The sequence below is a fragment of the Conger conger genome, chromosome 1, assembly GCF_963514075.1.
Source record: "Conger conger chromosome 1, fConCon1.1, whole genome shotgun sequence".
NCBI classification, from domain to species: Eukaryota; Metazoa; Chordata; class Actinopteri; order Anguilliformes; family Congridae; genus Conger; species Conger conger.
In genome coordinates this window covers 67622250-67760089 of record NC_083760.1, presented here as the reverse complement: position 1 = coordinate 67760089, position 137840 = coordinate 67622250, and the positions used below count along the sequence as shown (strand labels likewise).

Below are 137840 nucleotides of genomic sequence, written 5' to 3'. Positions count from 1 at the left end.
GGTGGGCATGCCATCCGCCACTCTCAGAAAGCTTAAGCTCATTCTTCGCTTCAGAGGAACAGGAGAAATCGGACCCTGTAATCTGTCCCTGGCCATCGCCACAGAGAGAGTGGATGTGGGTCAGGGTCATGGTTGGGACACACACAGAAGTAGGCTCTTGGGGCCGATGGAAAAGGGAAAGGATGAGAGCTAAGACTTGAAAGGAGATACTTGGTTTCCTCCCTGATAAAGCAGTGCGAAGCTGAAAAGTGCCTCCTCTACATGGACTCTGGAGGACATTGGCACAGGTGGAAAAAGCAGTCATCTGGCAGTTGGAGGGTTGGCGGTTCTATCCCGCCCTGGGTGTGTCGAAGTGTCCCTGAGCAAGACATCTAACCCCTAAATGCTCCTGACGAGCTGGTTGGTGCCTTGGTAGCCAATCGCCGTGTTTGTGTGAATGGGTGAATGAGAAGCATCAATTTGGATAAAGGCGCTATATAAATGCCAACCATTTGGAGGACCGCAGTGCATGCAGGGCTACTCAACCCTGAACATGGAGGGCTACACAACCGAACATGGAGGTTTTTATTGTCAAGAGGGCTACCCAACTTTGGTCATAGAAGATCACAGTATTTATGTTTTCGACAGCCTGGCCAAACCACATTGGACCAAAATCTGATTGTATCAAGGCCAAGTACAAGTATAAAAGCCAAACCAGATCACATGCATATAAGTTATCCTCCCCAAGAGGATGAAACATATTTGTGAAGAAATTAGCAAGCTTGTACTATAAAAGACCCACAGAATTTGAAACGAATTAATAAGTACAGTTGCATTCTTTTCAGCTGAGAGCAAGTAGCTACTGTAGTTAGCAGGAAAGAAGTTTAATAACTTCATTAATAAGTAGGTGTAATTAAGTAAAAATGTTCCTAATAAAGTGCTCGGTGAGTTTATATAGTGCAGTATTCTATGTGCAACATATAGTGTGGGAAACTATGTAATTTGTCCATTATCTGCACTGCAAAAACTGTAGCCTATAATTTGTATTACCTGTACTGGTGCGTACTGTCTGTGCTGAGGGAAACCATGTTCATCAGACAGCTATGTTTCTATGCTACATATGGTAGTAATGGCCCTACATTTAAAGGCACAGTTGAAAAACACAATTCATCCCTGAGCACCTTCCTTTTCCAGCGGAAAAAGCTTGTTTCTGCGAGGCTGCTCAGTCCCTGGTCCTGGATGGCCTCCGTGCCAACAGACTTTCATTCCAGCCACATATCCACACATCACATTCAGCTAATTGCTGTCTAAAACTATTACGCATCTGTAAGCATTCAATTCCAAGCAGGTTTGGTTTAAAGAGTGGGAAAACGGAGGGGTATGTTGAGTGGCGTCCCCTGGGCTAAAGTATGCGGTGCGGTTATTATGTACCTCTGGGAGGAAGCGATGCACCCACCCCCCACATGAGCAGCTGTCATTAATAAGGACACTCAGTGGGAGCCTGTCACACTCCTCTCTCTGTTTCACTCTTCTCTGCAGCGGGGCCTGTTGTTTTCTTTCAAAAGCAAGTCTCCAGGTCCTCTCGCTCATTCCTTTACTTCTTAGTGTAGGCGGCTATTAGAACGCAGGTTTATGGATAAGAAGGAAATTGGCCAAGAAGTAGATTTAGCAGAACTTTCCTTTTAGGTGTTCCATTTTACTCTTAATTTATTTAGTTATGACTTTGCCTGTGAGCATTTCACTTGCATTCTTTTCCTTTAAATGAAAACAATAGTGACAATTCTTTTCAACAATTTCTTTTCCGCATGTAGGGTAACAAAGCTTGTTTGTTTTATAGACAACCCAGAAATAATGAATTTCTTCTGAGTATCCAATATATGTCATGATTTCTGTCTGGCAGCCTTTAGTGTGACTGAGTTTTTATGTCTACAAAAGACAGAGCTTACCCTGCATCAATGAGGGTGATCTTTTTGGTCCCTGGCAGACACCTGAAGCATGAATAAATAGGTCATGCCTTGTAAAACCTATTTTCTGTAAATTACTTTCGGATTTTTCGTAATTCTAAGGAAGTATTTTATAAATTCATACAAAAAACTTGAGGGCATGTATATGTATGTTGTTACAAACATATTGACCTGCTGTGTCACATGGGCATGCCAGAGGAAGGAGGGTTCCATTTTGAAAAAGAGTCAGTACTGTGAAGTAGATGTTTTCACATATCCAACATACCCCTATGCCAACTGGGACAGATACACAGGATTATACTGTCTATGCTATACTCTACATAGAGAGTGCGGTGCAAACCTAATATCAGCGCTGCTAGCCCTTCATTCTCCATTGTAAAGTCTGAAGCATTAAGTCACATGTGGTCTTTTTGACTATGAAATAAAATCACCCGCTGGGTTGTTGTTCGAGCCCAAATGTGCTCACCATATGTTTAATTAACTAAGAGACGGCATAAAAGAGCCATTACGGGGCGTCTTCTCATTCCAGCACCATCTGATCAACATCTGGGTGATGCACTCCCACTCCAAACCACACAGCCGAATTCAGCCTTTTCTGCTGCTGGAGCCATTCTCTGTCTTTAAAGAGTTACTCACATTGATTTACCATGCATCCCTTATCAGATCTGGAGAAAGAACAATCAACATTACCAAAATATGAAGTCATCAACGCATGAGTTGAAAACAGCAAGGGGGCACAAATGTTTGCATACAAAACAAGACAATAATCAAGTTAACAATAGCAGATTTGAACCGACGAGTCAGGAGGAAACATAACACACACAGCACTGTACCCCGCCCTTCAGCGACAGCAGTGATAGGTATCAGTAAAGACATGCATTAGATGTATGCAGAGACAGCGCTGGCTGAAACTGCCTAACTCCCTGACAGACGTGTGAACTACAAAGACACAGAGCGGAGTGTGTTGTGTGTTTGTTCCTGCTCGGAGCTGCAGCGCTGCCAAACTTCCGTCATGCTCAGCCTGCTGCCTGGCTTTCATGTGGGATTGGATAACCAGGGGAAGCTTTCATTACCGAGAGCCAGGTGACATCAGCCAGCCCCCCTCCCCCCAGTGCGGACCCCCCAGCCTCGCCTCTCCAACCTGGAGTACACTGCGCCTTTGTTCTCACTGTCTTCCTTCTCCCCGCCGCTCTCCCTCCATCCTGCGTCTCAAACGGAGGCAGACTCGGAGAGGACTTCTACCTGTTTCCCTCGTTTCATTTTCCTCTAAATGATGAACCAAACCCAGTTCATTTTCACTTAATGGCACTCCCGCTGCAACTGCACATATTCAGTGTAGGACATATCACGTTCCATTCCATGTTTCTCCGTTTAATGTGACTGTTCTTATGATATTTTCTACCATTTTGTTTTTCAGTTTTAAAACTTTAGTTAAAGGTTGCCCATTTTGTGATGCCCAATCATGATTGTGGGCCTGTGGGATTCCTGCAACACCCCTTTGGGAGGGCCAATAGGTATGTGCATCCTTCAAATGACTGCAGCCAGTCTCCGCCCATTTACAAAACAAAACAGCTGGCACAGGCCAAAAATGTCAAACACACTGAGGACACTTCTCAATAGCAGTATAAGAACAAATGTAGTTTGCAGAATATTGATTAGAATTATAATGAACAAATTATCCATAGAATTAGTATGAACTGAATAACGCAATGGAAAAACAACTTTTATCTTTCAATGTCCTTTTTGACCTACAAGTATTGCGCAAGGGAAATCCATGAAGCTGGACAATTTCTCATTTAGAAATGCTTATCGTAGCGTTCCATGAATTTTCATGGAACCAAAAATTGTTAGTTGGGACTGGTGAAGCAACGGTGGACAATCTGCCATAAAAGTTTGTATAAAATAAAATACCAGAAAATAATTCACACGTGTATGTATGAGATATTGATGTGCTATTTTGTTCATTTACTTGTTGGAATTCATCATTTCTTCTTCCAGCTTGCTTCTAGGCATTTTGGGCCAGCTTCACAGACACAGATTGAGCTTAGTCTTGGACTAAATTGTGTGTTTATGGATAAACTCTAGGACTAGGCTGTTGGTGAAACCGGCCCTTTGTTGATTGTCCACTAGGTGTCTCTGCAGCCACCATGTTTGTATTAACGAAAACGAATAACTCTCACCAATACTAGTAATTAGTTTGAAGATAAAGCAGGAGATTGATTTTACATATTTGCATCCTTAAAAAGACACTGGTTAAACTTAAAATTGGCACACCCTATAGATATTTATGAACTGACACAAACTGAGAAAAGTACCGCAAAGGTAACACTTTTGGAGGATGGGGATACTTTATAACATTACAATTTGCAATTTAACTATCAGTAGTATTCCAATTATTTATAATTTAATAAAATATCAGTCTACTTTGAAAGATTGTATTGATCTGTACTCCATGGTGGAGGATTAAAATGCTATCAAAAGAAAATAATCTCTAAACACTCATGGCCATTGTTATTAGCAAGTTTATAGCCATGTTTATAGGACAACAGAGTTTGTATTTTCTGTCACATTAAAAATAACTTATTATTATAAATATTCCCAGAGTTTTATAGGAAGATTGTTTCATCTAGTGATACTAACTGGCTCCCAAAATACGTAAATAAATGATAGGTCTTTGTCCTAAACATTATGGAGGGCACTGTAGATACAAGATACTGGACTTTCAGTACAATAGTGCTACTTCAAATGACCAATTACCTTAAATGTCAATGACAAACATCTCATTATACACTCAGTGAGCACTTTGTTAGGTATTTATTAAACTTCTTTTTTTGACTTGGTCTTCTGCAGCTGTAGCCCATCCACTTAAGAGGTTTGGCGCATTGTGTGTTTCGAGATGATCTTCTGTATACCACTGTTGTAATACGTGATAATTTGCTTTTACTGTCACCTTCCTGTCAGCTTCGACCAGTATGGCACTTCTCCTCTGACCTCTGTCATTAAAAATGTGTTTCTGCACACAGAACTGCTGCTCACTGGATGTTTGTTTTTTTTCCGCTCCATTCTCTGCAGTGTCTAGAGAGTGTTGTGCGTGAAAATCCCAGGAGGTCAGCAGTTTCTGAGATACCAAACCACCCTGTCTGGCACCAACAATCATTCCGCAGTCAAAGTCACTTAGATCACATTTCTCCCTCATTCTGACATATGGTCTGAACAACAGCTGAACCTCTTGACCACATCTGCATGCTTTTATGCATTTAGTCGCTGTTTCCTGATGTACAGGTCTACCTATGAGTGTATCTTTTTATGCACGGTGGCCTGCACTCATGTCAGAGATCGAATAATTTTAAGACTTATTAGTATGATTAAAGCCACTCTGTATTGTACACAAGTAGCCTGCTTATGACAGATGACAGCCATATGTAACTTGAGAAGAAGTGGAACGATTTTGAAACAAAAGGCAATTCCAGAGGAGACCTGGATTTGCTGCAAAACCAGATGTGGTATTTTCTAAAGCTGGAAGAAGAGATTGGAGGAAGAGGGAGTGTGGGAAGAAAAGGGATGGAGAGGCCAAGGGGGTGTGGGAGTGTTGCACAACTCAGCTTTCATTAGCGATTTCCTACAATGAAACACTTGGGTCTCCAGTTGCCTCTTTGTTGATGGCAGAACCACAGGCAGCTTTCCCATTGGCTGGCTTCCCCACTGGCTGATCCAGTCTTTTGGGCTGGATGGACAGTGCAGATGCCAACCATGGCTTATTAGAGCTCACGGATCCAATATTTCTCTTTACCAGCTTCAGACAATCTATTACAGGATGGATTAATTATCTGAATTGAATAAAGACCAGAGCTTAATTTTGACACATTTAGGTTATAATTCATTTTGTCACATTTCTACCCCTTATAAAACCAATTAATTGCAATGAGGAAGTAATGTAGATACATCAATTTAATTTCCTCTACACCAGGAACACTATTTAAATATTACTATAATAACACAACTGCACTGTTACTATAACTAAGGTCATTTTCATTGTTGAAAGCAGGAAGTGTATGGTAATACGTAAACTATCTTATGTCTATGTCAAGGTCTTTCCACGTGATATTTTTAAAGGGAATCACCTGTTTCCCTCAAAATACCATATGTTCCTGCATTGTTTGTATGAGCTTATTTAAAGCTGATGTGCTTATTATCAATCACTGTCACCCAGCAGACTGGAAATGGCCGTGAGGGTGTGTTTCCAAAAATAAAGAAGCATTTGAACATACTGAAGCAGTTCCAGGTCTCATAAAAAAAACATGGAGTCATTATGTGAGTATTAAAAACAAACAACCAGATAAGGGGTGGAAGATTGATTCATGGAGATAAGTTCACAGGGATAAATATTTAATTGTTTTGGATTTAAATACTTTTCTGTGCTCGATCTTGTCTGGTGCAATTGAGCCAACCAAGAAGACCAAGGTTTGCACTTTTTGAGAGTATTTCATAGGTTCCACAGGCAAGCTCAGTAAAGCATTGAAAAGTATTTTAATCAAAAACAATTACGTATTTGACCCAGGTCCGTAAGTGCACAGTAAATTAAACAACAATGTATGTCCAAATATTAATTGCAAAACAGATCCAGTGGTTATAAAGATGCCAAACACACGTGGACAGAGCATGAGTATGGCTCCCTCGAGATAAATTAAAAGAGTTCCCTTTGGAGAAAGTGATAAACAGGCCAGAACGTCTGGCTATTTTTAATACGTACATTTCACACCAATGTGTTCTGGGACTTTTTGCAAGCTACCCTCTGACCAACCCCTTCTGCAGCCGAACAGCTGAGAATTCAGTTTGGAAGATACATTAGGTGTATCTGTCTATCTGTCAGGAGCGAGGGCGTGATAAGGCACGATGCTGTCATGCCATCTGGAGCTGACACAGATGGCTCAGGGATGGTCTCACAGACAGCGTAGAGACGGACCTCTCATCCTCAACTCCAACAAGAGACAAGACCTCCTCTTGGCAGGACATGAAGGAATTCTGGGGCCTCATTTGGTCATGGTGGAACAACAGCTGTGGAGAGAGAAATGAGGGCCGCGCACTGGCCTGCCTCAGAGTCACGGCCAGGCTTTTGAAGTGCCCCGCGCCTCTCCATCAGGGTACCTCTACTGGACTCTCCCCTTTGCCACATGCTAACCTACACTACAGTCCCGGACTAGTACAATTTATTAGAAAATGTATTGGAAACCTGTTGCCTAAAAGACTTACATTTTTACATCTGGTAAAACATAACTAGTTAAGTAATACATGTGTACTTAGAGTCTAAATAGAATAGAGTAGACATTTTAAGTGAAATACACTAAACATTAGTCAACTCAATACTCAAAATCATTTGTTCACATAAAACTTTCTTTTCTTCCACACTGTAAATGTTGTTAAAATGGCAGCAACTTTCTGGCACCTTCCACAGAGCACGCCCACATATATGTCACTCACAGGCTGCCACACCCATTGGGTGAGGCCCTGTCCATTGAGGTCACGCCTCCACTTCTGACACCAATGTAACAGCTGGTGAGGCTCAAACCCAGGTCTCCAGGGGGAGAGGTGTCTGCACTAACCACTGCACTGAACATCAACTCAACCTTTAGAGAGCAGTTACTGTAGGTCACACTCAAGCGAACCACAACGCCACAGTGTTATTTAAAAAAACTTCTACTAAAATAGATGATTAGGCAACGTTCACCTTCAACTGACAATGGTCAGCAAAAAAAAGAAAACAATTTTTAACATAAAAAATTTTTTTGTAAAGATTTAGTTATGGGAACAATTTCCTCCAAAACAGAAAAGAATGAGGAATGGCCACATGATTGTTTAATTAAATAAACAATCTTACAATGTAGCACTCTCAGCTTTGACTTTCCCTGCTTTCATTTACTAATAATTTCCATAATTTATTGACTCACATTGGAGAAATAAAAACTTGAATATATTGTGAAATATCAAGGGTGTGGAGTTGGATGTGGGCTATTTATTGCAAATAGACATGCTTCATTGCATTACATTTACACTTAGCACTTCTCAGAAGCACTTTGTGAAGATTTAAGGCACCATGTGTTTTTCTCCCAGTTTTTTTCTACCATTACTTTGAAGTCACAAAAAAATGAAGCTTTCCCAAAGCTTACGAAATTTGACATGTTTGTAGAGTGCAGTGAGCCACATTATATGAGGCTCAGTAGGGTCTCAGATCCCACAGTCCACCTTCAAAAGCAGTGAAATGTCCAGACTGAATCATTATAAAAATGTATTAAAAGCTTCATAGTGTGTGTACATACACATACAGATCGTCATACCCATCTGCACATCTTTAGCATTGTACAGAAGGCTCACAAACAAGTTTCAGGGTGCAACAATGTGAGATCTTCAAGGAGTATACTTATCTTTTAAGTATCAGGAATTGCATTTGGGAGCACTGAATAGTTTCCTGGCATATATGTCATTACCACTAGCCCTGGCACCTGTGAAATCTTTAATGTACACATCCTATGGTCTCTTTACATAGGGGCAGTAAAATGCATACCCAAATAAATATTTAGTGACACTTCACATCTGGATTCTGGAGACATTTCAATCATGCTTGATTCCTCAGAAACCCACCCAATACAGCAAATATCAAAGGCACATCTTCTATCAGTGCTAAAACAATGCAGCACTATGCCACTTCAATAACTGAATCTGAGCATAGGTTTTAACACTGGACCTCTTATACTCATACCCACATTATAAAATGTCTCCCATATTGGGAGAAAACCAGCTGAATGCCTCGATTGATGCTGGTCATGTCGTCGATCATATCATTTCAACTGACCCGGCAATTAGTGAATAAGTGCTATGGACTCCAAGAGTTGACTATTTATGGTACCACCAACACCTACCATATTTTGCTTGGCTGTAGATAAGAGCAACAGATGTCTGTTTACAATTTTATGATGGAGGAAGTCATCTCACATCAGACACTTCTGCTTTTGATGTTTATTTTAGGTGTGAACATGCAATGCAATTACTGCCAATGCAATTCATATAGTGAGCTCCAAATATACCATACCTCTGTAAAAATCAACAGAAAGATGATTTAGCTAAATAAAAGCAAGTATGCAAAGTATCTTTTGGCACAAATCAGTGACAATATGCTAAATTAACACCATGAGAAGGATTTAGCAATGTGTACATTAGAATATAATGTCAAAGATTGACATAGTAAACACAGACACATCCAGACACAGACACATACTGCCAGAGAAACACACACACACACGCGCGCGCGCGCGCACACACACACACGGCGGCACACATGAAGGCTGGTGTGGGAAGAGCAGCTCCACTCAAACAGGATGTTCCTCTGTTTGCTGCTCCCATGTGAAATTCTGTAGGCTCCCGCACAGCGGTCCCGGCTCTGTGGCACAGCCAATGGCGAGCTCCCCTGGGCCGACAGAGCTTAAGGGATTTGTTCCACATTCCACAGCTGACCCAGGGAATGTGAGCGGCAGGGTCACGCAGCGGGGACACCAAGCTTCACCGCGACGCCCCACCACACGACATGAAAACCGCCCCGTTTCACACGGGACATGCAGACCTGGTCTAAACCAGCATTGGAGGCTGCTGCAGTGTCTATAAGATTTCCTCTACTGGTGGCATTCTATACTGACAGTAGGAGCAGTAGGAGTGTACAGTATGAATGGAAAAACAGAGTTGTCAGACTGTGTTCCATAGTTAGTATAAGCAGATCTTTAATTCAATATACATGCTTGAAAATTGTTGAAAAAGGTTCAAGACAACTAAAAAAATAACATTTTTAGCCCACACTCTTCCAAGCTTACAAACCTCCACTAACACGACCACTATAAAATTACCTTCTCCAGGTGTTCTTCAATCCTTAACTAATATTACACTGATAGAAAAGTACTCAGAATTGGCATCAATCCAACCCCATCATCTGGCAAATGTAAGACTGGCAGAGTGAGAATCCAGCTGTTACTACGTCATCCTCAGTGAGCGAGGGAAGCCTTATCAGACTGGTGGGACTGGGCTGTACACACAGATCACAGGAGCCTATCCGGTCCACAGAGAGAGACTTCCATTTCTAAAGCCCCCTGCGTCATCCTGCTGGGCAACTGTGTGCTCTAAGCCTGCTGATGTGTGTCTTAGGACAGGGTCAGATATCACAGACAATGCATTTGCATTTTATCAAAATCTAATGGCCCATATTTGTATTTCTCCCATAAGAGTCTTGTGATCCACCTGTTGAGAAAAGATAGCAGGGCAGGGGTTTGTGTGTGTGTGTGTGTGTGTGTGTGTGAGCGTGCCTGTGTGTTTGCGGGGAGGTTAACTGGCATTCCCAGTGGACAACCACAGCTTTTCCTCTCTGACTGCACAGTAGCTCCACATGGCCGCCAAATGAAGATTATAACATGGCCAAGTAGTGTGGCACGCATGTGAGCGCAGCCAGCCAATCAGGGCAATGTACTGCTGCACATATGAAGAAGAGATAATGTAACAGCCAGCTGAAAGATGCAAGGAGGAAAGTGGGAAACAAGAGTGTGTAATTGCTGTAAATCAAGAGCTAATCACAGAGAAAAAGTACACTTGACTGGATAGCAGACTGTTTTGTCTCAGAAATTCTGCCCTTCAAAATCTAAGTTCTTCTTCTCGAACAGCTAGTATAGCATCAGACTTATCGTGAAATGATACAGAAAGTGATCCCTCTTCTATCCTTCTTCTATCTATCTCACCTTCGAGTATAACGAGCCTGTTCCCAGGTCCTGGGGTCTCCTGCCTGGCTCTGTCGTGTGGGGACAGTGTGGTTCACTGAGGCCACTGGCTTTCTTGACGCTGGTGCAAGAACAGGCTTAATTCCAAGCTGTGAAGTTCCTCACGGCCCTGACACTGGGCATGGGTCACCACGGGGTCAACCGCAAACCTCTTCCTGAATATTCCTAAAAATACACCTCCGCCACAGGAAGTGTGAAAGGACAAACACTCGCCGGGTCCCTGAGAGCCCATATGTTATGACAACACTGCAAGTGAGCAAATGGCAACAAAACATATGTGTGAAGTGACCTGGGAAAAACACTTTGTATTGCAAAAGGGGTGAAAGGATAAAGAAAGAAGAGATAGCAGAGAAAAGAAGATAGCTGAAAGATTATGGAAGTGCAACGGCAAGTTGTTATTTTTTCATCTGACTGGAAGAGCTATTCTTTGGGGGACATGCAGCTTATTTTATTTCATGATAGCATAGGAGAGTTAATGCCACTGAATCACATGCAAGTTGATTTATGAGCTAATGCCTAAGGTAGCCATTTGTTCATGTACATTCCTATAATTTACTCCTTCCTGTTCTGCAGTAACTGCTAAGGCTGCTGACCTGAGTACCTGATGATGTACAAGAGCGGAGAAGACCTGCCGGTGTTGGGAAGGCTGAGTTACTGTGAGTACAGATTTGCAGCACCTCCGGAGAGGAACAGATTATTTCAGACATGTTATGTAGCTCAGCCATGTGGAGACAAAAATATGCCATCCCCTGCGATACCAGAACCCACATGTCACAAGCCAACTCACCCACAGCTGAAACCTGAAGTTGTGCTTAAATATGTGCAACTGCCCTCGGCTCCCTACGCTATAGTGACCCTGAGAACAAGCCTCTGTGAGTCTCAAACTACATCCCAGAAATTCTACACTGTAATTCATCCATGCAAACCTTAAGATCAAAAAGCAAGATGCCGGGGTTGTGTATACAACTAAAACACTGGCCCTCATTAGCCCATGAGCTGGAATGAAACCCTGGCTGTGCCCGTAATGGCTGGCAGCTCCACGGGCTGTGCTTAGCTATAGCATTGTCAAGTGAAGGAGGGTTTCTGCTAACCATAAAGTTGAAAGGTCAGGTTCATCAATATGTTGCAACTGTTTTACCCTTGAGAAAGGTATTCAATCTCAGGTGCTTCAGTAATTATCTAGCTGGATGACTGGATCATTTGGAAGGAACTCTACAGTGTCTGATAAACTAATACAGCAATAATCCTTGTCTTCTGAAAGGCTAATTGACTCATGTTAGATTAACTGAGGTGTTTATGTACTGTCCTGCTACATGTACACATGCGCACACACACACACACCGAGTCTATAATTTATTATTCACCATAAAAATACCAGTTGTGTCCTGTATAACAGGCCTCTTATCTCTTCCTGTAAAATAAAAGCAGTGAGTAAAATGTGATGATGAAATAGCTGAGTGTCACTGACAAAAGGCTTTGGCAGCTCTCTGCAAGGCGGCAGGGGTAAAAGTTCAGCAGATATGGTGATACACTAACATTCTCGAGGAGATAGCATCAGCCGGGCCCACATGAACATGAAAGCAGGGGCCATGCTGAGGCCATGATGGGGAGGGGCCAGCTGACTGGCACTGCTACAGAGATGGGGGCGACATCACTGAGCTAATGTACACCATAAAGATTATACTACACACCTAAAATAAGACATACCCATAGCTTTCATTCTTAGAATGATTTCAATCCAGAGAGACATTCATTAAATTGTTTGCTTTTGATATAAGTCATTTACTGCTGTTGGATTTTTACAGAAAGGCACGATACTTCAGAGTACAATCGGTTTGAGAGTCCCACTAAGTATTCAAAGCTTTAGTGGTGATATGATGTTCCGCTCATCCGGCATCAAGGCTGCTGACTCAGAAAAAAGTTCCTCGTCGTTCCTCCGTGATTTACTTTCCCAAATCAAATAGGTAGATATGAGAGATCTTTCTAGAACATGGTGATAGCAACAGCAGCCCTTCTTGGGAAGGCCTCTTATTTATTTATAATTAGCCGTCGGGTAAACACGCTATCCTGAACGACCCATAAATCACAGCAAACAGACTGGTGCCTGTCTTTGAAGTGGATGAAGGAGGTCAGAGGAGAGAAACAAGGGGAAGAAAGGGAGACTTCGTTCTGAGAAAATGTGAACAGTGGCCTCTTTCAGTGCTTTTTGGGCCCTTGGTATGTCCCCCTCCCCTTTTGTAGTTTCCTGCTCGTGAAGTACGTGTAGGCCAGTGTAATTAGCAACCGAGTGAAGTGAGGCGCACAGTACGCTCGGTCCAGTTTAGGATTTTGCATCATTACTTAAACAGAGGTAACAAAAACCTCTGCCCTGATATCTTGCTCTTTGCATGCAAAGGGGAAAAGAGCACAATATGCTGGAACCCCGAATCGATGGGTGATCCCTTCTCGAGCCCTCTGCCCAAAGAGGAGGACCCAGTCATCAGAGAAAAGTGTAAACAGACTGAGGGCACTTCAATCAGAAGCAAAGCTACAGTTCAGGCAGACTTCACCTCTGGTTTAATTGCAGGATACAGGAAGACGGAGTTGGTTGGCCCTCCCATTTAGGAGCGACACTCCAACATTCATAAACATTTCAGTATGGGTTAAAAGTACACGGCAGAGGACTGCAAGGGGAAGGGAAAGAGAGCAGATTTACTTCTAAAGTCATCATAAAACCCAGGGAAAGAGGTAAATAATAGCCAGAGCACATGTGGAAGCACATTTCTTTTGGGGGTGGGGGCGGGGGATTGTGCCAGGGCTGGCTTGTCTGGAAAACGGGTTCCATACTTTGAAGACGCCAGTCTCTGTTTCAACAGCTAACCAGTTTCAGATGTGACAGCGTGGTTTTATGAGCTGAATAATAGTGGTACCTTCACATGTGCACGCTCTGGGTATGTGAGAGGGGGTGGGGTCAGGCTTCTCTCTGCACAGAGGGGAGGCATTGAACTCAAGATCACATGTGACACTTAAATTCAAACAATAAGCTCATGTTACTTCAACATATTTCAATTTTATTGAAGCACAGAACTTTGGAGATCCACACAATACACCAAACCCTGTTATTAGCAAAAGCCATGCATGGATATTGTGCTTCACTACTAATTCATAAGGCATGATCCAAGCTATTACAATTTACTAATTTAGCATCATTATTTATTTATATAAGCCATATTATTTCATATGACTCACAGAGCCTAAAAACACATGTACATTAGGTGCATACAGTATAACAAGAGCAGGGAAAACAAGAAAATGTCTGAGAGTGAAAGATGAAACATTAAGTAACAGTCTAATTACACTAAACTAGATAAGGCTAATATCAAGCTATGGAGTGGGGGCATCAACAAGGGACAATCCATTTTCCCAAATTCTGCTATGATTGAACGATTTATTTAATTTGTTCAATCATATCTTGGTCTGAATAAATGCCAGCTTCAGCTGCAGACTGCAAATGTATCCTAAAGATTTTACTTTGTTCAATTCAAGCAGTGAACCACTGTAGTTTATAGAGCTTTCAGAAAACTAACTAAGGTAATTGGTTGGAACAAAAACGAGCAAGCGGATTGGCCCTCCAGGACTGGAGTTGTGCACCCCTGCCACTCAAGCATTTACTGGAAAAGCCCAAATGTTCAGTTCAAAATTGGAATTTGCATCTTGTTGGATCTAGAACTAAGAATTTAACTGTGGAAGGGGGTATATGCCTGAGGTAAAGCAGGAAGCATCACTGTTTGCCTTTAACACTTTCTGGGATTGGTTTAGCATTTCACATGGAATACATGTGCCTGATGCCTTTAAGGGAGGCTTAGACATTGCATCAAAACAAGAGGATCACCCAGCCCTCCATTCTCACTCTCACTCTCTCTCTGCCCCCCTCTCTCTCCCTCCTTCTCTCTCTCCTCCACTTTGTTTTCTCTCTGAGTGTTTGTTTAGCGCACAGACAGGAAGCTCGGGTAGGGTGTCCACAGGGCTGTGTTTGGAGGCTCAGACCCTGTGGGACGCCGTGCTCAGGAATGTGGAGGGCAGATGAAATTTCTGAGGCACTCACAGAAGCAGTCTGGAGGGGGCTATGGGTGAAGACATCCTTATAGATTTACCAATACCTGCACATTTACATCACAAAGATAACAAGAGGGAATTATGAAATAAATTAATCATTTCCCAGCTTTTTGATTTGAGATCCGTTCCATTCAGCATGCACTGCAAGGTACTGAAAGGCCCAAACAAACACACACACACTATGCCCACAACCATATCTTATGTGCCCCTACCAAGAATACCATCTAAATGGTCAGCATTTATATAGCGCCTTTATCCAAAGCGCTGTACAATTGATGCTTCTCATTCACCCATTCATACACACACTCACGGCAATTGGCTGCCATGCAAGGTGCCGACCAGCTCGTCAGGAGCATTTGGGGGTTAGGTGTCTTGCTCAGGGACACTTCGACACAGCCCGGGCGGGGGATCGAACCGGCAACCCTCTGACTGCCAGACAACTGCTCTTACTGCCTGAGCCATGTCGCCCCAAAGGCGATACCTTCACCTTCATCACTAAAACACTTCTTGATACAGGATACATAGAATAATTTTCACAGAAAGGCTCTTTTTGAGTATGGTGTAACAAGTTTCCTTCTCAATGTTATTACATGTTTATGTAATGATTGAAGCTTGCTTGAATTTCATACTCTGGAAAGAAAACATGAATGAAGATTCATTGATTACCAAATGGGGCTAAATGAAGAAGGTTGGCTGTTTATGTTAAACTCTTATGGATAAGCAATGGGTGCGAAACGCAATAACAAAAATCTGTCTGAATGCTTTGAATATCATCACATACATTTCAACTAAATTTCAGTTCATAATTATATCATGATAACGAAGATGAAAATGTTTTTAAGCTCACAACCAAGTTTGAAAAATAAAAAGAATATGGGAAGAGAAGAAGAGAATAGAATAGGACAATCCAGGGATACGGTTTTGATCTAATATAAAGTCTCCTAGCACAGTATACTGTATTATAAATGGGATAGCCATGATGAATGGGCACTGCCATTAGACCTATTTAAACAGAAAGAACTGGTCAATATGTGTGCTATGCTAACAGTTCCATCAACCTGGCTGCAGAGAAGACAGTACTGACTTAAATGGTGGTACACTACCAAAATCCCCAGAGAGGATACACCCAATAATACAGAAAAACAGAATTCTGATTATACCTTTCCAATTCTGTTCTAATGTGTATGCACATCCCCTGAAACATAATGTTGCCTGACAATAGCACCCCTTTTGGGTCAGAAGACCTGCTCACAATTTAGTAATATTCAGCACTTTCACTATGATAATGTTTGTAGTTCAAAATGTATGTATATTTTATAAAAACCATATATATTTTCTGCTAAGTAATCAGTCATTGTGTGAACACAGAATACACATAGATCAATATAAATCAACATTCAAGTGTTTAAAAGAAACGATTCCAAAAGTTAGTCAGTATAGTCCCAAAACATGAAATATAAGAAGAGGCCATTTTAAGGGTTCAAACATAAAAAATAAAAAAATGGTTCAGAAATGTCCCTAAACATTCTCAAAATTTGTTTTTTTAAATTATGCCATGAGGAAGGGTTTATTCCTATATGAAAACAAGTTCTGCCTTGGGTGTGCTTGATTAATGCATGGTATTCAATTAAAACACTGCTATAATGGCACCACTTATAATAATAGCAATAATAACCATAATGAGAAAAAAAATCAAATATCCCCATGAATGCTTTAATGCTTGCGAAACGAAGTTCGCAATAAGAACTACAGCTTTCTACGAGGGAACAGAGGTTTGTGTGGAAACATACCTTACACACTAAAATGTAATAACCTTTGAGCCTCCCGGTGTTGTACTTGGCTGGGCATAGTGCAAGATCAAACACAAAGCTGGATCCAGTAAACTTTGCCAAAAATGTCAGCGCTAAGCAGCAGGCTCCGGGTCTCGCTATTTTCTTTCCTCTTCGCAATAAGCGACAGAGGACCAATACGGCTTTAACCCTCCCAGGGCCGCAAAGCGGTCTGATTTAATATGCGCTGGGAAGTTGAACTGCTCTGATTTTCTTGTTACAACATTACAGCTGTTTGAAAACTTCATCATTCCATGTTTCTTACCACGCTGAGGTAACTTTTAAGGGACACACATTCTCAAGAGAAACGCCTTGCAGCACATGCAAAATGACACGCTAAGACTGACATTTATACTGCGTCAGCAGCACCGTAGAGCACCACAAACGCGAGGTTTAACAGAGCTCATTTGCATCAGACACACATAGATAAGTGACCACGAACAATCTACAAGAAAAATCTCCCGATTTCCCAGGTTCCAACACATGATGCAAACAAAAAATGCCATTTATAGCGGCACGAGGTTGTACTCCCATAGCAATCTGTCTCCTTCAGAACTGACAGTAATGAGGAGACGGCAGTGCTCGCGCTCACAGATGAAAGGGAAGCCCTCCGATCAAGGGCAGGCATACTCCTGTCATCTCCCAGAGTCCTCTGTTCCGCTCGCAGTCTAATTCTGTTGAAAACGCTTACATATCCTCTCCTGATTGCGTCTAATGACTCTACTTTAAAGCCTGCTGAGCTGATTCCTGGGGGAATAAACACCCCGACTGTTCACCGTGTGAAGATCAGCCATTGTGTTTTTGACTGTCAACCAAGGGAAATGTTATTTTGATTTTAAAATATTCATGCTCTGTAGTATTGCATTCGGAAAGGTTATACTGTATGTTCAGTTAAATTACTCCTGCTTTCACAATGCATTGCTTTTCAGTATCATTTGAATGCAATGGTATGAAATGAACTAAATCAAACATTTCTATTTGTATGAGACCAACATCATGTTTGTATTTCATTTTATGCATGCAATATCAGTATGTTGTACATGGGTACTAGAATGCCCTGTTACCAGGACAACAACGATAAGCTTGATGGTTCCCATTTGTTCAAAAAGCAACTGCGTAAAAGTTGACCACTGAGCCTGTGGCCAGGACAGAAGTTTGCATAGACTTGCACAGAAAATCTATAGAAAATATTCCATCAAATGTGATCTATCTCAGCCTGTGCTCTGAGCCTCTCACTCTCTCATTCAGCCTGGGCTCTGAGCCCCTACACCTCTCATTCAGCCTGTGCTCTGAGCCCTACACCCTCCATTCAGCCTGTGCTCTGAGCCCTACACTCTCCATTCAGCCTGTGCTCTGAGCCCTACACCCTCCCACTCAGCCTGTGCTCTGTGCCCCTACACCCTCCCATTCAGCCTGTGCTCGAAGCCCTACACCCTCCATTCAGCCTGTGCTCTGAGCCCTACACCCTCCATTCAGCCTGTGCTCTGAGCCCTACACCCTCCATTCAGCCTGTGCTCTGAGCCCTACACCCTCCATTCAGCCTGTGCTCTGAGCCCTACACCCTCCCACTCAGCCTGTGCTCTGTTCCCCTACACCCTCCCATTCAGCCTGTGCTCAAAGCCCTACACCCTCCATTCACCCTGTGCTCTGAGCCCTACACCTCCCATTCAGCCTGTGCTGAGCCCCTACACCCTCCATTCAGCCTGTGCTCTGAGCCCTACACCCTCCATTCAGCCTGGGCTCTGAGCCTCTCACCCTCCATTCAGCCTGGGCTCTGAGCCCTACACCTCCCATTCAGCCTGTGCTCTGAGCCCTACACCTCCCATTCAGCCTGTGCTGAGCCCCTACACTCTCTCATTCAGCCTGTGCTCTGAGCCCTACACCCTCCATTCAGCCTGTGCTCTGAGCCCTACACCCTCCATTCAGCCTGTGCTCTGAGCCTCTCACCCTCTATTCAGCCTGTGCTGAGCCCTACACCCTCCATTCAGCCTGGGCTCTGAGCCGCTTCTTGTTTGAAGCGAGCAAACAGCTTCAAAGGTCCTCTCACAGTATAAATATCCTCAAAAAAATAAACATGCAATCTGCCTGCAATGTTAAAATGTCTTTTTCCATGAAACACAGGCTGTGAACACACATGCACACATACACTGAAACACACACACTCATATCCAGGGCAGGAATTTGATCACATTTCAAAGTGTCTTGGCCTGCGAGGTGTTGACGTTAGCACTGGCAGAAGACTCTGTGGTGGTGGTGCCAATGTTTGGGGGAGGATGAGAGGTTGGGGGTTTGAAGCAAATGTGGGTTGGGGTGGAGGAAGTGACCGATTTATACACTGTTTTCTTTTTTTTGTGGGGGGGAGGGGGGGTGGACATGTTTCTCAGCATAGGGAGAAAAATAAATGTATCTCATGGGAAAGGCACACAATCCCAATCTCTCAGTGACCTGTTCATAAGAGGGAAAAATAGTGTATCCACACACCTCCTGTTTCCCACTTCTGCTCCCCCCCCCAACACAAAACAGCCCTCTAAAATACCCCTTCCCCCCCTCCTGCCCCCCACTACAGGCTCTCTCCCTGCTCCAGGGTTTCTGCTGTACAAACCAGGACCAGATGTTAGCCGCAGCCATGCTGAAAGACCCTGCTGTTCTGGACAGCAGCCACATGCGTCTCATTCAGAGACCCGGGCTCACAGAACTCCTTCTTGTGGAGCCAGCTTCAAAAAAAGAAGGAAAAAAGAAAGAGACCAAAAAAAAAAAGAACATAAAAATTTCCCCAATGCCTCCAAGTCTCTTTAAAAAGGCTCACACACATTAACGCAGCTTTCTTCAACACCCTCCTCCCTCCCCACCCTACTCGCCTGCCTGGCCCCAACCACAGATGAATGCTAAGATCATGCTCTAGAAGAATAAGCACCATCATCACTGCACCTCATTAGTATCATTTACAGTGGACACTACTGAGGGGCCAGAGAAGAACAGAGTGAAAGAGGATTCAAGCTGATACTGCATCATCATGAAATTTACACTTACTGGCCAGACAAGCACAAATTACTCCTTGAATAATACAGATGTAGAAGCCCCTCTTTCATAAAAAAACTGTTATCCTGACTCAATCACCGCATCTGTTGAATGGTGGAGAAACTTGAGCATGGCACTGAACTGACTCCTTGGTGTGACTGTAGAGGAAATTCATAACTGACTGTGAAAAGCTTTAAAGTAGCCAGATACCTTTGGCCTCTTTTCCAAACCAAATATTGCAAACATACGCATTTAGGTACACTTTAAGTTAAAGACATACGGATATGCCAGTGGGGAGGAGGGTCCAAACAAAACATCCCTAGCAAAAAATCGAGGGAAAACGGACTTGCCCTTAACCACCAAAGAGAGCCATGTCCCTTTTTTGCAAACATTTCAGAGCCAAACCATGTGAATAATACTTACAGAGATATGGGAGAAGGATCCAGAGAGGAGAAGGTAAGAGAATGAAAAACTACCTACGTACTGATAAAACCCCAAAAAACCCTGCTATACTTGCCTTAAAGATGTCATTCTTACTTCCAGTAATTTACCTCTAATATGAGGAATGAAAACATTTTTAATATTTCCTGTTTTCACACTTTAGTATTGATTCAAATATTTTATATGCATGACTTTTCATGGCTAACATAAATTAATTGTAACAGAAAGACAAAACTTTGCCTCCCATTAGACTATTATGGAAATAGGGGAATTCCGTGTTTCCTAATAAATTGAGCCAGAGTTTTCTAATAAAATAAAACACTAAACAGTAAATAATTTGCAAAGACTGTGACATATGAGGCATTGACAATATAAGTCAGCCATTTCCTTTTAGTCTGAGTGCCTGGTCTCAGAAATAAGTGATTTCTAATGAGATGGCAGAATAGCAAATTCCAAGGACAACATTTTTCTTGTGAAATAGTTTTTATTAAAATAATTTTATTAAACAAACACATTTTGAATGTCCTCTAATGAAGAAACCTTGAAAATGTAAGTGAAGTTGTAATCAAATAAAAATGATAGATGTTGCTCTCCAGCTCCCTCATTTAGCTATTTTAAAACTACTTTCTTTAAAGAAAATGGTTTTCTGAGCAGTCCTTCATGGAAGGCAAACGTGGTCTCTGTTTGCTTCACTTCAAAGCACTAACATACTCTGAGTGGTTCTAGTCAGAAACAAAGGCCTTTCTGTTAAATTGAATTATATCTATTTTTATAAAAAAACGAAAAGTGAAGATGTGTGTGTGCGTGTGTGTGTGTGTGATCATCAACAACAGCAACAATTCCTTGTTTGTGCTCTTATCTTCCGTCACAAAATGCTTTCCGTGTTTTTGATTACTTATTGCCATTTGGTTCCTTGATAATCTGATGGAGATGGTAGCAGAAATGGTTACGGACCATAAACTCTAGATTCTGAATTTATGGCCATGGAAACATGCTTACCATACTCATGTTCCTTCACAGAGGCAGCCCCATGTAGCTGAATTCTTATGTTTGTATTTCTGACCCATCTGCTTTTCCTGGCTTGTCTCTAGATATTTTTCCACCACGTGCCAGGTGTGAACACAGGTAGTGGGTGAAACACTGGAGATGAGCTGTCAGAATCAACGCTCTTTCACCAGGCCTGGCCAGCCTTCCCTCCTGAGTCACACAATACCAGTTCCACCATTTTAAGCACCAACCTACATTGTGTGTGACTAAGACACTCCCAGGAGCATGGAGTTACATGCTGAAGAGTGCCAAACCGATGGCTAAGTGAAGCGACTGTCTCTAGACTTATCTTTGGACATGGAGAATGTATTGCAGGTCACGTGGAAGCAGGTCATGTTAATTAGAATTCTGGTTAACCCAGTTAACCAGACTGCCTTCATCACATATTTTTTCCTCTTGGCCAATTTTAAATGTTCAGTCTCAATTAAATTAATGCCTACCCCATCACTGCTACATCATCCCTTGTAGAATAGTACACGTCTGAATTTACAGTAAAATCAGTTGTGTGGCAGATGTACCATAAGCACCAAATGAAAATCTAGTCAGCAAAAGTATAATATTTGCAAACTAGTCAAATTTATATTTGGTAAATATATACTAATCTACAATTCAGATGCCATCCAAATGCAGTTGTGATGGTGTTTTATATGGTGTACAACTTTTAGGAAAACATGTGGTTAGTAAGTATAATATAGGGTTAGCAAGTATAACAAACTCAACTGAAACTAAATCTTCATATCTTCATGGATGTATATAACTTTCCCTTAAATCCCACATTTTTATTACCAAATAGAATATAATAGCTCCACTTTGCTTCCCATTAAATAGCATAACCTCTCAAACACAGACCAGACACAGACAAACTCTTGGCCAATCTCTTGCAGATCATGTATTTTACAATGTTGTCCCCCTCACCCCAACTGCTAGAAGGATGGGAGTGGAACATTATGGCTCCCTGGATATCACACACCTTCAATAATTCACCACTCGCTTTGTTGTAAGAGCCAGACAGCTAAAGAATTCCAGATTTACCTATCCTCCCTGACAAGTGGAGTAGAGGGTCAGGGGAGGAGGGACATCCAAACACAGGATCCTCATTTTCCAAATGTGGAAATATGTGGATTTGCCCTCTTCCCATAATTCTTCCTCCTGGTCAAAGCCTGTGTGTCTGTCAATAAACCTTCGGCTGCTATTTGCTTAATCTGATAATGGAATATGTAGCATGAAAATTAAATTTAAAAATACCCTTCAAAGTATTCTTCTCATCCAAGTGTCCACAGGGATTTCCTTCATTGCTGTACTAGTGAACAGATCTAGCTTTTTCACTTGAAAGGGCTGTCTGTGTGGTAAAACATCAACCAAGACGATCAAATTGACTACAATAAGGAAGGAGCCTGACCTTGAATGAAGGGCAAATATATTCTTGGGCTTTCACAGACTAAGCAATCAAAACAATTAGAGGTTTTGAGGAAAAGATTGACTGCAACGGGCTTAGAAACCACAAATACCGCTTGGTCCTATCCATGTGTTGTTCTTACTTATAATGCTATATTCCCTTTACTGTGACCACTGTGTATTCTATTTACTGTATAGCCAGGGTTGTGGAGGCAATTCAATGTAACCACAGTTTAGACAGAAGAATGCCCAAACATGTATGTAACAGTATTTTAACAGTCTGTTCCCAGTAAAAAGCAACATGCCTGTCATTGCATTTTAGAGCAATAGTCTACAGCCTGCTTCCCTGCTTCTATTTATCAGATGCCTGGCTTTGCTTCATCATTGGCTGGCTTTGCTTCGTAATTGGCTGGCTTTGCTTTGTCATTGGCTGGCTTTGCTTCATCGTTTGTTTTGTTGTGCAAATTTCACAAACACTGAGTAACATAACCTTGAGCTACCTGTGATGAACAAGAGGTGAAAAACTGATTATCATTGAGTGAGATAGACCTGGGGCAGCAAACTCCAGTGATTGCACACAGAGCTGTGCTACAGGAGCAACATCTTGATAGGTCCACACTGTATATGCAAGTGATTAGCTCCACCCATTGTGAGGTGATGAAGCCCACCATCAGATCTCTAGCAAGGATGTGCTTCTCAGTTCTAGTCCACAACATGACTGCCACCATATGTTTGGATGAGATGGGAGTAAGACCACATATTTTATGATTTCAATATGAATATTTAATCATGGCCTCCAAAATAACCTAATTTCATAGGCTACTGAATGCTTTTAAAGATCATATAATATTTCCATGAAATAGTTTCCCTTGAAATAAGGAAAACCATTTAAATCAGGGTATAATGAGAGATAAATAGCTATTATTCTTAAAGATCTGGCCTGATATTTTAGCAGTGAGTAGACAGTCAGGATTTAACCAGGGAATTGTAATTTCATTCATCATCCCTATCTGCATCATAACACAACAGATCTGTGACAGTTAATCTGTTTGTGAGCTTTTTGTCTCACCACAGTCCCAGCAATACCCCACCCAGACTAAATAAAACCAGCAAACAAAGTAACATTTATTTGGAAATTCCACATGGCTCAAAACAATCAAGCAACCAATTAAGTAACAGAGGGTTTGCTGAACAGTGTTGACAGTAGCAAAAAACAAAACAAAAAAAAAAACACCACAGCTATACAAGAACATTGGAGTGCAACAAACATATACTAGTGTCTGCCGCTAGTTTACAAAAGTTTCCCAGTGCAAAGACTGTGCTTGGAGAGATATACCAGACAATGCTGAGGGGCAGATAAAGTAAACCAATATATAATAAAATAAATATAGTATCTGCCTCTCGCTTTCTCTCTTTCTCATTCTTTTCTTCATCATAGACGCACAACCCCTCTCTCCCTCTCAATGTATATCAAGCTCCTCTTTCTTTCTCCACACACACAAACAAAACCTCTCTCTCTCTGTCTCTCTCTCTCTGATGTCTGTCAGCTGCACTAGATTACACATTCCTACACTGTGGGGATGGGGAGCATGGGGGAAGGGGATAGCGAAGTTGAATTGGCGAAGGGGCTGCTTCCTTACTGTTCCTACTCTTTAATCCTTCATGCACAGACACTGCACAAGCCTTAAATTTAGAGTACCAGTATGCAAAACCATGAGAGCTTACCTAGTGATGCTGTAGTTCTAACAACCAGAAGAACAGTTTTTAAACACCATGAGTTGCTTGATCCTATGAGTGATGTTTTACTCTTGTGCATTCACAGCTTACTTGATCAATTTCCTGTATGTCAACTGAAGCTTTTAAGACTCAAGCCTTGACTATGTGTCAATATTTGGGCTAATGAAATGTAATGAAGCTCCAGGTGCTTCTAGAACAACAGTGGCCAGGACCTGTTCAATAACAAACAAAGAGGATTTTCCCTCAAAACCCTGCCCTCTGGAGAGTTCTACATGCTGGGCATAGGCAGGTGGGCAGGCAAGCACAGAGCGTGCCGGTGTTGAAATGTCACTATAAAACCATTTACAACCATTGCAAACCATTTGAACAATTATCTATCAAGAACTGATTCATTTGAAATGTAACTGTGTCTACCTACCAAAACATGATACATAGTTAAGGTTGGTTTCTTTCTTATATATAAAATGATATAATGTAATCCAGTCTAATTATTTCAGTAATTTACAATGAAGTACGCAAAGGTAATGATTCCACACTGGATACAATACAGTTATGGCAGCCAGCAGCAGACAAATTATTTTGATATGTTTTTTTCAAGAAAAACAACAGTGAAACAGTAAATTGTAATGCTATAAGTCTTTACTTCGAACCAGTCCACAGAAATGGCACTCCCCTTTATTAAAATTCTATGAAAATGAATCAGATCACAGCATATAACTGACAAATTAGTAGTAGTTCCCCCAAGTATATTACCGGTTATGCAAATGAGATGAAACATTATGAGTCCACTCACTAACTGTAGACTAAACAGCATGTGCTAATGGGAAATTCTTGCTAAGAGGGAAGCAGATGATTCATAAATTATATAAATAAAAACCTCTTAGTGGGTGGCGGGAGACTGACCCCTCTCATATATGAGGTCATCAGCCTGAGTGGAACCTGACCCTCCCCACCTCACCTGCAGACACATTTCTATATGAAGGCTCAAGCCCACACCTTTCAACATTTCCCTGTAACTGTGATGATGTAATGTTGTGTCACTGGGAGCAGCCTGACAGGACCGCAGCTTTTATAGGCAGAGCAGGACATTGAATGAGGCAGAACCCAGCACCTTGTGATGTCAGCAGCTGCCACAACAATAAGCCTCATGCCCATCCCTGCAACACCAGAGACCCTGCCTTCCCCCCAGGATATCCTCACAGTAAGGTGAAGCTCTGTGCCAGTCAATGCCAGACCTCTCCATGGGGTGGGGACGTGTGTTTGCGACTGCGGTAACCTGTCCAGAATGCTAAGGAATAACACAACTTGTCACGCTGCCAACTGTGACAGCAGCAACAAGGATCTTCAGTTGCACAAAGCCTTTGATATGTCTTGGCAGAGAACCCTGGGTATACCAAAACCACAGCAGACTTTAAAACAGTAATTCTTTAGACAGCACTGAAATGTCAAATTCCGCTACCCTGTTTCAGCAAAGTGAAAGTGGTAGTCACAGGTTGATCTAGTGCTATCTTAGTAAACCGCTCAAGACAAAAATATACATATCAAGCCCAAAAACCGATGACAGTAAAAGTTCAACATGGTCTCTAATCCCATAGAAAAAATATTAGACAGACTTTTAATTCACTAAAATGTAGCACGTATCCCCCCTCTGCGGGATAGATGAGCCGTGGTTAAAGTTGCTTGAACAATAATTGTGGAGATTGTCGGAAAGGGTTAAGAATGGACCAAGACGGTTATCAAGTTGAATGTCCCCTAGGGGCAATGGTTGTGAATTCAACTTGGCAGTTGATTACCTTTGATAGTCTTTCTCGAGACCATAGTCCGCATAGTGTTTACTGAAGTTTTAATTTAAGACGTTACGCAGCCTAACACTTTTAGTGGGGAATAAGATACACGTCTTGAAATCAAAACAGCGAGAAACAGCCAATAATTGTAGAAAAATGAAAATCTCGGACATTTACAGCCATTGAAATGATCTTATGGTTAACCATATGTTGAAACAATTCACCAATTAAAATAGTTTTCTTCCTACTCCTTATTCTGCAGAGTAATGGTATTATAGTATAATATGTATCCACAGAGGTTCAGTGCACCAACATTCTTTCCGAGTCAGCTTCATTAAAGTATTCATCCAAAAGCCCATGTTAGGATGCATCCATAAAGACACCCGTCCTCTTACCTGTCTCTCTTTAAATTTGTGCTCCGCTGCGCCGTACCTCTCGCTCTCTTCCACTCCTCTCCGAGAGATGTATGCGTTCACAACGAAACTGCCTGAAATCCAAAGGGTACGTTTAAAATTGCGACAACCCGAACAAAAATAAGTACTATTAAAGTCAAATCTGATAGATAAAGGGTTATTCTCACCTTCTGGGTTTTCTCTGCGTTTACAGGCTGGATCCCGGGCACGCACAGAAAGAGATATTTAAAAGACATTAACTCTCTATTTCCAATATAGTGCAATATTCAACCTGGACAGTAGCAAATTCAATAAAATTGCAAAATGTATTCGTATAGACATCTTACCGTGTTTTGACTGGAGTTTCCCCATCTTGTTTCCCTTTTGTCTTGCTTAATTATAAGTTCCTTGAGCGATCCTTCATCGATGAGCTGGTAATTTGCTCGACAAGGTTACAATATGTCCATTGCGCAAACCGCGCGGACGAGGCAATCCCCAGATCCGTCAATCTGTGCACCAATGTGTGATGTGCAGGACAAGCCCAAGTACGATTGTTACTGGATTCCTTGAAAAATACTTTAGAATAAACACGGAGGGCGAGACAAAGTTGTCACAAGCTACGCGCGGAGCCTTTGCTGGCTGCTCACTGTATTTAGCTATATGAGCCGGAGACAGACGACGCTCTAGTTCACTACCAACAGTGTCAATGGCGTCCTCTGTCGGCAAAGTGTGTATTTTTCTTATTCCTTTTTACTTCGTCGTGGAGTCAGCCATGACGTGTATCCAAGATTCTCAGAGATGTTTAAGTCACAGGAGATGCAATAGCAGGCTCCCCTCCGACACAGCCCACCCTGCACATATAAACACACGCACGACTATATAAACGCATGGCTATTTACCATTCCGACGTAATGAGAACCGCAGTGAGATAGTTCCTACAAGCACAATTGCTTTTTATTATTATCCAGAGCGACGTACAGTGTTGTGTGTTCTTCTGCAAACCACTGTTGTAACAGATGGTTATGTGGATGTGCCACAACGAGGACAGATGTGTAACAATGGGGACAGATGTGCCACAACGGGGACAGATGTGCCGACAAACTACAGCAAACAATTAGAAAAGGAGGGGTGCAAAAGAACTGTGGAACACTGAGACAAAAGAGATTCCAAGAAAGACTTCCAGAGTCATCTAATTTAAGGAAACAATGTTGGAGCACAAGACAAAGGCAGAGAACAGACTTCCCCGGAGTTGCCTGCACATTTCAGGGAGTCTATATACATATACACACTGAGCACTTTATTAGGAACACTATACTAATACTGGTTAGGGCCTCCCTTTGCACTCAACATAACCTCAATTCTTTGTAGCATGCATTCCACAAGATGTTGAAAATATTCCTTTGAGATTTTGTTCCATGTTGACATGATTGCATCACACAATTTCTGCAGATTTGTCAGCTGCACATTCACGCTGCGAATCTCAAATTCTATCAGTCTTCCAGTCTTCCAGAGGTTTTTCCAGTCTTCAGCTGTCCATCCAGTTTTGGTGAGCCTGTGCTCACTGCAGTCTCAGCTTTCTGTTCTTGGCTGATAGAAATGGAACCAGACGTAGTCTTCTGCTGTTGTAGCCCATCCATTTTAAGGTTTCACGTGTTGTGCATTCTCAGATGCTTTTCCGCTCACAACAATTGTACAGAGTGGTTATCTGAGTTACCATAGCCTTTCCGTCAGCTCAAACCAGTCTGGCCATTCTCCGTTGACCTCTCTCCTCAACAAAGCGTTTCCATCCGGAGAAATGCTGCTCGCTGGATGTAAATTCTAGAGACTGTTGTGCTTGAAAATCTTAAGAGATTAGCAGTTACAGAAATAAAAAAATTAATGTCATGGTCAAAATCACTGAGATCACTTTTTTACCCACTCTGATGATGTGAACAGCAACTGAAGCTCCTTAACTGTATATGCATTGCACTGCTACCACACATTTGGCTGATTAGATAATCACATGAATAAGTAGGTGTACAGGTGTTCCTAATAAAGTGCTGAATGAGGGTATATCCTCATAGCCAAACACAAAACTGCACATAATGTCTTCCTGGGGAGTTAAGGGACAAGCAAACAATATACCTAAATAACACAAAATTATTGACCTAATGTGCTAAATAGGTGACATTATACATGGGCTCATAATCTACAGGTAACTCCAAGGAAGAAGTCAGGTGATGTTGAAATATTAGTTTCCTGTTCAATGGATTAAAGGAGTGTAAGAACAAGTCTGTTTTCTGCCTTTTGTCTTTAAGTGTGCTCCAACTCTTTTTCTTTGAATCAGTCCACCCTGGAAATCTTTCTTGGAATCTCTTGGAATGTCTCAAAGCTACATCTTATTTTTCATCAATAAGCGCAACATGGCAAGACAATATGTTTCCATCATTGACATACACTTTCACTCCCCTTCTGTATTGTATGTGCACAACCAGATTCACACCAAGCACTGTGCTCAAGGTCAAAGCAGCAGCGCCTGCTTGAGAAAGAAGTAGTTGGTCCTAATCATCACTAGATGTGGTTGAGCCAGCCCATAGGGAGTATTTTTCAGTCTGAACTCAATGTTGGCAGTGATTAGGGGGTAGTGTGTGAGTGTGGGATGGGGGAGGGGTGCAGATCTCCCTCTGCCTGTCTAGTAATTTGAATCGCTCATGCTGATGGTGAAAACAGGAGATCAGCACATCTCACTGATGACAGCTTGCTTTGATCCCTATTGGCACCTAATTATCACCATTCTGCTTTCAGGCCAGATAAGAGGGAGGACCGTATCACCATCTCCTCCTCTTTACCGCTCAGCCTTCTCTCCATATATCTCCCATGCGTGGTTCAGATCTAAAAGGCTTTGTAGACATATGCAGGACATGAAGCAATAAGTAGTTGAAGTCAAACACCAACACCAACACCAACACTAACAACAACACCAACACCAACACTAACAACACCAACACCAACACTAACACCAACACCAACACCAACACCAACACCAACACTAACAACAACACCAACACCAACACCAACACCAACACCAACACTAACACCAACACCAACACCAACACCAACACCAACACCAACACTAACAACAACACCAACACCAACACTAACACTAACAACAACACCAACACCAACACTAACAACAACAACCGCTGCTTATTCAGGGAGCACATATGCTATTTAAAATAGCAACAAAACAGTGTCTGGGGCTTCATATAGATGAGATACTAACTGAAGTATCAAAGCAGATTTTGTACAGATGGTGACAGACACAAATTATTTCTCAGGCTGAGACTGTAATGGGAAATTGAGCCATCAGTCTCACTTTGCGGTAAAACCCTGTCACAAGCCGTGACACACCCCTGGGCGCACGGAAGAGATGGACGAACAGAGGCAGCAAGAAAGTCTGTTTTCACCAGCATTTTAAGTCCTGAGAATATTTAAAAATCATAGTTTTAACTGAAGTATTTTCAGTGAAGTACTGATACAAAAAAATCTGATAATAAAACATGGCAGTACAGTATTTATATTAACATGCTATACATAGTTTGCAGTTACCATAACTGAAATAAACCAATAAACCAAACAACAACAGCAATCAATTTGATAAATCAGCATTGTCCATTCCTTGATTTAAAAGCTGGCAATGTCATACACAGTATAGTACAGCTACCAGAACAGTTAGGTCAATGACTTCTTAAAACCAAATAAATGTAGCTTCGATACAACACACAGTACTTATTTCTATGTGGCAGATTTATCATGCAGACAATATCACCCAGCCACCTACATGCATTGTGTGATAAACTGTTCCATTGATGGTACTTCACCATGTTTTTGAGAGCTTAATGTCTCAATAGTGAAATACTGAATGTGCCTACTGCCCTGCAGGCTGGAAAATGAAAAACCATTTCAAACATTTTCAGGCAAGACATTTTGTGTTGAAGGGCAGTCCAACATTGTTACTTTCCCGCACATTTGTTGCGGTGTGTGGACCAATCTGTCAGGGATGTAGGCTCTCAATACTCCTTTTGTATGACTTTAGATTATGTAACATTTTAAACAAAGAGGGATTCATTTTTTCAAAATCTTCTATGTCTTAGAAAACCTCAGTTGAATGTCATATATGGTATAATTTACATTCAGTGTGCCCAAAATATGATTTCCATGGCCATTACATCCAACTTTGGCACAAACTTTGCCAAATGCAGTCTTTATTATTGTGGGACATGCACCTGAAAAGGGGATGAGATGATAAACACCACACTGTTTTCTTTGCTTAAGGTTTATTTTTACTAACAGTTCTGAATGGTGATAGAGCTCTGCATCAATGATGCTTTAGAATTATTTTGATTTCTTTCTTTTGGAAAGGGGGTTATTGCTGTTAAACATCTGCCTAATTTTAGAAGAAATGGAACAGGGCCTCAGGGCATAATAATTATGCATTGATTCATCAGAGCTCGTTTCTACTTGACACCCCTCCTCATTTTCTCTTTTCCTTCTCTTCCTCTGACAGCGTCTTTAAGTGTTAAGCAAATTAGTGGAAAGGCGCGCTGATATGCAGACGGCTCACAAGTGTTTACTTGTGGCTCACAAGTGAGGCAAAAACATAACAGTAACGGAAAACACTGGGGCCATGGATGGAATTGCTTTGTGCTTATGTGTACTGAAACTGGACAAACTTCTTCTGATGTGTCTTCATCCACTTCTTACCCTTTTACATTGTATGTTTACAGCTGCACATTTGCTTAAAGGCTACAGACATGCAATTACATATTACATTTGAAAATCTAAAAATAGAACCAACATTCCTGATTTTCACAAAGGGTGAGATGAACGTAATTGAGAAACTGAGATGAAACAGTGACGACAAGAAAAAAGAGAGTAAATAAGGAGGAGAAAGAGAGAGAAGGAGAGAGAGAAAGAGAGAGAGAGAGAGAGAGAGAGAGAGAGAGAGAGAGAGAGAGATGGGTGCCCAGATAAGAGCAGACTGGAAAAGTCCAAAGACAATGTATAAGCAGAGACAACAGACAGACAGCTTGGTGCAAAATAATGACACTTTGTTGTACGTCGCTCTGGATAAGAGCGTCTGCCAAATGCCAATAATGTAATGTAATGTAATGAATAAATAAATAAATAATTCTCTACACTATTTTCATCTGTTTAACTCCTGTTAAATAACACATTGGAAAACATAAACAAATTTATCCATGAATGTTACATATCTTTTTTCACCAGAAATGTGTCCCAGGTGTGAATTATTTTAGTTGGAATGAGGCTCACACATTAATAAATAACTGGCATAACTGCATTTTGGTTATACCCTTTTGTTCTTCGAATGTGTTTCACTGTACTGTAATAACAAAATGGCTATAAAGGTACATAAAGATGGTTTCCATTACCTTTTTAATAATGGCTTAAAATGCCTTTAGCTTTTTGTAACAGAAAACAATAATCTGAAGCACAGAAAGGTAATTGTAACACAAACATATGTAAAAAGTAACCATAGATGATCCTTTGCCAGGAAAAAATTGGTGAGCTTGTCAATCACAAAAAACTGGTTTGGAGTTTTTGCTTCCTCCACTGGCCACCACAGGCAAGCACAATATAGAAATTGACTGGAGTGACCTACAGCAGCTAGGAGCAAAATGATGGATATGAGAAAAAGCAAAAACTGTTCGCCCCAAAGTGGACTAGAAACGTGTTTTTAATGATGTTTATACTGAAAGCAAAGTTAAACTCATTGTACTTTCTTCACTTTTACCTACATCCTGTAATTATTTAACAGACGACTGACATCCCTCTTCAGCAATCCAAAATCCTGATTAGTATGCAGCATCAACACCTTAAACCGTGAACGTGAGATTCTGATGAATAAAGCTGTGTGTTCCAGAATAGTTATATGCAAAATTATAGATTTATCTTGCAAAGAATTTCCCCCAAAAAGTATTTTCTCCAGCAAAGGCAGAACAACAACATGTGCATATTCTATTTTCCATTACAAAACACAGATTATACAAGCTGTAAATTTTCCAGATGTCGGTTAAATGAAGGTGAAATTGCAAACAGGAGAGACATAAGGGGAAGAGCCCAGGCTGGGCAGTGGAGGATGATAGTCTGAAGGCATGTATGGGCAGTGTTGCTGAGAGGATACTGTGTCTCTCGGTTTTGAGACATGCAAGCTGAAACTGGCAGCTGGTGACATGGTATCAGGAGAGATGTGGGCTGAAAGGAGGGAGGAAGCCAGTGGGGTAGGTGAGCTGTGGATGATCTGGAGGGATCAGTTGCATAAAGCTTTATGGACGTTTCATATCTGGTGGGAAAGACATGCTTTCCTGTGTCTGGGGAAATCCACTTTGGTTGAAATCAAAGCATGGAGTTTCAAATTACTGCCAGAGTGTTGAATTCCACTATTGGGCCTTCAGGTCTGGTTTGATTTGATAGGTTTCTCTCATTTGATATTCTAGACGTCTGGATTATTTGGGAAATTATATATGAAGATGCTGCTGTAACTACAGTACTCACTGTCCCACTCCTCTGTGCCCCCAGGACACTCTCAAAACAAGTTTCTATCAGCTTCGACCAGTCTAGCCCTTCTCATCTGACCTCTCTCATTAACGTGTTTCTGCCCGCAGAACTGCTGCTCACTGGATGTTTTTTGGTATTCACAACATTCTCTGCAAACTTTGTATTGTATTAGATATTGTATTGTTGTACTGAGGGTATTCTAGCTGCCAACCATGGTATGCTAGATCGTAAGTTGATGTATTCTTCAAGGGTTCCAATTGTATCTGTATGGTCACGCTAGGACCTGTGTTTGATCTGCACTTCGTTGTACGTCGCTCTGGATAAGACCGTCTGCTAAATACCTTGTAATGTAATGTAATGATACTCAAACCACCCTGTCTGGCACTAACAATGATTCCATGGTCAAATCATTTAGATGACATTTCTTCCCCATTCTGACATTTGGTCTGAAAAACAGCTGAACCTCTTGACCATGTCTGCATGTTTTTACGCATTTAGTTGCTGCCACATGATTGACTGATTAAATATTTGCATTAACGAGCTGGTGTACAGGCCCACCTAAGTGATCACTGAGTGTACATTCTTTGCTCATGCCAATATGAAACCAAGGTAACTTGGCCTACACAAGTGCTATCTAATCCTGAAACAGGTACTTTAAAATACTTGTATCAATCACTGTAAGCATCCTAATGTAATCAAGTTTTATGTATTTATGTAATGAGTTTTATGCATTCATGAAAATACATAAAATTGATAAATTTTTGTTTAAAAGGGTATTAAACCATTACTAATTTTCCAATGTTACCACATATACAGCATAGTATGGGGAACTGAAATGGTGTATACAAAAACACTTATATAGCATTTTTAGTTAACAGCCGATACATTTTTCATAATAGCAGTAAAACGGAAGTGTTATTTTTCCTTTTACCAACTAAATATGTGCAGTTGTGGAACATGGACACTTATCTAACCAATTATCGAGGTTTTGGTTTTGATGTAGAAATGTATACTTACAAGAGAACCTTGTTACGTTCAGATATATGAATAGAAGTTGTTGCGAAAAGCTACATTGAAAAAAAAAACGTTTTACATTGCCAGGGGAATACATGTACATTTGAAAACAAAAAATAGATGGTGGCCAAGTATTTACCTACATCAAAGAAACGTTTTCCCCCATTTTATTTCTTAAACAAACTGGTGGGCATTGGTACGTTTAAAAATTATTAACATGTCCTTGTTACAGCGCATTCTTTAAAAAGGACGTTGTCTAACTCACACCAAAACATAATTGCTATTATATACTGCTTCAGGTTGGTATCGCTTTTGCGAATCGCCAGTTTATGGCTACACAAGACATCAGTCTTATTTAATGGAATTAGGTGTGCGTAGCTGCATAACTCGGTCTGCATTATTACGACATCTAGCGGGGAACTAGTTTAAACACCAGTGTCTTTTTTTGTTGGGTTTTGGTTTTTTTTGCACCGATTTCTTAAAAGGCACATTCATTTCCCATCATTGTTTCAAGCAAAGGGCAACACACTTATGTAAATGATGACTCAGTCACTCGCGGCCTAAGACGAGACCTCAAATAAATAAATGAAAAAGAACAAAAAGTGACATACAGAAAGAAAAGAATATCGGCAAGTAGCTAATATATATGTAGGCTACGAATTAATGGCAACTAGAAAGTGCAATCGCAAGATAAGCTTGCCGAACATAGGCAATCAAACTGATTTCAGTTTTTTCTTCATGGAAAGAGCAGAGGATTGTGAATACTAATCCAAAGGCTCAAAATGATGGCTGGTCCATTCTGATATTTTATGCTTCATCTGCCATCAAATGATCAAAGTCTTCCAAAAATGTATTTTATCTGAATTTCTAAATAAAGCCACAACAATGGTCAAACATTTTTACTGTGATCCAATATAGGAATAAACCATAAGTTAATGTTCTGCACCCTGATTGAAAGGTTTTAACATACACAAACTACTAAGCATTTGCGCAGACCATTTTTTTTAAACAATCAAACCCAAAGCAATAACCATTTCATTTTTTGACTCCAACATTTTATATAAACACAAAGACCAATGCTACACAGCAACATCCTGAGTCTGCATATACAAAGAAGTGTTCATATAACATTCTTACTACAACGTTTACATATGGCATAAACAGAAAACCATGAAATCCATGTGCGTAAAAAAAAATACAATTACCTCTGAAATAAGACAGATACCTTTGCTTTCAATTTGCTAAATTGAATTCACTCACATCTTACTTCTTTGATATGTGCTTGGGATGTATAGTATTTTGGCAAAATACAACATTCAAATAATTTTACAATTGCACAGAAAACCTATATGCAGCACATCCTGGCAATTATGACAGGAACATTTTCAGTTGCAACTGGACATATCTAGATTTTAAATGTTTTTTAACACTGAATGAAGAAACAGTGGAGATTTTCACTTCCTGAACACGGGTTAAGAAAATGAGAGCAACACACACAAGGAAAAAGAACAAAAAGACCAGAGAAATGGTATGGAGTCATGAAACCTTGACAGAGTGAACAAAGAATAATCATCAACAATAATGCCAGTATACACATTTGAGTTGTGATATACACAATATGGGGAGCTGACCAAAACACCAAAAGCCATGAAAAGGACAGACATTAAAAAGAGTGGCTTTGGTATTCTCAGGCAGTTCTAGGTCCGATAGCGAAAATAACAGAAGGGGGTGAGGGACTATTGGCCCCTGGGAGCAGCACCTGCTACATATTATCCATCATTTATCATGATTGTTAAGGAAAGCACAAATATTGTGCTGTTTCAGTGCTTTGAGCTAGATGGTGCATAGCTGGTGCAAGGTGTCCCTTGATCTTAAGTGCAGTGCCAGGCCATCTGAAACCACTGTGGTCTACGGTCAGTATTGTTACATTTGAACCACTTTTTCATAAGAACTGGTATAAACAGGTTGATGCTCATTGACTTCTTGATACAGCAGAGCCATGGTCCTAGAGAAGCTGTTAAACCATGTGGTTCAAAGCAGTGCATGTCCAGTGGACATGACCGACAGATGACCAATAGGAGTGGCAGGACACAGCCTGCTGGCCGATGGTCAGGGTGTGGAGGGAACAGGAGGGGCGGGGAGGTACTGGGCCAGTCGCCTCAAACACAGTTGACCAGGAGAGCATTCTCTGAGATCTGTTTTTCAACTGCTTGGTCCATAGCCTCCATAAACCTCTCGAGGGTCACCGTTGGGGTCTGGGGACGGAAGGGACACTGGCGTCAGGCAGACAAAACAAGGCAACACTCAAAGTATTTTTTTTTTTTTTTTTTTTTTTTAAACTTGCCTTTTTTTGTGAAATCTGAGAAAAATGTTTATTTGTTTTCAGAGAAGTATTAAAAATGGTTCAACACAAATGGTCATCAAAGGTTAGGTTTGTACCAGCAATCACTTGGCAATCATTGAGAGGAGTCTACCTTGACGAAGAGGGCGTGCGCCAAAAATGGAAGTTTCCTCAGTGCTCTACCGCTAAAGCCTTTGCTCTTCCTGTCAAACAAACCAAAACCAAGATATCATTTCCTACATTCTCCAGTAATGGCCTATAGCATGCAGCCCTATCAGCTGATATACGTGAAGAACACCAGAATTCGGACACTACTCCACAAGGGCGTGAGGTTGATAGGACCTGACTGACGGAACACTCACACTGCGATGTTCCTGAGTGAGAGGCTGAGTTCAGAGACATTGCTCTCCAGGAAGCCCATGGTCTCCAGTTCAAACATCGTCATCAGCTGCTGTCGAGGGTAGATGATCTGGCACTAACCAGCACAATGACAATGGCAGTAAGACATGATATACATGTGTGGTTCCAAATTCACCCAAACAGACCCAAAAAAGCCAATGCAAGTCATTATAATATAGAATATTATGAGTACTATAATATTATAATACCCATGATATTCAACTACAGTAAATCTACCCTAGATTTTGTATAGTCAAGCAGATCAAGAACTCAAGCAGTGCAAGTTCAAGCAGATACGATTGTTTCCCCAAATACATTCAACTTCATTTAGCTGGTGTTACTGTTGAAGACCAGTTGCGTGTCAGGAAGATATGAGAGAATTCCTTTACTACGTGTGCGTTTACTCAAAACCACTGTGAAACCACTGACTTGGCATTTCAGGCATAAACACAGCTGTGTTTCTCCCCAGAGCAGGCCAGACCTTCATTAGCTCCTCCAGACAGGAATGGTAGATGTTGAAAATGGCTTCAGTGGAGGGAGGGCCAATGTACTGCTTTATATCAGCCCGGTCCACAAACGCCAAGTCAATCTTCTCAGTCACGTTGGAGGTGGTGAGGATCACCACATTCGGGTGCCTGAGGGAGATGAGTGAGAACATGAGTGTGGGCCTGAGAAGAAACAAGGCAACATTAAAATCTCTGAGCATGACACACCAAGTTGTGTAAGCCCAGAGCCTGATTCTACTTCTATGACATGAACTGGCTTTATACCAGCAAATATTACATTAAAGTATACAGGAAAATGATTGTACCATGATGGGAAAAGTTTGTTATCCACCTTTCAGTGGATAACAAACTCCTATCAAAACAAATGTGGGCATCTCCATTCATTTCAGTCAAGAAATTCAGTGGAAAGCTACACATCTTGAAAGAAAAATCAAATGAGGAAAGAGATAAGAGGACAACATAAAGGCCCTTGATATTAATGATAAAAAATCATGTTTGAACCTGCAAGACTGGTATTACGAAATAACCTTTCATTTCACGGTATGGACATTCAAGTTCTATGGAAATGTGTGCCTTCTTGGAAGATAATAAAAAGCCCATAATCATACTGAACCTCTTTTTGGAAAACTATTTGAAACAAAGAAACTTCTAGAATTATAGCTGTCACTTAGAAATGTAAAACCTGCTATGGACAGAAGGACAGACTTGATGGATTGGCACACCGTTTGATCTGGTCGAGCTGTGTGAGGACAGAGTTGACTACTCGGATGGCGTCCGACGGCTCGGTGCCTGCTTGGGCAGCATTCCGGGCTGCTGTGAGACTCTCCACCTGGGCAAAGAGACACCGAAAGGACAAGAATGACACCAAGGACAAGCACGACACCAAGGACAAGCACGACACCAAAGACAAGAATGACACCAAGGACAAGCACGACACCAAAGACAAGCACGACACCAAGGACAAGCACGACACCAAGGACCAGCACGACACCAAAGACAAGCACGACACCAAGGACCAGCACGACACCAAGGACCAGCACGACACCAAGGACCAGCACGACACCAAGGACCAGCACGACATCAAGGACAAGCACGACACCAAGGACAAGCACGACACCAAGGACAAGCACGACACCAAGGACCAGCACGACACCAAGGACCAGCAAGACACCAAGGACCAGCACGACACCAAGGACCAGCATGACACCAGCACCTTAAAATCGTCAGCAAGTGAGCTGCTGCCATCAACTGTGGTTTGTAATTAATCATAGTTTTGTGTCTTCGCAGCATATGGAAACCATATATGTATGAGCATACCATTTGATTCAGCACTGTTGCTGCCATTTGTACACTGCTGTCCTGAGAAATAAATTAGCGATTCTCTCCCCACAACGAAAAGAGTGAAAATGCACTTTCATTACCTCATCAATCAGAACGAAAACCAGAGCTTCTTTATCATCGATCAACTGCTGAATTTTCTGGAACATCTTGGTGACAAGTTTACCACTCTGTAACAAAGTATGCAAATCTACATTAAGTACAACAACTCATGTCTTAAATGAAGGCTTCAATGTAATAAAATCTGATTTACCTCTGAAAACCACTTGGAGAACAAACTGTGGCTATTTATCTCCACAAACTGTCCATACGAGTACCTGCAGGAAGTGTGAGATTATTGACATTATTAGCTGGCAGGCACTTCATTCCTAACTCAGCGTCTCATCCGGTCAGAGCACTCACGCACCTGTTTGACAGCCTGATGGAAAGCTTCTGGGCCAATGCCTTACACAGAGAGGTCTTACCAGTGCCCGGGGGCCCTGGGGGGAGAAATTATACTCAAATGATTTTATTAATTATTGACAGCTTTCTTACTTTTTAAGGTATTTGTATTTACTTATTTTTTTTAAACCATTCTACCATTTAAAGAGTTTCACACCAGTCATGTTCTGGCCCTCACCATGAAGCAACACAACACGGTTCCATGAAATCAGGTTGCTGCTTACATTCTTGTCGGAGAAGAAAATTGTTGTAGAAACATAATCCAAGAGCTGCAAAATAATATTTTAAAGTTCATAAAGACAGCTTGAATCTAAATATCCACAATTTGAAAAATGGAGGTCTATTAAACAATGACAAAAAATTTTTTACTTGAGATTTAACTCCATCCTCATAGATCAAGCTTTCCCAAATGCCGTGAAATTCAGCTGAAAATAGAAGAGAAAACAATTAGCAAGCTTGAGATGGCACAATACTAACCATGATATATACTCAGTGAGCACTTTTATTAGTTATTTTTTAGACTTATTAAGTCTTCTGCTGCTGTAGCCTATACACTAAGAGGTTTAACGCTTTGTGTTCAGAGATGCGCTTCTGCATACCACTGTTGTAATGCGTGGTTGTTTCCGTTACTCTCACAGGTCAGTTTCGACCAGTCTGGCCCTTCTCCTCTGACCTCTTTAACAATGCGTTCTGCCCACAAAACTGCTGCTCACTGGATGTATTTTGCTTTTTGCACCATTCTCTGCAAACTCGACTGTTGTGCGAGAAAACCCCAGGAGACCAGCAGTTTCTGCGATACTCTGATCACCCTGTCTGGCACCAACATCATTCCATGGTCAAAGTCACTTAGATCACATGTATTCCCCATTCTGACATTGGCCCTGCATGGAATAAAGTTATTCACCCACCTGCTGGTAACAGCCAGTGATTGGCTGCAGATAGGTCCTCCTCCTCCTCTAAGTTCAAGGTGCTAGGCCCCTCATCATTGAGGGAGAAGATATGAATGGACAGACAGCAGCTTTTCAGATCTATGGGCTGAGGGGGGAAATCAGTATCATTGTCACTAAATTAATTTTCCATTGCAAATGCAATCCGTTAATACGTTTTTGGTCAATATATTATCATATGAAACCCATAATATAATAAATAGGGTCAATGAGCATTACAGTAAAAATCACATTTGGCTGCAGCAAATGAGAAGTGATATGAATTCTGGCGGGAACTGTATTTTACTTGTCGCTCAGCATCCACAATGGCCACTGATTCCACGTGTTTGATGAGGAACTCTTCATCGAATTCGACCCACTTGTAATCCCCGAACACCATGCGATGCCGGTTGAGCAGCGCCAGGACGTGCGTCTTAATGTCATCTCGCCTCGCAGTGCTGCAATGAACCAATTCTACTGTTAGACAACACATAGAAATCAGAAATACAATATATTTTGTATTTTCGTATGTATTTATATAACTCGTTCCATTTGCTTGCTATAATTAAAAGCGTTATTATTACTGTATACGCCAGGTACGGCTGCCGTGGTAACATTGGTGATGGGAGAGCGAGGCAAGATCATGGAGCTGAAGTATCCTGTCAATCATTGAATTATCTGTGCCAAATTAAAAGTGTATTGTATTCCTCTACTAGCTAAGTAACATCAACTCATATGTGTGATTGAATGATTTGGTCAATATTAGATCGTTTTTGTCACTCTGGTCTTTGTAAACGGTTAGCTAGCTAGTTATTGTTATTGGAAAATTTAACATGAATTGTGATAACAGCCCACTTGCTTGACGTTCAACACGACTTCAACTTCGACTTCAATTCAACACATACATTGCAAATGTTATTAACATTGGCCAATTGACATTACATTACATTACAAGGCATTTAGCAGACGCTCTTATCCAGAGCGACGTACAATGAAGTGCAGATCAAATACATTGACGTTCACTATAGATGTTAGGTAGCTAGTTACTGATAATGCTTGACTGCTCAAGGTAGCTAGCTAACCAGATTGTTCAGCGTTTGGCAGTCAACCAAAACAAGGAGACAGTCACTCAACTAACGTTAGCTAGCAAAATACCTGTGAGATTTCACGTGAACTTCAACATGCACGTTTGTGGGACTTATGTCATTTGGAGCATGCTTGAGATCCCCAACCACGTCCATTTTGTCGCCGTCCATGGTTAATGTTTTAGATAGCTAACTGTAGTTAATATAACCAACGTTACTATCAGCAAAGCACAGAAATGAGTACGAGATTGAACTTGGCGCGCAGCTTTCAGTCACCCGGAAGTGAACATGATCATTGGGGAGGTCCGAAATGAACACTTCCGACAAGCTGCTTTTCTTTTGAACGCTAGAATACAATATCAGAGCTAGGATACTAGGATACTATACTGGTATTTTTAAATATGGGGAAAAAACACAAAAAACACAAGCCGGAATGGAGAACTGTTGACGGTGAGATAAGAAAACCGTCGCGGAAAGACGGCTTGGAGGCTGCAGCATGGTTATAGCTAGCTAGCTAGCTAGCTACTGCTTCCTAACGTCTGTTTTGATTCACAATACCTGGTTGTTGATTGGACAAAATAGTTGTAAACATACTGGCTTGACTTGAGTTTCCTATTTTTTTCTGGTCAGCTGTTGCGTATTTTCAGTGTAGCATATTTATATTTGCGTTTACGTTTCAAATACATGCGTCTCTTTTTTAAATACATTTTAAGAACAAGCGATTTACTAAAGGTGCATTTAGAACACAAGGCTACATTGAAAATAGGTTCATGATTACGCATGCACATGGCTATATAAGTTACTGTATATAGTAAACTGTTCAGGTGTTTAGGGATTCGTGGCTGAGTTCGGCAGAGATGGAGGAACAAGAACATTTTAAATTTGAGGATCACTGCTCTATTCATCCTCAGCTTTCACTGTTACACGTTATACATAACAAGGATTGTTTTGAGCTGATGACTAACTATACTGTACTGCTGCTGTTTCATTGGTTATGGTTATATGGAAATCCGGGACCTCGGAGGTTTGACTTTTGTATGTTTCAGGCTATGAGGACAAACCTCTTGAAAAACCCCTAAAGCTGGTACTGAAAGTGGGAGGGAATGAAGTGACAGAACGATCAGGCTCGGGGCATGACTCCAGTTACTATGACGAGAGGTCTGACCATGAACGTGAGCGGCACAAGGAAAAGAAGAAGAAGAAAAAGAAGAAATCAGAGAAGGAGAAAGACAAGCATGGAGATGATGAGGAGAGGAGGAGAAGGAAGGTGAGTGAGCTGAATTACACCCAGGGTGAGAAGAGACACTGTCCCATGCTGATGTTGGACCGGGCTTACAGACATTACATTATATTGGTGGCATTTGGCAGACGCTCTTATCCAGAGCGACGTACAGTTGATTAGACTAAGCAGGAGACAATCCTCCCCTGGAGCAATGCAGGGTCAAGGGCCTTGCTCAAGGGCTCAACGGCCGTGCAGATTTTAATGCTGGCTACACCGGGGATCGAACCACCGACCTTGCGGGTTCCAGTCATGTACCTTAACCACTACTCTACAGGCCGACCAAAGGCTGTGGAAAATATCCAGGGTTGTAAATGTATAGCTAAATGTAAGCTATGTACTCAGCTGCTTTCCGGTTCTCTGCAAAACAATGCATCATTTATACAATTGGGATGCAGGCTTTATTCCCTAATTGCACCCTGCCGTTTTACCTTTGAGCTTGTCCTAAATTGCTTCAGTAGATATCCTGCTGTATTTATTGTCTGTATAGGACATAAACCAAGTTACGAGTGTGTACTAAATGTCTAACCATCTCTTTTAGGAGGAGAAGAAGAAGAAGCGGGAAAGGGAGCTGTGTGAAAGTGAGGCTGCTGTTCCAGTAGAGCCGTTCTCTTTACCAAAAACTGAGGTGAGCTTCTGATGACCGCTGTGTAGAATGGGTCTTTTGGAGTGATCCAGACCAAATGCTTTGTACATGTTAACCCATTGATTGTTATCAAACTGAATATTGGGTACCTATTGAAGGAATGGCCTCGCAATAGGTGAGAGAAGTACCAACCAGTCAGGGGATGGAAGTTTTATTTAATTTGGTGCGAAAGGAGGCCTACTTTGCATAGGTTAAAGGGTTTAGGAGCCAGGGTTTAATCACTCTTATGCATGCAAAGTGCAGTGTTACTTTGGTGAAGTGCATGAGGGTTATGTTTCCGCTGCATTAAGTGTGCGTGCACTCAAGCAGCGCCTGTTTCCATCGAGCTTGTTGTTATTTTTCCACATTAATCTGTGGGAGGCCGTTCTCTCTGCCTCTTCTGAAGCAAAGCCTAGTGGAGTAAGTGCTCCCTCGCGTGCAGTAGGTGGGACTCTTCTCCTAACTAAGATCCAGGTGTGACTAAAATAATGTGAAGAGGGCAGGGGTGTTCATGGGGGCAGGCAGGTGTGTTTCAGAAGGTGTTGAGGGGGAGTGGATGTGGGTATGAAGCTGTATGTGTGTGCATGTCTGCTTCAGAAGGTTTTGGGGGGGAAGTGGACGTTGGTAGGAGGCTGTATGTGTGTGCATGTATGCTTCAGAAGGTATTGAGGGGAAGTGGACATTGGTAGGAGGCTGTATGTGTGTGCATGTATGCTTCAGAAGGCATTGAGAGGCAGTGGATTGTATGAGGCTGTATGTGTGCATGTATGTTTCAGAAGGCATTGAGAGGCAGTGGATTGTATGAGGCTGTACGTGTGCATGTATGTTTCAGAAGGCATTGAGAGGCAGTGGATTGTATGAGGCTGTACGTGTGCATGTATGTTTCAGAAGGCATTGAGAGGCAGTGGATTGTATGAGGCTGTATGTGTGCATGTATGTTTCAGAAGGCATTGAGAGGCAGTGGATTGTATGAGGCTGTACGTGTGCATGTATGTTTCAGAAGGCATTGAGAGGCAGTGGATTGTATGAGGCTGTACGTGTGCATGTATGTTTCAGAAGGCATTGAGAGGCAGTGGATTGTATGAGGCTGTACGTGTGCATGTATGTTTCAGAAGGCATTGAGAGGCAGTGGATTGTATGAGGCTGTACGTGTGCATGTATGTTTCAGAAGGCATTGAGAGGCATTGGATTGTATGAGGCTGTACGTGTGCATGTATGTTTCAGAAGGCATTGAGAGGCATTGGATTGTATGAGGCTGTATGTGTGCATGTATGTTTCAGCCGCTGGAGGAGAAGAAAAGGAAGCGGGAGAGGCTGGCTGAGGCGGATGGCGAGCCGGAGGAGTTCCACCCCAGGGTGAAGGTGGAGGTGGAGCAGCTGCCGCTGGGAGACCGGCCTGTCAGGGCCTGCAGGACCCAGCAGGGTAGGGGACCCCAGGGGCCTCTCCCTATCCACTCTGGATTGAGTGATTAGTTATTATCTCAAGTTTTCTGTTGAGGTTTGCTTCTTGATCACCAGCAACAGGAATTTAATTTGAAGGAGCTGTAAGATCCATTGGTGGTGAATGGGTGACCTTATATACTCTTTCTTACATGCTCTGTGTTGTGCATGTGCGTGCGTATGTGTGTGTATGTGAATTTTAATTCAACAGAGAATGAGTGCACACCTCGACAGCAGCTCCTAGAACACTTCCTGCGACAGCTACAGAGGTGAGACATTAACATAAAGATTCCTGCCTCTTGAGTGTGAGGGTCCGGGGTAAGACGGGTAAATGAATATAGTCCAGTACATTATCATGTTGCATCTTCATTTACACAGGCAGTTGTTCTGTTGTTTTGTAGGAAGGATCCTAATGGCTTCTTCGCCTGGCCAGTCACAGACGCCATTGCTCCAGGCTACTCCATGATCATCAAGCATCCCATGGACTTCAGTACCATGAAAGATAAAATCACAAGCAACGAGTACACGACTGTCACCGAATTCAAGGTAGAGCTGATGGGGTTGGGGGGAGGGGTGCCATCATAGTCCTATAGCTGCAGAAAAAGGGCTGTGTTAGGAGTGCCGATTACAGACCAGACACCTGTGGCCTCTAATACCAATTTGAAGATGCTCTGCTCAGCAAACTTTGAGAATTACACTCATGTGCCACATTTGTTGAGACTCTGTGGTTTTGCTGCAGTTATAGAAGAGATGGCATTGCTTAAGAGGTAATTCTTATCTCAATAAGGGTATTAAGAATGGAAATAGGAAATACTAATGTAAAACATGAAGTTTAGTCTGGCACGATTTTCTTTTTTACAAGTCAGAGACTGAGACATTTTCAAACATGTATTTTCCTTTCTACGCTTCCCATAGGCAGACTTCAAGCTGATGTGTGACAATGCCATGGTCTACAATCGTCCAGAGACTGTGTATTACAAGGCAGCCAAGAAGCTGCTTCACACCGGGTTTAAGATGATGAGCAAAGTAAGGATTTTCTCAGGCAAAGAATGCAGAAACTGCCGTTCACTGCTGCCGTTCACTGTTCCATTACTTTGCTTTATGTGGTCCGGAGCCATGCTGAGGCCTCAGAATGTACATTTTGTGTGGCTCTTGCTTGTGGCTAGAGGGACATTCTCCCCACAGCCAAAAATGGTGCATGTCATCTTCTTGTGCATGCTGAGGAACCCTATACTAGTTGAACTGTCCACATCAGGGCTCAGAAAACCATTTCTCGATTTGATCAAAATAACTTCATATGCCACTTCAAAGATTACCAGATGGTTTTTATCTGGAAGCACTGACAAGGGAATTAGACTTCGATCAAAAGATACAAGCTGCACTCTCAAATCCTAGATGCAGTACTGCTGATGTACCCTTTGGAAAGGTAGGTGACCTGTGCTGAATAAATTGATTGTTCATAAAACTGTAGTTTTGGTACAAGAAAGCTTTATTATTATTATTATTATTATTATTATTATTATTATTATTATTATTATTATTATTATTATTATTATTATTATTATTATTATTATTATTATTATTATTATTATTATTATTATTATTATTATTAATAAGAAGAAGAAGAAGAAAAATAATAATGGTGATGAGGAAAATCTGCAAAATACGAATAATAAAGATGATGGCCAATACTTAGTACTAATTCCCCCTGCTGTTTCACACATGATTGTGAGATTTTGACCACTTCATTCCACCTCCACCTCCATCTCCAACTCCATCTCCAACTCCATCTCCATCTCCATCCCATCGGCTGTCATGGTGGCTCCTGCTTGTTTACAGGAAGCGTTGAGTGACCCCTGTGGGGCTCTTATCTCTGCTCTGTTTGCAGGAGCGGCTGTTAGCTCTGAAGCGCAGCATGTCTTTCATGCAGGACATGGATTTTTCTCAGCAGGCGGCCATTTTGGGTGACGAGGACATTGCCTCCGAGGAGCCACCACCTGAGGTCATTCCGGTACCAGTCGAGTCTGCCAAAAAGTCCAAAAAACAGCCCCCCATCAGGTAAAGAGTACTATTAACCTGGTTCTGGCCTGCTGAAACTAGCTAAACCATTAGTGCCATTAGTTGAAGTGCAGGTCATTGGAAGATTATGGTTGTATCACCCTCCTGGCATGAAGGAATGCTTAATGGGGAGGGGAATGATGCTTAAGGAACCCCATGATGGGTGGAGCTGTAGTGGGCTGTTAACTTACGGAGTTGTACCAGCCATTATTTTGCTACACAGGTCAGTCTTTTGTTTGGCTCATCCAACAGAATGACTGACTGCACATAATGGCTCTACCCATTGTGGGGCTCACGAGGCTCCAGTGAAGGGGGACTGAGCTGAGATATGAAAGTATGAGTCCTTCACCTGGGACACCCCCAAATTGATACACTGCACAAAAAAATCTGCATGTAACAATATTTATGTAATGATGCTGATTCAATTCCATTTACACCAGAATGATGTCGTATGGATTCTTGGGCAGGCCCATGCGTTGGTCTGTGAGCACCAGTGCTTGTAAACCCTAGTCATGGAGTGGAATCAGTTGTTGTTTTATGTCCTAAAAGCAATAACATTTTCCTATGGCTCAATACAGGAGGATTTGGTATTTATGAGCAACATGGCATTTTACATTTTAACTTATCAATGGTGTGTTCATTTATTGGACTGCCAATAATTGTATTTCAATGAACATCCAGGCAGTAAGGACATGCCATCAGACCTCATGTTGAGAGATGATACATTAGACATTTTGTAAGAATCCACCTTTATCCTGTGGCTTTGCGAACACTCTTACGTGTAAGACAAAGTGCTTGCATTGGGTGTTTAAACGTGTAAATGAGGACTATATGTCTGTTAGTGGTACCGTGGGGATGTGTGAGTGATGTGCTTCTCTGGCCCCGCTGCAGTGACCCGTACGAGCCAGAGGGGAACGCCTGCAGCCTGACGGACAGCACGGCAGAAGAGCACGTCCTGGCCCTGGTGGAGCACGCCGCTGACGAGGCCCGCGACCGCATCAGCCGATTCATGCCCAACTCCAAAGTAGCGCTTTCCCCCGGGCAGTCGGCTCACAGCAGCATTTTCATATTATCACTGAGGGAGCGCAGGCTATCTGCAGCCCATAGGCTAGGTCGTGTTTGGTTCCCGTTGTGAAAAATATTTGACTACATTCTCAGAGATTGGAATTGTATTATGAGTGTCGCATGGTATCTCAAAGAAAAATATAGCGAAGTCTTTATGAGAATAAAGCAGTTAATAATAATTGTGTTCTCATGTTGAGACTTTTTTCTGCAACAGAATGGTTCCTCGAAAGACTTTTCTCTCTTTTCTCTGTGAGACCTGCCCATATCAAATTCATCATACAAATGTATAGCTTTATTTAACCTTTTGATTTGTTTCTTAACGACAGACTAACCTTGACATTCTGTTAGGTTTCGCTTAGGAAAAACATACAATGAAACCAATTTGGATTTAATTCAAGAATTGCATTTGTACTCCTTGTGCTCACACACTCTACATGCTGCCTTGGTGCGGGGGGTTTCTCTGAGAGGTTCTGTCTCTGTGTTGCTAGATAGGGTACCTGAGAAAAGAGACCGATGGTGCTCTGGTCTACACTGTGGTGAATCAGCAGGACCCAGATGCCGAAGGTAGGGTTGAAATGAACTTTCATCCCTTTGAAGGAGCCTAAAATGTTTTAAAATAAGAGGGGACTTTAAGACTCACGTCAGGCACGTCTCTCAAACCTCCCCTCATAGAGAGTATGGACAGCTAGCCCTGCTCTCTGGGAAATGAATAGGCCATTGCCATTTAACAGATATACTGTATCTGTATATTGCCTGTGGCTAGCCTATTTTCCATTCATTTTCCACTGTTAACTTTATGTGGAATGGAGCTAACTGGTTTATATCTTATATGTTAACAGAGGAGGAAACTCACCCTGTGGACCTGAGCTCTCTGTCTACTAAGCTTTTGCCTGGTCTAACTACCCTTGGCTTCAAAGATGACCGAAGGCATAAAGGTAGGTCCTTAAAGAAGGAAGTGTACTGCACGTTCAATTGGGCCATGGGACAAACATGAGGCATAGATTCATATTAAACCCCAGACTAATATGGTGAAGAATATGTCATGTGTAGATTTGGCAAGTTCCAAGGGAATACATGGGGCAGTTTATATTTGAAAGAAGTAGGTCACAAATGTAGACGCTGTTAATATTTGCATTGATCATTTGCTTACGTTTGAATAGCAGTAATGATTGTTGACTCTCTCCTCTTGTAGTGACATTCCTCAACAGTGCGTATAACACACAGACCCTCCAGAACAACACCGTATACCCGGACCTGCTGCCCGAGGAGATGGATTTGCTGTATTCTGCGTATGGGGATGAGACCGGGGTCCAATGTGCACTCAGGTTAGGGAATGAGGCGGAGAAGGAAGGGGATACGGGGTCTAGTGCACGCTCTGCTGGTGTCATTCAGCAAATCTGAGCTTCCACATACAACTGCCATAGAAAATCATCATTGAATATCATCATGTACATGTTCTACTAACTCAAAAAAAGCAAATTTCATACAGGTTTGCATAATTGTATACTTTCAATACCCTTTATGTACATAACATTTTAACATAGTACATATGCAATTGAAATTGTACTTCCCTCTAGGGTCTTTCAGCGCACTTAGCCCTGGTTATCGGTATGCACTTTGTTGTACGTCGCTCTGGATAAGAGCGTCTGCCAAATGCCAATAAAGTAAATATGCTTTGGATTTAAAAAATACAAATAGAAATAGAAAATAAATCAAAGGAAAACACTGCAGTAATGTTGATGCCATCATTTTCAAATACTTATTCATTAAAAAAAGATTACAGCACACTGAATGCTGAAAATATTGTTGACTAAAGTGATGTGAAGGGAATGGTATTTTTCTGGGTTTTCAGGTGTAATACTAAAATGCACACAAGTGATACAGTAGACGCATCACCCTCTTCAGTCTGTATTTAGTGGCCAGCCTTGTTTTGTGTAGATCATTTGTACGCCTGTCCTGTGTGTCTCCCAGTCTACAGGAGTTTGTAAAGGGCTGTGGGGGCTTCACCAAGAAGCTGGTGGACGGATTGCTGGACAAGATGACGGGAGGCGATCACTCCAAATCCGTCTTCCAAATCCGACAGGTAGTGTGTGTGCATGTGTGGAAGATGAGTCTTTCATTCTTTCAGCTGATAAGAAACATTTGATTCTTATCAATGGTTAGTTTACATTTAAGTTAATTTTATGGTAAACAGATTGCTAAGAACTTTACAAGAATGTTGTAAAATAAATACTTAGAAAATGTCCCTTTTCCTCAGAAAAGAAACATGGTGATGAAACCTGATGAGATCAAGTCCAGTCTATGTGACATGCAGGTAAACTTAATGTTTTCAGACACTCTAGTGCGCCGTAGTGTCTGCTGGTTTTTGGGGTGTTCTGGGTTCATTCAGGTCATTGATTGGTTAAAGTATCCACACGCCTTGTTCTCAAGGCCCTAATTGGCCTTAATTGGCAGCTGATTGAAAGGAAACCACAAAAACCTGCAGACACTGCGGCCCCCCGGGAATTCAGTTTGACACCCCTGCTCTAGTGTGTTGCCAAAATTTGTTAATTTGATTTTTTTAAATGTATTTGAATCTTCACTCTTGTAGTAAGTCGCTCTGGCTAAGACCATCTGCTCAATGGCAGCAATGCAATGCAATGTAATGTAATTGTTGATATGGTTGACCGTGTCCATGTGGTGTGGGATAGATCAGTGGTTTCTGTACCGAGGTGTCCAGCAGTCTGCATTGTGCATCACACACACTGACCCAGCTCCTGCTCTGTCAGGTGGGGGATGGGAGTGGCGTGTCGGGAGAGAACAGCTCTGTTCTGGATTTCATGTCCATCAAGACTTACTCAGACATGTCTCTGGACATGTCACTGCTGAACAATCTGGGTAACGCTCTCGCCCGAAAACCTATTTCACACGGACTTACATTCCTCAAATTATATGTCTTGTGTTTTAAATGTAAACTGCTTTATGTTTAAATACTTATGTTAAAGGATAATGTCACTATCTGTCTTATGATAAATAGACCTTGCGATGTTACACCACGTTTCGTCCGAAATAAGTATTCCAATAGACAGGTAATGTCTTGTTGGAGAAAATCTCCTGTGATCTCATGTGAAATGAAGCCATGGAAAACTCATAACCGATAGGCTAGTGTTCTTAGCAGTCTCGTCGGTGGTGATCATCTGCAGGTAAAACGGTGAAGAAGGAGTCTGAGCATGATGACGGGCACCTGCACTTTGATGAGACCGCCAAGCTGCTGCAGGACCTCCAGGAGGTGCAGGTGGACAGAGTGGGGTCGCGACCCTCCTCCAATCTCTCCTCGCTGTCCAATGCATCCGAGAGAGACCAGCACCATCTGGGTGAGGGCCACAGACCTCCTCTCCCTCACAGTTCATAGCACTACTGTGGCATTTCACCTCCTGCAGCCCCTGAACTCTGACTGATCTTATCAAATGGCAGTTATCTTTGGAGGAACTTTATTGGAAGAAATATGTAGCAAATTTTGCGAAACTATTGGCCTGAATCCATCAAGGGGCTAAAGCTAAGATATTTTTCAGAACTGTTAGAACTAAAAATAAATTGTAAATGTTCAAGTAGAAGTAAATACTAAATGTTATAATTATATGTCATTTGTGTGGTGGTATATCATAGATTGATGTACCCATTTCTTTCTTCTTTATTTTGGTCTTTCCAGGGAGCCCATCCCATCTAGGTGTTGGGGACCAGCCTGAAATGGTTCATGACCCGTATGAGTTTCTTCAGTCTCCAGAACCAGGCTCCACAGCCAACAGCTGATCCTCTCCCAGGAGAACCCCCCTCCCCCACCCCATGTAGTAGAGAAAGCAGGAGGCTTCATGAACCCCATGTGTGGGGCTGATGATTGCCATGTCAAAGCAGACCAAATGTGGTCTGCTTTTATTTTATTTTTAATATGTCATTGGTTCTGCAATGTCACGGACCTCCAGCCATTTTGGGATTAAAGCCTCACAATCCCACCACCAGTCAAGAAACTAGACCTGTAGTGTATATTAATGTCGTTTATAGGGAGAAAAATGAACCATATTCTTTGTGTGAAAGCTGATTGTGTGTTCAGCTGATTTGTGATTGTTCATTCAAGGTTTTGTGAATAAATGCTCTTCGGAGAAGTCTGTTTTTATACAGTGATACAGTGTTTTGTATTTTTTTTTCCCCCTTCAGACTTTCGAGTGTAGTTGGAGCGCATTCGCATGTCTTCATTCACATGTTTGTAGACTTCAGCTGCGCACTTGGAAATGAGATGTTTACTGAGGTCTGATAAAGTTGTGGTATTGGTGAATATTCAGAAAGTCCCTCCTAAACCCTGGCAGCTAGCCTTGCTTACTAGCGAATTGCCTGCCCTGGATATTTTGTGTCAACATTTCTATAAACTGGGTTAATGTATACCCAATCAGTCTGTGTGCTCTAGTCTTCTCTCATCCCTTAGGCACCATCTGGGTAAAGTAATACTCCTTTCAGTGGTCCAAGAATACTTCCTCAGGCTATGTGGTTTTTTACCAAAACATACTAAGCTCAAACAATACAGGACTGTTGTCTGGAGTTAAGATGGCTCTTTGACAAAATAGAGGGTCTGTTGTACAAAGCTACCTTGTCTCAGCGCCAGTGTCATTGTGTAACATTGATAGAGACCATAGCTTAGAAAGTGCTATTGGAATCACATATGGCTTGACGGCTGGCTTCCCTATGGACTGTGCCACATATCTTCCCTCAATTCAGATTTTTTAGCTCGGATCCATTTGGACTCCCAATATGATTTATTTCCACTTACTCATATGATGCAAATAAGAACTGAAAGGTTGCAACTCTTCTTTTTTTTGTGTTCACACTGTTCTAAAAACCTTTCACATACGCCTGAAAAAACAGAATTTACCACTTTTAATTGCAGAGGTTTGATGTGCAAATGATATGTATATTTGGATTGGGTGTTACATTTGAACTTCAGAAAGTTCATCACACTCATCTGTTGTTTTGATCTACACTTCTATTCAGGTTTCTGTGATTAAAGAAAGTGTAAATGGCAAAACTACTGTCATTGAAATAGCTTATGTTCTCCCAGGTTTTGTGTTTTCTCACTGCAATCACAGTTGAGAATCAGACCTGTTTCAAGTTAACGTAGTGCAAAGTGAGCATATGTCTATCCGAACACAAGGCTTATATGCTGTTAACCTTGGAGACACATTTGGTTTGGTGCACTTTTTAGTAAATGTCTGTTAACACATTGCTTGATGCTCATGTTCAAATTAGTTTGGTTGAAAATGTGTTCATTTTATTAACAACAGGTAAGTTCAGAGAGAAAGAGGTACCCCATAAAAGTGAAAGTGAGTGTGATGCCTGAAGGTGATAAATGTGACAGGCATACGACACCATCAACAACCAGTTTCCATCTGCTCCCCCACACTGCAATCACTTAAAGGCAAACATTTGGAAAGGCACAGTATCCTAGCAGGTATTTCACTCTCTGGATCTCCTCTACAAAGGGTTGGAATGGAAACCTCAAAGGAGCTTGGTGCTCTGTGTGGTGTTTACAACAACAGTCACATGTTTACAACAGCTGTCCTATGTTTACCAGAATATCACAAGTCCACATTCACTATATATTGTGAGATGGCATTGGGGAAAAAGCACTACTTTCTTCCTCAAACAGATATTTCACGCTTTATGGTATATGCAAAATTTAGGGCTAAGCTCGGTATAAAAAAATAATGTGGAATGCCCTTTGGCCTGTTTCTACCAGGGCATCGAGCCATAAAACAGGCAACAGGGAACTAGAGGCCAAGGCCTGCGTCTTTTGTGAGAACCAATTGCGATGATTGAAAGCATTTCCCTTCCCTATCCGTTAGTTCAGGTTTTTTATTAAGCTTAATAAAATTATTATATTCTGACATTTTACCACCCATAGATGTGTAAGATAAGTTGAATATAATGAATACATACATATGTCAGAACTATTTTTGAACAGGTCACCTTTCCTTATATTCAGGAAATATAGTGAACCTAATTCAGCTTGACATACTATTTGCCCCTCATCAAGTCAGTGGCTTTCTCAGTTTCCTCTTACCAGACATATTCGGAGGGCTGTCCAGTGTGCGGAAAAACTTTGATGGATGTGACGGAAGATAATAGATCAGTGCTGAAAAAGGCAGTACATGAAAGTCTGGTTTATTCTCCTGCCCACTGGTTCACAAACAGCTTGTTTACAGTTTGGTGTCCTCCAGACGTAAGCATGCCCTTCCCCTGTGAGGGACTGGATTTTCACTGCTCAGCAAGAGCTGTTGTGCATAATTTACCATTTGCATTCAGACTATATTTTTCATAACATAACCATCTTAAATCATTACAGAGCAGACTGTACAAGCCCTGCATATGGCAAAAGGATCTGGGAATACATTTAAAATGAGGATTCAATTTAAGATTTCATATTTCAAGCTGTGTGCTGTTTTGTCAAATTGTGCTTGTCCTATTACAAGAGCCTCCATGCGCAATCACGCACGCATACACACATGCGCACACACACAGACACAAACCGTTTAACCGGTTCAAAAACATGAAATGTCAAACTACATCCCTTTATAATCTTCCTCTTTTGTTAATTTACAGAGTTCAGGTACCACAATTGGACATCCAATAGGCTGACTCCTGTATAATATCTAGATCAGCTGGAAGTTATCGCGTATTTAGATGTTGTTTTTATATTACTATGTTTTATATTAATTACTTATGAAAAAACATAGGGATAAGTTATAACGTTTCATTTTTATGTGGTAAGCAAAGTCGATGAACGCAGGTGCACATTGAACAGACAAACTCAAGGAAATCAGCTGGTTACGGGAAAAGACGCGCTCTAAGACCTTGGGGACTGTGGCTTTCCCTAGGTCAGTTTCCATAGCAGTGGTGCACGAGATAAGTTCTACAACTGCTCATCGGACGGGCGTGAAACTAGTCCTCAGTTCTACATAGTAATTGTGTGCATTTATTTTTTGACTTTGACTTAAAGTCTACGTCAGTTTTACGGACGGGATGCGTTACGGCTGTGCTTTCTTTTACAGCCACGGCCTGTGCAGGTTTTCAATAATCTTCTATTCACTTCTGAATGGCCTGGGGATTAAAAAATTCACCTGCAGAACTGATTAGGTAGCTAGCTAGTTACAGAAACAATGAGCAAAACAGGCCGGTAAAGAACCTGAATTTTGAAAAACGATTATAGGCTAACTTATTTTTGTATTTATAAGAAACTTTTTTGCAGGCCACGGCATGACAAAATGAATGTAAGTAGCCTCTTACTATATGATTGATCAGATGTGTTTGTTATGGGCCTATTACTTTAAGAAATATGTTTGTGTGGAAGTAAATTAACTTTATCGTTCGGATTCGCAGTTGACATATAATGTTAAACAACTAACAGCTGTTTTGTAATGATTTAACTTCATGTGTTTTAATTGGTCAATTTAATGTTGAGCGCAGTTAGTTTACGATTTAATTTGAATGAATTGAATTAGCTGACAAGCTATAACCTACCCAACAACTATACAGCGAATTTTATTTAAGTGATTTATTTGATTCCCTGTGTCATCAAGCAGGAATAAGGACAAAATATTGAGCTATGTATTTCATAAATATAGTTGTGGAAACCATGGCTGCATTATTTGTTAAACAAAACAGAGCGCGTGATGGACTCATTTGTCAGATAGGAGTGCAAATAAGAAACCTGGGATGCATGAGTTATTTTGCTAGGCAACCGGGTTTCACTCACTGTCATTTAAACAAGAGCCACACAGGAGTGTGTGTATGTAGCCAGGAAAGCATATACTGTACAGCATGATTAGCTACTACCAACAAAACAAACACGAATAAAGTATTACAAGTAGTTATGGTGGCTGCATGTCAAAGCCTTTTTCAGTATGAAATTTCATATGAAGCTTGGAGCTAAATCTTTCTGTGCAGTCTAGACTTATGCTTCAGCTCAGTGCCTGTGTTGTCATTTCTAGCAGATATATATGTATGCTGAAATATACATGTTTACAAACCTATACAAATGCATGTTAATATTTTACAAACATAGATTAAAAAAATTATTATTATTATTTAATGGAAAACATCATTTGAATTGGCAATACCAATTTGTCTGCCTGGATGACTCTCTTGTCATTCCTCTGGGGGCAGACTTGAGTTAATTTAAACAGAGTACGTCTGTAAGATAGCCAGAATTGTGGTTTGCTGACACTTGGAAGTGCCTGAAAATGATCTATCAATAGGACTGTTAACCCTAGTCTCTGTGTTCAGGAAAGTGACACAAAGGAAGGTTCCTTGCTCCATGGTTTTATGGTGATGTCACTGACAACAAGGAGATGGGCGGGAACGACACGCACAATGAAACCTTGTTCTGCTTTCCAGCGAAGACCAGTGTGTTCTGTGTGCAGAATCACCTACATAGTGTTTGGTGGTTGATCTTGTGAGTGATACATAATGGCTGGTTTGCATAGTGGCTCTGTGGCCAGTCGGCTTGACCCAATAGGCGACATCAGCGCCTGCTTATGGCCCCGCAGCCGTATAACAGTATAATTTAATGCTTTTTTTTTAGCACCAGTACAGGAATTTTGTTTTGAAAAACACATTCATATGTGAATGTGCCCTGGCTGCTAGCTTTAGCTGCCATTTATTGCACACAACATTATGGATGGCCTTTTGGCTGGCAACACCCACGTGCAGTGGTACTCAGAAAGCATTATGAAAACAATTCACAATAAGAAAACAGACAAAAGCCTTCACATGGCTTATATGCACTGCTGGTAAGAATCATACTGGCATGATGTATTAGGAAATTACATCCTGCGTGTGCATCCTTCAAATGAGCATCTACCTTTAATAAGGACATTAACACTTTTCAATAGAAAATCATTTTTGTTTGTAACTTAACTTGACCTCCTGTCAAGTTAAGTCAAGTGCAGCTGTAGTGAGCAATCATGTTTTTAAATGTGTACATTTGCTCTGAAACACAGCAAAAAGTCACAAATATATGTATTAATTTCAGAAAAAGTGGTGCTGAATAATTTTTCAATAACAATTGCTGAAACTTATTGTAAAGTGAGTCATTATAGCAGCAATGATCACGCTGGTCCTTGTATAACTCTAGGTACCTTAGACCCTGAAAACATCTCTGAATTATCTCCTCTCCAATGACTGGACAGCTACAGATAATATGTAATAACCGCATGAGGGAGTCTGTTAAGTGAATAAATAATATAATATGAAATTATTGTACAGATAGATTTAACCTTCAGTCATTCATTTTCTTCTCAGAGTACGTATAATCCTGATAAATCCAAATAACTCAACCATCCAATGATCTGTTGTGCTGATACATTTTTCACATTGTAGTCCTTGCTAACCACCTCATCTGACAAATGGGTCTCTTTGCACCGTCTCCACTCAGACACTGACATCACTTCCCTGTGTCATGTTAAACCGTTCATGTTAACCTTGTTGTATGTTCGTTCCCTGTGTGATGATGTTGAGCCAGTGAGCTTGTATTGCATGTTGAGAATATATTCTGTATGGTTATGAAAGTGGAATGAGTGAACCCCGTTTGGACCATACAGTGGCCATTCCATCCCATAGATGGGGACCTAGAGAAGCGACAAACTCTGGACATTAATCTAGTGTTATTAGTAGGTAGTAACGGAGGTATTGGCCATTTTGCAAGAATGCTCTTTGGCTAAACAAAGCTTGAGATAATAGAAGTCTTGTGATGATATAAAATGGTTGAATTATAAAAGCTTTTTTAAGCAAGGGGATAACAGATGCGTTATAATCATCGCAAAGTGTCGCAAGAGGAGGGACTAACCAACCCAGTTCAGTCTAAACCACATCCTCCTCTTCGTAGCTTCTGCTTTCCCCGGTGCCTGAGTCTGGAGAAAAGGAAGTGGCTTTATTTGTAATCTGTACCACTGAGTGAAAAACAGAGAAAATGGCCTCTGGGTAGCCGTATTTTTCTGCGACATGGCGTCTGTGGTGTCTTCACTCTGACTGCAGTCAGGCTGAGTTTCAGCGTAATGATTTGGGAGCCTCCAGACATGTCTGCATCACATTCTTCCTCGTGCTGTAGCAATAATACTGCTGCCAGCAGCCGGCAGTATACCTTCTTGAGGGGACGTGGGGTCTACTCCACAGAACACTATGAGGAGAGGCAGCAGCCACTGTCCCAGTACTTCCAATGCTGCTGTGCTGTACTACAGTGGGTGAGTGGTACGCACTGTAACAGAGTATGTACAGTTTGCTTTGCTTCAGTTTTTTATGTAATTAGGACTGATCTCTGTGTAGTTGATTGGCTCAGATCTACATACAGTATAATAGAGGGCAGATGGGTACGTATGTTTGTGGTTGTATGTGGCAATTTCAGTTACTTTTTGCAAAGGCAAAGCAGCTGATGATGCCATCATGATTGAGTTTGTGACAGCCATCAACTGAAAAAATTGGCTACAGAAAATAACTTGATGGCTATCATTGACTAGTTATGTTGATCTGCATTGTAATATGATTCCTGTGGAATTTACTGAAAACCGATTAGGCTAAATGAATGAAACATGCCAGGACTATTGCTGTTTACAGGATTAGTTCATTATGGTTGTACTTTCCTGGAGAAAGAAGTTGTATGCAATCCAGTTACCTTTTGTGCAACAGTCACCATGGAACCAGGCCTCGTACCTTATGATTTACTTTAGCAAAGCATTTTGATCCTACATCAGTGGAATTCTGACGCGTGTGTTGTCAAGCAACCAAACTTGCAGTTGCTTTTGTAAAGTTCCCCCCGGCTCTGTAGTCATACATTCTCCAGTTACAGTAGCTAGCTGGGCAGTAAAACTACAAATGGCTGAAGCATAGCTAATGTTAACAAATTGAGCAATTTTTGAATCTAGAACCATCTTCCCTACACAAAATATTAAAGGTCTTTTTCGCTAAACTGCCTGGTAATCCAGTAAGCATTCTGGGTTACTAGAGCTAGAACATAGACCGTTTTAAATATTTAATATATTTAACTTTGCCCTGGCCGAGCGCCATTGTTATTTTTACCTCACAGAGCCTGCTCTGCCACATTAAGGGGCGAGTTAACAGACTGCCCCACAGGAGAGCGTATAATTGACTGAAGTGTTGCTCAGGGAGTGTGCCTGCTGTCTGTCTGTACCAACTGCGCATGAAGTGTCCCTCACAGAGCAGCCAACCAGCTGACTGCACAGTTCAGCTGGTGGACCGTGGGCTGAGAGGCAATGGCGGCTGGCAGTATGTGTGCTTTTTATGCCCAAATTGACAGAAGATGCAAAAATCAGGTATGAAAGTGTTGTTTTAATAAACACACAGGATTCAGCGCATACTTAGCTCTTGGTGTCCTTATAAAATGATGCTCTTTGTATGATCTCTGGTGAGATAGAATGGGAGATCTTGCTAGGAACTGTACTTTCTTCTAGGGTCCTGAATGTCCCTGGGTTTGATTTGCTCTTCATTGTAAGTTGCTCTGGATATGGGTGTCTGTTGAATGTCTTTAATGCAATGTAAAAGAACAGTGATGCTGGACATATTGGTCTTGTGTGGAAGAGCTTTTCCTGGAACTGCATTGAGACTGGGGGGGGGGTTATATTTCTGCATTTAAACCTTTGCAGTACATCTAGGAGGAAGTAGAAAGCAGTAATCCTTTTCATGTCTTCATTACATGTACAATAAAATGTAGGAAAAGTTTAAATACTGTAATCAAATTGACTTCTTTTGGCATGATTAACCACTGAAACAAAAGAACAGATGTCATAAATATTTTCTGAGATAATTGGATGGCTTCTACTGATTCTTGCATTGTCAACAAGTGTCTGAATGGGCCTGGTGACAGAGGCTACAGACTTTTTGGTGTTGAAATACAGTGCTTTGCTCTCTTTTTTTTTTTTTCTTCCTTGAGTTGTGAGAGGTTGGCACTACAGCTGCTATTGGTTTCGATAGGGTTGCACAGTACAGCTAAGGGGTCCTTCATGCTGACTCATCTCATGGTCAGATGAACTTATCTGCTGTATGTGGACCTATACTGATATTCACGCTTGACTGAAAGCCGGTTTTCAGCTGTGTGTAAGGCCGTAACTGTATTTGTCACACCCGTCCCTGCCCTTCCCACCCATATTTCCAGATGAACTGCTTTCAGAGGCACCTTCGGCGCACGGCCCCCGTGCGAGGGGGCAGCCGGAACGAGCTGGTGGCCCCCCCACTGCGCTCACGGGTGAACGGCTGGTCCATTCCTCTCCACGCCTTTCAGCTGGTGGCCTGGCTCATCTACAGCTACATGGCTGTGGTCGGCTTTGGCGTCTACATTCCACTTCTGCCCCCTCCGTGGAGTCATGCTGCATACGGTGTATCCTTCGAGAGTGAGAGATAAAGAATGTATATCGAGCAAATATAATGCCTTACAAAGACCAGCGAGATAAAGAACGTAAAGACTTTTATGGTCATCGGAATGACAAAGTAATCTCTTAATGCTTTTTTATGCAAAGACGAATTCTCCAGTTAGGGTAACGCTCAAATAATATAGCCCTGAGGTAAGTGAAGAAGTGAAGCAGTTTCTCTCTTATGACTATGGGCCTTTGCCAGTTAACTGTACAAAGAATACAACATATTATATAATGTACTATGAGCTACCCAGCTAGCAGGTTTGGTACTGAATCTAAAATGGAGTGCGGCAGCAGGCCAGAGCTAGCGTGTGGGGATTGATGCGCTGCGTTGTCTCCAGCGGAGACGCTCGCCCTGGCCAGCCCCACCGCTCGCCGTGTTGAATCCGTTGCCGTGTAACGTCAGCGCTCACCCCGTTCCAGAAGGTTAATGACACTGACATAAAGGTTTGATTTATAGGGGCCTGATGCGCCTTGTTAAGAGGCATTTATAAATGGCAGCAGTTCAGTTCTCTTCAGCAGCCTGCCTCTCTGTCGCGTCTTGTTGTTTATAAACCAACCTGAAAACGTCTAAAAGGTATTTTGGGCCCTGTTCCACAATCATTTGTCACAGCCACATTCAAAATGGAGAAACATCTCATTGCTCCCTGTTGTGGGAGCTCACAGTCACTGTTCTTAGGGGCTCTATAAAGTGAATTTATTGCATGTTTTTGGATATTCTGCATCTCTAAGGGAGTGTAGCTATGCACAGATAATGCACCAAATCATAAAAAAATATTTTTATAGCAAACCTGCATAATTGGACTATTTATGCATTTTAAATGCTTTTTTTCTGATTTGTTCTTCCAGGGACCTTCTCCAGGGCGTTCTTTAATGGCAGTGCTTACTGGTTTTGACAGTCTTTCATCTTATTTTGAATCACACAAGCACTGCCATGATTGTATTTGCCTGTGTTAGACAGTAAAATATATACAAGATATTTTTCCATTAAAATCCATGTACTTTAAAGATCACAGTGTGTGAACAACTATAGTGCCATTTGATTTTCAGCACTATGTCTCCCTGGTGACCTATGTGGGGCACCCACCTGTTTTGCCCCTTGACCCTAACACCCATGCAGGTAATTGGTGCAGCCTTTGCAATACACCTGGTCGCTCATCTGGCAGCTGTGTCTATAGACCCAGCTGACTTGAGCGTCCTTGCGAGGAAGAACTACTCCAACCCCATGCCTGTCCTGGACAAGAAGAAGCATCCGCATGTTATCCACAACTTGCACTGCTACCTCTGTGAGGTCGATGTGTATGTCCTTGTCCTCTATTTTTACACCAAATTGCAGATGCAAATGCCAGGTTATCACACTGTCTTTTTTCATTGCAAATCAGCAAGCCTGAGCAAATGTATATATTTTATATTTGAAAATAAATGTACGTACTCATTGTTCTTCTAAAACTCACACTCACGTTCTTATTTCTCATTCTCACACTTTCACTAACTGCCCCTCTCTAAATACACTCAGTGACCAGTTTATTAGACCTGTACACCAGGTTATTAACTGCAAATATTTAATCAGCCTAGCATGTGGCGATAACTAAATTAGACGAGGTTCAGCTGTTTTTCAGACCAAATCTCAGAATGAGGAAGAAATGTGATCTGACCATGATTGTTGGTGCCAGTCAGAGTGGTTTGAGTATCTCAGAAACTTTCGATCTCCTGGGATTTTCACGCACAACAGTCTCTGGAGTTTGCAGAGAATGGTGTGAAAAACAAAAAACATCCAGTGAGCAGCAGTTCTGCGGGCAGAAACACCTTGTTAATGAGAGAGGTCAGAGGTGAATGGCCAGACTGGTCGAAGCTGACAGGAAGGTGACAATAATGCAAATAACCTGGCATTACAACAGTGGTATGCAGTAGAGCATATCTGAACACACAACATGTCAAACCTCTTAAGTGGATAGGCTACAGCAGCAGAAGACTTGAGTCTAATAAATACATAATAAAGTGCTCACTGAGAGTATGTATCTATCTACAGGGGTCCCAGAGTGAAACACTGCAGTAGCTGCAATAAGTGCATTGCAGACTTTGACCACCACTGCAAATGGCTCAACAACTGTGTTGGTGGGAGGAACTACTGGTAAGAAAGACATTATTGTGGGTCATACCTGCACCATTTTCTTTCTGGTTTTGAATTGGTACTTTTCAGCATTTTTGGCCACTGCAGAATATATACTTTTTATCCATTGATTGTTTTTATATTATTCCTAAGGAGCTCAGATACTTTCCACCCCTGAGCTCTCAAATTGAAATAGAAGAACTTTGGTGCCATACACTGAAATTTTACCTCATGAATTAAAACTTGGTAATTCCATCAGTTATCAGATGCACTGGTAGGAATACAGCAAAATAAAATATATAGTATAGTATAAAGATATCATAAAATGGAGATTTGAGTTGGCATACATTAGTTGACCTTCCCATTTTATTTTCCAGGTTTTTCTTTGTGACAGTTATGTCTGCTGCCCTGGGAATTCTGCTGCTTGTTTTCATCATCCTCTTTGTCTTCGTTGAACACTTTTTGAACCCTGACGTTCTGAGAACTGCACCACAGTTTCAGAGTAAGAGTTGACTGACATGTCTACACAGATGTGCGAGAGAACAGGGGACGTATCTTGACTGACATGTCTACACTGATGTGCGAGGGAACAGGGGACGTATCTTGACTGACATGTCTACACAGATGTGCGAGGGAACGGGACGTATCTTGACTGACATGTCTACACGGATGTGCGAGAGAACGGGGGAAGTATCTTGACTAACATTTCTACACAGATGTGCGAGGGAACGGGACGTATCTTGACTGACATGTCTACACGGATGTGCGAGAGAACGGGACGTATCTTGACTGATATGTCTACACAGATGTGTGAGAGAACAGGGGACGTATCTTGACTGACATGTCTACACAGATGTGCGAGAGAACAGGGGACGTATCTTGACTGACATGTCTACGCAGATGTGCGAGAGAACAGGGGACATATCTTGACTGATATGTCTACACAGATGTGCGAGAGAACAGGGGACGTATCTTGACTGACATGTCTACACAGATGTGCGAGAGAACAGGGGACGTATCTTGACTGACATGTCTACACGGATGTGCGAGAGAACGGGACGTATCTTGACTGACATGTCTACACAGATGTGCGAGAGAACAGGGGACATATCTTGACTGACATGTCTACACAGATGTGCGAGAGAACAGGGGACGTATCTTGACTGACATGTCTACGCAGATGTGCGAGAGAACAGGGGACGTATCTTGACTGACATGTCTACACAGATGTGCGAGAGAACGGGACATATCTTGACTGATATGTCTACACAGATGTGTGAGAGAACAGGGGATGTATCTTGACTGACATGTCTACACAGATGTGCGAGAGAACAGGGGACGTATCTTGACTGACATGTCTACGCAGATGTGCGAGAGAACGGGACGTGGCTGGCCTTCCTGCCGCTGGCGCCGTTGGAGATGAGCTCGGCCGGGATCCTCACCCTCGCCTTCATCACCGTCATGCTGGCCGCGGCCTCCCTGCTGCTACTCAGCCACCTGCTGAGCTTCCATATCTACCTATGTGAGGCTTCACTTTTCTCTAAAAAAACTCATTAAGGGAATTAATGAAGTTACTTTTACACATGCGTCACTTGCATTATTATACATATGGCTTCATATTGCCTGCATAATGCATCTATTTTACTTTTATATTACTTGCTCACAGTGATAAAGAAGATGAGCACATATGAGTACATTGTGAGACAGCGTCACTTGCAGAGCATTCGAGAACTGGAGGGAAGGACCAACCAGTCCACCACCACCAATGGAACTTCTTTACAGGTAACACCCCAGTGCTTTACATGTATATATACACATGTCCATACATGCACATGTAACCTCCTCTGGCTTGGCGCACCCACTGGGTATTACACTCTGGCGGATTGGTAAAACAAAGCAGTGCATTTTAAGATGGTGAGAATGATCATTAAACCTGCTAGGATGAAATTCACCGAAAGTACAACACTTATTTTACTTCTGTCATTTAAAATGCTAACCTACTTTACTCCCTTCGTCCCGTTACATAGCCTTATTCCATTACCATTGCTAATGACCAAGCCTTCATTTTGCCTGACCTCATCTAAGTTCTGTACCAATCGTAACAGTGACCGTGACAGTTGTAGATTTAGTGCTTGTATTATTATTATTATTATTATTATTATAAATGTGTGGGTAAGCTACACAATCAAATAAATCATGGACAACTGTACAATCTTTTTACGTCCAACCAGTTAGGAGAAGCTGAAAAATGTTGCAATGCATACATTAAACCTAACTGTGTTACAAGGAAAGGTTGTTATGGCCGGTAAAACTAAGTGCTTCAAAACTGCTGCCAGGCTGAAACTCAACTATAGAGGTGCTTTTCCATGACTGAATGCATCTGGAGGTTACACAGTAGCCTAATGCCATGGGCTTCATAATTGGGTGCACTGTGACAGACATTCCTCATTCAATTAATTAATCCCAAATTATTGCATTTTCTTAATGTATTGGTTCTAAAATGTGACTTTGATGGGACTGTTTGCAGGATCTGCCCCCTGTGGAGAAATCTGTTGAATGTGATACACCACTGTCTGGAAGGTCAAGGTAAGGCCTAGTCACAGTCATATCAGCACTTTGCCTTCATGGCAGGACCTGTGCTTCCCATGTGTCATGTGAAATGGTAAATGGTTGGCATTTATGTCGCGCCTTTATCCAAAGCGCTGTACAATTGATGCTTCTCATTCACCCATTCATACACACACTCACACACCAACGGTGATTGGCTGCCATGCAAGGCACCAACCCACTCGTCAGGAGCATTTAGTGGTTAGGTGTCTTGCTCAGGGACACTTCGACACAACCCAGGCGGGGGATCGAACCGGCTGCTCTTACTGCCTGAGCCATGTCGCCCCAAAATGATGAAGCAGCTTTGTTAGGTTTGTAATTTACCCAGAATCTGTGAAAGATCCTTCAGAAATATTCTCAGAACAACTAAATGTGTAACAAAATAAGACTCCTGCTCCTAGGTAAACTCACAATAAGACAGCTTAGTTTTAGGTTGGACAGCTACATAAACATTCATAAAAGGTTTTACATTCCATGCCAACCCCCCCCCCCCCCCCCCTCCTTTCTGTGTTTATAAGGGATTACTTTTCCGCAGGGTGTAAAAGTGTTGTCCTCTCACCCAGCTGGGCACCATGTAAACCATGCAGCACTATTCATTCAAATTAAAGATGCATTAAAGTGTCCAAACTGAAATGAGTTCCATGCTTTATTCGTGGTACTCTGTGTGTGGTACATTCTGGCATGGACTTTAAAGCAGTATCCCGGCTATCCCACTGTGTCTATGGGACTCTACTCTGGTACTGTAGGAAGCTCAATAGCCACCTTACAGTGTAATATCCTCTGCAGTTTGAGGGTTTGGAAGATGGTCACAAGGAATAGGAGGATTTGGGTGAAAAAGGAGAATAAATAAGTACATTTTACATTATCAATATTTTGCTGTTGAAGTTGTATTCAACAGTAATACGTTTAACTGGAAATATGTTCAATTCAGTGTTGCCAAATAAAAATAATTCTCCGCAAGGCTTCCATCGGCCCTGTTGTGAAGTGTATTTGCTGTACTGTTGGAAATATAAAAATAAATATAAACACATATAAATATAATAACAGTTCTTTTTCTCCAGTAATATCTCAGCCTAGACCTGCAGGCAGTCACCCCACTCTGAGCAGACTCCAGCTTTCATTGTGATGTCATGATAATTGTGGGTGATGCAATGAAAGGGCAATAATTGTCAGCATTGGCTCTGACTCCTAATGCAGCTGTACAGTCAGATAGGGGTAAAATGGATGTGGCTTCTTCTCTGAAAAGTGATATGAAACGTGAAATAAAATGTTGGTTCCACAGGCTGATGCCAATCTATGTTATGTCCTCTTGAATCACAGTGCCTTAAAGTATCAGGATAGAGGGCAGATCAGCAGTCGACTCTCAGGAGCCATCTGTACTGAGGTGACCGTGTACAATTAACTTCATTACACTTTACCACAATCGATTCTTACTATTTCCTGAAATCTCATTAGAAATGAATGAATGGATTCTGATTTGCATTTTAACTTCAACATAGGCACAATTTAAAAGAAAATGTTTTTTTTCAGATGGACAATTTTAAACAAGCAACTGGTGATGTGGAGGAAGGTCTATACTATGAGTCAAAAATGCCCAAACCAACACTACCAGGTGAGCCAAATAAAATAAATCACTGCTGTCTGTTGTATTTCATATAGTATTAGAGACACTATTGATGTCAAATTTAAACCCCTAAATGCAGTCATGCAGCTAATTCTAAGCCAATAATTGGCATGTACTCTCATGATCTGAAGCATAGTGGCTTATTAAGGAACAGGACCGAGGGTTGGCTGTTTGATACCCAGTTAGCATGTGACTATTGTATCCCTAAACCAGGTAATTATCCTCAATTGCTTCAGTTGATAACCAACTGTATCCATGGATAGTATACAGTATACAGTACAATATCACCTCTATTATTAGCCAAATAATGAACAAATACGAGAGTACTGAACTCTATTTGTATTAGTGTTATTTGTACCACTGCTGATTGAGCTGACATTATTTCCTTTGGAAAGATGAAGTCGTGAAGGCAGACGCAGTGGAGGGAGCGGAGAAGCCGCCTGACTCCGGACACGCTAACATGGCGTCTGCAGAAGGCGTGCCCGTCGCCCAGAACCAGCTTGGGAGCTCCGTGGCCACGCTCACAGTCCAGCATCCGTAGCTGTCCTGTCGGAGCACGCAGGGGGGTATTCCCTTATGCTCTCAGAGTCCGAGGCTCCGGTGGAACCACGGAGCGGGAGACAGCCAGTGAACAGGAGCTCCTGCAGCACGTGACTGCAGTCCAATTCTGCAGCCTGGAACTTGGAACCCACTGTGGGGGTCCCCTCACGCTGCAGCTCCTGTGACCTCTGGAGAAAAATGTGTTCAACCAAGCGCAAAGATGAGCAGGATCTCCAGGCCACTGTGGGGGCCTAATATTAAACACTGAACTCTGCCTCCTCCTTACACCTGCTGGCTGACTGAACTTAGCAACAGCAGCAGTGAAGAAATTCATCAGAACATTTGTTACTGCCATATTTTTAACACCTGTATTTTATATTGTTGGATACATATGTCACAATCCGAAGGGAATGGCATCAAAATGTACAGTAGACTATGTGTTTTCGCTGTTTGCTTTACAAATATTTATGTTCTCAGTGTTTTATCATAATACTCATTGGTTATCTTTTAGATTTTATAATAAAATACCCCAAATGAGTCAAATACGGTCACAAGAAAATGTTTTTCGTACGCAATGAGCACCCTTCGCCACTGGGAGGAGATATCGGCACCTTTCCCTGAACTGAACATTCTGAATGCGTTTACTTTATAATATTAACTTTGGATTTCGGTCAACTGTTTGACTATACCATTCATTATTAGAACATGACTGCTGTCGTTCGGGGTTGAAGTGAAATCAGCACTTTTCGTCCTCCTTTACTGCCCACCACTATTATGCATGCAGTTACAATAAGTGCCATGTTGTGCTGTCAAATTCCCGTGGTCGTTGGATTATATAATGTCCATGACAAATCACTACCACCCACCGAGGTTGTGTAGGACAATACCTCTCTGTTCTGAACCCCAGTATACAGAGGAGACGACGCAAATGCTGTCAAGTCAAGAAATATGATTTATTTTAAGAACTGCATATGCAAATTCCAGATGTAGCACGCCTTGTTCTGCACTGCAAGTTTATCAACCTCCTATACTGTTTCCATCTAGAATGATCCATTCCGCATCGAATCTTAAGAGGAAGCATTAATGACAAAATGCAAAGACATCCTATGGATTATTGAGGTGCCAATCGTATCCCCCGCTGTAATGACTAACGAAGTGAAGATCCATTTTTTGTACATGCAACCCCAAATGTTTCCAGTATTAAGGACCGGATCTTTTAATCTGTCTCAAAAGGAAAATGAGAATTCTCCAGAGACGAGGCCAGCGATAAGTACTGACCCAGCCGGAGAACGCATCGTGTTCTCAGACCAGAGCCCGAGTGCGTTTCCTCTTAAATTTTGATTCACAAACTGATTGCTTGTCTTTTTGTATCTGTTTATAAGTAGCCTATGCATCGTTTCAGTGCCCATTATAAAAAAACGAGCATTCTATCCATATCATTCTTGAAATTGCGGTTGCCTACAATATATAGGCTGCACTTCATGCAGCTGAGATTGCCTATATTTTAACCCGTGCAGGGTGAAATAAAAACAAAATTTAAATTCCAATGAAATACATAATGGCCAGATAAAAACAATTGTATTTTCAATGTGATTGCTATTCATTGTATAACCTGCCCGCTTGTGCCTAAAACGGAGTGATAGCTCACTCAATGCACGCTAATCAATGATTTCGGAATTCACAAACCGTTAACTTGAAGACTTGCACGGCTTGTTTCATGACGAGGGAATTAAGGAAGAAAGAAGCGACGAGACAACAATAAAATCAAATGTCAATCCGATTTGGTAAACGAAAATATTGTGTCTGGTCGTGCAAACGTTACATCACTATAAACAAGATCATGTACAGTCACTGCTCACCCATCAACTGACAAGACCCCAACCAATGAGAGCGCGAAATGTCTTTGGGCATCTTCCAGGGGTTTCCATCCTACCGAAGGACTCGAATTCTAGCAGCGGGACCAAAGTGAACGACGCATCTCTGATTGCTGCACTGTGCGTTGATATTTACTTTCAATTTGGATTGATTTAAGACGACAGTAAGACATTGAGCAAGAACCAGGTAATCAAATAAATATATTCATCTGTTGTGTTTTAGGAATGAATGATTTTACATTTGTGGCGGATGTATTTCTTTACCAACATGCCCTAGAAATAACGCATGTAGAATGTGTTCGTTCATTTACGTGTTTTATGCACTTGTCGGTTTCACTTTCACTTGGCACTAAAATATCAGGAAGCAGCTTTAGCAATGTCACATTAGATTATTTGTGTCTTTTTTTCGTGTTGCGTTTTCATTTAACATCCATCTGGTTATCTGACATTTAACCTTATTAATCGTTTTGGCATCGATAACGTTTTCCTTTCTTCAAACCGAAATTATTTTCTGCCCACACACGCTAGTAAAATGCGCTGAACACGGTGCTTCGATGAAACACCATTGGAGCGCTGACTGCTGCAGGCGAAACGCATTGAACAATAACAATGATCACGTGGACCCCTTTTCACCATGGTTCGGTCAGATTCATTGCATATTCCAGTTTACGTAACTTGTCTTGCTCTGTTGTCTAAAGAACATTCCCTTAATATAACAAAACGTTTCTGTGCGTTCCGTTTTGTTTTAAACAGGAGACAGAGAAAATAATCAATGACCCTCGTTATTGTAAGCGTTCCTCGAGTTATGTATACGTGCATACATATTGCGTCTGACAGCAGAATGATTTCACCTGGAGTAGGCATACTCAGATACAGTGCTCTTGTATAGGCTACCATATTCTTCAAGCTCAGTGCAGCTACACAGTAAACATTGGGTTGGTGGATGAAGTTAGTGTTTTTGGAAGATGCAGTAACCGGGTGAAGAACCTGGGCCAAAACAAAGAGCAGCAGGTCTACATTTCGATGGAGTCAAAAAGTATTGCCCCACTAGTATCTTTCCCTTGGCCAGTGTCTGTCTAGGTTAATATCACATATGACGTGTGTGTGTGTGTGTGTGTGTGTGTGTGTGTTGTTTTTCTGCATGAGTCCCAACCTACATGTCTTCTGTTAATAATAATACATTCTTTTTGGGTTCATTTTTAGACCTGGCTCTATACGCTACATGAATGTGTCTGTTCAGAGTATAGGGTGCCTATTGCTTGCGGTATATAGGGCCACAGAACAATACTGGCATCGTATCTGTCTTTATATTTATCCGTTCTGTGTCACTTTGCCATATAGACCCTGTAAAACATTACTCACTCGGAAATTTTAATATTGAGTTTATAATAAAGTGTATAATATCACCCCCTGGGAAAATAGTTATTCTGTTCTGTCGACAATTTCAATGTTTGTTGCATAATACATTTCTGAAAGGACTCTATGAAAAGAATGCAACTATTGCCTTCTTTTGGCCTACTATTGTGCAAACCAAAGTTAGGCCAGCTGTTGTCATTTATACAGGAAGTAATGATAGTTTGATAGTGTTCCCAGTTTTTTATCTTTATCATTTTCATAATGAGGAGCACGTCATAAAAGGTGAACTACTTACACGTATGTTGTTCAGTTTGATGGCCTCTAATGACTATGAATGTGAGTCAGCCATTATGGCGAGGATTTGGGCTAAAATAAATGGGATATTATGTAAAGAAGTTAAAGATACTGTATTGACCCATGATCAGTGTTGGCAGTGGACACGTTTTGTTACAAGTCTCCAGGGTTCTTTGTGGAATGCTGCTGCCTTTTATTATTATTAAAATTTCATGAAATTCGAGTTCTGCTGGGGCCCCAGACATGATATTTTGGAATTTTACTATTTTTTTTCTTATCATTTCTCATTTCAACTACTGACAAACAGGGAGCCAAGGACAGATCTCAGTAGTCATAATACTTTTGATGTCCCCATATGTTCATATTAAATTAGTTACACATGAAAAGAGAATGCGGCTACTCACTGAATTTGCCCCAGATTTGAGCCAAATATCCAGCATGCCACTGGCTTCTGTCATGACCGATTAAACTCAGGATGTAAATTAGGGTATTTTACCCTCTCTTATTACAATATGCAAGTGAGAGTCCTTTTATTTGACCTACAATTAAAAGGTTACTTCTGACTGCAAAAGGTACTTTGGCTTCTATATAGTAACCAAGGAAAATTCAGTGAAATCATAACCAGGGGCTGGGAAGCAAAGATAAATGAAGCCGTGTAGTCAAATTACAGCTCAAAACTACTAGTTCAAATAATCAGCTCACTGTAGAGAACTTTGAACGACCCTTTCATGGCAAGTTACATTTACGATTAAAACTACTATAACACCCACTTTTGATAAATTACAGTAGCATGCTGTGTTTTCCAAGAAATCAGCTGGAATGGACATGCTGGATATTTGGTACATTCCGATTGCTCCAGGTTGTTGATAACTAGATCCATAATGAACAGCAAGTATAGATTGCACGTACAGCAATAAAACAAAACAAATCTAGACTTGGTTAATAGTAGTTAGGCTTAAGTTGTCCTTAATATGTCGGGTTAACCTGTTGAGGAATATGGCATTGATAAGCCAGTAGAGGATGCTCTTCTCTCTGGACAAAGTTGACCAATTGTCTTGTGTGCCATCTTTCACATGACATGTTAAATGTGTATACACATTATGTCATATTTACTGTGTCCTGGTTAATCTAATCTAAAATAATGTTACTCCCTTCCAAGAAAACACATGCACTGTATGAGTTGTCAAAGGGGTATTTTAAACATAATACGTTTCTTACTGAGGAAACAGGGCCCTGGTTGGAATTAGTAGAGGTAAGAATTTCAATGAGTTTGAAGGTTTGGATCTGTTCCAGGGAACTCCAAAGACTCTAAAGCCGTAGTGATGACATTGTTTTACTTGTATAGTGGCTATGTTTGAATAAAAACATTACCATTGATGGATTTGTAAGTCATGAACTCTGCTAGGAACTTGCAGTAAAAAATGACTAGTCAAAAAGTAACCAAATTAGGGAGTTATTTTTGGAAGACAGATTAGGTGTATTATGAAGTACATTTACTGATTATAACATACTCATTATATATCATAATCATCATATAATGATTATATCATAAATACTGGAAGTACAGTTCTGTAAATGTATGTATGAGGATACTTCTTACAACATTTGTTTTGCATATTAGGGAGTCACTATACAACAAACATCAACTACCATACATACGTGCTGTGAAGCCTTGCAGAATGCCCCCTTTTTGTTGGTGTCCTATATGGTTTTGAACATGTGGGAGGTTTAATGAGTGTGAGCCAGTATGAGATGTTGTTTATACTGCAGTTGATGTATAATTATACCACAGGTAACCAAGCCCCCATATTAGCCTCCTCTGACATTAAAAACTTCCAGAGGCTGCTTTCTTCTCAGCTTCATGTCCAAGGAGACTGGTCTGGTACTGAGGAGGAGCAGTGTAGTGTAGTGAATAAGATCCTGTTTTTCACTTACTGTTCTTTTGGAAAACAAAAATGGATAAAAGAGACCTTGTTTATCATGGTTTAATCTTGTGGAGAGTGATATTTTGTCTTATTTAGCAGAAAAGTCATAGAAATAAGAGTCTGTCTCAATGCTGCTGAAGACTCAAATTATATATATATATATATATATATATATATATATATATATGCAGTGTAAGACTCAATGAGCAAGGACTGCACATGTGCATGCGATTGCCAATGTGTTTGGATCAGTGCTTCAATGCTTGCCATTTGCAATATAAAAATATCCATCCATCCAGTCCCCAAAATTAATCAAAAATAAAATATTGATATTGTGAAAGATTATATGGATGTATAATTTGACATTTTTAAATATAGTGTCAGCCAGCTCCTGGTTTAAAGAATGAGTTTGCCTTAGGCCTAGGCCTCTGATAGGAAGGGCTTCTTTTCAAAAATACAAGGCAGGATTTCACGTCCCATTGACTATTGTCTAACATTCAATCTTGGAAGCCAATGAATATTTTGAAATTGTCAAATTTAGAAAATTAAAATAAAAACCATGTGGTGCTAATGTACATTATAATAGCTACACTGTATATAACATACCATGAAGGCCATGGCTTATGTAAGGCACATTCTGCTGAGCAAACAGTGTGATGCAATGTGAGGCGATAGTTTGTAGACGCTCAGGAGATGATTTGAGGATAGCCTGCTACAGCACGCCCTTCTCAGCAGTGTGTGAACTGTTCTTCTGCTAGACTACAGACAGGCATGCTCTCGCAGAGTGCTGCGCCTCTCGCCCTGTTGGTATGACTGTGACAGAAGTGAGTGCTGTGTGTGAGTTGTGGTACTGTAGTGAAGTTTGCCACTCTTTATGCTCTTCTCTCTCACTGTATAAGACCCCGTACACTAATGTCTATTGTCACATGCTGCTCGGCAGATGCTTGTGTCCACAGCTACTGAGGTCTTTTTTTTTTCATGCCTTTCACTGCAGGATATAGTTACACCTTAAGTGCCTTGTTCGAGAGTACACCAGCAATACATGCTAACTGTGCAAATAGTACTCAAGAGAGTCACACAAAGCAGGGATTTGAACCCACTGGGGCCGTAATGAGTGCATGACTGATGAGGTCATCAGAGCTGCATAGGCAGTTGGGGGTTGGGTTAGGGGTTGGGGCCTGATGGTTCTGGTGCTGAAAGATTGAGCATTCATGGCCTGCATGCAGGGAGGCATTCCTGCACAAGATGAGCCATCAGACAGGACCTGGAGAGAGCTGGGGGCAGATGGGCGCGCTGTAGGCCGAGGGATCCTGGCTCTGCCTGACGGAATTCATTCTCTGAGAGCTTCCCTGACTGCCATGGCGTTTGGTCCTCACCCAGTCCTCCAGAACATTCAGTCTCAGCCTTGTTATTAATTGTGCTGTGTGCTTACATATTTTAAAGTGCACATACTATAAGCCATGAAATATCTCAGATCTAAAAATAAAATGAGTGGAAAGTAGGCCGATTATTATCCAAGCGCTGGACTGCAGTGCGTTTCCGCCCCCTAGGCAAGACATGCAAACGTGCGCTCATCTGCTCAGTTTGTTTTCCTGAGATTCACAAAAAGGATGAGTGAACTAAACAAAACAGCAGAGTAATTGGTGTAAAACCAGAAGATCTGCCGATATCTTTTTATTAATGGAGAGGAAATAAATATGTATTTATCTATTTTTATCTATATTTTTATCTATATTTATATTTTACCTATGCAATTTCAGAGTGTACATGGAGTTTGATACAGCATACCCCGAAACCCAGGAGCATGACTAAATCTGGCCATGACATCATCAAGGTTCATGGTGTTTCTGAGAGGTGTGATTGAGGACAATGTGAATACTGGAGGTTGCACAATCAATCTTACACATGGTGGCTAATGTTTGACTGCAGTATGTGTGTGTTTGTGTAAATATTGGTCAGGATTTGTATTTGGTGTGAGCTGTACTGAATGTTTGTAACAGTTCCTGTGGCAGTAAGGCAATGATTACAGAGGGCAACAAAAACTATGAAGAGTGCCCATTGTCCCAGACAAAGGACAGAGGCTGTGCACTCTCCAGAACACAAAGGACTCCAAAGATGTCTCTTTTAAAGAGACAAGAGTGTCACAGTAAATAAATACAACATTTACGAAAACCTCCCTTGCATACTAAGGAGAGCCATATTTTTTTGTATTTACCTTCAATTTCAGATTAACTTTCAATATATTGAGAAAACTGACTCAACAGGGTACATGCTGGAACTTATGCAGCTTGACACAATTTGACAGTGTGTTGCTGGCATATGAAAAATAGTCAGTCCTGTATCTACTCTAATTCGAAAAAAGTTTTTTCTACTAGAATAGTTTTTATACCTCTTATACTCCTTAGGACAATATCCTAAGGTTGTTTTCGATAATTGTCAAATCAGTGGAAAGATTTGCTTTGGTGTGCTTCGTCGGAAACATGCGTGGACACAGTTGAGGGATTCCCACAGTAGAAGAAATAGTTATTGTTTAGAATGTGCATTCTTAAGCTCTATTGATGTTTAATATTTTTTTAATGTAGATTTGGTGGATTCATTATGCATCTATGAAAGTCATCAAATCTAGAAAATTTGTCACATCTCAGCAAAACTATCTGGTTGGGTAGACAGTATTCTGGATAAGACAACTAAACAAGTATGGAAACAAATGATTCAGTTAAAATATATATTTTTATATGAACAATATCTTTATTTACTCTCACCTCTGAGTTGTAGTTACGTTAATTCTGTGTCTAAACTCGAGTACAGCATGTGACCTACTTCCTGATTCAGGTTGTCTGCCTCAGGTAGCCTGTGTGTGCATGATGTCAGTTCAGGGGTTGTCTTTCTAAGCCTGACATATTCTTCAGCTTTATCTGTGACAGCCGGTATTCCTCGCTGAATGAATTCATCATGTTCGAATGTGCACCCCCTCCTTGCGGTGACACTCTGCGATGTCACTCTGTGCTGTTAGGGGAACGGAGGGGACTCCGGACAATGCTGACACTTCTCCACACAACAGGGTCCCAGTGTGCCCACTCTTCAATGGGTATATTGACAGTGATTTATTATCTTTTGTTTGTTTTTGAATGGGTAACAATATACAAGTGTGTTCAGTAAGTGACCACATGTGTTTTAGTTTTTGTGCCCTGTTCAGGGGATTTGCATAATGCCTGAAATTGCTTTTTCTTTCTTCAACACATACGTATAAAGAAATGGGAAGAATCCTATTGCTAAGTCCTGTTCTGACCCAGAGAGAGGAGGGTGGGCTGTATTTGCTGAATAAAAAATGTTTAGCTTGGACCTCATTTGTACAACAGAGTGAGGGATTTAGTTTTCCATACTGTCGTGTTGGGACTTTAGTATTTCAGCCGTGAACTTCACCTGTGATTTGGAGGTCAGTATACGTAGGCCTTGGTCTTGGTTTTCCTGGCACATGGACGTCTGCAGTCCAGCAGCAGGGCAGAAGACTTAAACACAGAAGGGGAAACTGCCCTTGAGACTGCCAGCTGACTCTGACTGGCTGCCTGTGACTGAGACTTGTGAGCTTTGCCATGGCAACCCCGGCTCTGTGAGGCTACGGTCACGGTCTGGCCTGTGCTATGGGAACAGTTGAAAGGTGAGCTTGCTTGGGTTGATGTACGGTTGAAAATCCCACAGTAAATTAGCAGGGACTGCTTCAGGATGTCTTGTGGCTCACGGTCTGCTGTCTTCAGTATTGAATGTGGAGAGGTGGGCTCCGTGAAAGAATGCTCGGTATGTGGGTAGTGGGACACTGCTGGTATTCAACCTACCTTACAACTCAGCTTCATAAACATCCTCTGGAATTTCTACCTTCATTGAGTACCTATCCAAAGACAATTATATTTGCAAGTAATGAATATGGTTATTTGGTAACCAGTATATAGAAATTAAAAGTAAAAAAACGTTGTATTATTGTTGATTCTGTAATGGAGCGCAGTGCAGAGTCAGAACTGGATCTTTAGTCTGAAGGTTACAGGTGTGACTCAGGAGAGTTTTTGCACTCTTGCACAGCAAGGGTCCAGCTGTGTGGCCCTATCTGGCAACATTGGCTATGTAAGTCACCATGAATATGAATGATATGATGTGCCAACAGATGGCTTCTCAAACCTGAACAAAAAAAAGTTCTTAACCTGAAAATACAGTGTCAATGTTATATGCTGTCTGCACAGTCCTTGGTTTAAAACCTCCATTGCATGTGAGAGGAAACAAAGTGTTTCAATAGGTAAAAATGCTGTTTAGCAACAGGAAGCAGGAAGCAGAAGTCTTTGGGGTTGCTGTCACAAATATTGCTTGCTACTAAACTTATACATGTAAGCTGCAGTGCCATTTAGAATCCCATATGGTAAAAGCTAAAACAATAAACAACTGTGTATTTCTTCTTATAATAAGGGCACATGTGTAACTTAAGTCCTTTCAAATGCTTACCAAATGCATGTGCACATGTGTGAATATATAGCTTACTTTGTCGGCTTGACCTTTTGTAACTCAGTGAGCATGTCTTTAGGCCTTGTTCTTGTAGATGTAGGTAGTATAGTTCATTAACTTGGCAATTCATTATCAAGTCTACCATGGTAGATAATTGAAGTGGGTTCAAGTCACCGCAGGTTTAGTGCTTGGGCTACGTGCCAGGTAGATAGGCACCAGTATCAATGCAGAAATATTGTGCCATAAATATTATGGTGTGCAGTGGTTCAGTTATGAGTACGATTATTCAAGTGAAAGTGAGAATATAAGACACTTTGTACTTTGCTTTCAGGCTTCTCTCAAAAATGTAAGTGCATGTTTGTTTCTGTTTCCTCAGCAGTGCAAAGAGAAAGTGTAAAAGACCAGCAGTGATCAGTAAGGCGGGACAAACAGACGTCTGGACAGATACAGCGGGGCCACAGTGAGTATGCTATTTGTAGATATGCTGTATAGGAGTGTGTCATTTTGTTAATAGAGCCATGAGTATGTAATTATGCTGTATAAGTAGAGCTGTAACAGCTGTTTAGAGGGCTACAGTGAGTGTTAGCGTTAGTGTAGTTAGCATAGTCTGTAATTTGGTTAAGAGGGTCATGTAGAGTGTGGTGTCTACAGGCAGTGGTTAATTGTAGTACAGTGTGATTGATGTATTGTGTTGATAAGAGAGAGTATCTATAGTAGTATTCTATAGTAGTACAGTGTAGCCCGTTAATAACCATATTGAGAACAGTATCTATTGTACTGCTATATTTTGTTCAGCATAGTATGTGGAGCTGGGTACTGCTGTTGAGCGTTACAGTGAACTTATAATATTTCAGTAAATGGGTAAAAAAGGATGGTAAATAACTTGCCCTGGATAAATGTGTCCGCGTTATCCTATGACCCTGAGCAGATCAGATTTTACATTCAGAGGACAATTGTAAAGTGCAGGTTAATGAGGCTATACAATTTTCCATCTGATTTTCCATCTGATTGTCAGTGGCCTGCCAGCATCTCAGCCTCCCTGCCTGTAATTACAGAACACAGCCTATGAATAACTGCTGGCTGTGTCCCAGGTTTACCTTATTGGCCTGTTGCAGTGCAGTGCAGTTAGAGACACAGGTAACCTCACTGGCTCACAGAGGCCCATTTCACACAGGCGGGTGTAACCCAGCAATCTGCCAGACTTTTAGGGGCCCGTTTGAAAGTCAGTTGGCAGATCAAGCCTGCAAAATGTGACATGTTTGGCTACAAGATCCATCAAACTAAACTATTTCTTACTACTGCAGAAAAAGTGAAAAAAAAGAAAAAGCAAACCAAATGATAGCCTGCTACCTGCTTAAAAACTGTAGCCATGCAGGGCCTACATGATGCTACTGTCACACATTCATGTTACATACTTATACAAAAGTTGATGTGCACACATATTGTGCATAGTTCTGCACATATATTATTCATATCAAGTCTCTTAGCCAATTTTAGCTAGCTACTAGTTAGCTAGAGCTGTCTGAAAAAGTTCAGAAATGCTGAAACTGCATGCATTGTTCCTCAGCATGTGACATCATGCTTTGTTCTTCTTTTGCTCCCCAGCGAAATGGCGGAGTTTAAAGTCCAGATGGCGAAACACCCCCAGCAATCGCCCCTCCGTCCACCGAGCGAGAACTCCAAGGAGCGGTCGATGAAGAGGCTCTCCTCCGAGTCCAACGGAACCAGCGAGGGCGGGGCGGGGTCCGCCACGCCCGTGGAGCTGACGGCGCTGGAGGAGTCCTTCCGGCGCTTCGCCATCCACGGGGACACGCGCGCCACCGGAAAGGATCTACACGGCAAGAACTGGTCCAAGCTGTGCAAGGACTGCGGCGTCATCGACGGGAAGTCCATCACGCTCACCGACGTCGACATCGTCTTCACCAAAGTCAAGTATGTCTGCGCTTCCCGTCTTCCTATTGGTTGAGGAGGGTGTATCTTTTGTGGAGGGGAGGCAAAGCTTTTGTTCAAGGATAGGTTTGGCATTTTTGAACCCAGCCCCTATTTTTGAATAAACTTTGATAATTGTGAGTAGTAGAGACCAGAACTTTGTTGGTTGCTTAAAATTTTAATTTGGTACCTTTTTGTTGCGTCCTCAGACTGGGGCACACTTTGCAGCCTTCATATTTTTTTAAAATCACTTCAATTCTATTCAATTCAAAAATACGAAACTCACAGTAAATTTGTTTTGACATGTTCCACCGAAAAAATTATTGCAAACACAGCACTATATCAAAAGTTTAGGGTTTGGGAACTGCATTCTTCCAGCTGTTATTCTGGGCCAGAACAGTGTTTATAATATTGGGTTCTGTGACAACATATTAATTCACAATAACGTTTAATAGTATACATTGCATAAATTATGTTGGGAGATCCATTGTATTTGTAATGGAAAAAGCTGTCATGTGTTGTATTATTGGGGACGTGCTTTGGTTGCAGAGATGACATATCTCAGTTTCCCTCAAACGGATCCATGGTTAGTGTGTTTTAATGTGTGCATTAATGAATAAGGGACTGTCAGTGGATACTTTAAGAAGTGCAGTGATTTGTGATCATCTTTGTCCTGTTTATATGTATGCACTGCCTCCTCACAGGTTTACAAAGCAGTGAAATAAATAGATTTGTTTCTTCCCCGGCTGAGCTTTAAATAAAGATCATTCCACATGACAGCGTCCAAACAGCAACCAGCGGAAGGAACGACCTTTTACTCTGGGCCAGTGACTGAGGCTTATTGCATTGGGGAGATTATTCAATGCATATTGATTTTCCTGTGGATAAATGAAAAATGAAATACTGCTTGGATATCAAAGGTCATGGATTGGCATGAATATCTTGTCTGTGCGGCACTAACTGTCCCACCCAGCTTCCAAACCAAAGTTTCACTGCAAACCTTTTGCTTTACCTTTTGCATGTATGTGGCTGGACCAGAATTGCTGAGCTCAGTGTGGGTCTGTGGGTTGGTCCATCGGTACTGAATAGGTTTCTATCACAGTTGAGTAGAATTCACCAAGAAACCTGAAGGAAATCCAATCAAAGTGAGAGTATTAGCAAACAGTGGGGGATGGTGTGGAGGACTATACTGGTGACTTTAAGGGTGTGCAAACGGAGCGCTCCCCATGTCAGGAGAAACTTGGAACACTTCCTTTTACAGTCCGCTAGGTACTAGGTATTTACCAGGTAGATACATTTTAAAAAGATAACATAATTAGGTGATTACCCAAAAAATAGGTAAGTAATATGTTTTAGGAATCTCCTTTATTAATAAGTAGTGTCTAGTTATGTATACAATTCCACTAAGGCTGTATCCTAGCTAAATCTTTGAGAACTACAAAATAGTAACACCAATAGGTAATCATATTGACCCATTTTACCACAATTACTATATTGGTAATTACCAATTATGCGCTATTCTTACCACATATTTAGCTGATGAATACGTAATACTAAGGGGTTTGTAAAAGGAAACGTTACCGAGACCCTGGTATGTCAGTCAGGCACCTGCAGTCGGTCTGGAGCCATAAGTAGTGTTGTCCCCATTGCAAAGCTGTTGGACTGCAGAATGAAAGGAAGCAGTGACTGGCTGTGCACGTTTCAGAGGACACACCTGTTAGCCTGTCACAGAGGATCTTACAGCAATGGGGCGGGCCTGCAATTGTGCTTCCCTAATAAGAAAGAAAGAGAAAAATAGAGGAATAGAATGATGTTAAAGCCAATTCATTTTCTAAAAATGCTCCCTTACAATGGAAGGAAAATCTGCTTAGGCTGGGATGCAATATTTTGATGGAAGTCATGTGACCCCACTATGCCAAGAAAGAGCCTTAGAGAGCCCACAGTCTGTTTTTTTATTCACATATCTGGCAGACATCCTAATCCAAAGGCACATACACAGCACTGTCTCACGTTGCTTCAATTCATATTCTCTCCCTCTCCAATTCTGTCCCTTATTCATTATGAGTGTGACGAATGTAGAATGTAGCATTTATCAGTAAAGGTGTGTCAACAGGCATTCCAACCCATGCCCTTAAGGCGCAAATCCATTGACCTTCTGCTTTGTGTTTCTTTATGTCTCACCCAAGCGCTATGAGGCTTCTTTGGGCTGTAGGACAGTAGGATCCTAGCAAAGCTGTGTATGTTATGTAGACAGCCTCAGGAGAGAGGCTGAATTCTTGTGGGGGAGGGGAGGCGCTGTTCTATCCTTGAATATGAGTGGGAGAGTGGGCAGCAGCGTAGAGACTCAAATCTGCAGACCTGTACGGCACCTAGTCTGGAGGACTGCATATGAAAAGCAAATCAAATCTCCATTCTATCTCAAAAATGGAGAATGAATTGGGTGGCTCATCCTATGATGCACAGGTCTACTGCAGATTCAGTGACTGTACCAGTGCTAACTGGCATAACTGCACCACATAATTCTGGATCGCCCTGTGAGTGTTCACACTTGCACTCACACACGTGATGATTCTTAATATTTTGAATACCACTAGCTCACAGTAGAACTGGGAGATACCACTTCTCTCCAAGCTGGAAAGAAAATCTTCATAATAGGGACTGCCTGGTCTGCCCAGCGTCCTACCGAGATACTACAACAAACCTAAACTGCAGACCCTGCAGTAAAATTGTATTTGGAGATCATGTGTGCTTTTAGAATAATCTTGTTATAGCCTTGGTCGTTCATGATGTTTTGATTCGTAAACATTTGTGATGTCTTGGCATTGACCTCGGAATGCAATATAAGGAGGTAGATTTACAGCAGACGCAAACATGTCCTGATATTCAGCTCGCCAGCTGGAAGTTTTAGAATTTCACATCTGACACTGCACAGTGTGGAACAGAGCTAGAGGAACGACACTCTGAAGGGTTCAACACCAAGTGATCGCCCAAACAAAACTGGTCACTGAAGAAGTCAAATTAATAATAAACCCAAACAGGCGTGTTTACCATGGTGTGTTGCTATGACAGCTGGTAACCCAGGGCGACAGCAGGCCAGTGGGCTTTTGTTTAGGTGATTTATCTCCACGGCAATGGCTGTTTGTATTTGTGTTACTATGCGGTTTTTTAAACATAGACATGAAGTGTCCCACAGACAGACTCAATAGATTTATGTCCCCTTGATGTGAGAAACGTCTTTGATGGGAGTATGGCTGAACTTTAATGTCTCTAGGCTAGGAGGCATTGGGCATAGAGCACTGGGCAGTCATTTACCCCAACAGGACAGGACTACGAAATGAAGTACTGATGAACACATAAGATATCACCTATTAAAATAACTCTCCATACAACATTCCAGCAATGGCTAAATCCCAATGCTTAATATACAAACAGGGACATACTTGTACTTTTGTGAGATCACACATGGGCAGGAATACAGTGCAGTCAGTTCTCACAAACACCATTGGGAAACTCAACTCTCTTATGAGAAGTTGCTCTGAAGTGGCCTATTATCTAAACATAGCTCTGAACCAAATAGCTCCTTGTGTGGTTTTTATGTTCTACCTGAAGTGTTTTGTGATCAGGATTGAGTTTACTTTGAAAATAAATATAAAGAGTATAAAGCATATTGTTGTTCCGATCAAGCCGAAAACAGATGTGTATGTGGTGTGGTGTGAAATGTTGATGTGCCATGTTGACTTGTTTTTTGTTTGCATCCTAGCTAATCCTAGCTAATCTCTGGTCCTTGTCGCATTTCAGGAATAAATCCTGTCGCACCATTACATTTGACCAGTTCAAGGAGGCGCTTGCGGAGCTGGCCAGGAAACGATATAAGGACAAGACTGGAGAGGAGGCTGCGGAGGAGGTCTTCAAGCTGGTGGAGGGAAAATCGCCCATTATATCAGGAGTCACGGTAAAACACAACTCTATCATATCTCTGTGCATCATGATGTGAGATTTACATACTGTACTTATAGAAATGGTGCGATTTCAGTACTATTTATTCTTATTGTTGGCAACAACTAATGGGGATTCAAATAAATAATAAAGACATAAAATAGAAAAACACTAATATTTCCATGACATGTAGTATATTGGAAATATCAGCAGTGCTTGATAATATTAGCTTATCATTAATAAACAAACTTCAAAATTCCACAAGCAAAACTATGAATGTGCATATACTGTGTGTACTTAATTTTATTGAACAAAGCACGTGGCAATGTTTTTGTGCTGTTCAAATGTTAATGTGTTTTAAGAATAAAAGACTAATACATTTCAAACTGTGCCAACAATACAGCTCAAAGTTAACTGAAACAGATAACAGATATCACTGGAAAATACATGTAGCTTTACATCTGATTATGGAGTAAGAGACTATGGTTGCTTTTCCAACACTTATTATTAGCTACAGTATATGACCATAATTGGTGATTACATTTATTTCAATGTCTGCAAAGACAGGCTATGTAGGATGTATATTCCAAATGTCTTTAGTATCAGAATGTCCTGATGCAGTGCAGTGCGGCCGTGGGGATATTGCTTCCACCTTGTGGTGAGCATTACGACTTGATCAGCATTACGACTTGATCAGATCTTCACTAGAATGGCTGTTCTGTAGCTTGAATACTGGCATGTTGTAGCATATTGAAATATATTGAAGTTTTAAATTGGCATGAGATAATACTTCCCTGTCTCATTTTGGTGACTGTGGCCAACTGTAGTGAGTTTAACAAATGCCAGGCACTGAACACATTACAGATGCCAGGGTAAGGTTCCAAGCACTATATCTTCCTTTCTTATCTCCTCCAACCCAGAGAGCTGTTGCTTCACCGACCGTGTCGCGTCTGACAGACACCACCAAGTTCACCGGCTCCCATAAGGAGCGTTTCGACGAGTCGGGGAGAGGAAAGGGCAAGGCAGGGCGCGTAGAGCTGGTGGACAAATCCGGATATGTCTCTGGATACAAGCACGCCGGTTCGTATGAGAAGAAAGTTAAATCCCCACAAAAGCCAATGTGAGGACACAGGATGGAGAGCCGTAGATAAGCAAAACAGCCATGATAATAGTTTTCTAAGAACTCAGAGAAAGCACAAAAAAAGGACCGGATGTCATATTTTCACGTCAACTACCTGTTTTCTTTTATTGGTGAGTGAGACTTTGTGAGCTTCTTTGTTCCTCTGATGTGAGAACTGGAATATCATTTACATTTGCTCTTACAAAGACACCACTGGCCACTACATTCCTTACAAACAGCGTATTACTGGCAAGCGTTCAGTGAGCCACCAAGGTCCATGAAAAAGCAGAAACATCTGAGTTCATTTTGAAGTGATATCATCATTTGGGGAATTAGAAATGTTAACAAGCTATAAATAACATTATGCCCAGTGAAAATTGCAGAATAATACAAAATACACTGTTTTTGACAGAGAAGGTTAGCTGTGTAAAGATTGCACTTTTACTTTATTTTTGATAATGGCTTTTCCTTTACATAAAATGAGGAAATCTTTAACAGCTGACATTGAAGTGCACACAATTTAATATGCTTTCTACTTATTGTTTTATTTGTTTCTTAACGCTTGTGTTTTGCTGGTGTAGTGGATGTAGGGTATCTTGAGACCAATATTTTACTTTTTTTTCAACTGTGTGTTTCCCTTTGGGATAGTGAAGTGTACTGTATTTGTCATAGAAATTATAAATGTTGTCCTTTTCTATTATCAAACATTCGAAGAATGGTCCAAATTTAAGTGTGGATGCATTTTTGCCCTTAATCTACTTTACCAATTCTGAACTTCTACAAAGAATAATATCGATTGAATATTCTGTTACGGATCAAAGTGTACATTTCTTTAAACCGTAATCAGTGCTAATTGGAATGTTGTAATTATCTTTATGTAAAAAAATGTAACCCTGTTTATGACTTAGGCTTCTCTTTTTTATCTGCTGAACTTCATCATTGTTATGTCAATTTATTTTGGTGCTGTATGCTGATTTGTGTATAGTGGCAATGTAGAAATATGTGCCCAATTTGTATTCCCATTTTTATACTCAAATTCAGTTTCAAATTCATGTTTTGAGCAAACCAGCTAAACAAGTGTTTTTATGTATTGCAAACAGGTTAAATAATAACATGAATATCTCCCAACATTACACACAATACAGAGGATTTATCTGGATGGGAAAAGAGTAAAATAAAAATGATGTCAAATAATAGTGTTTGTGTCAACACTTAGCCACAATATCATACCACTGTATGGAGAACATACAGTATATAAAGTCCATGCAGAGAGCCTATCATGGAGCAGATGCTCAGAGTGAGAAAAGGGCACATCAACCGAATATATTATTTTACCAAAGTGAATTCATTTTAATTAATGAAAGCAACAATAATACAATTTTTTTTAAATCCAAGCACAGGGGCGTATTGAGCATTTGGGGCAAAGGGGACAGGTGCTCAGGCACCTATACATAGCAACACTTCTGAGATACCAGACTTACTGGACAACCAAACAAGGTATAAATCAGGGATAAGAAAACTCACTTTCCACATAGAAGCTCCAGCAGTTATAGGACTATATTATATGGACTTATATATTCATATGTACATGAGCTGAGGTGTTTGCTTGATTGTACTTAATTATCCTTTCTTGATATCTGATTGGTTTATTCCTTTATATACATGTATTGTTGGTATAATATATAGCAAGTACAAAAATGCTTCATATATTGTAGAATTAACAAGAAACAAAACACTGACTGCTCTTACTGGTACTTCATTTCTGTTCTACAGTATGTGCATCATATGTATTGTATTACATTGTAAATAAGTGGTCTGTATATGCACCTCATGGTTTAATGTAAGATAAATCTTCAGAAGATGATGTCTCAGTGCCAGAACAATGTGATGGTTTTGGAGAATAGAACAAATCACATTTATCACATTGAAAAGGTTGCATCTTGGTGATTGCACCAGCCTTGCATCAACTGTGAAGTACACTCAAAAGCAGGATGTCACAAACTGTTACACAGAACATATTGGGAAGTGAAGTCCAAAGCTTGAGATGTTGCACTTTGTTTCACAAGCTTTAGGCTCCAGCAAAAACGTTTTGTGATGTTCTGCCTATGAATGCACACACGTGACTCTGAGGGCGTCTGAGAGATCTTGAGAGGGAATGACATGATGAAAAATATATTTTATCCAGCTTGTCTTGCCTGGATTGGCTGTACCTTCTCCCAATCTTTCCTTTTGGACAGATCTGTCGCTGAGGCTTCTGCTTTGCTTAATGATTTCTCATTTGCTATTTCTCCTCAGAAGATGGTCTCCAACTGTGACATGACTAATTATGCACATAAGCCGTACATACATAAGAAATAGATGTATTTTATTTTAAACCAAGCTTTAGGTCTTACAACTGCCACCACGATGCATTATACGTGCTGCAGAATTTACCAGCATGTACTTTACAATGAAACATATCATGAACCTCAACGTATTGTGAAATCCAAATTCAGTAATTAAGTAGAGGATGTTTAAAAGAAAACCCAAGAAGTAAATATTTAATTTTCTGGCATGTAATAGTCATGCAGTGTGGCTCCATGTTTTGTGACTGCTATCAGCTCATGAATAATGAGATAGCAGGTCTTAAATCAAAGCACTTGAACTTTCTCAGTATCATTTATTTAGAATAAGCAATCCAATTACTTAAGTAAAAGTGGAATAAAATCCCAGTGGCCCTCTAAGATCAAGGTTGTCTGCCCTTTTAATCAAGGATCTCATATGGTGGTTCCAGCTTTTGTGTTAATTGGAAAACACCAAAATATGTAACACTGTTTACATTACATTACATTACATTATTGGCATTTGGCAGACGCTCTTATCCAGAGCGACGTACAACAATGTGCATACCCATAACCAGGGATAAATTCGCAGAAAGACCCTAGAGGGAAGTACAATTTCAACTGCTGTTTACTATTGATTAAATGCCTCTTTGTCATACAACCTAATGTTCATCTAGATTTATGCTATATTTCATTAGAAGGTCCAAAATAAAACCGTTGTAATAGTGGGCTAATGGTTCAGGTGCTAGGTTTAGGTTGGTGGTGTGATTCCCAGATGAGGAAATGCTTCTGTTTACTTGAGTACAGTACTGACCTGAGTACCAGAATTGCATCAGTAAAAATCCACTGCTGCAAACCTATAAATGTATATGTACAATATTTACATTCAGTAAGTTGCTCTACTGATGTACCTTAATGTACCACAAATTGTCCACCACCCTGAAGGCTGCCAGCCACAGGTGACAGGTCCAGATTCAGAAGATGTTCAGGATGATCAGGATATTTTAGGCTTTTATTCAAAATCATGTCATATTTGTGATCTGGAGATAACCGTTTGGTGCTAACAAATCCTGAGATAAATGTATTGTGATCACAAAAAAAGGTTATTTAGCATGGCCTCAATGAGCCATCATAGACAAGTGGAAATACTCATAAACAAATAATATAACAGTACTACAACTCACTCATTCTAGATGTTTAAGAAATTAACACTGACTTTGTAAGACCAATGTCTTACTGAAGCTCTTCACCATATTTTAATTGGCAGCATTGCAAATTTGTGGAGTGCACCTGAAAGTTTCAAGTTTTAAATGAAAATAAAAAAACATAATTAATTCTTAAATGGTGCATTATAGTGAATTGTGATTATGAAATAAATATATAGCTACAGAACTGAAGTGTAGTTGAATAACTGGTGCTGGCACTTTTATAGGTAGAAAAACATGGATCCTACCTAGAATTATAGCAGGGTAAAAAGGTCAAGACTGTTACAGAATTTTATATGGGTATTCAAGGAGTTTGAAGACTAAGATAGTTGACAGAGGTTATACTTTTATAGGAAATATATTTTTCAATTATACAAACATTTTCGTACATAAATATTCTGTCCTGATTTATTCAAGGGGAAGTTCCATTTCTGAAGTTGTTTAATATGACCATGATTTTCAGTTGGTCCAGACAGTATTTGTGTGCGATGAAGGATACTTTAGATACTAAGGTCCAAATGAAAACACTCACAAAAACTGAAATAATGTACAAATAATTTACAATTTCTCAACTATTCCATTTAAAATTCCTTACATGAAGTGTCTCATTTTTATGGCATCATCCCAAACAAGCAACCATCTGGTGAAGTATTTGTTTCAGTATTTCAAGTATATTTTGATGTTACCTGTGTGCTTAATGCCAAATACTGTGTACATTTTATTTGGAGTACTACTGTCTTTTATTACAAAAATGTCCCTTTATGCTGTCGTGCCCTGGTGCATGCAACGTGTTTTGACATTGTTCTTTGCAATAAAGTTAGATCTTTAATATCTACACCTGTTTGTATTGTGTAGGAGTAATTCACTGACTGACAGCATTGCATTTGAGAATCGGAGGGTCCTGTTTAATTGGATACAAGCGCAACTTAGCTTTTATTGTATGTCGCAAAGGCAGATAATTCACTCCCAGTAGGTTAGTCACCATGGGTCTGCTTGTGAGGATGCTGGAGTGGTTTTCCCAGAGAAACACCTATAGTTTGGGTTTTCTATTATTTCCTCTATTGACTTTTCGGATGGAGCGTGTTCTCACAGCAGGGATCATGAAGTATCACACAGCCAATGAGTCTTAGGAAGCTCCATTACGTTATCAAACCGAAATTGGTAAAAGCATTCAAGGAACTACAGTAAAAGATCACAAAGCAGCCAAACCAAGAGAACTATTTCTCCAGCGGGCTCCATCCCCATCGCCAGCAAAACGGAATATCCAGGTCATAGCAGAATCTAGTCAGATTTAAAAACATAGGCCCCACTGCATCTACATATGGCCAGGGATTTGTGCACTCTAGTTATACCTCAGTGTGGAAGGAGACAGCTGTGTCCTGATGTATAATTATGGCACTGAATGAGGGCCAGTTGGTAACTGGATAGGGCAGGTGTACATGCGAAGATTCAATGAAAACCCCAAACTATTTTAAACAATGCTAAGCCAAGATACGCTCCACTTTTTCCTGAACATGAACGCTCCATTTTATTCCGAACACATTATGATTGCTTCTCTATGAGCTCCTCCCTCTCTTGAAAACAATATGTTCCACTTATTGTGTCCATGACCTTATGGAGACAGCACACTCCACACTGCTCATGAATGTCTGGCGCGATCCAGGCAAAACAGGCTCCCTTATCTCATTTAATTTACTGACGCTCCAAGATGCACCGTCTACACAATACTCGAGCATTGCAAAAACCCCTGCTGCAAACACAAGGACCCAATAGCATTAATGGAACAATTTATTAAATTGAAGCTACAGAAACCCAGTATTTCAAAGATGGGTAACATGATTTGCTTTACAGTGACAGCTGTACTTACTGTTGCATACATAAGCAGTCCATAACACTAGATGTTGTGCGTCTGTTATGAATAGCTACAACAACTGGCCAAAGGTCACATTCATCTTCAGGACAGGATGAAATGCAACTTCTCAAACTGGAGAAGACACTAAGGGTTTGCAGTTAAAACAGGCACTAGATCTTCTGAATTGTAGATTCAGCTTTCTTCCAACACTCAAAACGGTCAGTACATTTGTTAATGCCATGACTATAATAATAAATAAGAAACAACATACATAAAGGTATGCAAGTACACAACATAAATTTTCAAATATTAAAGTACATGTTGTACACCCAAGAAGAAATAAATATACACCCCGAAGCCAAGCGATAGGAAAGTGAAGCTTCAAATTGTTGATGATAATGTGTTGAGCGCGACTAGCTGATCTGAACCAATCACAGTGTTTTTCTCGAGTAAGAGTTTTTATTAGCTGAGCTGCTCAGTCAATTGGTTATTTTCAGTAAACCACCCATTTTGAGATTCATGAATCCTCACTTTCCTATCACTTAAGTGCAGTTAAAAATTAAAATAAATAAATAACTAGTGTGACTACTACTACTACTTCAGCCGTCCTGGGTTCTGGCCTTGTTAATGCCGGACATCAGGCTGAGGGTCCTGCTCAGCTCGCTGAAGCTGAAGTGAAGCTTCTCCACCTCAGCCCTGTGGCGAGCCTGCTTCTCCTCCATCTCCGCCCTGTGACGTGAGCGGCACTCTTCCAGATCCGCGAGCAGACGCTCGTTGGTGGACACCAGCGTTCTGCACCCAGACGCACGAATACAGAAAACACAATCAATGATTAACCTTAACGTACGTGTGGTGTCCTAAGAAGGCACGTGAATTCAAATGGGCATTGGTTTAACTGTAGGGCTATAAAGAGTAATACAATACAACCGTTTGCAGTTCCCGTGTCATATTTCAGCAAATTGAGCATGCTATTAGATACCTGTAAAGAACTCCACAATGGGAGAGATATGGCTTTTAGCAACAGATGCATTGAACTATGAGGGGGGGTTTAACAGGGCAAAACAATGCATTATAAATTGCATGAAAAGCTACTCTTCTCATTGGCAACCAGTTTGAACAATATTAATTTTACACTACATGATAAAGAGGCTGTAAACTAAGCTAAATGTATAGAATGTTCTACCACAACCTGACTATGTGCACCATTTGGCCCAGTAAAACGTTAGCAATTCATTGCAGATGACATATTTTTACATCATTACACACACACACTTGCCTCAGTGTAATTCATGCTAAGTATCATAAAAGTATTGAAGATACCCTGGTTCCCTGCCAGAGTTTGGACTGTGTTGCCCCCTGAAGTTGAAACACATGTGGTGCTGTTCTGGGGCCTCTGCCTGGACTGTGGTGCTGTTCTGGGGCCTCTGACTGGACTGTGGTGCTGTTCTGGGGCCTGTTTACTGGACTGTGGTGCTGTTCTGGGGCCTCTGACTGGACTGTGGTTCCGGTCATTGGGGCCTCTTACTGGACTGTGGTGCTGTTCTGGGGCCTCTGACTGGACTTTGGTGCTGTTCTGGGGCCTCTGACTGGACTGTGGTGCTGTTCTGGGGCCTCTGACTGGACTGTGGTTCATGTCATTGGGGCCTCTTACTGGACTGTGGTGCTGTTCTGGGGTCTCTGACTGGACTGTGGTTCATGTCATTGGGGCCTCTTACTGGACTGTGGCGCTGTTCTGGGGCCTGTTGACTGGACTGTGGCGCTGCTCACCTGTGGCTCTCCTGCAGCATGTCAGCCAGCTCCTGCACCTTCTCCGCCTGCTTCACCCGCACTCTCAGCAGCTCCACCTCCTTCTGCATCCGCTCCAGCTCCCCCTTCAGCTCCTCACCAGCAGCCTGCTCCTCTGAGAGCGATAAGACAGCGCAACGTCAGACTGCATAAACAAACCCCATGATACAGAAACACACTGTACTCACACAACCCACGGTGCACTGAAGGAACAGACACCGTGCCAACACAAACCAAGCTGGGCCAGCGCAACCTACAACTGACACCTTGCCAACACTAACCACACACCCAGGTCGTCACTGTAAAAGAGAACTGCGTCCTCTGTTGACCTGTCAAAAAATTACCCACACAAACACCACACCAACACACACTGCTGTCCAGTATGCCATCAAAAAATAATACTGAATAAATAACAACTGACCAAACTCATCATATACTAGAACATTCCCCACATTCCCGCTGCAACTGCGGCGGTTCTAACCAGGAAGGCTTAAAACCACTGCACTCGACCGGGTTCTCCAAGTACAGGCAACCATCCGACGCCAAAGGACATGGATGTGTTCCTGTCCTGACTCTAGCCCATGAGGTCAATCACTGCAGACGATTCATCCAGGCTCCACTCCACACCTTACAATAACATCCAAGCACAGCCACCCACCAGCAAGCTCGGGGTACGGCAGGCCATTTCTCCCACAGGCCAGTAACCTCTGCTCTACTCTGATCAGCTGCTTCTGCAGGGACACATTCTCCTCCAGAGCAGCTCTCAGCTGCTGGTCCAGATCCTCCTGCAGCACAGCAGTTACACACATACTCACTGCATGTGTGCGCGCAAATGCAATGACACATTCAATTTCAGCAGAAACAAACAGAGGTTATGGAAAAAGACCGGCAGTCTGTTGTACATTTCCATTTACTTCAGCACTGTGCAACGTGGAAATCAGGACACAGAGAAACAAACATAACCTGAATAACTGCCCTGGAAACAAGTAAAATAAATTAAATTAATTAACTGAGTTGAGTTCATTATTGTACTATTGAGTGTCATCAGCTACAGACTCACTGTAGTGCAGACCAAATTAATACGTAATTATATTGCTGAATCAACTTTTTAGAAATCATTTTGGCCATGAGAAAAAATAGTTATATCCTGAATTAGCAGTTATAATTACAGAACATGCATATTACACAATAACATACACATTAATCGGTGAGCTCTACACATGCATATGACTTAAGTCTTACTATGGTGCTGTGAGCATGTTTCAGCTGTTCAGAGAGGCTTTCAATCCCTGCTCGGTGTTCCTTCTGTTGTCTATTTCTTTCTGAGTTCAGGACTTCCGTAGACACTCTCAGGCCATTCGCCTCTACTCCTCTGCCATCTTGCTTCATTGTACAGAGTACCTCAATGGCCTGAGCTGGGGATTGAATGGATAATTAGATTTTACAGGAGATTAACATATGCTCAAGTTTGGACTGATTGGCCACAAAATGGTCACCATGACCAGGCCAGGTGCTGAATGCTTTCAGATGACTGAAAGGGATGAGCAGAGCTATATAAATGTGATTCTTTATTATTACTATGAGCGGAAAACCGGAAATTAAGACATGTAACTGACATAGAAAAGGAAAAGTAGGGTCAGGCCTGTGCCATGTGCCTGTTTTACACTGCAAAATGTAAAAAGCAGCATCTGAACGTTTCTGCTGGAGACATATTTTCACATTGTGCCAGAGAGGAATGTTGAAATAGAGTTTACACAGCTTTACTGTAAATTACATCCGGGGACTTACAGAGGAATCTTTGGTTGTGTTGCAGAGACCTCTTGCCATCCCAGTGTCTGTCTACTAGACCAAGCAACAACTCTAGGGGTCTTCTGTAGGTTTCCTTGGGACCAGAATTCTGCTAGGAAAGACACAAAAATACCGAAACCTAAACCTATGAGAAAAGTTAAGCTATTTTACACATTATGTTATGCTACGTTATTCGTACCTCATTAGATTGACTGTTATGTTCTGACGTCAGACATTTTAAAACCTGTTAATGTTTGAGTGACACATTATCAATGTCTCAATACCATTCAGTCACCCTTCCATGCAGAAAATAATAACTATGAATGATCAAATTCACAGAGGTTTCAGAATTTTAGAGTGAATACTTTCATTTCAATTGCATTTAATTTAATGAACAAGTATTTGAATACCCATAAAATCAAACATACAAATAATCAGTATCATGTAAAATAAGTTGGTCAATTAATGGAGCCTCTCTCACCAGTTGCTGCTTGGTGGAGTTCTCTTTGGGTGGGACAGCCCTTTCCATGGGGGGGCTGACCAGGACCAGGGGGCTTTGAGAGTCTGGGGGGAGTCTGGGGGGAGGGGGAAGAAGCGGGGCATTCTGGGTACTGCGGTCAGTGGCGGCAGGGCTGGGAGGATGGCTTGTTAAAGTGGACGCGTGGGGAGGCAGTGGGGAAACAGGGCCTCCTAACGGACAAACAATAGAATGATGGTCAGAAATACATTGTTTGGAAGCATTTCAAATGAGGATGGGCGACTTGCTGCATCCCTCTGCTCACCAGGGTTTGGGGTGAAGTTCCCTTTGGCAGGGAATCTGTTGAGCCTCTCCTTCTCAGACCCAGTGTGGCCTCGGATCTTCTTGGCATCGACGAACGAGACCCTCAGGCCCTCGCTGACTCTCACTGAACCGGTGCTCTTATAGAAGGCCCCACCCTTTGGAGACTGCACACTGGAGTGTGTCTGGTGCCCTGGAAGACAAAGTAATGCAACACTGAACACAAAACCAGAGTAGCATGAGTGATCAGAACGGAGCAGATGACCTGAACCCACATATTTTGTGTTTCAATCACAGCCATTATTTAAATAATTACAGCAAGGATAGCTGCTTCCTAATTTTGTACATTTTAATTGCCTAACTGGAACTGGGAATCAGTAGAAATTTTGTCCCAAGAACAGTGTGAAAGACACCACTAGGAATTCTAGGGCTAGTGGAGTGGAGGTCCAATTACAGACAACCGAACATCCCAACACCTGTGCTGTATGAATATAGTAAATGCCAAGAGAAGTAGGCATACGTTTAGCCCTTGCATGACAGTTTATGTATTGTAAACAGATAAGTACACGCATAGAAGCGGAGATATATTTTTAAGGTACGTTGTTTTTAAAAATGCACTCACGGTCTCTGAGGCCTTCAGGATGCCTCAGGATGGATTTATTCATATCCTGAAAGACATATGTTAAAATAAACTGCACCAACAACTCAGTTATAGCTTTATACACACACACATTCGGAAAGAAAAGCTTAAACCTGCACAGCCAAGCAAAGTCAAGTCAGACAGGCTCACCTGCATTGGAGGCGGTGCGCTTTCAGACCTGTGCTCACCTATCCCAAGGTTATCTGGAAAGTAGACAAACCATCAACTTGTGCGTTTCCACACAAAAAGAAAAATGAAAGCGACTAAGAAATACTAAATCTGAACAACAGCTATTCCAAATAGAAGATGCCTTGTTTCAAAGATAAAGATGGCAAACTTGACAGCAAAACCGTTGAATCAAAGGAGACTCAGGTGGATGTTTATAGAGAAACAAAAGAAGAGCTGTCTTTCTTCCTGCTGTCTCTGGGTATGAGAGGAAACCGACCCGCAGGTAACACATACAGGCAGTCAAAACCCCGCCCACCTCACCCAGCAAGGGATACAGCTCTGATTCCAGCTTCTTATTGGTGGAACCAGTGAGGGCTGGTGGTTTGGTCAGATCCCAGTTGCTCTTGACAACCAGGTTTAGGACTGCGTCATCAGAGTGCTCAAGGATGGAGGGCTTCCGGGTTAGTCGGTTCACTGAAGTCATCCTGGCCTGACTGCTACTGCAAGACATATGGTCTACTTCATCACCCTGTAAGTCACTGGGAAACCAGCACTGAGCCGAAAACACATCTTTTGCTCTTTAAATATGCATAACCATAAAAACAGCATTACTACCTGCTCGCACTGTACTATGAGCAGGCATATAGTACCCCACACACAGTAACAGAACTACTGAAAAAGGGCTACAGGATTCACACTGAGAATACAGAGCTGAATGTTTCCCCAGCTAGGGCTTAATCAGAAATAACACTGCAGACAAAAGAATATCCAATACTGTTTACTCTCGATGGGGATCCCGTTATAAAGATTTGTTTTGTTTCGTAAAGATTTTGTTTCTGTTAGTGTCTGCTACTGCAGTATCTGCCTGCTAGAGTAGCTAACGGGCATGCGTTCTTGCTTCAGTAATAACTATTGGGCTTTATTGTCATATAAAAGGGCACATTAAATCCAGAACTGCATTTCTGAGCAATGCATGCACCTGTAATTCACCGTATCTGACACAGAACAGGGCATCCGCTGACATTCAACCACTGTCTGACAGGAAAAATGCTGCAGGGATGCCTTCCTCTCGCAATCTCGGACCGGGCAGTCATCTTCAAGAGTGGGGATGGGGTGGGAACAACAGTACTCAAAGGGGTAAAACTAAACTCACAATTATAATCAAATCTTTTTACATTTTCAGTGAAACTTTCACAAAACACGTTAGAGTAGGCTTATTACAGGCATAGGTTTACATGAAATGGACAAAGATAATGTATGCTGGTAATAAGACCTGTCAAATGTCTGCAGCACTGTATTCAATTAAAAAGATTGTTGAGTTGCTATCTATGCGTGTGGCCATGTACCAAGCAAGCGCAGATTAGCCAGCGTATACACAAGGTGGAGACGGTAGTCAACACAGTTCTTCACCACGGGATTCAGCCGGAGGTCCAGCTCTTTCAGCGCCTTCATCTTACGCAGGAGTAGGACTTCCCTAAGGGAAGCAATTTTGTTGTAGTACAGGTTCAGATGCTCCAGCATCTTCAAGTGCAGCAGACCCTGTAGAAGCGCAGTGACATGTTTGGTTCTTGATATCAAAACATAACAGGACAAATATTAACACAGGATTTGCTACAGTGACAGTGGACAGCACTAGAAGATGCAGTGGAATGTTTAGGCGCTGTTTGGATTTCCTCATTCTTATTCTATTCTATAACTACGTTAGACACTTATATATATATATATATATATACAAGTATTTTACACACAGACGGTAGCTTGTATAGTTATACACCTGTGTAGCAAGGCTAAATCATGTGATATACTCCCGTTTTACAGCAGTAGAATTTTCTCGGCACAAAGCAAAGGGGAAACGTTATTGTAGCTTGACAAGATCTCTCACCTCCACAGAAAAAATAACATTGTGCGAAAGGTCCAAGACTTTCAGGCGGGCAAAGTTCTTCAGAGAGTTTCCAAGGTGACGGATTTTCCCCTCGTATGACCCCGGGAGACACAGAGATTTGATGTCCACTGAAAACGTTCACCAATACCAGTATTTAAGTGTGATGTGTATTCAAATCTAACGGCCCTCGAATTTACCGAACCCTAGCAAAAGATCGTTCATTGAAAATCGGTTAACACGTTACTAATTTATACAGTAAGTTATGTATATACAATAGCTAGCTGGCTATGTTATTGAACATTGTACAGTATGTTAGCCTACACCTACCTCGTATGAATAGGTTTGGTGTCATGATTGTCAGTGTTCTCTATAAATGCTGCTATGTATTGCTTTGTTTACGTTTAGCTAACTAAACATAACTGTTCGTGCCCAGCAGTAAGTTAGCTTCACTTAGCCAGCTTTAGCTAGCTAGACCAGATTACCCAAACTGTTTTTCCAGCAGTAAAAATAATGGACTTTAAAATTAACAAGCTGTTACAACCATATATTCGTATTTGCTGGTTTGGTCGCTTTCAATTTAGCAATGTATTACCCAAGCAATTATGTTGAAGCTGAACCTTTTCTCGAATCCATTGCTCAGTTATTGACAAACGTTCCGTTTCTGACAAGTGCTCCGCCGCCATACTTTCAAAAGAAGCGTTTGTGATTTGAGCATGCGCACATCGAGTTACAATCGTGAACACAGCGGAAGGCAAGGCACTGACCTATGGTGTTCGTGCCCTGCAGTAACTCTGATCTCAGATAATGTGAAACTTCCCTTTGTAAGTAAGATTCACCTGACAAGCGATTTATCAATTTAGCTGACATTATATCAATACCATGTCACTAAAATTTTGTTAATATCGACTTGACATATTATAATGGTTGGGCGGACCATTTGGCACATGATGACATACACAAAGAGTAGTTGATTTACAGATGTTCATGCACCTCGTTTACATTTACCATGAAGCCAATTATCAACTCGGTATGGAACAGATGGGGTAGCAAAAAATATCGCAAGTCTCCAATTTACATTTTAGCCGTGGTCCAGTCTTAAAGGTTTTGAGTAATGAGCCAGCTAAGTTTGCCAAGTTAAATATAGATGACTCCTAGTTTTGCTGTGACAGTGTAGAGTTTTCTTGATTGTTGAGATTTGACAGTAGTTAGTTACGTAGGACTATCCTTTGATTACTGTTACAGCCAGCCCCCCTGGCCGGTCGCAACATAAAACGGAGACACAGATGACCAAACAAAGAAATATAGGCAGCGTGGAACCCCGATAGTAGCTGTTCCTCTTTCAAAGGTCTTCCCCACAGGTGCCGCCAATCAAAGTTAAACACACAGCACACCAAACTGCACACAGCGACTAGGGCAGCAGGAAGAGGACGTAACACCCCACCCCTAAATGGTGACTCCACGTAACCCTAGAATGCACAACATATTGAATACCCCTAGAACGCACCACATGGGTCCAAATGGACCCGTATTCATTTTCTATGGAATGTGATGCAGAGCTGAGGGTCTCCTTGGTAACTTTTTAAAATTAATTAATCTACTCATTTAATATTCAAGGTATTCATTAATTATCTTGTTTTTGTGTCACTGTATGTGTCAGTGTGTATCTTCAACATCAGGAGGTTACAAGCAGCCTCAGAGGATATCACTGAGCTACAGATACATGCCAATGCTTGAGCCCTGGCAGCCCACACACCAGAGGCACCACACAACACTCTCAGCAGCTGTAACTGCACACAGGAGAATGGGACTGACCATCAACACCTTCCATGTACATTCAGAGAGCACTGTATTAGGTATTTATTAGACATATTCTTTAGACTTTTTGGTCTTCTGCTCCTGTAGCCAATTCAGTTAGAAGTTTGATGCGTTGTGTGTTCAGAGATGCTCTTCTACATACCACTGTTGTAATGTGTGGTTATTTGCATTACTGTCACCTTCCTGTCAGCTTCAACCAGTCTGGCCCTTCTCCTTCGACCTCTCTCATCAACAAGGCGTTTCTGTCTGTGGAAGTGCCAGTCACTGGATCTTTTTAGTTTTTCACACCATTCTGAGTAAACTCTGAGTAGAGACTGTAGCATTTGAAAATTCCAGGAAATCAGCAGTTACAGAAATACTCAAACCAGCCTTTCGGGCACCAACAATCATGCCACGGTTGAAATCACCAAGATCACATTTCTTCCCCATTCTGATGGTAGATGTGAACATTAACTGAAGCTCCTGACCCGTATCTGGATGCTTTTATGCATTGCACTGCTGATTAGATAATTGCATGAATAAGTATGATTGATGATCTCACCAATTATCTTTCTTTATTTTCCATACAATTCAAGGTAATTGCCCTAACAGAAACATGGTTAACTAGTGAGAAAGTGTCTCTTTTTAACATTCAAGGCTATAATCATATTCCTTGTTACAGGCAAGACAGGATTGGTGGTGGCGTATCCCTATTTCTGCAGGATCAACTTAAATTCTCTCTTCGCCCTGACCTAGAAATTTCACGAGGCCAGGATGCTGAAGCTATATTCATTGAACTTATTACTGGTATCCAGCAGAACAATGTTATAATTGGTTGCATTTATAGGCCTCCTAACTCCAATCAAAACTCATTTATTAAATGTCTTACCACTACTTTGAGCAAAATTTTATCAGTGAACAAAAGTTGGTATCTCTTGGGTGACTTTAATATAAATCTAATGCACCCCCAATCCTGCGCTTTTGCTGACCATCTGAGTGCCTCTGCCTTCTATCCTATCATCACCAAACCTACAAGAATGACAGCTACAAACAAAACCTTAATTGATAATATATTTAGTAACTCAACTGATGATCCTGGCATATCAGGTGTTCTATTTGCAGATCTATCTGACCACCTCCCTATGTTCCATCTAGCACAGATTACTCCTCCCAAAAACTGCAAACAAGTGGCAGTATTTAGAAACTTCAGTCAGTCCAATATTAAAAGATTCATTTTGTCATTGAATGAAAGTCCATGGCATTCAGTGGAGATGGAGGGAGATGCCCAGAAAGCATATGATATATTTTTCCAATTATTTTTCAAACTTTTTGATATTGCATTCCCTTACCAGGAAACAAAAAGGTGTCAAAGAAAACCTACATCATGGCTCACAAAAGGGCTAAAGAAATCCATAAGAAAAAAACACAACCTTTATAAAGCATACCTTACCATCCCATCTCCTTTGAATCTCAAGTTGTATTCCTCTTATAGGAATAAACTTAATCATCTCCTACGAATTGCCAAGCGACATCATTATGAAACTAAACTTACAGAGTCTAGTAACAATATGAAAACAACATGGTCAATTATTAAAGAGATTATGAATAAGACTCCTTCCAATGCAATATTGTGTCAAGAATTTCAAGATAGACAGGGAAATAAGTCAATAACTGATCCTGTAAAAATTGCTGATGGATTTAATGACGTTTTTGTCAATATTGGACCTCTACTGGCTGATTGTATACCTCATAGCTCTATGTAATTCCCTGACATACAGACACCTAAACAATTCAAGTTCAGTCTGATTGAGATGTCAGAGCTAGAGGACATTGTATCCCAGCTCAAACCTAAGGGAGCTGGTCATGATGGTCTGAAGCCTAGTCTTCTCAAACAATGCTTACCTGTAATAATGAAACCTCTTCTTCACATATTGAATTGTTCTCTTTCCACAGGCCGTTGTCGCGATCAACTCAAGTGGGCCAGAGTTATCCCAGTATATAAATCTGATGAGATGTCTAAATTCTCAAATTACAGACCAATATCTATTCTGCCTTGTCTGACCAAAGTACTCAAAAGAATTGTGTACAATAGATTAACAGCTTTTCTTAATGAACACAATCTTTTATACACTCGTCAATATGGATTTAGGGAAAAACATTCTACAGCGATGGCTCTGGTACAACTAATTGATCGATTCTCAAGGATAATAATGAATTTACTATTGGCGTTTTTATTGATCTATCTAAAGCATTCGATACCGTTGATCATGATATTCTGGCAAAGAAGCTGCAACTATATGGTATTGGGGGGACTGAGCTCAAATGGTTCTGTGACTATCTAACAAATCGCAAACAGTTTGTCTCATGGAATGGTACTGAATCTAGCTATAAGAACTTAACATGTGGTGTACCACAAGGTTCAGTACTTGGTCCGCTGCTTTTTATTATTTATGTTAATGATTTATATTTGGTTGCCAAAAATATGTTTTTTATAATTTTTGCTGATGATACTAATATGTTCTTGTCTGATAGAAATTGTGAAGACCTGATTAGTAAAACTAACACTGAGCTTAGTAAAGTACATCTCTGGTTCCAAAAAAATAAATTATCACTCAACATCAAAAAAACATCTTATATGCTGGTCATACCAAAGAATAGACAAAAAACAACCCTTAATAAAGAGGTCTACATATCTAATCATTCATTAGACAGAGTGCAGTCCGCCAAGTTTTTAGGAGTCTACATTGACGAAAATCTAAATTGGAAAAAACATATATCATTTATCTGCAACAAAGTTTCCAAGAATATTGGTATCATCAGCAGGATAAGACATGTCTTACCTAGAAAAATTCTTATTTCTCTGTATTACACCTTAGTTTATCCTTTTCTTTCCTATTGTAATGTAGTATGGGCAAGCACCTACAGATCAAACCTTAGACACCTTTTTACATTACAAAAGCGATTTGTTAGAATAGCTACTTTTTCTGAACCACGGGCTAGCTCGAAACCTCTGTTCCAAAAACTTGCAATTATGAATGTTTATGATATAAATGTGTATCAAGTCTGCTTATTTGTTTTCCAGCAACGAATGAATCTCTTGCCTCCTAGTTTCTGTAATATATTCTTTTCCAACAACCAAGTTCACAGTTATGCCACAAGACAGTCTTCTGATCTCCATACTGCTTTCTTTAGAACTACTCTTGGTCAATTTACTTTGCGATATCAGGGTCCTTGTCTTTGGAATCAATTACCCGACTATAAAAAAAATAGTCTATTTATCATCCTTTAAGAAGAGTCTAAAAAATTACCTCATCAGTAATGTAACAGCAACTTTGTAATAATTTGTCTTATCTGTTAAGTTGTTCAGTGCTTCCGGAGTTGTGCGGTGGGCCGTTTTCGGGCTGTGGCGAGGAGTTTGTTGGGGTGGGCCCACATCCTGTTCCCCTGGCTGTCAGGGACGGGATGTGGGTGCGCCCTGGTGGACTCTTTGCTGCGGCCCGGGGGTGGCCTGAAGCATAATTCTGGTGGGACTGGTTGTTTTACTTCATTGTTTTACTTTATTATTGCTTTTATTTTGTATTGTGTATCTTACATGTATTTTTCTTTCTTTCTTTCACTCTTTCACACTTTCTTTCTTTCTCTCTCTTTATCTCTTTCTTCATTTTATATTCTGTATAAATATTGTATACTGAGTTATTGTTCTCAATTATAATTATCTTTGATTGCTTTAAATAATAGTTGATTTTGTAGTTCTTTTTTCTATAATTTGTATGCAATGGTTTCTGACCATTGTGTCTCTTGGGTGAGGCTCCCATATAAGCCCAGTAGGGTTTCATGTCTCACCTTGCACATTTTAAACTGTGATAATCTCTTTTTTTGTTGTCTGTCTTTGCTATTGTGCAAAAAATAAAAAATAAAATAAAATAAATAAAGTAGGTGTCCAGGTGTTCCTAATATAGTGCTCAGTGATCGTATAATTCGAGATAACCTAATACATGCAGTAGGTGGCGGTAATGCACAAATTGTTTTCCACAACCGATAAACCTCACCAAAGAAGAAGAAGAAAAAGAAGAACGGTCTTGATACTGTTAGTTTTGCTATTTAACTCAGGGCTTTCAGGGACGCTATAAAAGTTCCTATAATAAGTTATCATTTGATCGATAATTTACCCTATCTATACCTACGTTCACGCCTGGCTACCATTGAATGACAAAACTGCAAATCGATGTTTTTTATTTTTTATTTTTTATTTTTTATTTTACGTTTGCTAGATAGCTAGCCTATTTGACAGGTTATGTGCATCGGACAAAAATCAGCGTTGTTCCGGTTAACCGATCTCACTTTGCATTCTTTGTTCGTGATTTATGTGCATCAATGTGGAGCTTTTTAATTGATTCAATTCAATTGACGGAGATAGCTAGTCAACTTATGCATATCGGTCGTCGGACAGGCTGAAGAACGAGCGTACCTGTAGGGTGCTGCATAAACTTCAATGTCCGCTGAAGTTCCTGCTGCTCTGTTATTGCCATAACGAAATTTTTACCGTGAGTAATGTTTACCAGCCTGTAGGACAGGTTAGTAGCTTATTGTGTGTATTTCTGTGGGGAAATGGCTTATTTTCAATCTCGACCTCTCACTCATGACACTCATAATGCGATCCTGCAGTAATGACCATTGATATACTTTTGAGGAAAAAAACACATTATTCACTCCACTTTTGGGGTATCATATCTACTAATTTCGAGACCTACAGTTTGATAACCATAAATGGTAAAAACAATATATTGTTTTTATTGTACTCACAAGGACCTGCTCTATAACATGGGCCACGTTTTTGCTTTCATTTATTAACAATTAAAGTCAATGAAGGAATGTTCTTCAAACTATTTGAAAATTATCTTTGTTAATTTTCCAGCACGTACAGCGTGATACGCAGGCCGATTTACACAGTGGGATATTGTACTTTTTTACAGTACTTTTTTACAGTTATATGGTCCTCCCGTATGGATGTGTGCTAATTCAATTGAACAAGTATCTTACGTATTTTATAATCTAATTTTGACTGAAATCCAAGAAGGCACATGTAAATTTCAGCATCTTTTTTTTTTTTTTATGAGAGCATTATTTAGACAATGTCAACTGCCAATTAAATGCTGCATATTAATCATGTAACTCAGGTGAAGCTTATTCCTGATGGATGTCAGCCCAAACCAGTGGATTGCTGCATTATCTAACATCACTCTGTCACTCTTTGCGTTGCATGCAGCTTTTCAACTTTTTAAGGTAATTTTCAAATGATCCTCCAAAATGTCTTGTTTTGTAGTTAAGGCTGGTTGGAATCATAAATTGTTTTATCTGAAGTGAGTGTGGTTATGTTATGAAATTATTGTGTAAATTGTTTTATCTGAAGTGAGTGTGGTTATGTTATGAAATGATTGTGTAAATTGTTTTATCTGAAGTGAGTGTGGTTATGTTATGAAATGATTGTGTAAATGACACTGAGGGCTTTGCTGTGTGCTTGCTGTAGGACCACAGGGCTCCAGCAGTGGGCTTCTTCCTCGTGGGCAGCTCTGCAGCTCTTTGCTCTCTGCCCCTCTCCTGCGCAGCTGTGCTCTGTGTCCAGGGGGAATTGGAGTGGGCAGGGGCAGTTCTGAGCCCGGCGCTGGTGTCTTTCGGCTTCCTGTGGCTGAGCCAGGACCACTCCACCGCCCACGTGCTGTTGCTGGGCTCTGCGTCTCTTCTGGGGCTCCACGACTGGCTGTCCCTGGAGACCCTGGTGGTGATGTCGCGCTGTTCTGCGCTTTCGTCGCTGTGCTGCTCGCTAACTGTCTGCCTGTTCACAGCCAATGTGGCTGGAGCCTTGGGGAGCGTGGCCCTCAGCCTGCCGGCACTTGTGGCCCCTGTGCCTGGGGCCAAGGCTTTCACCTCTCTGGTTGCTCCTGGGGCTGCGGAAGGTGTTCTGAAGTGTCTGCTGAAAGGACTGATGGCGATTGGGTGCCTGTCCACTAAAAAAGCACTGGGCAGGTACCTGCTGGACCTTCAGAGGTTGGGTTGAACTGGCTTCAGGTGTCATTTCCCTCAAACTAATCCCTTTGATGCCCCCTGGTGGACACTCATATCATGGACACAGTGGCCACAAATGCAATGTATGTGCGACCTGTTCCGTGGTAAAACCTAAATCACTTCCCCTATACATTGACCCAAGTAAACATTTAAAGTGGTATTTGAATGAGAAGCACACAACTGCTGCAGTGTAATGAATAGAAATTGAAATGCATGATGCTGACAGAGCCCTTGGCTAAAGGGAGGGTGGAGTGGAAGGCATTGTTTCCAAATGCATTTCAACATAAAGCAAGCTATTGTTCTGAGAAAGAGGCACATGATCCTTGGGTCTTCCTCCACTAGGCTGTCGATGTCAGAATAAAATGTATTCAAGCCCTTTCAGTGTACTGCTGTGATTTTGAAAACAGTTTCTGATATGTCAGTATTTACATGTAGACAATATAAAAAAAACCTTTGAGGCACAGCACTGAGACCAACTAGTACACACAGTGCTTGTGAGGTATACTGCTGATCGGATCACACAATTTCCACCAGTGTTATGAGCACACTATCTCTGTTTCAGCAGTGCCCAGTTTTCGCCACATTCTCCACATTGCTCATGGGTAGTGGCAGTGACGGTTAGCCTGAAGTCACAGTCACATATAAGTGGTAGCATCCAAGCCCTGGCATGGTGTCATGGCTGCTGTTAGCTGAACATTCAAGATCAATAACATTTTGATTGCATGGTTAGGTCTTCATGTACCTTTGACACACACACACACACACAAAGACATGAAATAACAGAAAATACGGAATACACTACTGTTAATTAAAACATTGATGCCAAGGTTATGAGGGTTAAGATTATAATTGAGATACAACAAATATTTGCTGTTTTTAGGTTGTGGCGCTTTGAGAGATTGAATGGTATAACCAACACAATAATGATCATTGATTACATTTATATAATTCTTTTCTCAAAGTGCTTCACAGAGAAGAGGGGAAACTCACCTCAGCCACCACCAATGTGTAGCACCCACCTTGATGATGCACAGTTAGCAGACATTTTGCATTTTGCATCTCACCACGCATTAACTTTAGTAGAGAGGGGAGAAATTATTCAGTTTATGTACAGTGCATACCATTTAATTTTGAACTGTTTGAAACAGAAATATTACATTTGAAACAGTATGGACTGCATGTGAAGCTGATTTGAGCCAGTTCCTGGTGATATCATCTCTCATTCTTATAGCTAGTGCTACAACAGAGCCTATGGGCATTAGTGCATTAGTCAGCCCCATGTGGCCAGGCAGGGAGGGGATGATGCGAACCCGGCCTTCTGTTCAGTTGCAGAAGAAAAGGGGTTGTGCCGAGGTCAGCACTTACGTAGTCATCCTGGGCTGCTTCCACCAATCTCCAATTCAGGACAGAATTCAATAAGATAATTATATTTTGTATGCATAGTACTGAGACCAGTTATGTATATCATTTTTAGATTTTTATTTTATGGAAAACTATGAATCACTTTTGTTTGAATTAATTAGCAGTTGGTCATATTTTACCATTAAATCTCTTGCGATTTTCTGCTTTAACCAGAAGGTTAATTTCTCGAAATATTCCCTTCTTTGATTTCTTAGCGATATTTTAAAAATGGGTTTGACATTTCTGTGTTTTGATTGTTGTTAAAAGTGAAAAGAAATGCTTGGAAACATTCTGCTTTTCATCTCTGCAGTTACACATGTTGTGGAATGATGGAAATGGCTTAAAGATTTATTTGAAAACTACTACAGGCTTTTTTGGTCAGGGTATGCGCACTGTAATTCTCTGTTCTACATTAGGGTTATCAGGAGATTCATCAGTCTGGAGTTTTATACAACCAGGACAACATTGGCTGTTTGCTACAGAATGGAATTCAAGTCGTAGAACAATTATGTAAATATAAAAACCTTGAAAACTGTCATTATTGTGGTAATTATTGTGTTTTTGAAACAGTTATTGAATTAATTAATTTATCCTGTCAATTACACAATCAATTCTTGACTAAACTGTATTTTCTCTGAGTGAATTGTGGAATGTCTGTATCATGTGGAATGTCTGTATCAACATTTTCTTAATGATCTCATGGTTACCACAGCGATTGTTTACATGTCCACCTCAGTGGCTGTCTAAGAAGATAATAGAGTGCTTAGCTTTCCTGCCCTCTCCCTCAGTCACAGCGTCAAACTCCTGCTGTGCTAGGCTGTTTCTCCATACTTGTGAGCACCTGTGTCTAACAACAACGGTCAAATAAAAGGATGAAAAGGGCTCACAGACACTGCTTTCGAGATAGCTGTGTCCTGTTTGTCTCTGGCTACAACCCTGTACTGAGGCAGGACACCTGACAGCATGGAGCAGGAATCTCATCAATCTCCATGGCTGCCTCTGGCACTGCAGAGGAGAGGGAAGATGCACTGAGCATGCTCGATGCAGCTGCAGCCTGTGGATGGAGCAGGAAGGGAGGGAGAGAGAGTGAGGGGAGGGGGGGGGGGGTGCGTTGTAGCAGCCAGAGCTGTTGGCAGCACAGTGCCGGGATGCTGCTGCTGCAGAGAAGAGGTGTGTGGGAGCGCTGGTGTTGAGACGGGGAAGATGTGATGAGGAGAGAGAGCGGGGGGTGGCCAGGAGAAGAACAGTCATCGGCGAGGGTATTTTGTCACGCCGGGGCTAGAGGTGGAGGAAAAGGAGCACCGAAATCAGATGGATGTCAGTTTCCCCCAATAAGAAGGGGGGAGGAGGAAGGAACAAAGGGATGACCTTCGCAAAGATCGGCTGAACCAGCAAAATGCAGATGGCACAGGCCGTCGTGGAGGTATCGATCTGTCCCTGGTCCGTTTGAGGGAGAAAGGGTGGTTTCGGAACCGGCGCCCGTGACGGTGTGGTCTGTTTGGGAGGAACGGATTGAGGAATTTGGGAAGGAGCATCGTCAGCCCCCCTGGTCTCGGCAGCCTTCCCCCTCTCCTGTTTCAGCACGTACCTGCTGTGTTTATTCTCACTGTCTCTTCAGAGGGCCTGAGCGTGTGTGGAGATGTATGCCTTCTACTCCCTGCTGGTCTATATCTTCTACTCCGTCTTCAAGAAGGAGGAGGAGGCAGCCCTGGAGGAGGAGGGCCCAGGAGGAGCCAGCGCGGGGGTATGTAGAGTATGTACCCTGAAAACAATCTGATAGCCCTCTGCTCCTCCTTTTCGTCTCTTCCTTTGTCAGGATTTTAAATCATCTAATTGAAGATATTAATCCTTGAATGAGGTTGCTGAAAAAAATACATGTGTCATTGATTAGCTGCATTTAACCCAAATGTTGCTATCAAACAGAACAGGGGAAATGACCTGATTATAGATGGTAGAAAAGGAGAGGACTGCACACAGCGGCAAATGATAGTCATGTTTTATGTCAACATTGCTATATTTTACATTGCATTGTATTATGTGAATGCTTCTTCTGCATGTGATATTCAGCGATAAACCGCCAGTTGGTGTCTTTTCTTTTTTATTTTTTTCTTAATTCACTTGTCTCTCCCTCTCTCTCCCTCTCTCTCCCTCTCTTGGAATGATCAGGAACCTGGGCATGTTTCCATGGAAACAGGGAGCAGGAGGAAAAATGGCCACACCCCCAGTTTGAGAAGAAGGGGGTGTGCCCGGCAGTCTGACTCTGGCAGTATGGGTTATCGATTACATACTTTATCAGCTCACTTAATAGTGTACTGTTTCTACTGTACTACCGTCTATCCTGTACAAATACTGCTACTACTTAATAATAATAATAATATGTTTCCATTCAGGTAGTAGCAGTGACAGTGATGGCCTGTCGCTCAGTGAAGAAGATGAAGGCGATGAAGAAGTCCCTGGGGCTGTAGCCAGCACCCCGCTGTCAGCCTTCCTATCTTTTAAGCAGGAGGCAGAGAAGAGGAGGTCTTCTCATGTTCCACAGGAAATGGGTGGAAAGGTAAACTCTCTGTGCTGTATGATGTGACTGTCATGGTACATGAGCAGTTACTCACTCATTTGCACCAATCGTACCATTTTGCCATCAGAGCAAAGCTTGCATGGTTTCAGTGATGACAGCAAACAGAAGCCTCACCCATTTTGGATCTCATGGTGCCTCACTCACCCATTGCTAGTATAAGTTGAACAAATGGGTAATAATGTGCTACTGACTTTCCTGCACCAGGATCCAAAGGTTATGAGCCTGGCTCAAGTTAGCAGTTTAGGACAGTTTGTATATAACTCTAGGCCTGATGACTTTTAATGAAGAGTTGATGAGTTTTAAAGATGAGCAGATGAGTTTTAATGGTGGGCAGATGGGTTGTAAAGGTAGGCAGATGGGTTGTAAAGGTAGGCTGATGAGTTTTAAAGGTGGGCTGATGGGTTGTACAGGTGAGCAGATGGGTTGAAAAGGTGGGCTGATGGGTTGTAAAGGTGGGCTGATGGGTTGTAAAGGTGGGCTGATGGGTTGTAAAGGTGGGCAGATGGGCTGTAAAGGTGAGCAGATGGGTTGTAAAGGTTGGCTGATGGGTTGTAAAGGTGGGCTGATGGGTTGTAAAGGTGGGCTGATGGGTTGTAAAGGTGGGCAGATGGGTTGTAAAGGTGGGCTGATGGGTTGTAAAGGTGGATCACCTTGCCGTGCCCAGGTTGCTGAGTCGCCGCTGGTGGCGGTGATGTCTCACCTGCTGAGCTTCCTGGAGCAGTACTCCCACCTGCAGCAGATGCAGCAGCAGGCCGAGCAGTACCGCGTGCAGCTGAGGCGGCACCGGGTCCAGCACCGCCGCCAGGTCAAGGCCCTGCGCGCCTCCTACCGCCAGCGTCTGAGGGACAAGAGCACCGTCATCGACAGCCTGGAGGAGGCCATCGCCCTGCAGCAGAGCCCCCTGCTGGAGACTGAGGGTGAGGGCAGGGTGAAGATGGGAGGGAGTGGAGGAAGCGGGGGAGAGAAAATGAGCATTGAGCTCTTTTGCATATACTTCATAGATATTGTAGACGTAGCATTTAATATTCCTAGCATGATTTCAGTTCTGGATCCTTTAACATTACAGTACAGTAAATGATACGTGATATTGATATGGGTATCATTCATGATAAGAAAAGTTGAATACTGATTTGGGCTGAAGGATGTGTTAGTATTGAAAGACATAAAAAAGAGTGTTGTCAGCAGTTGTTCTAAAGAGATGTGACAGGAACCGCATAGGGAATCAAGGGATGATATCAGTTCCTGAAACTCGAGACTTGTAATTTTTCTTTTGTCTTCAGAAAGTATGTTCTTTTTGGATAAGCTTTGGGAATTGTTTCTAAGAACATTCATAATTGTCCCAATCTCCCAAACTTTCATATAAATCCAGACAGGATGGAAATGTGACTAAAAGTCCTGCTGCATAATTAGGTAGCATGGTTAAGATGCAAAATTTAGGAACTGAGAGTTTGGCGGATAAATTATTCATTGCTTAAATTTGAAAAGTAATTTCAAATTAAAAGGAGAGATCAATGTGTATTTACAGATTAACCTCAGACTATGTAAAACAGCAGTGATATTACTGACCTTAAACTGTCTGTATTCCTTTGGAAATCTGTCTTGGACCAGATGCGAAAGGTCACCTAGGGCTCAAAGTAGGTATCATAATTTACTTAGACATAGTAGTAATAATAACAAAAATAACAATAACAACAACAACAACAACAACAATAATAATAATAATAATAATAATAATAATAATAGAAATAAGTAGTGCCTTTTGAGAATATGGGTCGGGGAAGCTTACTTTAAAGTGTATAGTACATTCACATTGCTTAACCATGACTAATGTGTCACAAAATATATATTAATGTATTTAGTATCTCTTATGTAGCTTCCCCCACAAGAGTGATTCATCACAGCCATTTTATTCAAAACAACTCACCATAAATCAGTATACCAGAAGTGGAGACCCAATGATTAGATGGCTTGATTGAGTAAGAGCCAGATTTGGAAGACCAACGAATGCAGAGTAAACAGTTCTAAAAATTGTGAGTCAGGAATATTATGGAAATTTTTTTAAATACAAAATATATAAAATATCTAACAATGAAAATATAAGGTAAACAATCCTGAGAACTACCGATGCTCATTAGCTGATTGTATAAATGCAAATTTCAGATAAATTAGTGAAGTATAGATTCAGTATGGTATGACAGAAAGGAGTTTTCCAATAATGGATCTTCAACAACCACTACTCTGCACCCTCCATCTCTCTCCCTCTCTCCCTCTCTCTCTCTCACTCTCCCTCTCCCTCTCTCTCTCTCTCTCTCTCTCTCTCTCTCTCTCTCTCTCTCTCTCACACACACACACACAGGCACTCTCTCTCTTTCTTTCCCTTTCTCCTTCCCTCTATTTTTGTTGTAAAAATATCTGATAGCTGCCCATGGCTCTTCCCTAGACTTAGGGTGACTCAGTAGCTTTTGTTATGAATAAATCATGCATTCTTGTGAGTGCCTCGTGTCTTACGAAAATGAGCTCACAGCACCTCTGCACGTGCTGGCCCCACACATGGCCAGGCCGTTCTATGCTATAAATAGCCCTTGTGCACCGGAGAGCTGGTGGTGATGTTGTGGGAGATTGATTGCGAGTTGGGAAGCGCTGCTGGTCAGCTGTATAATGGATGGCCATGTTAAAATGAGTTGAAATGCCTGAAAGGTTTGCTTCTGTCAATAACTACAGTGTATACTTCATCAGAGATATATCAGCTCAGGTGAGCTATAGCTTTTGTACTAGGGAAAACACGTGCATGACAGATCTTCATAGTTTGTTTGATGAATGTCGACACATTTAATCTACATGTTTTTATCAGATTTTTGCAAGTATATCTGCTCTGAACCTGTCCGTGCAGATGCCATCTTTCAAAGGTTCCTTTGCCAATAGCGAATTTGAGAAAATCTGGTGTTACATCTCAACATTCCCATAAATCTGTAGCATTACTATGAGCCTAAAACAGAAAATGTTTGTTGAACACATTCCTCTGTGTATAACTGGTGAACTTTATCACGCTTTGACCTGCTGCTCCTTGGTCTGCTTTATTATGTTACTTTTTAATCACCTTTTAGTTTTGATCCTCAGATAGAGTGAATCTGTAACTCAGACTGTAACTTCCATTTATTAATATAATGTGAATGGATGATGTATACATTTGGATGTTCCAACTCTTTTCTATTTATAAATGTATTTTAGTACACTTTTTGAAATATTTGGAACCAAAATGTATAGTTAAATTCTGTTGGTTCCCATATTACGTGTTTTTCTTTGTAATAATTTCATTGTAGTTAATACCTCATTAAGCAGAAACCAAAAACAGGAAAACTGCACATACATTTCATACTGAACTTCACTTCTCAGAATATTCCATGCAATATTCAAAGAGTGGGATTGTTGTTTATCCCAGATATGAGATATGATATATATTTTTGGTTACTTGTAGTCGTTTAACCCTTAAATCACTGTACAACATTGCAAAGCTTAAATGACTCTCCTTTTTGGCTGGTGTGCAGCCCATGAAATGAAAAGGACTCTTGACAGCAGACATAAATCATTAAAAGAGATGGTTGATTAAATGCGTAACCACTCCAGCAAGGTGTCGACAAATATGCAGCAGGCTCCACTCACACAGAGCCAGCACAGAGCTCCTCAGTCCTGGCTTTTCTCAGGCATCACAGAGCTCCTCAGTCCTGGCTTTTCTCAGGCATCACAGAGCTCCTCAGTCCTGGCTTTTCTCAGGCATCACAGAGCTCCTCAGTCCTTTTCTCAGATGTCACCTCTGTCCTGTTACACATGCTGCCCCTGCATAAGCACTTTATTACTGTATGTGGCATTGATTTCTAAAACCATCCTTTCCCAGGTCTTGTTAAACTTTGATTAAAAAGGTAGCACTGATTGTTCAGGTTTGGCGAATAGGATTATGATGGTAATGGTTGTCTAATTATGTGGTCAGTAATGACATGGCCAGACTCAGTGTTATGGAGCTGGTGGTAGAGATGCTGTTGATGTGGTGAAGTGATGTGGTCAGTTATAATAAATCCAAGCAAAGTGTTATGGACCTGACCGAGCTATGGTGTTGATGATTGGTGGTGAAGTGATATGGTCAGTTATGATAAATCCACACTCCAGTGTTATGGAGCTGGTGGTAGAGATGGTGTTGATGATTGGTGGTGAATTGTTGTGGTGAGGTATGATGCGTCCAGGCTCAGTGTTATGGAGCTGGTGGTAGCAATGGTGTTGATGATTGGTGGTGTGATCAGGTATGATGTGTCTTGGCTCAGTGTTATGGAGCTGGTGGTAGCGATGATGTTGATGATTGGTGGTGTGATCAGGTATGATGTGTCTTGGCTCAGTGTTATGGAGCTGGTGGTAGTGATGGTGTTGATGATTGGTGGTGTGGTCAGGTATGATGTGTCTAGGCTCAGTGTTATGGAGCTGGTGGTAGCGATGGTGTTGATGATTGGTGGTGTGGTCAGGTATGATGTGTCCAGGCTCAGTGTTATGGAGCTGGTGGTAGCGATGATGTTGATGATTGGTGGTGTGATCAGGTATGATGTGTCCAGGCTCAGTGTTATGGAGCTGACAGCGGTGATTACATTGTTTCAGGTGAGTGTGATGCTGCCCCAGGGGCCCAGGGAGGACTGCATAAGTTGGTGGAGTCTCTGTGCGGCTTGCAGGGAGAGCGGTCTCAGCTGAAGGGGGAGCTGCGCTCTCTGCACACAGAGCTGGAGCAGAAAGACCAGGACCGACACTCTCGTGTGCAGGCCTTCCAGCAACAGGTATGGTACTACACTCACAAACACACACACACACATACACTGCCACACACGCACACATGCACACATAAACACACGCACGCCACACATATGCACGCCACACATACACATACACTGCCACACACACATACACACATACGCTGCCACACATACATACACACACACACGCATACACATATGCACGCACACACTCACAAGAACACACACACATGCACACACATACACAGCCACACATACACTGCCATGCAAACACAATCACAGACACACACACACACACACACTCACACATACTCACAGACACACGCACACATGCATACACACACATACACGCGCACACACACCTTTCCTTTAGCAGATAAAGAACACTTACCTTATCATCACCAGGTAGAGAAAAGGCACTGTATCTCTCACATTCATCTGCCCATATAACTGGTACATACAAAGCTCATGTACAGACAGGGTATAAGCACATTGAGACACCTTTACAGTGTTGAGCTGATTTCCAACATTTGCTGTCTGCAGATCGACGAGTTGAAGCACTGCATCAAGGAGCGAGAGGATGAGCTGGCCAGACTGAGAGCTGAATCTGTACGTCACTCCAAACAGCAGTGTGCTGGCCTTCAACCAAGCTTATGCAGGGATATCACAGTTAATGTTAATGTTGCCTTTAAAGATGGTATAATTTGCAATCAATTCTTGAAAAGTTTAACAGAGCTAATTTTAATGGGGCTTTTGAATATCCTGTAAAGGATAATAAAAAGGATGAATATCCCGTAAAGGGCGGCACGGGCCGCCTCACAGCAAGGAGGTCCTGGGTTCGAATCCCCATCGTCCGGGGCCTCTCTGTGCAGAGTTTGCATGTTCTCCCCTTGTCTGCGTGGGTTTCCTCTGGGTACCCACAGTCCAAAGACATGCAGGTTAGGCTGATTGGAGAGTCTAAATTGCCCGTAGGTATGAGTGTGTGAGTGAAAGGTGTGTGTGCCCTGCGATGGACTGGCGACCTGTCCAGGGTGTATTCCTGCCTTTCGCCCAATGTATTTAGGGGTGGCCTGTAGCGTAGTGGTTAAGGTAAATGACTGGGGCAGGCAAGGTTGGGTGTTCGAATCCCAGTGTAGCCACAATAAGATCCGCACAGCCGTTGGGCCCTTGAGCAAGGCCCTTAACCCTGAATTGCTCCAGGGGAGGATTGTCTCCTGCTAATAAACTGTACGTTGCTCTGGATAAGAGTGTCTGCCAAATGCTAATAATGTAATGTAATGTAATGTAATGTATGCTGGGATAGGTTCCAGCCCCCCTGCAACCCTGTTCAGGATAAGCAGGTTAGGATAATGAATGAATGAATGAATGAATATCCTGTAAAGAAACTATTATTCATTTTTTTCTCTCTTTTTAGGGAGTGACAGACTCTGAGAAGCGAGTGCTTTGCCTGTCAGCTGAGAACGAGAGCCTGAAACAGAGTCTGAGTGTGACTCAGGGCCTCCTGCAGCAGCTGTCAGTCATCCCATCCCAGTCCAGCTCCATGCTCATCAAGGTCAGACTCCTGCACTGCTGCTCCTGTCGTCAAAACGGGCCACCTGCTATATGTCCTCAGGACAAGACACTTCACACTGCTCCTGTCATCAAAATGTGCCACCTACTGTATTGAGAGTCATGGATCTGTTTGGTATTGAGAGTCCTGGATGTGTTTGGCATTGAGAATCCTGGCTGTGTTGGGAGTAAGAATCCTGGCTGGGTTGGCATTAAGAGGCCTGGCTGTGTTTGGCATTGAGAGTCCTGGCTGTGTTGGGAGTGAGAATCCTGGCTGTGTTGGCACTAAGAGTCCTGGCTGTGTTTGGCATTAAGAGTCCTGGCAGTGTTGGGAGTGAGAGTCCTGGCTGTGTTTGGCATTAAGAGTCCTGGCTGTGTTTGGCATTAAGAGTCCTGGCAGTGTTGGGAGTGAGAATCCTGGCTGTGTTTGGCATTGAGAGTCCTGGCTGTGTTTGGCATTAAGAGTCCTGGCTGTGTTTGGCATTAAGAGTCCTGGCAGTGTTGGGAGTGAGAGTCCTGGCTGTGTTTGGCATTAAGAGTCCTGGCTGTGTTTGGCATTAAGAGTCCTGGCAGTGTTGGGAGTGAGAATCCTGGCTGTGTTTGGCATTGAGAGTCCTGGCTGTGTTTGGCATTAAGAGTCCTGGCTGTGTTTGGCATTAGAGTCCTGGCAGTGTTGGGAGTGAGAGTCCTGGCTGTGTTTGGCATTGAGGATGATTCAGGCCGCTGTGCTCCTGCTCCAGGAGAATGAGACACTGCGGAGTCGTGTTCAGCAGCTGGAGACCTCCCTGCAGCAGCGCGGGGAGCAGCTGTCCCTCCTGGAGCGCAGGAGCGAGCAGGCCGAGTGGAGGCGCGGGGAGGAGCTCCGGAGGAGGGAGGAGAGACTGAGGGAGCTGCAACTGGAGCTGGACAAGGAGCGCGGCAAAGAGCCCGTGGTCAAGGTAGCAGCTAACATGTCTTCTATACCAAACAGAACCAAGTCATCACCCACTTTGGTTTGATGTTTGTAATTTTGCTTGGTGATTTCCCTACCTAAGAGGAATCCTTGCAGACCCACCCACAAACCCACACGTAAACGCATGAGCCATTCTGGTGTCTATGTAATGCGGCAATTATTGCTTCTGTCTTGGCTTGTACGTGTAGTTGGCTAGATAAGGGTGCCTACCAAGTCAAAAAGATTACCACAGTGTAAAAGCAGGCAAGGCCAAAACAAACCTACATAATTCTGGGTCAGTGCAGCAGTATGACCAATTGATCATGAAACTCATAAGGGAAGCTAGTTAGAACTTTTCTGTGTTCTCTATGCTTTCAAACATGATTACTGACTATTAAGGCTCACATGTGTGATGGGCCTGACCCTGATGAATAGAAACGGTCAGAACCAGAACCCCCCCCATAAGCATTATTAATACACAAAATCAGAAATATGTTTTTATGGCTCTATTTTGTAGCTACATGGAAATAAGGATTGCTTTGTAAGTGTAATCATGCCTGATTTTTTAAAAATCACTGCTGATGGTCTGAAAGTGGCTTTGCCCTGGCTATTTCCTCCTGCAGTATGTCACTCAGACAGTAGAGGTGGAGTCACCTTCAACACTGAGGCAACTGGGTGAGGCCAAAGAGAAGAATGAACGATTGGCTAAGAAGCTGTCCAATCGAAATGAGAAGTGCAGGGAATTGGAGGAGCTGCTCAGGCAATCAGACAAGGTCATTGCTAACCTGCAGCATAAGGTACATCAAATAAAATGATCATTTAAACTGTATTAATAATAAAAAATGTATTAATAAGGTTATGTGTCACAGAATATCCATAGAAACAAGCTGTGAAACATTTTTTAATCCATAAGTTCATTTCCATGAATAAATGTCCGCAATGTAAAGTACAAAGATAAATATGATGAACAAGGTAGATATATTAATGACCAGAAAAATGCAGCAGATGCAGTTCAATAGAAACAGTATTGATTCCTTTTAAAATAGTAAATGCTGTGTGTGTGCAGATTGCTGCTTATGAAGTGGAGATTGGGAAGCTTCGGGATGAGCTGCTGAAGGAGATCGGGCACCTGGAGGAGCGTAAGGACGAAGCGGTGAAGGCTGCAGCTGACTGCTCTGAGCAGCACCTGCACAATCTGCAGCAGCAGTTTACAGGTGAGCCTGCTCCTCCACCAACACACTGGACAATACAATCAGTCTCTACGAACACAAACCACAATCTAAACCACCGTCTGCACTGTCTCTACCAACACAAACCACAATCTAAACCATCATCTGCACTGTCTCTACCAACACAAACCACAAGCTAAACCATCATCTGCACTGTCTTTACCAACACAAACCACAATCTAAACCACCATCTGCACTGTCTCTACCAACACACTGGACAATCAGTCTCTACCAACACACTGGACAATCAGTCTCTACCAACACAAACCACAATCTAAACCACTGTCAGCACACTGCAACATATCTACCTCTCTGCAAACATATACAGTAGATGAGTGAACTCCCCTTATCTGTAAAAGTATATACAGTTAGTGTGAGATTCAGAGAAACCTGAAGGATCAGATTATATGAGAGACGTGCTTGTGAATCATTCTGTAGAGCAGCACAGCTGAGGTGTACATAAAACATTGTTATTGTTGTACAAACGCAATAATATGCCAAAATGGGGACAGGGGCATATGCATCTTTAACATTCACGACACTCTCATACGTTTCCATGACCATCTCTGTCACTCTGTAGGTCTGCAGCAGCGTCTGGCTGCCCTCCCCCCGACCCTGCGCTCCATGAAGACGGATTATGCCAGCCTGCGCAGCCAAGTCCGCAACTTCTCCGACTTCTACGGAGCTGCCATCAGTGAGGCCAAGAAACAGGTTGGCAGGGTTTCAGCTGTCTGTTCTCAGATCCGTCTGTCACAGCAATAATGTGCCTGATTCATGACCTTAAGATAGAGGCGTTGCTTTGCACATTTACAAATGGGATTCTATTACTGGGTATTTAGTGCTGCTTTTCGGGTTACATGTCCGTATGCACAGCGCCCATCGGTGCAACGCATTACTGCACACATGAAATACTAATGTTGTTGTTTGTAGCTTACAGCTGTGATCAGTGAGATGTCGGAGGCAAACAAGGACCTGCTGGAGAAGTACAGGAAGGAAGTGGCACTACGCAGGAAGTACCACGAGCAGCTGGTGGAGCTCAAAGGTACAGAAGGGTGGAAGGAGGGGTGGAGTATCGACTGGCAATATTGAACAAAGTCCATTTTCAATTCATGAATTGAAGAGGATGAAAATGACAATGAGCTAAGATTCGAATATACTTAATTTACCAGTGATAGATGATGATTTTACGGTGAGTAAAAACCTGACAGGAATCATTCACAGATTCTGTGGACAAATACAAAACATCTGTTCTGCTGTGTGACATCCATGTATCATATTGCTTGGGAACATCTGTGTGATGTCACTTGTTGCCAGGTAACATCCGTGTGCTCTGTCGCGTGAAGCCTGTTCTGAAGGAGGACCAGCAGGATGAAGGGCAGGCAGTTGTTGTGACAACAGACCCAAATAACGAGTCCGCTCTCACTGTGATGAGCAAGGGCAAAGGGCGCACATTTGAACTGGACAAGGTCTTCCACCCACATGCTTCACAAGAGGAGGTACTGACTGGTCCAGACAGGTCATTCAAGGGCAGCTCACCCAAAATGAAAATAAAATATATGTATCTCCACCTACCCTACCCAGCACTGTCTATCTATTTGCTGACATTTGACAAGTTTACTAGATGCAGTTCATACAATGGACCATTATCAACCCAAATTTTTGCAGTGACGAAAATGTACATTCAAAAAACACAACAGCAGCATCACTTTTCAGATACGATGCCACAGTTACTCACAAACAGGAGTAACATGAGCAACAGAAACAGTCCGACGGCAGTCATATGAATGGATGAAGAGTACATTTGTGAAATGGGTAGAATTTAAACCATGGCAGATATGTGGGTATGAGCAGTCCTCCAGTGTCATGCAGCTATGATAAGAGTACTGTGCACTGTGCTTTGATATCTACCCTCAATATCTTTCATACCGTTTCAGGTTTTCCAGGAGATTGAACCTCTGGTGACATCCTGCATCGATGGATATCATGTCTGCATTTTCGCTTATGGGCAGACAGGATCTGGGAAAACCTACACTATGGAGGTAGGCAGGCTGTTCTGCGCTCTGCTTCATGGGTTAGGCCGCAGTCAAATCTGAGAATTGTTTCTCTGCAGGGTCAGGGTTGCAGAGTCCTGTGACACTCATACATACAGTTCTGTTGTGTTTACAGGGCAGTGTGGAGAATCCAGGCATTAACCAACGAGCGCTGAAACACCTCTTCAGTGAGATAGAGGACAGGAAGGACATGTGGAGCTACTCTATCAGTGTGAGCTCAGTGGAGATTTACAACGAGATCCTCAGGTACCAGCCTTTTCACACAGAGTAACAGAATACTGGCAGAGTAGCCTAGTTGCTGATGTATCACTGAGTATGTGTGTTTCACAGAGACCTGCTCAGTAAGGATGGGGAGAAACTGGACATCAAGTTAAATCCAGATGGAACCGGCCAATTGCATGTCCCTGGCCTCAGGGTCATTGAGGTCAGGAGTTTCCAGCACATTAAAAAGGTGAGCACCAAGCTCCCTCACACAGACACAAATACACATACAAAGACATACACTCAGACACCACAGTCATGTTGCTCATGTGTCAGTTCTTTTTTTTAGACTTGAATGTTGCATTTGATCTGACTGACTGTGGACTACTAATACCAAAAAATTGGGTTTAAACCATTTGACAGGAAGTTGGTTGGAAGGTTGAGGAATTCCACAGGGATCAGGTCTTGGGCCTGAATTATTTATCTGTATACACAGAGAATAAATAAAGCATGGAATAAAATGTACAACAAATGAATAAACAAATTTGACCCCTCTATAACCTAGGGGTGATTTCAGACTGACTGACTTGAATTTTCTAGCATCTATTAATACAGTAATTAAGATGGCCAGAGTAAGTTCTTCTTTTACACCTCAATTCTGAGAGTTTGATACATACATTTATTACAGGCAGACCTGCAGTTCTCCCAAGAAACACAGTGTCTTTTATAATTGAATTTATTGTTGTCTTGTCTTTTATGCACTTCACCCCAAAATATCTTTCTGATTCATATGTGATCCCAGTGGAGCCTGAAGGTATTCAAGCACTGGCTTTCTCAATATCCCAGCAGTAAAGTTGAAATGAAGTGGAGAGGCAGCCTTTGGTTTTATTGTTTTTGCAGTATTTGATGAAAAAATGCATTTCTTTCATAGTGTATTGTATTTTATGACAGTGTTGTTTCTTGGTTTACTTCTTTTGTATTTGTTTTTATATTGTATTGTCCTCTCTGGGTTGGCAAAAGTTATAGGAGAACTGAAATATAAATTAATTTATTGAATGCAGTACTTAATACCCACAAACATGGCTTCCCATCCCTCCAGCAGTGTTGTTAAATGTTGCTCAGCATTTACCAGAAGAACTTACTCATCAGCATTGTATAACACCTGAGACCAAAGGCATATTTACCAGACCATCTCATCCATCGCCTCTCTTCTTCAGATTCTGGCCATTGCCCGAAGGAATCGGATTACGTTTGGCACCCAGATGAACCAGCATAGCTCTCGCTCCCATGCCCTACTCACCATCACTGTACTGGGCACTGACCTGGCCAACGGTGCCAAAACCACCGGTGAGTCAATCTCAGGACAAACAGACTACCAGGCTCCTGGTTTGAATGGGTAATGAATCAATGGATGGATTTGCCAGATATTCAGCTATCCACTCTGAATAACATCTTTACGGCTACTTTATGTCGAGGAGGTTCTGGTTAAAAACAGGATGTTGTAGTTCCATCTACTTATGGTTCCTGTGGTCTGTCTTCACTCGCCTTCATGAACATTCACAATGAGCCAGCATCACAACGCAGGAAAATAAAGTGTGTTTTATTACTCAGTTGTACTGAACTGTCATGTAGATGACAGACATAGATGGGTGACAGTCAGACCTGCCCAACTTCAGGTAAGCTGAACCTGGTGGACCTGGCTGGCTCAGAGCGGGTGTGGAAGTCGGGGGCAGAGGGGGAGCGCCTAAAGGAGGCCCAGAACATCAACCGCTCCCTGCTGGCCCTGGGGGACGTGATCCAAGCCCTGAGGGGTCGTCAGACACACATCCCTTTCAGAAACTCCAGACTCACCTACCTACTGCAGGACTCTCTCGGCAAAGGCAACAAGACAGCCATGGTGGTCCAGGTAAGAAATCATTTAACATAATCAGAAGGTGAGTGTATATAGTAAACATTGACTTGATTGTATTGACTAGGTGGTCAGAGGTGGGCAATTCCAGTCCTGGAGGGCTGGTGTTTGTACAGGTTTTTGTTTCCACCGATTACCCTGGCTAAATGAGCTAATTCACCTGACTGTATAACACTGGTTCACTCATAGATTAGATCACAGAAAAACCTTTCATATAGGGGCAGAATATTTTGGTTGTCATTCCTGCACTTATCAAGCAATGTAGCAAACTCTGACCCTAAAGTCTCCCTTTGTCCTTTAGATTTCTTCTCTGGAGAGCAACGTGGGTGAGACTATGTGCTCGCTGAAGTTTGCCCAACGGGTGTGTAAGGTAGAGCTGGGACCTGCTGCACGTAAGATTGAAACTGCAGACAAGTGTGAAAATCTATCTTAAACCACCACCATCGCTATCCACCCAACCAAAACTCTCAGAGAAAGATCCTGACACTGAACTGTAGGTCCGTAGCCTGGCTCCTGACTGGGCAACAGCTGTAATGGTCTGAAATCAGACATTTGGGTTGTGCTGTTGGTTTGTGTGGTCATAAAGAAGAAATGGAGGGAGAATGCCTGCTATGGTGCTTGGAAACAGCTCTTCTTCCTAAACAGAGTTGCATGCAAAACTATAGCATTTTCCCCAGTGAAACAGCGTCCCCTCAGTGCCAAAACAACCTCTGCCTCACTGACCTCTTCATCGGGTGTCCCCTTCATGCCTGGTGCTGTCATGTTATAAGGAGGAATGGGATTTATTTGATTCTGTGATGAAAGATCCAATGATATAACTCTAACCGTTGTTAGGTAGTGTTCCACAGACAAGACAAGAGGACAAGGATTTCAGTTCAGCAACAAAAATGCCCAGGCATTGCCACTTGCTATGTATGAGCTATTACAATATAATCTATATATAATCTTACAATTTATACATATTACTGATTCAATTATACTTTATAGGTTAATGTTTATTAGTTATTAGCCTATAGTTACTGTGATGAGAAACTATTAATATTTTGTGGGGAAAGTACGGGCTAAAGAATATTGGAATTTTCACAAGGATTTCTAATAATAATCTTGTGCAATCCATATCATACTGATACATGGTTGAGTATAAACATGGTGTTTCCATTAATGTTTTCTGTCATGTAGAACTCCAGTCGTCGCATTTCTATAGAAACAAAAAATTGGTGAATCGAGTTTGAAATTGATTTACCCTGAGCCGCTTTTCATTGCAACAAATTGAAAACATTTTCTAAAAGAATTAAACCTGGCGGCGGCTCAGTATTTTGCAAACATGTTGTAATTTAAATGCATAATTGCAGTTTACTGAAAAATCGATGGCTATTTAGGGGTGGGAGCACCATTTTTATGGGAAGAAAGTATTTTCTGCTTTTGAAATAGAACCAAGTAGGTGCTTAGAACCATGTATGTGACTACTTCCAGTAAATGTTATGCCAAAAAATAGCTTTGTTGTCGTTTTACAGGCGAGTTTCTACTAATACCTAGCTAGCCATTGCAGTACAATTGACTAAGTTGTCACATGAAGATGTTTATATAACTGACAACTGAAAGATATCTCTTGATATTCCTCTTTAAGGGCTAATTACACTAGCCAAAATTGGAAGAGAATAGGTTTTCTTGACTATGCTATTGGAGGAATATTTGAGGTTTGGTGCACTCTCAATGTGCTAATATCTCACACACATCAACGCTGCAAAATAACTGGTCCACAGTAACAGCTGTATAACTCCAGCAGTGCATGTATGTTTTTGATTGGCAGATTGCACACATCACACAAAAAACAGTCTAAGCCAATTTAAAAATGCACTAAATCTGAAAGACCATTTAAAAAAAACTGTACCCTTTAAGGCATTCTTACCACTAACATAAACACCACCATCATTTTACTGTTGTGTCAGATAGAGCAAGGGATTGAACAATGTGTGTACTCAGTGTTGAAATAAAGAATCTGACCCATCAAAATATAAAGCCATAGCAGCATGTAGCAGACTTTACTTTCGGGTTGTCATACAGTACAGCTGCCATCATCAAATCTGGACCTTGAATCCAAATCTGCCCGTTTCTTTTTCTCCAAGGTAATTAGCTGAACAATTAGTGCTACTGATTGGCCAGACTGTCTTCACATCTGACTCCCAGGTAAAGGGGTGGAAAAGCAGCAGTTCTCAGACCTCAAAGACTGAAATTTGATGACCCATGCAGTACACCTTCTGGAAAGTAAAATTACCTCAAACATCAGATTTATCAAGATCTGATTTAGCTGATGAGTCTAACTTTTTGATATAATTCCATCAAAACGTTGCTTCCAACACAAAGGCTAAAGCAACAGGTAACTTTCCTTCTCCCATAATCTATAACCTGAGATACGACTACACGACTGTAGTCACTTGGGGAAAGGTTGCCTGTAGTGTATTTTTCTGACAAATTCTCTCACACATACAATTGGTATACCAGAAATGATAAACTGTCCTCTTTAGTCTAGAAAACAATGTACCGCTATACTGTCACAGGGTACTAATAGTAGTACTGTATTTAACTGCACTTTATCAGTGTGATGAATCCACACGTGATGTGATGGAATGAGATTTAGTGTAGATGATGCTCGGGTGGTAGCAGTAAAGTCAGAACATCTGTATTGTGCATAGAATATTTTTCAGGTATATCCTGTTGATGAATTTCAGTTATATGCTGTCAACAAAATAAGTAAGATTCATAAATTTCTGTTAATACCAGTAGCAGCTTGAGAACTTCAAAAAGCAGTGGCAGAAATTGTACCTTTACGGACCATTTGTCTGAACCAAATTTTATTTTACTTGATTATCGTGCCAATAATATTTTCAATTTGGACTGAATTCCAAGGTTATGGAATTATTTTTTTGGAGATATTAGTTTCACCTTCTGGAATGGATTATTTGACTAATTATTCACCTTTATTTATACAGGATAGGTTGAATTGAATTACTAATCAAAGAGAATTAACAGACAGAGCCATCAAATGTGAGATTTCTGCCACCTCCTTTTAAATTTTACCAGCTGCATTTGATATGCATTTTAAATGTCCCTCTGGTTTGGACAGTGAAAACATGAATCCCAAAGGTATTAATGTTTGTACAAGGGCACAATAATGTACAACTTCACCTCAAAATCGAAATTATTTTACTGGAAAAAGATATTTACAAAAATGGATGTAGAAATAAAAGGTGTACACAAACAACACTGCACTGTGTGACTGCTTGGGATGAAAGGTGTTCTACAGCGGGGCAGGTGGCCACACAGCTGCTCTGAAATGGACTCCTCTGGCACACGGACATACAACCACACACTTCAACAGGAGGATTATCCGCCATCAAAAATCAGAGCGTTAACATTGCCAAGCAGCCTCTTATAGAATCGCGTTTGGCAGCCAGTGGTCTCAGCTGGCTCCCCCACACAGTGTCTCTACATTTAACAGATCCAGGCAGCCGCAGGTGAGGAGATGTAGGGGAGGTGGCAGTTCCAGTCAGAGTGTATGCTGCTGCAGTCGCATCTGCTCTCAGTCAGAGTCTCCTTCCTCCACGTTCACTGCTCCCACTGCTTCAGCCAGCTCCATCTCACTGCCCTTCAGACGCTCCCCTGTCAAGACACACACCGTTACACACCTGGCACCAGCAACCACCTGACCTGCACCACAGAATGGCCAGACTGCACTGTGCTGATGAACTGAAGAAATAATGGTGGTCATTGATGGTCATTATGCCACCACATTTTAAGCCAGGACTTTGTTACAAATAAACCAGGTTAACATTTATTAAGTACCAGCTCTACCATCAAAACACCACTCCATGTTCAACTGTTACCACGTTCACCGTGTTTCAAGGTGCACCTTTTACTTAATGGAAGAAATTGAAATCAGAATACACCCCATGTGTTTAATACCATCAGTGCAGACACATTTCCACAGACTTGCTGTCTCCCAAGCAGAATGGCTACGGCTGAATGAGGCAGCATGTTAGTCATCTGCTTTAAGTCATTTGCCACATGCCCCTTTAAGGGGTCTTAATTGAATCAAATTTGAAAGACACAGCATATGTATCCCTCTCAGGGTAGGGCTGAGAAGTCTAGTGTTTGATGTTCTTCAGTGGACATGACAGGAAGTGAAAGCCGAGTAACTTGCACAAGAGGGAATGTATGCATAATTTATGTGGGTAATCTGACCAGCAACTATCGAGTTACATATGTCCCATAACACAACCGGGCAAGTAAACAGAAGAGACTCGACTTCTCTGTGCCCGTCCCAAATGTCAAGCTGCCACAACCTTTGTAGCATTATACCCATTAAGGAAACCGGCTGCAGTGTTCTTCCATTTGGGACACAGCCTATATCTTCAGCTTTCTGTCTTGGGCTGATGTCATCACAAACTGCTCTACATTATCTCCTCCCTCCCCACAGCAGTCAGCCATCAAAGGCTGACTGGAGCATGAAAGGCCAGAGCCACTCAGGGTAAATTATCCTGCTGCCAGTCTTAGTTAGAGCGCGTCTCGGCGTGTCTGTGGGCGATTACTGCAGAAAGATGATCAAAACAAACCTGCTGAGACCAGATCCCATACCACTCTGCCAAGATGACGGACACGGTCAAATCTAATTAGTGGCCTTGCGGTTGAACACTCAAATCAGTGTCGTCACTGTGGCACCAAACCTCCCTGATCCATTTGGAATCCACAGAGCAATTAGCCAGAAACCCGCAGACTCTTCCAATTTAGTTCAGGGGGGCGGTTTCTCCCTTCCTGGCTGCTTTAAGGGGGTGGAGGGCAGGGTAATTAAAACCAGGATTGATAGGGGCTCCTGGGTGAGGTTAGGGACAGGGTTTTTATGATTGAGAAATGTACTTTACCCTCAACGGTTTCACTAAATACGCAGCTGCACAAACACATTTATAGCCATGGATAAGGGTGTATACTAAGCAAATGAAGTCATTGTGGTCATTGGTATTGTACGAGTGTAGGTTTGGCTTGGGCGTTTTCAGTTTGGGGCAGCCCCTCAGCGTAGGCTAATAGTCCTGTAATAGCATTCCACCAACAACGCAAAGGTGGGTTGATGTATTGAAAAATGCAGCTTTGGATAAAAGCGTCTGCTAAGAAGTATATATAGACTTACGGATGAGTTCAGCTATTGCCCTTTGTGTTCTCTTCTCCAGCTTCTCCAGCTTTTTGGCCACATCTCTCTTCAGGTCCCTAAAAACCAGCATAGATATCAGGATGAGAACCCCACTGCCAATGATTCTGATCACATATTAGTGCCAGGGTGACCAGTGAAATATACCATCGTTTGTAATAAATGTAATCAGAGGCACAATTACAGTGGTTTTGATGCCATGCATTCTGGATTATACTGTAGGCACAGGGCCATTTCCATCTGGCACAGGACAACACAACAAAACGCACATCAAACAACATTATGGTATGTTGCAGTTTATAGAAAAACATGAAATGATCTGTTGGCATTTGTAACCGCCCAAAACATCTGCAGTGCATTAAAAACCCATTCATCAGTGTATAATAATCTCTGGTCAGAGCAGATGGAGAAATATAGAGTACATTCATCTTTAGCCATCAGAAGAGGTTCTTACCAGTCAGGTTTCCTGGGTGCAAGGTTAGCCAGATCCTGTCACAGAAACATAACAATACACATCAGTAAATGGTTTCATCTTCACAACAGGGCTCAAGCAATACTTCAACTCCAGGTTACATGTGATGATTCACATTTAGAAACACAAAGGGATCCTAACAATCAAATAGATGAACACCAAGGTGTGAAATAATCCTGTGACACTGCACTGTATGGATTAACAGCAACTTTTGTTTTAAAAGGGGGGGCCACTACATTTCACTCCCTAAAGAGATAGATTCAAATGCTGGCTACAACTTGCTAATACATTGTTCTTACCCTTATTATTGCTGACAAAGTTACAGGATATGACATCACTTACCACTTCCTCAATGACAGGCTCTGGGTTGGCAGCTTCCAGCTGGTCTTTTACCTTCTCCTCCACTGAAATCACAGCAGCAGAATTAGCTTTCAGTCAATTATATTTTACTACTGATGGAAACACAGGCTTCATGGACACAAAACAGGTGGGACTACCATGTTCTGCCAATCACTACCATTAGCTAATCAGAGGACAGCTGCTATAGAAAATGTGGATTCTAATCCATCAATTTCATGTAAAGTTATGCATGTGCTGCCATGTGAAGACCTGTTACTGAGTCAATGGTGTGGTCCAGTCGTACTTTCACAGTGGAGAGGGGACCTTACCAGTCCACTAGCCATCAAGTCAATGCACCCAATTCAAACATTATATTCTGATATTTAAACATGCTGTAGGAGTGGTTTTATCCACAGTATTATCTGAAATAACGCAAATGAACAAGTTTAATAAGAAAGAAGAAAATGATCGTACACACAGTTTTGTGTGTGAATGATGCTAGCTCTCTAGAAACATAGCAGCAGGCTATCGATCGAGGAAAGGTTTTTTCTTTTTCTTTTTTCTCCTCATTAGCTCGTTCACATGTTCTGTGACAAATGTGCAGACATGACAGCGCAGTAGGGGGTAGAATGTACCGTATGCATACTCAGAGTTGCTAAGAGGCCATAGGAGTTATACACATTGTGGCTGAAACTATGCAAATTCAAGTCTACTCTGGTTATCACTTCTTGTGAAAACTGCCTTCGAACTGCACCGCTTCCTGCCCCCATGACACACTATTAGGGACAGCCTCGGGGCAGCCGTGTATGAGGGGCAGCTTCGGGGCAGCCGTGTATGAAGGGCAGCCGCGCCCCGCTCTGACCTGATGCAGGCTTGGCCTTGGGCACCTGCCTCTCCTTCAGCTCCTCGTCCTCAGGGGTGTAGTTCCTCAGCTTCAGCTCCCTATAAACAGACACAGTCACCACGCTGACCAAACCAGTCTGCTGACTGCACAGAGACGCATACAAACACATGGGGCAAGGTTAATGCACCAAAACATACAGCATAGTCAGAGACTATGCTAGTGTGTGATGATGGTACTGCAATTAGACGAGACCAGTAACGGATAGACAGTGTAACTGGGGTTGTTACGACGTTCTCTGAAAGAAAACAAGCCGGTCTGTCCTTGCATACTCTGCTGCCGAGAGCGCGTACCTCAGCAGCAGACCTGATTAAAGGGGTCACAGAGGTTTTTCCTGGCGCAGGCTAGACTGTGCTACAAAGCTCTCTGATAAAATGAAAACTTGTTTTCAACCGTTACCAGACCGTGCTAGCCTCTCTGCAGACTTGGTGAGATTGTGCGGGGGTGGGGGGTGTAAACGCAACACGCAGGCTACACATGCTTGACCTGTTACAATGGCAATTATTTCTGAAAAAAGTACTCGCACCATTCAAAAACAGGCAAGTACTCATTTACCAGGATTTCTAGACATACCTGCCTGCAAAATGTTCAAGTATGACACCAATTCCTAAAGCTAACAGTGCCAAAAGATACCAGTGGGTGGCAGCACACAGTCATGGTTTTCCAGGTTGAAGCAGATTCTACACCACTGAACTGCATCACAGGAAGCAACATATGCAGTTCTCTAATCCTGGAGGGTTACAACCATATCAGTGGAATCATTACCATACAAATGCATACTTCAAAGATTTGTACTTTTTACTCTGGAAAAGTTGGGTCCCATCGCATTTATTGTGATTTTAAAGAGACAGAGTACGGCACAATTACCAAAGCCTGCAGAGGCACAACACTTCTACAGGTGTCATAACATACTGCTTATTGTACTGTGAATAGTTAGGACCAATTCTTTGACACATTTAACAGAGCTGACGACTTGCTGTGGACAAGGATCCCATAGCACTTTACAAAAGGAACAGGGAGTTCCCCGGTGTCCTGGCAGAATTCCCAAACTAGCTTTCGCAACCAGCCCGCATAATCATCCCCTAGTTTGCCTAGCTCAATCATTTCCTCCCTCTCCACCTAAGCTAACGTGTGGTGAGTGTTGTAGTGCAAAATGGCTGCTGCACATCACAGCGGTGAGTACTACAAATTGCTGGTTGTTGAGGTGCGTTTACCTTTTGCTCTGTAAAGCACTTTGCGATCATGCAAAGGAAAGCACCAATGCACAAATGCAATCAACGATTATTATTTTGCATATTATTATTTACTACCTGCATTAGGAATGAAGTCTCACACACATACTCACTTCAGGAAACACAGCCACCACACAGCAGTGGTTTCACAGGGGGCGGGGCTGTACCTAGTATGCAGATCACTGCTGCACACAGATGGCTGCTTTTATACATCACCAGCCCAGCTGCACCCTCCACTTGTGGAGGCTCCAACTGCCAGGGCCGCTGAATGAACAGACTAACTTTTCTCACTGAAATATCACAGCTCCTCCACCACTCTGCCGCGATTCAAAAACCAGCAGCACTCAAGTCCATTGTTTCAATCCAAACAATGCCTTTCATAAAACCCTCAGCGCACTGATATTGTTAATGAGCCCGACTGAGATGCCTGCAGTCACTGCACCCCCCCTGGGAGTTATGCGATCCAATGGACAGGATGAGGGCTACACTCACACGGTAGTAGAGACATTCCTGAGTGAGCGCGCTGGCACAGATTCAGCAGTATATAATGTTCCTCTCTGTGGGAGGCTGAGAGGGGGCAAGTGTGCAAGGGGGCTGTCTCACAGTGGGAGGCCCCTGCACTTTTAAGGGTGGAAAGGCATTATGGGTAAGTCATGGAATGCTCGTCATCAGCCCCACCCCACCTCAACACTGCATTCCACGAAAATCCTAATTACCCACAAATCACTGCAGCGTTGGCATGGCTGTCTTCGATGGATGGTTCCCTTCCCCACCTAGCTCAATATGAGGATCTTGGAACGTATGATTCTTAAATAGCGGGTGCCAAAGTATACTGGGGGGAACGTATGATACTTAAAACAGCAGGTGCCAAAGTAAACTGGGGAGTATGATCACAAGGTGATGACAGCCAAGCACACACAACTCTCCCCTACACACCAGCTGTGCCTGATGACTGGCATGATCACTGAAGGCCGTCATCCATGCTTAATGTATAGCCCCTATTGTCCTCAAAAGAAATCACAATCATTTAACATACATTTAGCAGAAAACTCTGCCTGTAGGAAATCGCTAATAAAAAATAAATGGTTGGAACCTAAAAACCTATAAATCAACTCAATAAATCCATCCCCACTTGCTCCACTAAGCCGTCGAGAAGAATATTTAACTTGCCACTGCCATAGCTCCTCTCAATCCTCCATGCAGGGGATGGCGTGCAAGTGCTCTTCCCTCAACAATGGAGAAAGGTTTAAGTGGAAGTGAGATGGATGCCCTTTCCTATAGTCTGAAATGCAGTCCTTCAGAGCTGCAGAATATCTGAGCAGCCATTAAGCATGGTGACCCAGCTCAATGTAAACAGGAGCTGGAGACTGCAAAGGGAAACGGTTTCTGACCCAGGGTGAGGAGGCTGGGGGTGGCTGGAATTGTTCAGTTGTACTTCAGCTCTAAATTTATAACGAGCTGTCCCCTGGAGAGTGTAGGAGGGACACTTAACTCCATCATTATGGAAGATACATAAAGCTCTCTTCAACTTTCCACAAAAGGTCTAGCCCCTTTTCCTCTCTAGGAAATTCCTGTGCTAGAACACAGTGTGCGAGTGTGTGTTTTCCCTGGGATTCTGTGCCACCGTTTTTGGGCAAGTGCATGCCACCAATCAGCTGGGAGCTACATCTACGGGCATCTTTGAATCAACAGTGCTCAGCTGACCTGCGTGTATAGGGGAAACATCGGAATGTGCGTGAGAAAATGTGAACATGACTTGAGAGTGCGTGTGTATGAATGTGAATATGCGTATAGGAATGAGCACATGTGCGTGTGTGATAAGCTGACCTGTGTTTCATCTCCGAGTCTTCCTCCTCCACTGCTCTTTTACTCTCTGGCTCCCCATCCTCTGGAACTCTCCCCTGCAAAGAGACAAAACCCTGTTAACACTGCATTACCAGAAACACCACTACAGGGAATGCCATGCATCAGACTGCTGTGAACTGCGTCCAGGGTGAGCGTAGGGTTCGTTTAAATGAACAACAGAGCATCTGATGAGCGTCTTTGGTGTGTCCAATGTCCGAGCAGCCTTCCAGAGAGAAAATAAAATGTTAATTTGAAATTAAGCAAAGGATTCGGAGGCTGTTGAAAAGTAAACCCCTTGTGAAGTTCAAAACAAAGGAGTAGGGCTGCCTCCCAACACTGCTTTTTCCTGGAGAGGCTTCCTGTTCACCTACTCGAACAATACAGAAACACGGCCATTCTTCAAATACAGCACTGCACCAAAAATAATCAAGCCCCAGGAATGTGTGCACTATGCACTGTACTTGCATAACTCCTGCCCTCCCCCACAATCAACCAGAGCAACATCAGCCAGGTCTGATATTTATGTGAAAATGTAAAACAACGTACTGGGATATAGATATAACACACAGGAGATTGCTTAAAACAAATTTAAATTATTTAAAACTGGCAGGTATAAACTGTGGATTTTTAAAAAAATTTTAAATTTTAAATTTTACAGTAACAGTAACATCGGCTGGCATATCACCACTCTGAACTAAAATAGTCCAATAAGCCAGAATGCATTGAACATGATTATTGATAGTGCTGTGTTTATAGAAGATGAATCAATTGCGGTTCAATCATTAGTTGGTTGAATTTTTTCTTCATTTAAGTTATTGAATGGTATCTGCAGTCCTATTCAAGGTTATAGGTATATGATCTTTAAGCAACTGGTGTAGCCTTTGGAGGTAAAGAAAATTGGCCCAGTTAATTAATGTTACATCTTGTTTTAACTAAAATTTGATATAATCACATAACTACAATTAAAAATACAATTAAATGTACAATTCAAAAACATTGGCATATTTTATCATCGGACAGCTACTTCACTTAGCTTTATAGACTGAAATGTTGTTCCAACAGCATCCAAGCACTTATCCCACTTATACACAGGTGTCAGAATACAGTCCCGGAGGGCCACAACGTCACCCTGTTTTCAGCATGTTTCCTTTGCATTTCATATGTAATCCACACACCTCGACATGGCACAGTCGCAAGGGCATCTGACTCTATTTTATTAGATATAAATATTGAAGTGTAGTCTGAAAAGGTGTGTTTGCATAAAACAGCCCATGAATCTGCCTGGCTGATTTGCAGATCATTCCACCTCATGGGGATGAAGAATGAGAAGAGCTGGAGCCATGGCACCCCTGCACTAATGTCAGGCAGGGAGCAGGCTGAACCTCACGTGTCAGACCAATAATGTGGTCAGAAGTCAATGATTGGTTTATCAATCGTGGCCTGTGTGTGCGCCAAATTTCATTTCAAGCACTAGCTACTGCAACATAATTGTTCTTAGTCAGACACTTGTACATAGTGGAAATGTTTATCCTCCTATGGCCACATTATGCCATGACGAATAAATGTTACGGCGACGGAGACGAACACTACACAGGACCGGTATGCAGTTAAGATTTCACACTATGCTAGTGTTTGCTAACATCGTGGTCCCCCTAATGACCTCGGAAGTACTGAACACGCTTTCAATTTACTCACCATCCAGCTACAATTACCATTAGCTAGCTAGCTCATTCCAAATAGACAGATACCGTTGTGTAGCTAGCTGATGGCAAACGTTAGTAATTAGCTAAAATAAGTTAGCTCAAACTTAGTTCGCTAATTAGCTAGCTAGCGAACTAGCTGTGGTGCCGTTTAGTTGCTCTACCTGTTCGCTCGCCAGCAATTACTGTGTCACATCGCAACTGCACTCTAATTATACTTCTAATGTAATAATAAAGCTACATACTTGAAGCTGTCTGTCTCTTAACGCCTTCAATCTTTCCTTTCTCTTCAAGGCTTGTTCTTGCAACGCTCCAACTGTTTGCTCCATTTCTTCTATTTCACGTTGTCCCTGCCGCGTCAGACCACACTGTCGAAGCAGACATGGTAGAGAGCACTGAGCGCATCGATGTATATTTTCAGGCAGCGAACGTCTCTCTCTCTCTCTCTCTCTCTCTCTCTCTCTCTCTCTCTCTCTCTCTCTCTCTCTCTCTCTCTCTCTCTCTCTCTCTCTCTCTCTCTCTCTCTCTCTCTCTCTCTCTCTCTCTCTCTCTCTCTCTCTCTCTCTCTCTCTCTCTCTCTCTCTCTCTCTCTCTCTCTGTCTGTGGTGTGTGTAATTCATACTTAATGCTTCAAAGACTCATGATAACAAGCAAAAGAATATCATTTTCCCTTATTAGCTTAGACTAATATATGTATATTAATTCATAGGGCAATAAGCAACCGATTCAGACCCAAGAAACCAGGTGAGGTGAGTTAACTGTGTAATCAAGGGCTTTCATTGATCAATTAATGCCAAGTAACAACGAAAGCCAGCACACCCTGCGGGCTCTCCAGGACCAGGGTTGCCGACCCCTGGTCTAGAATCTAGACCTGGCCTGCAGCAACAGATGAAGCACTGAGCTACACATTCCATAGGTCACATTCTCTCTGGATATGCATGCGCTATTGAGCACCAAACACATGCACATACACACACATACTATGTGCCCCCTCACAAATGAACACATGTACACAGGCATAAACATATCCACAGGGGCCCACTCAGTAGTGGTCTGGTTCTGGTGTGGAATGGAATGTAGGGCATTGCCATGGCAATACAGCTGCCTGGTGGTCCTCTCTGTATGTCCTCCCATTGACCAACACAGTTCTGAAACAAAACAGACTTGTGTTTGAGACTCAGCTATCAAAAATGAGTGAGATGAGGGTGTCACTCAAATGGCAGCTATGACTTGGAGCCCTAGCCTCCATTGCAGACGGTCCCCCCCACAGAATACAGATCAGACACTTATTACCACCTGCTTGTTTCTGATGCTGGAGCTGAAGCCGTCTACTGGCAGACGCACAACTAGTGTCCTGTAAAACACAGAGCGCACACTGCTCTTTTAGAAGAGGGAAAAGGATAGGCATACCGTAGGTTAAATATAATTTTTAACATCATATTTAAAACATAAACAACATATTCTCACCTCGTTATAACAGTCAAGCAAATATATTTTCTAAAAGAGTGCCCTGACTTATGCTTCTACTAATGAATTTTCATGCTTCATTGAGTATTTCTCATTTTGTTGAGCAAAATCCAGTTTTAGTCAATAGAAGCTGGGATGGCCCCAGGACACATAAGCCATGTTTAATATTCATACAATCATTCACATATATTTGTAAGCCTCCTCTAATTTATAGTTAATTTGTTCTCTTAATTAAAATTCAGAGATTTTGTGCAACCAGAACATTTATACATTATGGTATACATATTATATATTACTGTAATATAATTTGAGTTCATTGTACCCTGAAATTATGCTTGGTGTTTTACACTGAGTGAAGAGGACTGTTCATAGAAAACAGAAAACAGATCACTTGATTCAGAATCAATTGTTCTACAAAGCTAGGTCATGTTAATGATATTATATAGGAGGAAATCATGTATAATGCAACTATTCAGTGTCCTGAAATCAATTCTCAACATTAGAGATTTTTACAGTTAAGAAACACATATTCTTTTGGTTTAAGAATAAAAGTAAGAATGTAAGTTATGCTCGATGAAATGTATTCATTTCAATTTCACTGAAACGTGAGAAGATTCCAAAACTGATATTTAATCCATATTTAATATATTCAATCTTGGTAAAAATGTATATTGTATTTATATACAATGAGCTCTGTAATGTTTGGGACAAAAAACTTTTTTTTTTTGGTCTGGACTCCACAATTTTGGATTTGTAATCAAACAATTATGGTTAAAGCAACACATAGTTATAGTACAGACACCCGGCTTTTAATAAAGGGTATTTTTAATATATTCTGGTTTCACCATGTAGAAATTTATTCCCAAATCCTAATTTTTGGGACAAACAGCTTTACAGGTGTTTCTGATTAGTCAGGTATGTTCAATTGCATCCTTAGTACAGGTATACAAGCTTTCAGATTGATCCTTTGATTGCCTTTGGAGTCTGTTATTGGCATTTGTCAACATGAGGACCAATCAAAGTCAAGGAAGCCATTATGAGGCTGAGAACTAAGAACAAACTAGTCAGTGAAACAGGCCATACCTTACCAAAATCAACTTCAAGCAGCACCGGTGGACTCGATAATCACAAAGAGACTGGTAGGCCAAGGAACCTCCATAGGTGATGACCAAATAATTATCACCATAATGAAGAAAAAGCCCAAAGCCTGTCTAACAGATCAGAAACACTTTTCAGGTGGCAGGCGTGGATGTGTCTGTGGCTACTATCTGCAGAGGACTTTGAATGGAACTACAGAGGCTACACTGCAAACCTCTTAGTTGCAAAAACAGGATGATCAGGTTACAGTTTGCTATGAAGTACCTAACAGTTCTGGAAAAAGGTCTTGTGGACAGATGATACCAATATTCACTTGTATCAGAGTGATGGCAAGAGCAAAGTGTGGAGGCAAAGAGGAACAGTCCAAGATTCAAAGCGCAAGATCCCCCCCCCCCCCCCCCCCCCCCCCCCCCATCTCTGAAACATGGTGTTGGCTGTCTCTACATGTCAGAGGTGATTTGAATTGTTGTAACAAATGCAAATCTTCATTCCGAAAAGCGAGGTGGACGTATTTCAGACCAGCTGCACACTGCCATCTTTGTATTTTGATGAAGGACTGTGGCCCATGAGTGTGACTGTTTTCCACACAGATACAGTAGCTGACCAACTGTTCTACTTGAAATAGATTTATGAATTGTTTATTCACAAGCCCATTGGTGCTAGACAACAGCCGGAAAAAAAAATTATCTTATCATTATTAGTATTAGGTAGATGCTTTTTTTTGGTTTATAGATGGTTTGTATGGCATGACACAGTACACACGCATGATACAGTCACAGGGGCAACAAGGAATATATAGTATGATTATAGCAGATAGATATCAAGCTACAGAATTGTGCTAGAATAATAGCATATAGCAAAAAAAACTAAAAAACCCAACATAATCCATATAAAGCACAAGGAGCAACACACAGTACAGAGCCTAATGAAATTCTAAAAAATTACTTTTTTGGTCATCTTGTATTTTGCTAATCAGGGAATGCAGTGTTGAAAAACTTACATGTTAAATAAAAAAACACAGTATCTTTGGCACGTGTGAACTATAACTGACACAATGGCATGCCACAAGTATCTACATATCTCAGATGTTTTAAGATCAATAAATTATGTGAATCGACCATGGACAATTGGAATTTCATTGTTGTGAAACAAGTTGTGAACCTTGTGAACCCCCTCTGGTGTCAGATAATAAAGACATTTATTTCAAGCTTACATTATTATGCAATGGTTGCTGTTCTTTATTTATCTCTGGCTCCAGAAGCCTCAGAGACAGGTTCACTTCTGTGTCGCAGAACTTCTGGACCATTTTTATATGAGACCTCATATGTCTCTCCTGGCTTTGTTCTCTGCCTTCTTTTGTGTTCTCTGTCGCTGTGGGGCTGCTCTTTAAGCCTCATGTTTAAACACTTGTGAGGGCAGATGTAAACTTACACAACAGTGTTTACAGTGCAAGGCCTGATGGTTAGGATGAAGCATGGGGTGGAAATGCAGAAAAGTGAAGCATATGGAGATAATAGACCTTTGTGGACAACAGACCATGTCTCCACCATTCACCAACTCAAATGTCAGGCACTCCAAGTGCCTTTTAGATTTACAGGCAAAATATTTCTGCACACTGTGATCATCTGGAGCTGGGAGCTGCCGCTTAAAAGATTTACAACTCATTTCTATTTAGATTAGAGTGAACTGTTTACAGATTTGGGAGGCTTTGTTGTAATCTGTTTGACCTTATCAGTGATTGTATTTTAGTTTTAGGTTAAAGGTATGTTATGAGGACAAGACTTGTTTGCTTGAACGCTTTCATACTTGTAGACCAATGTTCGTAAGCCAGGGGTTTTCAAACTTTTCTGATCCAGGGACCCACTCCCAAGCTCAGTAATGCAAGTTAAGTTTATATTTAGAAATATTTTCCAAAATCTGTACATAGCAAGACTGGCCAGAGACCCTCTACAATACGATCAAGAACACCAGGGCGATGAACTGTACAGCACAGTGAAAAGTCACAGTATTGGCCCCTTCCTGATTTCCTCTATTAGTGCATATTTGTCAAACTGATCTTTAGACAAAATTCAATATTTATCTTTAATGAACAAAGCTATCAAACACCCATTCATGTGAAAAAAGAAATTCCCCGCATGAACATACTGGTTGCAACAGCTTAAGCAGCAATCTTCCTATAATTTTATATCAGCCTTTCACATGACTGGGGAGGTCAATCTTAGGTTTTTTGAGCGTAAACTGCTTGTCACAGTGTCTCTATTGGGTTCAAGTCAGGACTTTGACTATGCCACTCCAAAACTTTAAAACTTTGCCGCCAATCAGATGTGGACTTGCTTAAGCATTTTAGATCATTGCCTTGCTGCATAACCCAATTACACTTCAGCTTCAGCTCACAGACAGATGACCAGATTGATTCTCCAGAGTTGCAGTTGCAGTGATACCTCAATAAAGGTAACATTTTTGTTTTTGAGAAGCTTGATTTTATACTACAGACAGCTGAGATCATCCCAATGCACTAGCCTTTTTATTTAGGCTAAAAACATAATAATGCTAAAAGTTATCTTGATGTTGGAATCCGCCTGTGTTTCTACAAAGTCAAAGACAAAGTAATTGATTCGCCCAGGGATCCTCAAATCACGGTTCTCGAGGTCTGAGAACTGCTATGGCCAACCAGTAGCACTAATTGTTCAGCTAATTACCAAGGAGAAAAGAAAACCAGGGCCGACTTTGGATTCGAGGTCCAGATTTGATGATGGCTAGATTAGCCTATTATGAATTATTGGCTAGATCAGTGGTTTCCCCCCTCAGTCCTGGGGACCCCCTGTCTTTGTTGGTTTTTGTTCCAACCAGAGTTGTAATCCCAAAAT

At 41.7% G+C, this 137840-nt stretch overlaps 9 protein-coding genes across 24 annotated transcripts in view; 5 read left to right on the top strand and 4 right to left on the bottom strand.

The window, feature by feature from the left end:
• The window catches only part of nkd2b (NKD inhibitor of WNT signaling pathway 2b), a 35940-nt gene extending 8818 nt beyond the window's left edge, over nt 1-27122 (bottom strand). For all 3 annotated transcript variants that reach the window (XM_061215990.1, XM_061215991.1, XM_061215992.1), the window contains exons 1-3: nt 26836-27122; nt 26677-26703; nt 26492-26583 (exon numbers count right to left, since the gene is read on the bottom strand). In XM_061215990.1, the coding sequence (XP_061071974.1) occupies nt 26492-26583; nt 26677-26703; nt 26836-26860 (144 nt within the window). In that variant the 5' untranslated portion in view covers nt 26861-27122. The remainder of the gene's footprint in view (nt 1-26491; nt 26584-26676; nt 26704-26835) is intronic.
• An 8387-nt stretch (nt 27123-35509) lies between these two features.
• Nucleotides 35510-41388, bottom strand: trip13 (thyroid hormone receptor interactor 13). The gene is made up of 13 exons (XM_061259014.1): nt 41167-41388; nt 40319-40469; nt 39994-40120; nt 39455-39510; nt 39264-39354; nt 39051-39123; nt 38898-38961; nt 38728-38814; nt 38029-38135; nt 37282-37435; nt 36764-36876; nt 36535-36604; nt 35510-36315 (listed from the first exon to the last, which is right to left on the bottom strand). The coding sequence occupies exons 1-13, from the start codon at nt 41265-41267 to the stop codon at nt 36220-36222; spliced, it is 1290 nt and encodes a 429-aa protein (XP_061114998.1). The 5' UTR covers nt 41268-41388; the 3' UTR covers nt 35510-36219.
• On the top strand, nt 41335-51720 carry brd9 (bromodomain containing 9). Of its 3 annotated transcripts, none has more exons than XM_061258988.1 (17): nt 41335-41546; nt 42143-42363; nt 42917-43003; nt 44281-44422; nt 44651-44708; nt 44841-44985; nt 45355-45465; nt 46328-46497; nt 47389-47521; nt 48051-48126; nt 48402-48497; nt 48755-48887; nt 49534-49645; nt 49820-49876; nt 50331-50439; nt 50745-50915; nt 51251-51720. In XM_061258988.1, the coding sequence occupies exons 1-17, from the start codon at nt 41498-41500 to the stop codon at nt 51349-51351; spliced, it is 1971 nt and encodes a 656-aa protein (XP_061114972.1). In that variant the 5' UTR covers nt 41335-41497; the 3' UTR covers nt 51352-51720. The 3 variants fall into 3 exon arrangements, with proteins under 3 accessions (XP_061114972.1, XP_061114986.1, XP_061114977.1); XM_061259002.1 differs by having other exon boundaries at nt 41336-41546; nt 46391-46497; XM_061258993.1 differs by having other exon boundaries at nt 41337-41546; nt 46388-46497.
• Nucleotides 51721-54229: 2509 nt separating this feature from the next.
• On the top strand, nt 54230-67432 carry zdhhc11 (zinc finger DHHC-type containing 11). Of its 3 annotated transcripts, none has more exons than XM_061230431.1 (11): nt 54230-54464; nt 59753-59974; nt 61129-61307; nt 62038-62139; nt 62496-62620; nt 63485-63640; nt 63785-63900; nt 64646-64704; nt 66046-66109; nt 66256-66337; nt 66745-67432. In XM_061230431.1, the coding sequence occupies exons 2-11, from the start codon at nt 59753-59755 to the stop codon at nt 66888-66890; spliced, it is 1251 nt and encodes a 416-aa protein (XP_061086415.1). In that variant the 5' UTR covers nt 54230-54464; the 3' UTR covers nt 66891-67432. The 3 variants fall into 3 exon arrangements, with proteins under 3 accessions (XP_061086415.1, XP_061086407.1, XP_061086423.1); XM_061230423.1 differs by lacking the exon at nt 54230-54464 and adding an exon at nt 54471-54857; XM_061230439.1 differs by lacking the exon at nt 54230-54464 and adding an exon at nt 57541-57827.
• A 1420-nt stretch (nt 67433-68852) lies between these two features.
• Nucleotides 68853-86336, top strand: LOC133114544 (tubulin polymerization-promoting protein). 3 transcript variants are annotated; one of them, XM_061225201.1, is made up of 5 exons: nt 68853-68950; nt 77203-77286; nt 78432-78758; nt 82554-82707; nt 83612-86336. In XM_061225201.1, exons 3-5 carry the CDS (start codon nt 78436-78438, stop codon nt 83813-83815), a joined length of 681 nt encoding a protein of 226 aa, XP_061081185.1. In that variant the 5' UTR covers nt 68853-68950; nt 77203-77286; nt 78432-78435; the 3' UTR covers nt 83816-86336. The 3 variants fall into 3 exon arrangements, with proteins under 3 accessions (XP_061081185.1, XP_061081505.1, XP_061080421.1); XM_061225521.1 differs by having other exon boundaries at nt 68863-68950; nt 77206-77286; XM_061224437.1 differs by lacking the exon at nt 68853-68950 and adding an exon at nt 75725-75996.
• A 2771-nt stretch (nt 86337-89107) lies between these two features.
• On the bottom strand, nt 89108-96929 carry cep72 (centrosomal protein 72). 5 transcript variants are annotated; one of them, XM_061256705.1, is made up of 14 exons: nt 96823-96929; nt 96231-96358; nt 95695-95887; nt 95328-95442; nt 94670-94848; nt 94331-94383; nt 94163-94208; nt 93545-93733; nt 93244-93452; nt 92763-92874; nt 92217-92389; nt 91633-91759; nt 90957-91089; nt 89108-89981 (listed from the first exon to the last, which is right to left on the bottom strand). In XM_061256705.1, exons 1-14 carry the CDS (start codon nt 96911-96913, stop codon nt 89789-89791), a joined length of 1941 nt encoding a protein of 646 aa, XP_061112689.1. In that variant the 5' UTR covers nt 96914-96929; the 3' UTR covers nt 89108-89788. The 5 variants fall into 5 exon arrangements, with proteins under 5 accessions (XP_061112689.1, XP_061112699.1, XP_061112709.1 ...); XM_061256715.1 differs by having other exon boundaries at nt 92763-92871; XM_061256725.1 differs by having other exon boundaries at nt 94670-94845.
• Nucleotides 96930-102075: 5146 nt separating this feature from the next.
• Nucleotides 102076-104470, top strand: LOC133108176 (transmembrane protein 276-like). 3 transcript variants are annotated; one of them, XM_061217632.1, is made up of 3 exons: nt 102076-102111; nt 103202-103307; nt 103552-104470. In XM_061217632.1, exons 2-3 carry the CDS (start codon nt 103218-103220, stop codon nt 104077-104079), a joined length of 618 nt encoding a protein of 205 aa, XP_061073616.1. In that variant the 5' UTR covers nt 102076-102111; nt 103202-103217; the 3' UTR covers nt 104080-104470. The 3 variants fall into 3 exon arrangements, with proteins under 3 accessions (XP_061073616.1, XP_061073608.1, XP_061073600.1); XM_061217624.1 differs by having other exon boundaries at nt 102082-102568; XM_061217616.1 differs by having other exon boundaries at nt 102082-102598.
• Nucleotides 104471-106670: 2200 nt separating this feature from the next.
• On the top strand, nt 106671-123981 carry si:ch211-257p13.3 (kinesin-like protein KIFC3). 2 transcript variants are annotated; one of them, XM_061237222.1, is made up of 19 exons: nt 106671-107232; nt 107655-107754; nt 107879-108042; nt 108728-108980; nt 112702-112874; nt 113394-113459; nt 114265-114402; nt 115139-115336; nt 115953-116126; nt 116396-116543; nt 117139-117269; nt 117489-117600; nt 117873-118054; nt 118493-118597; nt 118725-118855; nt 118940-119060; nt 120028-120157; nt 120487-120716; nt 121021-123981. In XM_061237222.1, exons 1-19 carry the CDS (start codon nt 107128-107130, stop codon nt 121150-121152), a joined length of 2793 nt encoding a protein of 930 aa, XP_061093206.1. In that variant the 5' UTR covers nt 106671-107127; the 3' UTR covers nt 121153-123981. The 2 variants fall into 2 exon arrangements, with proteins under 2 accessions (XP_061093206.1, XP_061093179.1); XM_061237195.1 differs by having other exon boundaries at nt 106671-107241.
• On the bottom strand, nt 123907-132812 carry ccdc12 (coiled-coil domain containing 12). Its single transcript, XM_061237341.1, has 7 exons — nt 132654-132812; nt 130691-130764; nt 127593-127672; nt 126734-126795; nt 126374-126408; nt 125902-125978; nt 123907-124379 (listed from the first exon to the last, which is right to left on the bottom strand). Exons 1-7 carry the CDS (start codon nt 132735-132737, stop codon nt 124300-124302), a joined length of 492 nt encoding a protein of 163 aa, XP_061093325.1. The 5' UTR covers nt 132738-132812; the 3' UTR covers nt 123907-124299.
• Nucleotides 132813-137840: the final 5028 nt, after the last annotated feature.

Bases quoted from the DNA above. Each gene is read 5' to 3' on its own strand.
- trip13 (XM_061259014.1), bottom strand. From the start codon at position 41,267: ATGGACGGCGACAAAATGGACGTGGTTGGGGATCTCAAGCATGCTCCA. The intron at 38,962-39,050 runs GTGCGTGAGTGC...CACTTCCTGCAG, and splicing joins TCCATCAGGCTGTCAAACAG to GTACTCGTATGGACAGTTTG. The intron at 38,815-38,897 runs GTAAATCAGATT...ACTTTGTTACAG, and splicing joins TCTCCAAGTGGTTTTCAGAG to AGTGGTAAACTTGTCACCAA.
- brd9 (XM_061258988.1), top strand. From the start codon at position 41,498: ATGGGGAAAAAACACAAAAAACACAAGCCGGAATGGAGAACTGTTGAC. The intron at 41,547-42,142 runs GTGAGATAAGAA...TGTATGTTTCAG, and splicing joins GGAATGGAGAACTGTTGACG to GCTATGAGGACAAACCTCTT. The intron at 49,646-49,819 runs GTAGTGTGTGTG...CCTTTTCCTCAG, and splicing joins CCGTCTTCCAAATCCGACAG to AAAAGAAACATGGTGATGAA.
- zdhhc11 (XM_061230439.1), top strand. From the start codon at position 57,642: ATGATTTGGGAGCCTCCAGACATGTCTGCATCACATTCTTCCTCGTGC. The intron at 62,140-62,495 runs GTAAGAAAGACA...TTTATTTTCCAG, and splicing joins GTTGGTGGGAGGAACTACTG to GTTTTTCTTTGTGACAGTTA. The intron at 63,901-64,645 runs GTAACACCCCAG...GACTGTTTGCAG, and splicing joins CCAATGGAACTTCTTTACAG to GATCTGCCCCCTGTGGAGAA.
- LOC133114544 (XM_061224437.1), top strand. The intron at 77,287-78,431 runs GTGAGTATGCTA...TTTGCTCCCCAG, and splicing joins ACAGATACAGCGGGGCCACA to CGAAATGGCGGAGTTTAAAG. The intron at 82,708-83,611 runs GTAAAACACAAC...CCTCCAACCCAG, and splicing joins CCATTATATCAGGAGTCACG to AGAGCTGTTGCTTCACCGAC.
- cep72 (XM_061256705.1), bottom strand. From the start codon at position 96,913: ATGGCGGCGGAGCACTTGTCAGAAACGGAACGTTTGTCAATAACTGAG. The intron at 94,209-94,330 runs GTGAGCCTGTCT...TATGTCTTTCAG, and splicing joins GCGCACCGCCTCCAATGCAG to GATATGAATAAATCCATCCT. The intron at 92,875-93,243 runs GTGAGAGAGGCT...TGTCTTTCCTAG, and splicing joins ACTCCACCAAGCAGCAACTG to CAGAATTCTGGTCCCAAGGA.
- LOC133108176 (XM_061217632.1), top strand. From the start codon at position 103,218: ATGGATGTCAGCCCAAACCAGTGGATTGCTGCATTATCTAACATCACT. The intron at 103,308-103,551 runs GTAATTTTCAAA...TGCTTGCTGTAG, and splicing joins CAGCTTTTCAACTTTTTAAG to GACCACAGGGCTCCAGCAGT.
- si:ch211-257p13.3 (XM_061237195.1), top strand. From the start codon at position 107,128: ATGTATGCCTTCTACTCCCTGCTGGTCTATATCTTCTACTCCGTCTTC. The intron at 108,981-112,701 runs GTGAGGGCAGGG...ACATTGTTTCAG, and splicing joins CCCCCTGCTGGAGACTGAGG to GTGAGTGTGATGCTGCCCCA. The intron at 118,055-118,492 runs GTACTGACTGGT...ATACCGTTTCAG, and splicing joins CACATGCTTCACAAGAGGAG to GTTTTCCAGGAGATTGAACC.
- ccdc12 (XM_061237341.1), bottom strand. From the start codon at position 132,737: ATGGAGCAAACAGTTGGAGCGTTGCAAGAACAAGCCTTGAAGAGAAAG. The intron at 127,673-130,690 runs GTCAGCTTATCA...GTCTGTTTATAG, and splicing joins GACTCGGAGATGAAACACAG to GGAGCTGAAGCTGAGGAACT. The intron at 125,979-126,373 runs GTAAGAACCTCT...GCTGGTTTTTAG, and splicing joins GCACCCAGGAAACCTGACTG to GGACCTGAAGAGAGATGTGG.